This window comes from Neolamprologus brichardi, chromosome 9 (assembly GCF_056152115.1).
Source record: "Neolamprologus brichardi isolate AB-2024 chromosome 9, ASM5615211v1, whole genome shotgun sequence".
Lineage (NCBI taxonomy): Eukaryota > Metazoa > Chordata > Actinopteri > Cichliformes > Cichlidae > Neolamprologus > Neolamprologus brichardi.
The window spans coordinates 14,080,702-14,224,880 of record NC_142112.1 but is presented as its reverse complement, the minus strand read 5'-3'; the positions used below and the strand labels follow the sequence as shown (position 1 = coordinate 14,224,880).

The window sequence follows — 144,179 nt, the reverse complement described above, 5'->3', positions numbered from 1 at the left end:
TCATCACAGGCTGATGTGTGCTTCCTCCTGCACACTGACACAGCTGGTGGATTTAGTTCAGTAGAAAGAAAACAGTTCCTACATTAAAATGTTAATAAAAGCAAAAAAACAGACTTTGCAGCTGAGGAAAACCTTTGTTACTCTGAGAAACGCATCAAATCCATCTTGTTCCGATTTACTGTAGAGACTTATTTACAAAACTGGGAAAAGGAGAAGCCCCTCACCCCACACTTCAAGCCAGCTTTAGTAGATATTCTGTACCCAAGTTGGAGATCACACTTTGTAATTTCTTGAAGTACCAGTGCTTAAAAGATAAAATAATTTTAGGCATTAAGTGTTTCATATTTTATAAAGTGTGAGGTGGAAGGATTTGGTAAAGCTCATTTGTATGGCTGCTTTCTAACTGTACTTTTTTTCAGACCTGAGAAACAGTATTTTAAACAAATGTAAATGATGCCAGTTGGTAGAAACAGCCTGACTGGTTGTAAAGAGACTCACGAAAGAAGAAGCTCAACACCCCACATTCCTGCCCACACCAACAAACCTCCTTAAAAGCCCAGGAGAATTGCTCTTAAGTCTTAATTCACCTTCCTGCTTGGTTTGGAGCTCTTTCATCAGAGATACTTTCTCCAGCTTTCCTGTTTCAATCACTGGGATTTCAAAGATGGAAGATTATGGGATGCACTTTTCTCCAGGTATGTACTCAGCATTGTTGTCTAGTGAGCTAATATGAACAGAGTTGGCTAACCTCGAAGACATCTTTGAGCAAAAATACCCTTTCACTCTGTGTTGTAAGTCCTGATTGCAGAAGTCACCATTTCTCCCTCCACAGCTGAACAGAGAGTCCACTTCAGGACCATCTGGGCTTTGAGTCCCTTGTTAAACTTTCTAATTGGCAACATCTGGTGGCACATTTTAATAATTCAGCAAGTAAAATCAAGTGAAATTGTGTGTGTGGGAAATTGATTAAGGCTCATCAGTTGTTCCCTTTTGTATTATTTTCTGTTAAAAAACTCAACTGTGCCAAAACATCAGTAGCCACGGTGACCCATGTGGACCATATATACTTGTGCTTACTTAGCCTCTGTCTTTCTATCCTCACAGACTTGTGGATTTCTGGCAGCAGCCTGCAAGGGAGTCTTCCCTTGGAAGAACTTGCAGCATGGGCTGAGGCAGCTCTCGCTAAGGAGATGAGCAACATGTCTGAGACTGCTGAAGCCGTTTCCAGCTCCGTCACGGAGGAGGAACTGGTTTTTCGTGCCCCAAGAAACCAGGAGGGCAGCAACACTGTCACACGTACTACGTGTGTGAAGGAAGAAAAGGCCAAGGTGCTCAAAGGAAGGACCCGAGGACTGTTCTCAGACAGCCAGTTAAAACCTCTTGTCCATCACTTTAATCAGAAACATTACCCTGAACCACAAGAGATGACAGAGTTGGCAGAGCTGACAGGACTGACCTACAAACAGGTGAGTGTTTTTCAAGGTTACTAGAACATAAGGAACTCAATTCGTTTTGAATTTTCGGTCTATTGTACTCTTTAAATTTCTTCCGTTTTCCTCCATCTTTAGGTGAAGACTTGGTTTCAAAATCGAAGGAGAAAGTTTAGGAGGATTTCAGATTCTCAGCATCTCAATCAGGGCGTCCCGCTTCATGTAAGTATCTCCAATTATTAAACAGAACTGTTTTTAATTCAGTCACTATCTGGGGAATTCATTTAATTAGATGAAGTGTATTGTTTATAATTTAAAACAAGAACTCTGTATTGTGGTTTTACTGACTGTGCATCTGTCTGTGATTCAGTTTCAGGGAGCGTCCTCACTCAGCGAACAACTGGACATCAGCTTCATGAGAAAGGGTGCAAATAATCAGGCCCACTATCCTGATGCTGTGGGCAATGTTGTCTCTGGACCTCAATTGACCCTCTACAACTCACCCCAGATGTTTGGCTGGTCGATCCCACCAGGCAACTGACATTATGATTGCAACACTGGTGTCTTAAGCACTGCATGGATTATGAACAACCTCGGACCTCACAGTTTTTATAGAGAAAGCGGAGAGCCTTGCTAACAGCTAAAGATGGCTGTGGCTACTGTTACATCTCTTTCATTTCTCAACTATCATTCTGAAGCCTTAAGATAGGCATTTCTGATATACTGGACGCTAATTTTATTTTTTTATGATTTCATTTTAATGTAAAGTTATTTAAAAGTTAACGCAGAGGCAGGTTTGATAAAACTCAGTGAACTTCTTCGTCATTTACACTTTTACAAAACAAGGAAAAATTAGCTTGGTCATAGTTGGGCTTGTGTCAGTGATTGATAAAGTCCACTTTTTATATGGTGTAACTGTTGTAAAGTCAACATGAATCTGTAATGATTTTACTTCCAATAAATGAGGACTTTGCTAAAACGAAATACTTTCTCCATGCGTCATTTTTATTGAGTCTCAACACATTTTTTGTTAAAAAGTATAATGAAATCTCGTGTTTGGTTTCTCATGTGGGTGTGTGCTTTCTTCTTCACACATCAGCCAAGGTGGAGAGCCTTACAACAGTTAATGTTCAATATCACAGATATTGTAAATAGTAGCTAGTATCAATGACTGAGCTGACAGGATATCAGGATTCTGATCCGTTCTGTTTTCTGTACTTTTAGTAAATGGTAGGCATGGGGTGAACATTAGGCCCTTTATCTTAAAACCCATTGATTTTAGAAATATTAGAATTCAATAGAATCTGTGGCTTCTGTAAATACCTTGATACGTGCTCAATCATCCAGGTAAGGAAATCCCACAAAGTTGATTCTGTTCATCTGGACCTAACGCTTTCAGTAGGACAAAGGTTGTCAGTAGGACAAACTGGTGTATATCATGATTTTTATGGATATTTCTCACTGGTGAGTTGAGAACAGTTTTGCTTCTTCTGCTTTCATGTCAACTAGATCTGTGTTAGATGATTTTGATTTAACCTCCTGCTCTGGTTGTTTCAGACAAGCAACCAAGTTGATCTTTGCACCAGTGTTTAATTTACTTTCTATTATCAGAAAATTTGTACACATAGCTTGTAATTCCAAATGTATCAGAGCAAATACAGCTCCATTTTAAATATATGTTGCATGAAATCTGCATTATTTCAGTGAGTATTGAAAACTGATATGTATAAAATGTTTTAAAATAAGCCAAATTATACCAATATTACATACAAACAATGACTTACACCTCTAATTTAGATCTCTGTAATCATGTAGAGAACATTACTGAGTTTATAAGGTAGCAAATGGTAGTTTCACCTCTACATTGTAAAACAATAGCAAGGCTAATGAGCCACACCAACGCCCATCATAAACCCCATAGACACATCCATCTGGCCCCCTCTGGCTCATTCAGAATTAGAGACGCACCCAGTTCACCCAGTGACCACTAAACATACGCTAATGTGTCTTTTAGAGTTCCTGTATCACACCCTGCTACCTCTGATTAATTATCAAGTCAATGCAGACAGTTGGCACCAGGGCCATGAGAGATAAGTGAGGGTAAAGGTGTTTGTGTTGACATGTCTTAATTTGAAGTAACTGCAAAGACACAGAAGTCATATTGTTTGCAGATGATGCAAAGTTATTGTGGAAGTAACTTCTGAATGAACTAGAAAAATCAATTTAAGAAATTGAAGACTTTTTCTATAGTCAATTAACACTGAATCTGAGCAAAACAAAACTCATACTATTTGGAAGACGTACAAATTTTATCATTAATAAACTCATGATAAATAACAGACTTAGGATCATAAATAAAACCACTTCAAAGGAACCACCAAATCCACTTTTTAGCCTTTTTATTAAATACACCTAAATGTAAAGACTACCTATATCTTTAATTGGTCGTATTAATATACTAAAAATGACAATTTTTCCAAAATATCTCTACCTTTTTCAATCAATACCTCTCTCCCCACCAAACTTCTTCTTAGATTTGCAAAAACTATTCCGAAACTTTATTTGGAATAACAGAAGACCAAGACTCAGAATCTCATCATTATACCTCCCTTATGAAAGAGGGGGTTTACAACTTCCAAATTTAAAGTGGTACTTTTGGGCTGCTCAAATCAGAGCGGCAATGTTTTATTTTGTTAATGAGCAAATTCCAGTGTGGGTTTCTATGGAGTCTACAGAAAACAAAATTCCCCCTAACTTATATCTTTACTCAGCTGACAGGAAGACACTAAAGGAAACTAAGAACCCCTTTCTAAAAAACACTATAATGATCTGGTTTGAAATACATAACTACTTGGGAGAAATGATACTACTGTCTAGGTTCACTCCGATATTTGGAAATAACAACTTTCTTCCTGGTAGGGCGGATGCAGGTTTTAAATTTTGGTTCGATCAAGGTATAAGAAAATTGTCTGATATATTTAGGAATAATACTCTTATGTCTTTTGAAGAAATTAGAAGTACTTTTTCTATTCCTGTCAGACATTTTTTTAAAATTTCTTCAATTAAGAAATTTTATCTTAACCACACAAGGTAACAGCTTAGAAATCCCCACCTACTCCTCTCTAGAGAACACTGTTATAAAGCATCTAAATGGGAGAGGCCAAGTGTCTGCATTGTACAAATTATTTATGGAAAATTCCCAAGAATCATCACAGTCTATTTTAGAGGCTTGGAGGAATGATTTGCAAATGAATATATCTGATGATGAGTGGTATAAATCATGCTCCTTGGCCCAGAGTAAGACAATTAATGTACAATCTCGGCTACTTCAATATAAATGGTTAAGACAATATATTACTCCGTCAAAAATGCATCATTTTAACTCAAACATCCCAGACACCTGTATTAAGTGTGGAGTGGACAGGGGCACTTTATTTCACTGTATATGGGAGTGTCCACATGTGAAAATTTTTTGGGAAAAGGTAATAAATCTGTTGAGTCAAATTATTGGTGATGTGATTCCACTTCATCCCAACATATGTATTTTAAATATATACCTGAATAATTTTGTACCTGCTGCAAACAATAGAGCTCTGTTAACAATTGGACTTTTGGAAGCCAAGCGCTGTATTGCTATGTGTTGGAAAAAATCAAAAAATATGTGGACTATCTCAATGGCTTAATGGACTGACATCTATACTATCTATGGAGAAAATAACTTATACATTAAGAAATAAACTGGACAAGTTTTGGGCTATATGGTCAAAATTCTACAACTTTCTGGAGAACTTACACACTGTGGACTTAACAGCCTGAAACTCTAACTTGATTTGTATATCTGTCCTTCCCTTTTGTTATGGTTTGCTTTGTTTTTGTTTCTATTATTATGTTGTTTCTGTTGTTGTTGTGGTTTTGTTTCTATTTATATATATATATATATATATATATATATATATATATATATATATATATATATATATATATATATATATATATATATATATATATATATATATATATATATATATATATATATATATATATATATATATATATATATATATATATATATATATATATATATACATACATATATATATATATACATATATATATATATATATGTGTGTATATATATATATATATATACATATATATATGTGTGTATATATATATACATATATATATATGTGTGTATATATATATACATATATATATATGTGTGTATATATATATATATATATATATATATATATATATATATATATATATATATATATATATATATATATATATATATATATATATATATATTTTTTTTTTTTTTTTTTGCTCACGGTGCACTATATAAAACCGGTTAAAACCAATAAATAAATGTTTTAAAAAAAAAAGTAAAGACTTGGTTGACCTCAGAACTCTACACATAATTTATAAAGTAACAAATCTTTGACACATAACATTTAGAACTTGATCAGAACAAGACCTGAAAGGAATCCTTATGTTCAGCAAGCTTGTAGTAAGTCTAATGTAACATATCAAGTCTTTGACGTTGATGAATTGATGTAGTTTAAAAAGTCATGAAAGAGAACATCATCAGAATTTTGGATATAACATTAAGAGATGAATTCATTAAATTGTGTTTTGTTTAATTTTGTTGTTCCAATATTTGTAAAAAATAATGTACATGAAGAATATTATCCGTCTTGTGTTTGAGAAACTGAATAAAATATTAGTTTCACCAATTCAAAACTTTCTACGTGTCTCCATACCTTCTGTCAGAGACTGAACATCCAAATGTTCAGTCTCTGAACATTTGTACTAGCAAGCTAGTAGAACTGGGCCTTTCAGAAGTTGTCCATTCAGAGACACTCCCTGAAATGAAGCACCACAATCAAAGACAACTCGCAACTACTTCTTCTGTGGGTGATGCACCCCATGATGTGGAATGTACCACAATCCACCATCACAGCGATCAAATTCTTCAGCAGGCACCTTCTCTGCATACCCTTTAGAAATGATTTCAGTCATAAAACTGGTGTAATCAACATCAAATGAACCATCCCTAATAAATTTCCGTTTAAGGCTCATAGCTCACTGTTCTACAGCCTTCCTATTATTTGGCATTTTTACCTGATTGCACCTAAAAGGTAAACCAATGGTGTAATGACCATCAACCAACTTAACAGAGTCCATCACTGACTTCATAAACTGCTGATCTTCTCTAGACAAAGCAAACTGCTCATCCTGAAATACATTCTGGAAAATCAGCCTTCATTTGACGTTCCCACAGCTCATCCAGTCTTGCCACGGAAATGCTTGTCAGTCTTACAATCCTCTCTGAGAGGACCATTCACCGTCCAACCCAGCATAGTTTTTACTGCATAGGGACCTCCACCCTGACTTCTAACAACATCCCATGGCTCTAAAACCTTGGGCACATTGGTCCCGATCAACAGGTCTACCCCGGAATTTATCTCCAGTATCATAATATGGCGCAAATGTGGCCATCTATCGAGATCTTCCTGTCGGGGAATATTACATTGATGAACAGGCATGCTTTTCTGAGTAAATAAGTCAGGCAAGTCACAGTAGTGATCTAAATCCAAACCAGCTACTTCCAAATCTGAAACCACATAACTACTGACCATTTTCTCCTGACCCATTGTCTGCAAAAGAATGCCAGTTTTCCTTCCTGAAACATTCAACCTATTCATGAGCCCTTCAGTACAAAATGAAGCTGAGCTCCCAGGATCTAGAAAAGCATAGGTTATCAGTGACTGATTACCTTTCTTGGATTTCACTCTAACTGGTATTATGGACAGAGCACTATTTTGCTCACCGGCCCCAGTAACACCACTGCTTTGCACCGCACATGAAGGACATTCATCTGGTGGTTCTCCCCCTCCTATAGTTTGCACTGAAAGACTTTCCCTCTGCTTGGAGTGGATATGTAAGAGTGTGGGGTGTTTCTGTTTACAGACTTTACACAAGAGACGTTTCCTACAGTCCTTGCTTCTGTGCCCAATGCGCAGACAACCAAAACACACACCATTCTCTTTCAAAAAAGATAATCTTTCACAGTGCAACTTTCTTTCAAATGAAGGACACAAATCCAACATATGCCCTGCTCCACAAAACAAGCAAACCTTGGTCACAACTGAACCACTCTCTCGCCTCAACACTGGCTCAATCTTCCCTTCCACCTTGGCCACTGTAGTAGCAAAACTACGCCGCTTAGCCTTAGGGTAAAACTGAGACTTACCATTCCTCGCCTCTTTTCTGATGGCTGTTGGAGGATCCTGTATATCTCCAAACAATGGGTCACTTGCGATCTTAACTTGCCTTTCGACAAACTCAACAACATCGCAAAAAACCACTTTACGTTGAAACCTCTCCTGCAGATTGCAGACAACATTCCTCCACTTATCCCTGAGCTTATAAGGCAACTTTTTTATAACTGCTTGCATATTAGCAGAGACATCCAACTCATGCAAGGACTCAACGTCTCCCATTGCATTACAACATTGCCTTAATAAAAACCCATATTCCTGCAAAGCCTTCACATCATCAGATTTTATAGGTGGCCATTTACTGACCCTTTCAATGTAGGCAGCAGCAATTCTCAGCGAATTGCCAAAGTTCTCTTGGAGCAAAGATTTAGCTTTAGCATATCCATACTCAGCAGGCATATACTGACAGCTTCTGACCATTTCTCTTGGATGGCCTCTAGTATATTGCTCGAGAAAATATAAACAATCCTTAGCACTGTGAGCTTGACTCTCCACCATGTGCTCAAAAGCTCTCGTAAATGTTTGATATTGCAAAGGATCACCATCAAATAACTAAATGTCACGCCTTGGTAGCAAAAACAGACTGCTGCTCAGCCAATAAAGTTGTAATTTCATTTTGTTTCTTCAAAACTGTGACTAGATGATCATGACCCTCACTACCTTGCGCAGTATGTGTAAGAGGTTTTGATTGTGCGTGAGACTGCGACATCATCTGAGTAGTCCAAACTGCACCTGGAAATACTTGATGTAACTTAGTCTCTGACTGTTCCAACGAAACGACCTTAGGCTAAGAAATATTTTTAACCTTGGGCCTCACATCCAATACATGCGCTTGATGATCACTTGCATCAACACCCTGATATGGTCGCTCTGGTAACACAGGTTTGAACGTCGGAGCATTAGGATTTAAAAACGCCTAAACTCCCCTGTTCTTGCTCCAAATATGAATTCATTCCATCAGATTCACCAGTACCAGCACTTGAGACTCGGAACATTTCAGAAGCTTTTAAAACATTCACCTTTGCTGCTGAAGCTGCTATTTCCGTTTCTAAGTCAAGCAGCTCCTTTCTTTTCTTAAGATGTTTCTTGTTCTTCCAAAGCATGCCTTTCTTTCAACAACCTCTGTCAAACAAGTAGGGCAGCCATGTCAGCCTCTGCCGTTATGCGTGCTGACAAGGCAGATGAAACCATTGAGCTATTGAGTGATGATTTACTTTTCCTACAACTTCTGTTTCCAACATTAGAGATGCTATCACTTGGATTAACATCATCTATCACAGCACCTTTACCAACATTCCCGGTGTGCCTAGAAGCACCCGAACCATTTCCAGCAGGTAATACATCAGAAGACTCAACACCAGGTGGATTTAAATGTGGCAAATCAAGCTCAGACACCTGATTTTTACTTTGAGGGTTTCCTCATTCTCTAACTGAGCCTGAACAGTGGAAACATTATCTTCAGGTTGCTTTAATTCTTTAATAACCTTTATGACATTTTTAATTTTATTAATCTTAGTGTGACGTTCTGTTTGAAGCCTTTCAATCTGATTCTCCAAAGCCTTAGCAGTCGGTTTCGGCTGTCTTATCTTTCCATCCACATCACCACATTGTATTAATTGGTGTGTCTCCATTTTTCTTCAAAACATTACAAAATCCAAACTCTGAACTGCACCTATGCCACACAGCTTCATTCCAACACATCAATTTGATGACATTCCCTTCAATAAACCTTGGACACACAATTAACAGGAGCAATATCCCCCACTATCTGCCTATTAAACCTAACTAACTCAACCTAGTCTTCCGTACATACTAGCGGTGGGTATTTATGTACCTCCATACCGTCAGCTGTGAGGAAGACAAACTGTCTTAAACACAAACTGCGGCGGTACTCCCAAGCCAATGGCTTCAGCCGCCTGATGCACAATAACTAGAAAGCAAATCAGTACAACGCCTAGCGCAGCTGTACTGCTGAAACCTAACAGGGGAACAAGACTCCTGAAAGAAATCTGTTTTGTGTAGCCAAAGGCTTAATCTAAAAGCTGCATGGACAAAGGCAACAGCAAACTATAAAACTCTCACTAATAAAACTCATCTATATATAAATAATCCAATAAAACCTACAAACTTTTCTGTTGACAATTTGTTGCGGCTCCTCCAACCTATGGCTGCGGCAGGCTAAACATGAGGACACCGATGACGCGCAACAATGAACACATAAAATACACTTCTGTACCATTTGCTCCTTTTATTCCACATGCAACTGTCCAATATACAAATCAGTGCCTGGGATTAACTATTAGACAAATGCACAGACTGCACAAACAAATAACTACAACTCACCAATAACTGCACTAACTACTATGCCAAATTACAACATTGGCCTATGGCATCAATTAGTGCACAAATATACAAAAACCATCAAGTTCCCGTTAAAATACATCAAAATTATTCAAGCTGCGGTCAACAAAAAGTTCTGCCTCATGCTCACCCTACCTTTCTGCTCATCAACATCAGGTGCTGTGAACAGGTGAGTGCAACCACATTTATCATCTACCACACCCATGAGACACGCCCCACGCCCGTGCACCAATACAGTGAGTCCATTTAAACCAACCCACTTAGTCAAAAAGGAACAACTCATATGGCTCCTACAACATTTTTATTTGATTAATCTAAAGTTGTTCTTCTGTGTCTGAAAACACTCACTCCCATTTACTCAACCTGTGTTGTCGGCTGCTGCTGTGGCCTACAGTAGCAGAAGACAACACTGCAACTGTAACGAAACTGATTACAGCATTATTTTTAAAACCTTTAGTGAATTCAACGTTCTTCAAAATTTTGTGTATGCTACTGTTGTATATAGTGTATTATGTTATTTATTTTGTAGTTGTTTATATTTTATTTCTATTTTTGGATTTTCTTCTGCTATCTCTACCTGAGCTGAGGTAACGCACAAATTTTCCTGCCGTCGATCAATAAAGTCTAATCTCCTCATTGACTGCATTTCTGATGGAGATGAGACTTCATGCAGGACAGAGGTGAGAGGCGTGACATCACGGTGCCGTGACAATAACCTGGTGCTTTACATCAGCAAAACCAAGGAGCTTATCGTGGGTTACAGGAAACCAGCAGTAGCAGAGGTGGAGAGAGTCAGCTGCTTCAGATTCCTAGGCATCAACATCAGCGAGGGTGTCATGCCATATTAAACCATTATACACCTTAATAGTAAAATTTAAAAAAATGTGTTTAAATTGCATGAATTAATATTTATTAACGTCTCTTTGTGACGTCATACTATGATATGACTGCCACAAACAGAGCGTCCTCCTGTAACCATGGTTACGGGAGTTTGTTGCAAGAAGTGTTGTGAATCTCGCTGAGACAGGGAACCACTGAGAGCCTCAGATGAACCAATCAGCCAGATCGCTGTCTCCACTTCTCCTCCTCCTCCTTCGTTCCCTTTGTTTTTTAAGTACCTCATATATGTTAGGATTCTTTAGCTAGTTAGCCATCACATTAGCTAGTTAGCCATCACATTAGCAAACTGCTTCGGAGCACAGCTCCCGGAGTCGCGGGTTTTGTTGAATCAGGCGTTGGACCTGCTGGAGGAATGCTCTGCGATGATGGTGGAAAACAGCCGCCATTCAACCCATTTGAGAGCTTCAAAGAACTGGCTGCAGGTATGATTGAAAGTTTGACAACACCGACTTCAACGCCGGCGCTGAAGCTAAAACACTGTTGATGCGTCTGTGATTTATTAGTGATCGCTCACTTGTGTGCACGTGCATGTAGGTGAACGCTCGCCGAATGACGTCACACAGCTCAGTTCCTTTCTGCTTTGATCTCACAGTACGTGCCTTTGATCTTGCAGCACGTGACCTCCACTTGAGTCCCTAAATAGGGGTGAAACAGCGGGCTTTATACCCGAATCTTGCATTTTGCATTTTTAGTTGTCGTACGTTAAATGTACAGACCGCGATCTTCCCTTTCTGAAAGCTTTCTGAAAACGGATTTCCAAAGTAATTGTAGCGAAAGTAAGTCATTGACAATGTCTTTATCCAGTGTTAGAACCCCTACCCCCATTAATTCAGAGCCTTTTTCACCTGCTATCAGCGGGTGTTTCGATAGGCTCTCTGGATTACAGTGGGGCTTGATAGAAAATGGGATCTGGAACTCCGATGTCCAAGTAGCACTGGCTGATATGATTACTGATGTCATTCAGTCAGTTAGTGCAAGCACCATAAAAACTTTACTTCTAGGAGGTCAGGACCAATTAAATGATGCATCATTCCAGACATACCTTAGCATAGCCGTGACAAAAATAAGCCCCGTATTGGGAGACTCTTTCTCAACCAGCTTTGCTGCTGCTCTTAATGTTACCCATGAGGAGTGTGAAAGCTCTGTGGTGCTGACACAGATGATTGAGGAGGAGATCTCAAATAAAGTCAACTCGGGTTGGGTTCTAGTCCCAGAAAACCCGGATTCTATTTATGTCACCAGAAAAATAACAAAAATAAAAAACCTCAGATGCATGGTTTCTCATGCTTTCTCATGTCTGAAGACATATAAAGGTAAGCTGAGCGGCCTGTTCATGAGGGGGGCTTTACCCACTTCCTTTAGTTCAAGTGATGAGAGTCTTGAATCCAAGCTCTCTGAGATGGGAACAATTAAAGAAATAAGTATGGCTCTCATGAGGTGGAGTACAGACAGAGAGATAAGTAAAGATGATCAGGACTGTCACATAGAACTGCAACCCGTGGAGGAAAAAGAAAGTGATGAGTTTGCAGAAGCTGAGGAGAAAGCTCAAAGTGATGTTGAAACAATCCTCAACAATCTGAATTATTTACATGATGAAGATGATGCAGATAAAGCTGCAGTTGACATTGTAAATTTGTTAATTGCTAACATTGAGTATCCTGATGCAGAAGATATCACATTAAGTGAGAAGTGTAGCTCACCCAAGCCTGCTTTTGATGTGGACCTGGTGATCAAAAAGGTGAAAGACTTTTTTGCATCATGCGCCCTAATTATGAAACCAGATGAAGTAAAACAACACTTCTTCAGGTTTGCTAAAAAGGAATTTGAAAAAATGAACAGTGAGCTGAAAGATCATTTGAAGAAAAGCAAAGGATTTTTGACCTTTCAGAGACAACAGGCAAACTCCCCGGAGAGTGAGAGAGCTGACTCCAGGAAAAGCGAACACATGAATCCCTCAGAAGTTCCCAGAAAATCACCAACCTTAGAAACCACAGTTAAAAGTTCTTCTCCGCTCAAATTTACAACAGTCGTGCCGGTTCTGAATAAACTGTTTAGTAAATTAACCCAGGCAGGACACCTTGGCCTGACAAGTAAGGAGATGTTTTCAAGGGAGTTGACAGAAAATGTGTACGCCCATGTCGAGTCAACATATCCAGCCCCCACGATGCAAATGGGTAAAAGTCTCTCAGAGTCTGACTTCTCTAAGACTTCACAGGGTGACTGTAATGTACCCTCTGCTCCTGAGGTGCCATATGTGCTCGTAGAAGATTCAGTGGAAAGGTTCTTACAAAACCTTCTTTTCTGGTTGGAGAATGAAACTTTAACCCAAACTATTATAAATGACAAAATTTCTGGTGCCGTGGAAGATATAGTAAGAGTGCTGACCCCATCAAAGGAAGAAGTTATGATTGGACCAGATGCTGGTGAAACAAGCGACAGACTGTTTACATCACGGTCAAGTCCAGTTACTGATCTCACCAAACAGCCAGTCTGTGTGAGTGCAGAAGACCCGGACCTGGTTTCAAATACAAGCAGTGATCAGGCATCAGTGTCTCACTCTGAACCCACAGAGGGTCAAAGTCAGCCAGCAACCTCTGAAAACCCAGAGGAAGAGCTGTCAGAAACATTAGTTACATCACAGTCAAGTCCAGTTACTGATCTCACCAATCAGCCAGTCTGTGTGAGTGCAGAAGACCCGGACCTGGTTTCAAATACAAGCAGTGATCAGGCATCAGTGTCTCACGCTGAACCCACAGAGGGTCAAAGTCAGCCAGCAACCTCTGAAAACCCAGAGGAAGAACTGTCAGAAACATTAGTGTCAATTCATGCTAAGCTCATTGCCAATCAATTTAGTACTCTTCTAGCCACAAGAATCGCACAAAATTTACATGAAAATACCAGAAATCTTCTGGATCCAGAAAAAATAGAGTTAGTTATCAACCATCTGACAGATTTGGTACTTTCTGAAGTGAGATGCACCGAATCCCTGGAAATTCTTAAAAATAGCGGGGTTGAATTAGTCAAGGCCACAGCTGAAGACCTTATCAAGGAGATTGGATCTCCAGACAAGTTCTTCGATGTAATGATATCAGAAGATTCATCTTTTGACGACACTATTCTGAAGCACCTAGCAATGAATCTCGGTGATCAGGCATCAGTGTCTCACACTGAACCCACAGAGGGTCAAAGTCAGCCAGCAACCTCTGAAAACCCAGAGGAAGAACTGTCAGAAACATTAGTGTCACCTGATGATAGGCTAATTGCCAAACAATTTAGCACTCTTGTAGCCACGAGAATCGCAGAAAATTTGCACAAAAATGCCAGAAAACTTCTGGATCTAGAAAAATTAGACTTAGTTATCAACCGTCTGACAGATTTGGTACTTTCTGAAGTGAGATACACCAAATGCCTGGAAATTCTTAAAAATAACAGGGTTAAATTAGTCAAGGTCACAGCTGAAGGCCTTATCAAGGAGTTTGGATCTGCAGACAAGTTCTTCGATGTAATGATATCAGAAGATTCATCTTTTGACGACACTATTCTGAAGCACCTAGCAATGAATCTCGGTGATCAGGCATCAGTGTCTCACACTGAACCCACAGAGGGTCAAAGTCAGCCAGCAACCTCTGAAAACCCAGAGGAAGAACTGTCAGAAACATTAGTGTCACCTGATGATAGGCTAATTGCCAAACAATTTAGCACTCTTGTAGCCACGAAAATCGCACAAAATTTGCACAAAAATGCCAGAAATCTTCTGGATCCAGAAAAATTAGACTTAGTTATCAACCGTCTGACAGATTTGGTACTTTCTGAAGATAGATGCACCGAATACCTAAAAATTCTTAATAAGAACATGAATAAGTTAGTCAAGGCCACAGCTAAAGGCCTTATCAAGGAGTTTGGATCTGCAGAGAAGTTCTTCGATGTAATGTTGTCAGAAGATTCATCTTTTGACGACACTATTCTGATGCACATAGCAATGAATCTCGGTGGCTTTATGAATCCTCCAAAGAAATCCAAACTTGCCAGGTTTTTTTCAGCAGTGTTAAAAGCTTTTAAGAAGCTGTTCAGCTGCTGCTTTAAAGGCAGTACTGATGACTAAATTGTCATCTTGATTTTTTTCAAATACCTCTTTTAAAATCTTAAAGCAGTCTGGCCTCAGAGTTAACATCTGAGGTATATTTTATTTTAAAATTATTTTATTAGACTTTAGTTAGACTGAGAAATATTCTTCATCGTGTCTCCTCGTATTATCGTTACCATCACCCCCCACCGGCCGAGGCAGATGGCCGTCCCTTCTGAGCCTGGTTCTGCTGGAGGTTTCTGCCTGTTGCAGGTAGTTTTTCCTCCCCACTGTCGCCAAGTGCTTGCTCATAAGGGATTATTAATTAATTGGGGTTTTCTTGCTGCTACTGAAGGGTCTCTATCTTACAGTATAAAGCAACTTGAGGAGACGGTTGTGATTTGATGCTATATTACAAATCTTAAATTCAGCTGAATCTTAAAAACATGTAATATAGCATCACATCACCATCAAATCAAGAACTGAAAAATAAAACAAAATAAAAAAAACAAACCTACATTGAAAACTGTTTGTGATTTTTCTTGTGCTTTCAAAATATATTGTCAAATATGAAAAGCTGCATTTATATGCTCTGGTCATTAGTACTGGTATTTTAATGTAAGCAAACACAAGGAACATACACCGATGTGTAAGTACTAGAGATGAAGAAGCAAAGAAACCATGACATAATTAATGAAATAGTGAAGTTTATGAATAAAATAAACAACTGTAGCACCGTCTCAGTCTCGTCGAATCGCCCCTCTGCCTCTTCCATTCTAGCATCAACTCTTCTTAACCCTCGTCTAATATGTGCATGTTGTTTGTTGTTATCTTTCCTAAAGTCACGAAGCTCTTTCGGGATGTTCAGGAGGCTGGGCTCGTCTGCATCCATGCCCTCTTTGGCTAACCTTAGCTCGGGAGACTAGCTCCTATCCACGTGGCTTTTCTCTGTCTCCTCTTCTGTCTGAGTTGTGCCTCTCAAACTTCTTGTGACTGAACAGCCGGTTCCGCTCTCTTAATTCTCTGATAAGCCAGGGCCAAGCCAGCTCTGATCAGCAAGAACCCTGTTATCATGGTTCCGAATAGGTAGATATCTTCAGCGTCCTCGATCGACAGTCCCGCCAGGCACATGATCCTCCAGTTCTTCCACCCGTCCATCGTGTATCCGGCAGGGAAAGTCCCTCCAGGGCACTCGGGCTCTCCCGAACCCAGACTTCTCGTTGAGAAAAAGGTGTCAATAGCATTCAGAGACCAGTTGATCAAATCCATAATTCTCTTTAGGCTTTAGAGAACGACAGTGAGAGACTGTTCGAGGGAAAGTAATATACACGAGACAAGACAAGGACACAAGAGGCTAAGCAGGGAAGATAAGGGGAAGGGGGAGAGGAGAAAAGTGCGACCGCCTTCGCCAAGAGCCAAACGAGAACCTCGTTACCTGATTGCAGCCTTTTCTGGCTGCCTGTACGCCGGCTGCCTGTACGCCGGCTTCCTCTACGCCGGCTGCGTTCCCATCACAGTGCGACCGCCTCACCCTCAGAACATCTCCACCACCCTGCCCACTGTTAAGATGATTGTCGAGGTCAGACTCTTAATTTGTCTGTTAAACCGATGCGGTTTCTCTTTCAGTCAGAACTCCAGGGCTCAAGCTCTCGCTCCCAGCTAATTCCAGACTCGTATGGCTCTGGCTGACTTCTGATCTCCTCTGGGGAAAAAAGGGAGCTTAATTTCTTCTTCTGTCTTTCTCTTTCTAATTGTGCAGGTGAGTCTGCTGCGCTCCAAAGAGGCCATGGCCACGATGGACATCAGGAACTGGCCCCCAGTGCTGGACACCAGTACAGCGTTTCATTCATATCCGCACAGGGAAATCACGCTCGCATTAAGTACTTTAATTTAACATAAATGCAGGTCGTGCACAGCCGCCTCACAATGCAGTCTGAGTAGTTCTGGTTGCAGATATAAACCTAAAGAATGCACATTAAATGAAATCCTCTGCTGTGATGAAACCTGCCTTTACAGCTCCATCACTCTGTGATTTATCGAAAAATAAAAACTGGCTGTAGCTGCAAGTCTGTGGAGTTCCCCACCACTGCTTTAGAGAATCAAAGCACCAGGAAGTGGGAATAATTTCTCCTATAATAAGGATTTTTAGGTCCCCGATAACAAAAATGAGCAGATTTTATCCAGTTTAGTAACATTTACATCACTACAGAAGAAAATATAGCCACGTTATTATAATTACTATGGTTATTTTTGTATTTTTGGAAAAGAGGTTGCCCAGTTTTGATACACATGGAGGTTTGCAGCAGAGACAGAATCATGTTTTCTGCTTATTTTAATGATATTTTAATGACTTTAGAAACCAGAAGCCTGATTGTTTGTTTTTTTACATTGAGACAAAGTTTACACAGAAGGACTATATAGGGTCTTTTTTAAAGTGACTTTCAGGGATTTAGGATCTCTGAAGAAAAACTATCAATTTTTATTACTTAGAGATTTTTCAACATCTAACAAGGACAGACGAGGACAAAGTTAAATTGACCTGATTTTTGCATAACTTTAAGAATTTGAATGTGAAGAGAAGAAAAGATCCATGAACGTAATGATTCAAAGGGTTCAAATATCTTTGAATGTATGTGCTTCAATATATTTTTCGGACTGAGGAAAACAGAAAAAAGGTTAAGTATTCTGAAGAGCGTAAGATTATGAAAAAACTAGAGATATGAAATAAATGGAGCTCCACAATTCTTTTCCTGGTGTTTTGGTTGACATCTCTTGATTTTCCCATGTCAAAGAAACAGGCTCTGTGTTTTGCCTTATATGCATCCACAGCTGTGCCACCAATTTACTCACATGGACTCTACTAACCTATCAGAAGCTTCTTCAGCTCAGAATGGAATCGTCTGCAGTTTTCTTATTAATTAACAATAAACTTAGTGTACATGTACTCCTAAATTTGATGAAAGTGATAAAAACAGACAGCTGTCTCTCTTTATTTTGACATTTAACTAATTCAAAAGATATTTCAATATTTATTTATCTAAAACAAAACAAGTTTACTCTAAATTGATGTTTAACAGTAAAAAAAATGTTTTTTATGTTTTCTCTCTAAAGTGTATGTAAACATCTGGTTTCAACTGTGAATATACTGCTGTGTGTTGAAATTCCTCGTTTTGCATAGAAATATACTGAACAACATACAAAGCATAATATATAAAATAACATGTACCCGAGTTTTTTTCTTTGAAAGAAGCTCCTTATGGCCATTGTTGTGTTCATCAGTACATTACTGAAACCGATTTAGAGAGCTTTGTTTAGCCGTCGAGGGTAACTACTGAAAATATGAAATAAACACACATGTAAGCTAAGACTCTCTAAAAAGAAAGCATTTTTGTTGTTCGGCTTTTTATTTATCCATGTGATCAGTTTGATATCAATCTTTTGTGAAACGCCGTCATATTTACATTATTTGAACAGTGCGAATGATTTGCTTTGGTACCTGGTCAAACTTAAGCGCTCCTCTGTCGGCAGCAAACTTGCAGGGAGCAGCTTTTCCCCCCTCACTCACAGGCGCAAGCGTTGTGCTCAGTCTGCTAGTGCCTGAGCTCAGATCATGCCAAAATTAAAGGGAATTTAGTACTGTGCGCTATGTGCTTCGAATCTTATGTGTAGTTTTTGTTTTATACAGTTGTCAGTCAGGCATCTTACTATGAAACAAATTACACTCCAAAAGACCCCGGGCTTCTGAAAAAAAATGACCCGGGCTTAAGCCCAGTAAGGCTGACTCCTAATCTCCCGAACACGGTGTCAATCTGAGAAAGCAAGACTGGTCTCGAGACATCCAACTCTGGTTTACAGTTGTCATATCATGTCACTAGCCCCCTTAGTTCAAGGTTTCTCTAATAATCCTTCAACTGACAAATGTTTACACTTATTTTAACTTAGTAAAACCTTTGGCACTTTCTTTCCTTTAAGACATATTAATAAAAGGCAAATTTATATCTATTGCTTTTGAAAACTACAGCCATTCAGTGAGCGTCTAAGACTGCTTTTTCAGGTTCCTTTACCTTCCTTTACCTGTAGGTAGATTTTGCTTAAGTTTACAATTAACATCTAGACACTCATCGCAAACTTGGCCCTTTTGAGGTTTCCCACCATCACAAAACCCAAACACCACCACGTCATAGTTTGCTCATTCATTGCTTTATTGAAAAATCTGGGTCATTTATGCATCAGCAATAGTGACTTCGACCTCTACACCAGGTTCGATGCTGATGGAGGTGATCTGCTTTACAATTTCAGATGGGCTGTGCAGATCAATCAGGCGCTTATGGATCCTCATCTGGAAGCGATCCCAGGTTTTGGACCCTTCACCACAGGGAGTCTTTCTGGTGGTGATGCGCAGAGTCTGGAGGGAGGAAGAGAAATGCATTTTACTTTAATAAAATGATCAAGCATTCAGGATACGCAATCAAGAAAAAGCAATTTATTCCAATGTGGTGTTAGATAAGAGTTCGGAGCCATGGTCTTCAGTACCTTGGTTGGCATGCGGACAGGTCCCTTCACCTTCAGGTTCTTTTCCTTAGCCCCACGGATCAGGTCTGCGCAGACTGCAGAACAGAAATGCACAAAACTTGAAAACACGGCCAGTCATCACTTTGCCTTGATTTGCTTTCCAAGCCGTGGCTCAGAATAGCGTATACATAAATCAGGGTTTATCAGTCAAAATTTTGTCCTCATAGCTCAGGTCAGGTTAAACTCACAACATTAACTAAATCTGAGCTTAATTACCCTTCTCCAGAGATTTGACGTTGCGGCTGGTGAGGGTGATGCGGATGCGGTGGATGGCAACCTCAGTGTCAACTGGTGCCTTGCCGGTGTCCTTAAAAGCCTGGATGTGAGGAGAAAAAAGCAGTTACTCAGACCCATCTTTGATATTGCAGGACGATGTAAAAAAAAAAAAGACAAAAAAAAACAATAGTGGTCCACAGGATATTACACAGCATGGCTTACAATTAAACAACACCCCCCCCCCCCCCCCCCCAAAAAAAAAATAAATAAAAATAAAAATAAAAATAGGGGGAGATCTCAAGAACACGCGCAGCGAACTAGTTCAGGTTAGATTCATTTTACACTGATTCGGAAGCCCGGGCAAAAGCACCTGAACGCAGCGGCAGAGAACTATAATTTGGGACACCCCGATGAATAACGACACCCAAATTGTTTACTTTCAGCAACAACCAGTCAAGAGGAAGCTTGAACTTTATATAAGCGAGTCTTCTGCCTCACTTAGAAATGCGCCGAAAAGTTAACTGTGCATTTAACATCCACAGCCGCATGAATCTACAGCTTTCTAACGTTATGGCGAGCGCCATTAGCTGTCGGCATTAGCAGCGACACTCCGTAAAACTCTTGAGTTCAAATTACTCTACAAATTATCAAGCAATTAGCAAAAACCAGCTGCATACAAGTTGTTGGTTGACATAATCAAACAGCACATACCATTGTGAATATTCCTGACCGACTTATTCGGAAAAAAATTCAAGCGAACAGCGGTGAGCCAGGAAAGCACGCCACCAACGTGGTTAGCTCTCGGTGAAAAGACCGAGCACAGGCCCGTTTCCTCATATGTACTGCTCATCCGGGAGTCTTCTACTTCTTCGTTGGTGTTTCAAGCAGCTCCGTAACTAATAGCGACATCTATTAACGTGACTTTGAAATTGCAGTGTGATCACGTATGTGCGTTTTAGATAAGACTGCAACTGTTACTTTTACTATTATTCCAGTAATAGTGATTTGTACAAACTGATAATGCCACAAATTTGTTACAGTAGTTATTGTGTTGTTACTCGTAATCTATGGCAAATTCTTCATTCCAAAATGTGCATTTAGAAGCAAGAATCAAAATCAGAATATTTTTTAAACCCAGAGGAAATTAAAAGGTCACAGTTGCTCCAACACAGTAAGAACAGTAACAACCAAGTTAAAGTATCAATATTAAATAATACAATATTTTATAAAATAGTTCTAATGATATAAATGGTTTAATTACACAAATTTCTGCTATTGGCTGTTATTCCAACCCCCAGGGCACACAGTAAATAAATATTAACCTCCAGTAAACATGAAGCAAGAATTTTGAGTAAAATGCAAATGAAATTTATGAAATCAAAGATTTATTTATTTAAATTAGCAATCATCACGGAAAATATACTTGGTATAAACTAAATATATGCCAATCAAGTAAATTTAATTTGACCAGATTCCATTAATTCTAACGTTTTACAATGTACAAATTGTATATGTAATTGAATTAGATACATTTAAAAACATTTCCTTTTTGTTTTTGTGTTTTTGTTTGTTTGCTTGCTCTGACTGTACTGGGTGTGAAAACAAGCTATGAAAACAAATCGAATTCTGCAACAAACAAAATATTTTTCATTAAGATATTGCTTGTTTTTTCTACTGAGAGAAAAAAAATCTCCCAGATTTTTAAAAATATTTTTTAAATATATTTATTTATTTAAAGTAAACCTTATTTCAAAGTTTACATTAAAATTATATTTGTGTATATTGTGCCAATAATAATGCTCACTGTAAATACTCCTATTTGGTGTCTGGTTTGTAAAAAAAAAAAAAAAAAAAAAGGACTAAAGTGAATTGTTGCATTTTTCCACCACTGGAGGGCAGTGGAAACACGTTTTTTGCACATCTGATCAGCTGCGCGTTGGCAGGACATAAATAACAATAACAATCATGACAGCATTAAAAATAAACCAGAAACCTCGTGTTTTTAGCACTGTTAACCTCTGTATATCTACAACAACGAAATAACCTCTAAGTATGTAACGCAGAAACCTCAGACAACAACAGCAAATAGAGACATAAAAACCAGAGAACACTTCCGGTAAAAAACGTTTCAGAATAATACAATCATTGTTTGTAACAATTATGTTGAGGCGAACAAAAAGTTCAGAAAGATGGTGATAGCCGAGTGAATAATATCAATATCAATACTACGCTGTGAAACACTGCCCTTTTCATATTTACATTTTTAAATTGTAAGATGTGTCATTTGCTTTGTGTCACAAAGTATATATTAAGGTTTGTGACACTGTATTTTTTAAAATATTATCTTGGCTAGTAATGTATCGGACACTAGTCATATACGAATGTGGAGTGAGGATATACAAACACAATGTAATGAAATATACTACGCAGCCGAGCTATAAGTGGGTTTGACCAAAGTACCCTAAAAGCTGATCGTACCTGAGTATGCTTTTGTTTTGAAAAGCAGAAGTTGCGCCGTGTAGCCACTAACTTCACCGTGATCAGATTCCTAAACAAGTAACGGAACCGGGCATCGCCGGCTGATGGCCACAAAGTTGTTTTGTGAAGAACATTAGACTAAATGTAGAGACTGGAGAGGAGCTCCTTGGCGTATTGTTTGAAAGGAAGAACATTAACAACAAATCTGAACTTCATTTTGCTGTGCGTCATGATTTCCAAACACAGGCCGCCGCCAAGTGACAGAGGAGAACTTTTTCACGGTTATCGTCGATAAAACAACTGGAAACTGAATGGAGACGAAACAGCGCGGTGAATAAAGACATGAATTTCGGGGTCCCCGTGAATTCGCGGCTACTTTTACGTGCCTGCGATGAGGGGGACTATGAAACGGCCCGGAGCATCCTGGAGCCCGGAGCCCCGAAGGAGTCCGGGCGGCAGAGCAGGCTGCGGTCAGAAGCGGGTTCGGAGTGTGACGCTGCGGACATGTTGTCTCTGGTACCTGTGGACTGCACCGACGAAGAGGGAAACACCGGCCTGCAGTTTGCCTCGGCCAGCGGACACGAGAACCTGGTCCGGTTCTTGCTGAGAAAGGGGGCCTCAGTGGACAGTCGCAACAACTACGGCTGGACCCCACTGATGCAGGCTGCGAGGTGGGGCAGCTTGCTGGAGCTCATGTAACTTGTCAAGAGGGTGGCACCAGACTCCTTCTAAAAATGTGCCTTTTTTTATTTGCCACCGTGTGTTCTTAATCATAAAGTGATTTATATTAAAGGGCAGGAATATTCCGATGCCCCTCCCCAATTCGTCGCATAAAAACACACATTTTAGTGAACATGAGAGGGAGCAGATTGTGTTTAGTTTTGTTTCCTTTAATATCACAGGCCGATCGGGGGTTTAACATTTGCGGAACTTAGTGGAGTTTCGTAGGTAACACTTTATAATACAGCCAGCGACAAATTCCACTGTAGTTAAATGGTATTTAAATTATTTTACAATAAATTCAAATGTAATTATATTTTACCAACAGTTAATTACAAGAAGGTACATTATAATAACGGGGTAACAAGTCAGGTTTTTACAGGAAACAAAGATATCATCAAAATTTGCAGGCCAGTGAGATTTTATAATCTAAGTGGGAAGGTAGGGTTTCTTTTAAATTGATCTTAAAAGAAACAAAACCTTAATTTATGCCCTTATGTGCAGGCCATATTATAAAGTGATACCATTGTTATCTAGAGATTTCAATGAGCCTTCAACCTTCGTTATAGAGAAAATTCAAGTGCTTTGTAGCAAATTACTGTTCACTTTTATCCATTTTCTTTTTCTAATTTTGAACATATCTGTAGTTTTCTACACAGTCCTTGCTTAAAGTCCACTAGCATCTCTTTTGGAGCCTGTGATAGCTGGCTTAAAAAGAGCATCCTAATTCACCTGGAACAACTTCTACATGCAAAGTTCTTCCTCTGTCCTATTTCTCCTCCCAGGTTTGGCCACTTGACTGTCGCCCACATTCTTTTGGAGAACGGGGCAGAGATTAATGGGCGCAACAGGCTTGGAGCAAGCGTCCTGACCATGGCGGCTCGCGGGGGACACACTCATGTAGTCAAGCTGCTTCTGGAGAGCGGTGCGTACGTGGATGACTTTGATCACCTGGCTGTTGCCGCAGAGGCGGTCTCCAATGGCAACAACAACAACAGCTGCAGGTTTATTTCTCTTTTTCAAGTAAATTTGTAGCCCAGTGTGATATCTAACTAACATCCTCCACTGTTTTTTGTTTTGTTTTGTTTTTTCACAGCGGAGCCAGTTTTGGACCCGGTGAAGGCTGTCTGGGAGGAGGAGGTGGCAGAGAATTCATGGACATCACAGCGTTGATGGTGGCGTCTCAGCACGGTCATGAGGCCGTTGTGTGCCTGCTGCTGGAGTGGGGCTCTGATGTAAACTTCTCTCAGAAGACCACTGGATGGGGACCACTGATGCTGTCCACTCTAAGTGGGAAGGTAGGGTTTAAAACATTGATGGTTGGATGGATAAAAAAAGATATATATATTTAGCACATTGTGGTGGTGATTAAAGCTGTGTGTGTGTGTTTTGTAAAGGTGGCTGTGGCTCAGCAGCTGGTGGAACGTGGAGCTGACCCAGACCGAATCAACGTTCTGTCCAAGACAGCCTTTGAACTGGCCATGCAGCTGAAACAGAGAGACATCAAGGCTTATTTGGACTCCATCACTACTGTCAGACCACAGACAGGTACGGCCTTCCCTTAGTTACTGATTCAGACTTTGCTGTCTCGGCCTGATGATAAAGTACAATAGTGCCATCGCATATTATACACGCCCTTGTAAAAGAACAGTTAAAAACTCATCTTTTTAAACTTGCTTTTGGTTGATTTTTGTTTTTATGTTTTAGCTTGAAGCACTTTGTGATTTTATCTTGTGTTACGGATTCAAATATTGGGGATGGATACAAGAGGAAAACCAAAATAACAACACTGGTCTGGCCGGGTCAAGTCAAACGATGATTTAATGAACACACGCGTGGGAGATGGACACCATACAGCAGACAGCATCAGATCTCAAAATGGTGGAGCCTTGATCAAACTCTTATAACCTCTAGTGGCCCCCACCTAATCATAAAAGCCTAAACATTCACATTCTTTCTCTCACACAGCGCCTAAGCTACGACCTTGGCTCCCTGTTTATCTGCTCCTGCTGAGATGGGGCAGAATGCTCTGTTCTCTTCTAATCAGACAAATAAGGCGATGACTTTCTGTGAACAGTATTTTCTTATAACTCACAGTATAATGCATCATAAAACAATATCATTCATTCACAATAAATCAGCAGTCTAATGTAATGCAGATCAGTTTACCAAATGTAATAGTTATCACCTTCTTCTAATTCAGGAGAATAATGCAAACTAAAACTACATAATAATTCACAATCTTTAATTAGGGGTCTAACATGGCATAAAATAATATTATAATCTGGCACTTGAAAGGTGTTATATAAACAAAAATTTACTTACTTACATCTTCCAGTCTGAAAAACTTTAGAAGCAAACTGAAGGAGCTGAGCAGCTGAGCCTGCATACGTGTGTTACATGTTTCCTAAAAAGGACAAAAGGACAAAGGACCTGTCTTCCTTCCCTCACCCCTTAGCGGTCGCAGCATGACTGCCCCTCCTGGTTCTGTTGGAGGTTTCTTCCTGTTAGAAGGGAGTTTTTTCCTCTCCACCGTTGCCAAGTGGTTTTCATAGTGGGTCATCTGATTGTTGGGGTTTATTATTATCATTAATACTAAAATTAAATCAGCCAAAGCAGACACAAATAACATGGATAACATCAGTATAAAACTTCAACTTCACATGTATCTTGAATTCGTATAGAACATAAAAAGAACATATGTGGTTTCCTGTATAGTATAATGAAGGAGTCAGTTGAATGTTTTTGATTATCAGAGAATAGCAGAGTGACGTAATAGTGCAAAAAGTGTTTGCAAAAAGACAAAATAAAGTAAATACCCAACTTTTTAGTGTTTTCTGAGAGTGTGCAGTGCTTTGAAAGCTTTTGAATTTTATTTTGGTAGCACCATGTCGACAAGAGAATCCATCCCCCACCCCTGACCCCCTGCAGGTTGCGAATGCACTTCAGTTAACGTTGACATGAGAGGGGCCAGAGGAGCTCAGCCTCTTTGTTTCATGGCTCTTCTCACAGGTAGTTCAGGTTTTTAGCTCAACTTACCAACGTAGCCACACGCAGTGTATATTTCAAAGGTTTTAATTGCAGCATGCAAACAAGTAAAAGTTTGAAAAGGCAAATCAAGCAGATTTGTTAGTGAAACCTACAAGTTTTAGTTTCTAACGATGTACAAGTTCTAGTGAGGTTCTTCTTACTCTTATCTGAAGTTCAGGAGTGGGCCCACACTTCAGACATCGCTGGTTTACGGCTGTAAATGCCCACCTGCCCTATGCAACTGTTTGTGGGAACTGAGAGGGATTTATCAGGATTCAAAGCCACTGCCTTCCCCAAACCACAGCGTCAGCCTCTGGCTTAGCTCTTTGCTTCTCATTAACGTGTCATCTTCATTAGCACTACATACGGGTGAATCACATTTGGAGCTTTAGTACTTGCTAGTGAATGCGTCTTTCACCTCTCTACTTTTCTGCCTTTTTTCTTTTTTTTCTAAGCAGTCTCGCACATAAATTATAGTTGATGTGATTTATGTGTTTGTTGAACTCTGTAGCATGTAACAGTTGTGTACTTAACACCCCACCCCCCACGCTGCCTGATTTTTGCTGAGCTATGTGGAGTCTGGCCAAGCGGGGCTGTTTTGTTCCAGATCTCTTTCCTCTTCTCATTCTCACTTGTTTCTTCGCAGATGATGAGAGAAGAAGGCCAGATGTGCTCAGCGCTCTGAAATTAGGTAAGCTGAATCGAACTGATAAACCTGGAGGAAAAGTTTTCGGGAAACGAATGACTTTACATGCCTCTACACATCTGTAAATATGTTTTCTTCTCAGGAAATTCACAGCTGGTCAAAGAAATCCTGGAGGAGGATCCTGCTCAGGTGAATTTGTCCAATCAGGAGGGAGCAACGCCTCTCATGATGGCAGCAGTAAGCGGCCAGTTAGAGGTGGTTCAGCTGATGGTGGAGAAGAATGCCGACATAGATAAACAAGATGGCGTCCATGGGTGGACCGCTTTAATGCAGGCCACCTACCACGGGTGAGGAGAAGCTGCTGGTTTGTTTCAACCAGAAAATTGTTTTGTTTTTTTTAGAATGATTTAGATCAATTTAAGGTTAAGAAGTTTGGCTCAGGTGTTAAACACTGTTGTTGCTGTCCTGCTGATTTTGAATATATTTAGAACAGGTTTCTACTACAGAGTGACAAAAAGTCAATACCATATTTAATATCAGGATGTCTGACTTCCAAAGTCATACACAGAGCATGTATCGTTTCATACACTGTCTTTTGTTTTCTCCTCCACCCTCCATTCAGCAATAAAGACATTGTCAAGTACTTGTTGAATCAAGGTGCTGATGTCAACCTCCGAGCTAAGAATGGATACACAGCGTTTGATTTGGTTATGCTGCTCAATGATCCAGGTAGTTCTTCCTGTCATTGCTCCGTCTAATAACACTTTGGGAAAACCACAGCTAAAGACTATAATTCATTCATTAACCAAAAGGCATCCACCATTTGTGAAATCCCTTATTTAAACCTTTTAAATAAAGTAGTGTACTTAAGATGAGGATACAGGACACACGTAGTGATTTCATAATATCAACCAATCAAAATTTAGAAGCGTGAATTGGAATAAAAAGAATTGAATCTTTTTTCAGTTATATTTGCTTTTAGAAAAGCTCATCCCTGGACTTTTGGTTTTAGCAGTAAGTGATGAGGTTGCTTTTTGAAGTATTAGCTGTGTGAAACAAGCTGTTTGAATGTGATGGGTGTTTATCACTTTATCTAATCAAACAATTCATCTATTAATAGAGAAAATAATCGGTAGAATAATCTATGATAACGATCATGAAACAGGTAGACTTAAATCCCTCGCTTTTTGCAAGTTATTAACTTCATATACTCATGCACTCATAATTGTTTCCCCTGTGTTTTCTGTCAGACACTGAGCTGGTACGTCTGTTAGCATCCGTGTGCATGCAGGTAGACAAAGATAAGTCGAAACACCGCGCCAGAACTTTAATGACGCGCTCCAAGAGTCGACAGTCCCTCAACAATGTCCCCGTGCCGCCCGATGACAAAGGAGGCCTTAAGGTAAAAACGTAATTTGCAAAGTTGCTTCCTATCAAGGGTATCATAATAGTTTTGGTTATAACGCTCCTTTGTGTCCACCCTCTTCCAGTCCTGGTGGAGTAGGATGTCGAACCGCTTCCGTCGGCTCAAGTTAACTCACACCCTCAGGCATGGCCTCTCAACCAATCGCCTGGCTCCATTTCCAGACGATGCCGAGAGTTCACTGGATGCCACGATGAAGGCGAACAGGAAGCCCGCTGCTGTTTCCAACGGGGCGGTGGCACCTACTCCTGCTGTAGCAGGGAATGACATGAGCACCGCCTGGGCAGTGAAGACCAAAGATGGCGGTGAGTCGGTTTCCTTAAAACCATGAATGACATCACATGTCCATGAGATGTTTAGAGTAAATGTAGCTGAGCATATGTCCAGCTTTATGTGAGCAAAGTAATGTATAAATGTGGTGTATTCTCCTTTCAGCAGGTCACTGCAGAGCATCCTCAGAGAAAGACGACTTTCTAATAACCACGATGGTAGGAGCACTATCCTGGATTAGGGTTGTTTTAGTTTTAAGATGTGTTTGTGACTCTTAATATGCGTCTGTCTAATTTAGTTGAGAAGCGGTGCCCCCTTGACTCGGCTGCCAAATGACAAGCTGAAAGCAGTGATTCCTCCCTTCTTGCCACCCTCCAACTTTGAGCCGTGGAACTCGGACCGCTCACGCGTCCTCAGGGAGGGCAAGAGCGAAGTGCCCCGCCTGCCCATGCCACCACAGAGGAAGCTGAACAGCAGTGGAAATTCAGATATTGTGGGTCCTTTTGGGTGTTAGACAGAGAGGGTTTTAGTTCAGGTCGGAGAAGGCGAAATTTGTCCTTATGCCGCTCCTTCTCTCTCCTTTATGGGACAGACATCCATCAGCCGTGTGGTCAGCAGGTCCATTAAGTTTCCCAGTATCCCCAAGGGACCATCTTCATCCTCTCCTTCCAACTCTGGTCACTATCACTCCCCCCATTCCTCCGGAGGCTCAAATGGAGTGGCGGGACTCAACCGGGACTCCCACAACCGTTCAGGTTCGCAAGCAAAAACATTAAAAGCAAAAAGTGATTGCATGACACAGGGGCTGCAAAACACATCGCAATCTTGCTTTCTCCTTACACCAGGGGGCAGTGCAGACAGCGTGCTCTCCCAGATAGCAGCCCAACGGAAAAGAGCAGCTGGCCTTATAGAGGTAAAGAGCCAACCTCTGGAAAAACAGCACAACCAGACGCCGAGTCAAGCCCCACTACCACCACCAGTTTCAGCACCTGGTTTGCCCCTGCCTGACATCAGCCTTCCTGACATTCACACCCATCCCAGCCTTGTTGCCTCAGACATCCATTCCAGAAAGGTCTCAACTTTCTTTCACAGGTTTTCTTTGACAGTAACTCTTAATGTCTTGTATAACTGTGTAAAAACAGCCAGAGCTGAACAAATACCACTGTCCACCCTCACTGTCCTCCTTCGTAGAAAATGGAGTTGAAAAAGAGACCTCAGTCTGGGAATTCCTCGACTTCCAAGAGCACATCGCCCACTCTCACACCGTCTCCTTCCCCAACACCTAAGATTCCCCCCGTGCCAGGAGACTCTCTGTCCTCAGCCTCTTCTCATCCACGCTCCAAGAGCAGCGGAGGATCCAGCAGCGGAACCATCACAGATGAAGGTGTCGGCCCAGTTTATTCAGCATTAACCCAAATCATCATCATCATGCATGGATTGTGTTCTTTTATGTACACCATGTGCTTTGATGTAAAATAAGTATGCGTGGCATCAGTTTCCCTTATAGTTTTTTTTACTTTTTCAGATGAGCTGTCCAGTATTTTGAAGAAACTGTCCCTTGAGAAATACCAGCCTATATTTGAGGAACAAGAGGTACTCCATCTTTTCTTTCTTAGCCTTCTAACCATACGTTTTCACACTTAAAGCCCAAAAATGCATCACTTTTCTTTTCTTTGCTTTTCTTTTCTTTTCTTTTCTTTTCTTTTAGGTGGATATGGAAGCATTCCTGACTTTAACCGATGGAGACCTGAAGGAGCTGGGCATCAAAACAGACGGACCCAGACAACAGATCTTGGCTGCCATATCAGAGCTCAATGCTGGAAAGGTACGTTCGGTTTAGCATGGTTATGCATTTCAAAGTTGCTTCCAGCAATCTATTTTGTGCTGTATCTTTCTAATGTATATCCTAACATTATGTCTTAATAATAAACTGCCTGATCCACAAGAGACATATAGGCTACGTCCACACGTACCCGGGTATTTTTGAAAACGCAGATTTTTCTATGAGTTTGCACCTTTCGTCCACACGTAAACGGCGTTTTCGGTCACTGAAAACGGATTTTTTTTAAAAACTCCGCCCAGGGTGGATATTTTTGAAAACTCAGTTTTTGCATTTGTGTGGACGAGAAAAACGGAGAAAACGCAGCGTCAAAGGTGTGCGCATTTTTTGACGTCACACTGTGCGCCACGTTATTGTTTTGGTGAAATGAATTTCTACAATACTGTTACTGTTAATTGTACTCTGTGCAGTGTTTAAATGCTTACATATACACACACAGTTACTGTCCCTCCACACATACGACTCGGTTCTGCTTCTATGCCCCAGCTTTGTTTACTATTTCCCACCGAGGCTTCTAGACTTCTGATTGGCCAACATTTCTACATGGTTAGGAATATATCGCCACCTGTTGCTTTGGCATGTTCCTAGCAGCGTTTTCCTTCATTTCTGCCTTTACGTGTGGATGGGATTATTTTTTAAAACGAAAATGGAAAATCTCCGTTTTCAAAAATACCCGTGTACGTGTGGACGTAGCCTTAGAGGGAATATAACATATATAGTGTTACAGTGGATTCATACCAGATATGGCTACTTTTAAAGAACACTTACAGCATCTTTGTCGGAAAATCTGCTCGTAATGCATAATGATCACTGTTGTCTGTCATCAGGGTAGAGAGAGGCAGATCCTTCAAGAGACCATCCATAACTTCCAGTCTTCTTTTGGTAGTAGTGCCAGTAACCCCAGGCAACCAGGACAATCACGCTGTAAGTAGTGAAAACAAGTTTGGGGGCCTGTTGAAAGACTTCATAAAGACAACATCTTGATCTGTTTATCTGTCTACCTGCTGTCATTCTTTAGCTCCAACAAGCTGGATGAGACACCAGGTTCGTTCCTCTAGCAAAAGGTAACCCCATCGACTTGATGCACATGTGGAAGAAAACCAAAGGTACTTAGAGTAAGAGTAAAGTGCTGCTGACACCCTGCCAAGATGCGAACAAAATGGAGACTTGGTGCGTTCTTGACCAGTAGAGATCTCAGTGCAAGAGGACCATGCATCAAAAAGACCAATCAGGTTGTAATAAACTGCCTGTGTCGGACCCTCCTGGATCAAAGTGTCTCTGTCATGGATTATAAAGCAGGGGTTCAGTGTATGGGTTTAGTGCCCTGCTGCTTTGAACAAGCACATGATGTTACCACGGTATGAGGCTTTCATGGTACAGTGACAGTGTCAGGAAAGCACGTTACACAGATGTTAAAGTCAGGTACAAGGAACCTTAAAGGTAATAAAAGAGATTTTTTTTATTTCTTTGGTTGACCAAAGGCTTTATTGAAAGTAAAAATTATTTTTAAATGCTAAAGAAGTTATAAGTAAAACTAATCTTCTTTAGAAATAAATAGATAAAATAAATAATAGTTTGTGTGTGTGGCTGAAGCTGACGAGTCTGGCAGATAGTTAAGTAAGAAAGAAGATCCTCTGTCATGCTGCTTCTTTCAGTAGTGTGGATGAGTAAACATTGTGATCACTGTCAGTTTTCATACATTGTATACCGTGAAAAACAGGAAACCCACTGCCACCTTAGCTGCAAAATATACTTTGAATAATGCAGCAGCTAATAATTCAGCTGGGTAAAGCAGGGAGTCGGGATAGTGAAAGACAAGAATGTTACACACAGCAGAGTGAGCGCGAGCCATGAGAGATATTTATTTTATCTCGACGAATGTGAGAAATGCAGCAGATGTATTGTAAAAGCGGCAGGTGAAGTCGAGAGGAAAGAACTAGCTGTTAGCTAGTAAGACTGTGACTGAGATTTGTAGGCTGTGCTACAACTGAGGAGGTGCACCGATGAGGAGAGCCGATGGAGAAGGGAAAGTGAACTATTTTTAGTCAGCCAGTCCCCGGGACTGCTTTATACTAGTTTATGTATTGAATTTTTAAACCACTAATGTACACAGATGACTTTATTAAAGACTGTGCTGTCATGAATAAATAAAACATTACGATGATGTAACAACATGTTCTTTTTTTGTTTCTGTTTAATACTTTATTGGATTTGTGATGAGAAAACTTTGGCAAAAATATTTTGGGAACATTTTATAAGGAGTATAAATTTAGTTTAAAAGAAGCAACAGTTGAGCAACAGTTTCCACTCAGCTCACTCCGTTCATCCCTCTGGCCCCGCCGTGAAACACGGAGAGACAGACGGACTGCTATATCATTTCTGAATATCAGGTATTCCTGTTCCAAGTCTTAAATCCAACCGATGGCCTGTGGTACTGTTCGGGATTGGTCAGTTAAGGTGAAATGACGCTGATGCAATATCCTGTTTAGTCATGTCCCAAGTCTGGGAAACATAAATTAATTCAATTCAATTCAATTTTATTTATATAGCGCCAAATCACAACAAACGTCGCCTCAAGGCGCTTCATAGATACAGAGAAAAGCCCAACAATCATATGACCCCCTATGAGCAAGCACTTTGGCGACAGTGGGAAGGAAAAACTCCCTTTTAACAGGAAGAAACCTCCGGCAGAACCAGGCTCAGGGAGGGGCGGCCATCTGCTGCGACCGGTTGGGGTGAGAGAAGGAAGACAGGATAAAAGACATGCTGTGGAAAATTAGAGGATGAATCACTAAACAAACTGAATGCAACTGGGTGTCCATAATTAAATGCAACAAAATGAAGTAAACACAGAATACAAAGTGCATTCAGCGGGGCCTTGGTTTTATAGCTGGAAACCAGGTTTAAGGTCTATCTTTGCTTGTTTAAGAACTTCATATGAAAACAAATGATGTAAAAACAGTCTCCCATCCACAAGATGGCAGCGATGTGCAGTTGATGCAATAAATTATACTCAGTATAATAGCATGTAATGTTGTTCTGCACTGATTTGGGTGTGTGATCGTGTCTTCTGCTTTTTAAATGAGATGCATTAAAGTAAAATTTAATCCCATCAATGGTCATAAAAAGTGGCTTATGTTTTCAAAGCCAAGAAGCCAAGTTGGTACCTGAGTCAAAAAATGAAACTTTCAGGATTGATTTAAATTATTGATTTAAAACTATAAAAGTACTAATGTAAATAATAACTTCTTTTTGACAGGCATATTGTATCCAAAATGACAAAAATATAAAAATTACAGAAGAAAATATGCTATTGTAAGAAATAAGTGGGCACATAGATGACGTCAACTGAACACAAGTCTGCTAAAACACAGCTTAACAAAACAAAGTAACTCACCAAACTGATCCAACTTAATAAGAGAACTGAAACTTTATACTAGTAGAGGAAATGATTTAGACGCAACTTGGGGAAAACTACAGAGAAGATAACTAAAGTTAATAAAAAGGCACCTCGTTCCCCATGCTGTCACCAGAGACGGTTCAGTCAAGGCAAATAGAGAAGAAATGGTCAGTGTATCACATGAGGTTCCCCAGCAGCTTGAGCCTATAGCAGTATTAAAGGTTAAAAGCAATTTCATTAAAGCAAGTAAAGGTGTTTCGGGACACCTGGTCAAGCCCTAACTATTAGCATTATCAAAAAAAAGGAAAGATTTAAGTCATCTTAAAAGTAGAAAGGAAGTCTGTCTCCTGAATTACTTTTAAATACTACAAGTCATACTCCAGCCTAAGGACGCTGTGCTCTATTAGGTTAATAACAATAAGGCCTTTAAAAAACGATGGGCCCCAATTATTCAAAACATTGTCTGTGAGGAGAAAAAATTTAAAATAAATTCTGTATTTATGAGGGAGCCAAAGAAGAGAAGTTAATATGGGAGAATATGCTTTGTATGTCTTCAGGCATGCTCAATCACCCAGGTAAGGAGCTTGATTCTGTTCATCTGGACGTAGCGTTTTTAATGGGAAAAATGTGACTCATCCAAGTGACTTCTTCGGTCTCAGCTGACTACCTTATAAACAGTACATTTGCACAGTGACTGAAACTAGCACCACTGACGAACAATGAGATGTGAGGTCAGTTTCTTCATCATTAATATGGAAGTTGTCATAACCATTTATCAACAACAACTGATTGATCAGGGAGTGGCTGCAATCACAGCATTGTAGGATGATGAAAGATGGACCCTTAGGCCCCCTCCTCGATTCAGAGATGGTCTTCCTCTTTTCACGTAAATGGCCTCCTTGACTCCCCACTCAAACCAGCGTTCCTCCCTGTCCAGGATGTGTACATCCTCGTCACTGAAGAGTGCCCACTGGCCTGTAGGTTTAAATAGACTGCAGAGTCCTGGCCTGACGAGGTATCTTGTCTGTGTTGTGCCGTCTGCTTTGCCAGAGGTTGTTTGGTTTCCCTGATGTATAAATCATGGCAATCCTCCTAGCACGTGTTGGGGGACCCAATCCTTGGGGTGGACCAATTTTTGACGCATTGTATTTTGGGGTTTAAAAGCCACCGAGACTCGGTGTTTAGAAAAAATGGATCTCAACTGTTCCGAAACTCCTGACACATACGGGATCACTACAGGTTTTCTTTTAGGCAGCAGTTGTCCTTCTCTTCTGGATCGGCTGGAGCTTTCTTTAAGTGCCTTCCCAGTTTTGACAAATGTTCAGGTGAAATAACCACATTTACTCGCGCCTTCTTGATGTGATGTTCCTCTGCTTCCCAGGCTGCTGTATCTGTAGGGATCAATCTGTCTTGTAGCATCCTGATGACACCCTGTTTGTGCTCCAGTGGATGATGAGAGACATCGGATCTGTATGCGTTGGTTTACAGTACATATCAACTGTTCACTGTCCCCCATTACTGCTGGAAATCTCAGTCTAAGAATGGTAAACTGCCACTTTTCATATCCTCCCTGGTGAATTTGATGTGTTGGTCTAATGAGTTAATGTGATCAGTGAACTATGCTACATCCTGAGATTTGAGTTTCACCCAGGTGTCATCCACATACCTGAACCAATGACTTGGTGATGTTCCAAGGTAGAATAACAGAGCACTTTTTTCCCACTTCTTCCATGTATACGTTAGCCACAATGGGTGAACCTGGGGAACCCACGGCACACCCATGCCTGTAGTACTGAACCTTGTATGTGAAAAATGTGGAATAAAAACACAGTTCTAAGTGCAAAAACACTTGATTGGTGCTGACAGTGATCCCGTTGCTGAGGTTGGCGTCATGAAATCTCTTACGAACTACCTCCACTGCTTTAGTGACAGAAACACAAGTGAAGAGAGATGTAACATTGTACAAGACCATTGTTTCATCTGCTTAATGACATCGCTCACCTTCTCAACAAAATCCAAAGTTTTCTCAATGTGGTGTTTAGAGCTGCCGGCCTAACAGTTGAGGATCAAAGCCAGAAACTTTGAGTTGTTATAGATGACCGAGTTGATGATACAGACAGTTGGTCCTAAAGGTCTAGTCTTTCTGGTTTACCAAACCATGCAGCTACACTTGTCTGCCGAAAGGATGATAATATTGTTGTCATTACCAAGCGATGTGAGATATGATTTCTCCTCCATGCTGTTCGATGCTGGGGGCTTTGCAATGCTGGGACAGGCTAAAGCTTTCTCCGCAGATGCTCTGCTTCCACATCTGCAATGTTGTGCTATGATGAGTTCCACTAGCGGCATATGTCTCGGCATCACAGCAAATTTCAACCCTTTTGCAAGGATGTTTTTCACTGTTTGGATAAGTTGTCTGTCAGACAAATTTTTCACCCACTTGTCCACATCCTCGGTGTGGAATCCGTCCCTCTTCTGGCCACTGAGGACACTGTACATATTTTGCTGATGTTTCCAATGCAAAACAAGTAGGTCGAAGTTCTTTTTTTGCCTGGTCTTAGAATTTTCAAGCTGTCCTCGATGAGCCTTCTCAGTGAATTCAAACATCTTTTGAAGAGTATTCTCATCTAGAAGCTCCTCTTTTCATTTTAGCACATCAATGGTAAAATTTGTTTGTTTCACCCATTCATTGAGCATCTGGCTCTGTGCCTCCTGGAGGATTCTTGTTGCTCAGAGGCCCTAAATTGACCTCACGGCCCATTGTTCATCAGTCGAGCTAGTTTCAGTCATTATGCAAGTGTATTGTTTGTAAGGTTGGGGAAACATGCAGTCAGCTGAGACTGAAGAAGTCACTTGGATCAGTGACAGAACGTTTCTCCCACTGAAAACGCTACGTTCAGATGAACAGAATCAACTTTTGGGATAGAAGTAATAATGCATGAACTAGCTTTTAGCATCACTCTGAGAAAGGATGTTTCTAATCTCAGCAGTACTGCCCAGATGAAAGAAAGCAGTCATACATATTCGTTTAATGTGCACATTGAATGATATATCTTGGGGAAAAGAACCTCCAAGATTGGAGTGCCATCTCAGTAAGTATCTGGTTCAAAATCCATGGTTTCAAGATTTTTAGGGCTGAGTCCATTAACCTCGGTTTTACTTGAATTTAGAAGCAGGAAATTACAGGTCATCCAGGTCTTTATGTCTTCAAGAAATGCCAATAGTTTAACTATTTTTTTTGTGTCATCTGGCTTCAACTAGGTATAGTCGTCAATGCAATGAAAATCTGTGCATTATTTTCTAATAATGTTGCCTAAGGGAAGCTGGATATATAATGCAAAAAATAGTGGTACCAGCATAGAGCCCTGTGGAACTCCATGGCTAACTTTCATTTATGACGAGCACTTCATATTTACATGCATAAGCTGGCATCTGTCTGAATGCAATGTTGAATCATATTTGGTATTAAAATTAAAAGCTTGTTGTTTAAAACTAAAAGTTGGAATGATGCACAAGAGTGAAACTTTAAATCTGGAAGTCTGATTGATATGATTGCATGTAGTAGATAAATGTTACCAAATTGTTATAACAATTGTGTGGTTATGGATATGCAACTATAACTACCCCATGTTAATACTGACAAAAACTGGTCTCTGTCGCCATTGCTTCAACAATCAAACATAATAAGATGCAAAGCCAGATATTTTTGTGATATGAAACTGCTGTGAGCATGTGAGAATGATCGGTGGAAAGATGTGTTAAAACAACGAGCATTTCAAACCACATTCCCTGAGGTTCAGCAACACAGACGATCCTCAAACATGACCAAATAGCAACGCATTGGCATTGTGGAAATCATTATTGATGACCTGGATATAGACTGGCCCGACAGGCAGGCGACAAGGTTCCTGCAGAGTTTAATGAAAAGCATCACTCAGTAGAGGAAAGCAGTCCTCTCCAGGACTGTGGCAGATTGAGTGCGCAGTCATCTGTGAGCTGTAAGAAACTGGTGGGGAGAGAAGTACATTTGGAATATATTAACATCGCTGTGGCATGCGGGCAGCAAATGGAGTGACTCATTCAATTTCCTCCCAATTGTTTTCACTCACATAAGGTTTCAATTGGATTGAATAACATTTAATAATATTGTTTGTAGCTGTCAATACAGTAGTCATGCAGTAGTGATAAACGACAGACATAGATCTAATAATGTTTCTTAAATGATTAACACAACAGAAACCTTTCATTATTTGATATAAAATAAATTAGAAACTGAGTTTTAAATCTTTATATCTCACTATTCTGGCTATCTTAGCCATGTTTTAGCATAGTGTCTGTTTTAAATCCTAGATTTAAAAGAAGATCCTCAGTAGAGATCGGTTTCAGTTAAGTGGCAGTTTTCTGATTTCTGATCCCTGTACTTTGCTTTAGAAGGCCTCATGTGAAAAAGAAAGTTTTCACAGCACTGTGCTATACTTTGGAAAACTAAATCCTGCCCTTTTGTTTTTTTGTTTTGTTTTCTGTTCTCATGCTGTCCTCCCATAGGAGCCCAGCATGAGTAGAGGTCTCTTTTTCCCCCTCCCCGACTTGCCTATTGTATTGAACATTTCAGTGTTTTTCCATAATGCTACCGGTCTCCAACCTGTCTCCCCTGCTGTCTTCGCTGCAGGGCAACTTGCATGTGACAAATAAAGGCTTTATTGACTCTTGTAGATTGAAGTAGTTTGAAGAACCACCTTTAGCAGCAATAACATGAAGTAATTGTTTTCTGTATGACTTTATCAGTATCTCACATTATTGTGGAGGAATTTTGGCCCACTATTTGTTACAATATGCTTCAGTTAATTTAGGTTTGCAGGATTTGTAAGCTCCCATCACAGCATTTCAGTCATTTTGAGGTAGGGACTTTGACTGGCTCATTGCAAAACCTTCATTTGTTTCTTTTTTAAGCATTCTGGGTTAGATTCAGTGCTGTGCTTTGGATCATTGTCTGGTGCAAAATGCAAGTTTGGCCAAGCTTTAGCTGTCAACAGACAGTCTCAGATTTGACTCTAGAATATTTTGGTATAAAAAAGAATTCATGGTTGACCCTTCACATGCAAAGTACCCACATCCTGCGACTGCAAAACAAGCCAAAATCAGCACGCCTCCACCACTGGGCTTGATAGTTGGTGTGAGATGTTTGTGCTAATATTTCGTGCTCGGTTTTCTTCAAATGTGGCCAATCATCTTCACTTTGGTCTCACCTGTCCAAAGGTTTGTGTTCTAGAAGTCTTTGTAGTTTGTTTAGATGCAAAGTTGCATCTAAACATGTTATTTTTAGAGAGAAAAGGCTTTTTGCTGTTAACACTTGCTAACATGCCATACTAGTTCAGTTTTTTTCTAATAGTGCTGTAACTGTAACATTTAACACACTAACTGAGGTCTGCAGTCTGAGACCAAGCTTTTGCGGTTGTTTGCAATTTTTCTGAGCGTTGCATGATCTGACCTTTTGGCAAATTTGCAAATATCCACACGCATTGCACAAAATGCTGTGGACACTTTTTTTTTCCACATATCTGTACTCTTTTGTGTATTCCCCTTAAACAGAGATGCCGAGGACAAACAAAGACAGAGTCAAAAAATGTGTTGCAAAATCTTGACAAGTAACTTGCTTTCGATTGATTACCAAGGATCATCTCAAAAACATCTTAAGAAACATCTCAAAGCTGCCCCAACTGTTTCTCAGAGTTTTAGAAAAAGGCGACTCAAATGATAAACTAAGGCTTAAAAATCCCTCTTACCCATCCCATAACCCATAAAGGACATTTTTTAAAGCTAAAGTCCTAAACCTAATGACTTATGATCTTATGATGGTTCTGTGTGTGTGTGTGTGTGTGTGTGTGTGTGTGTGTGTGTGTGTGTGTGTGTGTGTGTGTGTGTGTGTGTGTGTGTGTGTGTGTTAGTGAGAGAGATTTGGTATTGCAAGTGACCTAGCCTCAGTCAGTGGTGACACAGTTTGCTTAATATGACAGGCATAATAGAATTTTCCCAGCGTTTGGAAGTCTTCCCAAAAAGCTTTGTTCCTTTACCATGAAATTTACTTTGTGGCCATCGGCCTCTGGCTGTACAAGCCAGTGCGGTTTTCAGAAGCACATCACCTAAGGCAATGCATCTTTACTGTGTGTGTGTGTGTCCTCATGTGCATCTTTTGATACCTCTGTTGTGTTATATATTGCAATGATTGCAGGTTTAAAGCTTCTGGAGCTTTCTCTACTTAACAGTCTCTGTTTTTTAATTAGCTCACTTGCCCACTGAAGACCTGTCAGTTTGTTTAGAAAAACTACAGTACATCCAAAAAGCAGCGTCCATAAATATCATAGCCTTGTGTATTGTTGTGCAAACGATGTGCAAGTAAACAGTTGCTGCTTGAGTTCACATTTGTGCTCCACTGTCAACATTTATCACTGCAAAAGTGACTCATTTGCTTGCAGGGTTTCCCAGCATCTTGGGTGTTACACAACACCACGGCCTCTGTCGGCCTCTCCGTGCCCTTTTTTTTTTCGTGCACTTCACTCAGATAGAAGCAGAACCACAGCTGTGGGATGGAGCAGATTACAGAGGGATTGATGGGAGCAGAAAAAGGAGTCAACCTCCATCTAACCCTTGCTTTGGCCATAAAATGACCTCTGGAAAAAAACCAAAACAAATCCAAACATCAACAAAAGATTATCCCCCATCAGAGTTCCAATACACAGTTTTCCCTCTCAAACCAATTGACACAGATCTCAATACAGGGAGAGACAGAAACGTGACAGCAACGCACGAGTTTGAAGATGTATTCACAGGCTGATTTTTTATTTTGTTGTTGTGTGTCTAACCAGCAGCATGATGTCTGTCCTGATGCTGAGCTGCACCATAATGTATGTTACTGTGAGCTGGAATTTGATAAGGAAATGAATGCAATATTGATTTTAGTACACAAAAGCATGTGTTTGGAAAGTCTTCAAATGGTCACCAGGGCTTGATACCAACCCCTCACATATTTTCAGTGGGTAAGTTTTGTGGTTGTATGTTGTCAGAGCGTTTTTTCTGCGTCATCGTCTTTTTCAATCTGTGTCTTTTGCATTTTATTGTCAGAATTTGTCCCAGATTTGTGATCCGTGGTTTTATAAGTTCAAAGGTGATCTGTTCATTGTCTCCAAATAAACACGAGTCTGTTCAAATGTGGTATTAAACACTTCAGGGTCAGTGTGTGATTCTTGCAGCTTTTCTGCACATCTAGAAAAAAAAAAAATGAGTAGATGAAACCTCGCTATTGTTCTTGTGCGTGTGCATGCTCACTTTTGTGCCTGGGCAGTATTTCCCACAGGTCCTAACTTCTCAACCTCTCGAGCTGGTCTTTTGGTTGTCATGGCTTATACTCAGACTCCACAAATCCTGACGACACAATTGTGCTTTTCCACTGCACTTGTCAGGCCATGAACTCTGCTAGTACTCTGTGGTTCAAGGCTCCACTGCAAGTGCAGTCAGCACCTCTGTTGACATCACTTTTTTTTTAGGGATTGTGTAAAATGATGTCCGGGATGAAGCTTTGTGCTTGAAACATTGCACAACAAATAAAATCCTAATGTGCACGCTATCCGGTGTGCCGATCAATCTGCTGGATAAAATGTGTGTTTTTTTAAGTTGTGCTTTTTGTTATTCCTAACAATGAGCACTCATGTAGCACATAATGGACAGCGAGCCTTCTCTAAATGACAGTGACAGCGAGGGGAAATGAGTGTATGTTTGGTACTTTCCGATATCGACCTTCCCATCAATTATATATGTCCATTAGAATCAGACTTGTCATGTCACAGCTCCCCATGTCTCCTGAAATCCCACACTGATGTCAACAGAGACATCTTAATCAATGAAAGCCACACTATTGCACCTGGCAGATGGCTTTTAGTAAGTCCTATTTGGCTTGCCAGTCATTCTGAAAACTATTTAGCCACATACACATGCACTTCTTAATGTATGCACACAATAGCTTGCTTGCACCCACGCACACAGTAAACAGTTGCGTGCAAAGGTCTGCCCCAGCAGCGCTGCCAGAGCTCTAAGCCTGGGCTAATCTGGAAGGCAGCTTGGATAGTGGTGCCAGCGGATTTGCATTGATATCAAAGCTCCCTGTAGCTTTAATGGTAGCCACCGACAATGTTTACAGGACCTTAAGATCTCTTTAGATCCCCAACTACAACTGTCACAACAAATAAAACGCCTCCCCTGATGGACGCTTTCATACAACAGCACGCTAAACAAGCATTTGCTCTGTCTGTCATGCAGTCTGACTCTATGTGTACTTTGAATTATAGAAGACAAAGAGATAGCAAAAAGTGTGTCAATATGGTGTTTGGCAACCAGTTGTCACCTGAATAGCTTAAATGCAGCTTAGTATTGCGTCTCCAAGTGTCTTGAACTCTACTAGAAGGATGGGGGAGCAGTTTTCTATCAGATATTCCCTAAGTGGGTGTTTTGATGATGGTGTTGAAGAGGGCAGGGAGTCCACAATCTCCTACAGGTGTTTATCTGGGTTGAGAAACATAATTTTCATAGTGATCAAACCATTCAGTGAGCCCTCATGTCTTTGCCCTTTATGGTTCATTATAGGATAAGAAAAAAGGGTAACTGTGTCTCCTTCACTGTAGGATACAAGGGTTGTTTTTCTTTTTAACTTTTGTTACCCATCTCATATATTCCACAGCAATCTGGAGACTAGGAAAACGACTGACAAATGTATCTTGTCATGTCAGCCCTCAAGCCCGAGGCCACCACTGTCCTTGGTTGCTGTTTTACACACTGCATACATTAGTTGTGACATTACCGAGGACCAGTGGTGATTAAACAGTGATTTACTCTGCTCTCATCCTGTTGCCAAAACGCTCACTGGGCTGCTGTACGCTGTCAGACGGCTTCATTAGCTCAGATTAAAGCTTTAGTTAGACAAACATTACTCAAAGCCTTTCAGAAGTAATCCTATTGGGTGACATAAACCCTGGTAGGTTGGGCCACACCACATCATCACATCTTGTCTATGTGGCTCCAGAGTATCTTGGTATGTTTATAGTGCAGTTAATATATTTCTGTTTAAACGCCACGTGTCCCTTTTCTTTTTTTTTCTCTCTTCCCATTGCTAAATTGAGTTTTCTAATGGGAGCTGTCCCATCAACACTGGAGGAAAGTGACTTCACATAATGTCTGGGGTATGTGGCACATCACAGCTGAAGGTTTTCCCTTGCACTATGTCATCTTTCTTAAAAGAACTGTGTTGTGGTGGAATTTGGCTTGCATGGTTTACTACACACTAATACACACTGAGCTACTGTGCTTTTCAGTTTGCTGTGCATGCTTTGTACACTAGGGTGCGGCAGAGTAGACCATCTACGTGTGTGTGTTTAGTGAGTGTGATGCGTTTCAGTGACAACAGATTGAGGCAGTATACTTATTAGGGTACAGTTTCACAAACAACGATTAATCAGTGAATACATTAATACATTCATCAAGTACGTTTGAAACATGTTCATTGCGATATTTGACAGGACATCGTCAATAATGCAAAATATGATCGAGAGGGGGATTCTGCAGCAACAAATCCTTGCAAACTCTGCTTTGCCTGCCTCGTTTTGTAAGCATTGTGCGGGTAGTGATAGTTTTATAGCCCACAAATAATATAGCTCAAATGAAAAATATGATTTTCTTTATTTTGGAAACCATCTTTCACTGTAAGCCTTGCTTTCTTATGTATTTCTTTTTAACTTAAAATAAACAATAATTATATCCAATTGACATATAAACGCGGATCATAAATCCGACAGGTTGTTCAGATTTAAGCGTTTCCGGTTTAAAACAAAGACCACATTTACTCGAAATTTTCCATTACTTAAAACAGACTGAATATGAATCGACGATCTTGCTTAAAATCCTCTCACTAGCTTCGGCTTTAAGTCCAGAGATTGTACAAGCGAAATCCAGCGGATCAGTCGTTACTTTTATTTTGACAACGCATTCGCCTAATTTCCGGTGTAAGCATGGCGTCTGTCGGTCTGTAAAAACTTGACGCAGCGGCTAAACCGGTCCCGCAGAGCCCGTTTCTGGAAGCTGCATCCGCTAATTTAGTAAGAAAAGGCTTAGTCCAGTCCAGCGCACATTACACTTGAATATTTTGGTTTCTTTGCAAAATGTGTACGTCTCCTTTAGCCCTTAGTTAGCTAAATCCCTCCGATCTCCGAGCGCCCTCACCCACCATCAGCGTCGGTTTTAAGGGGCAGATTTGTGCCTCCTCTGCCCTTCGCGTGCGACCCCTCCCCTCTCTACTACTCTCCGGTCGGGTTGGGCTAATGGTGCATTTGAGTACTCTTCGTAAATTTGCTAATATATCACGAGTTTCGAATAACTGTGCTAAAAACCACGTACATTTAAACAAATATAGCACCACCACAATGTAGACATTAGCTATTATCTCTAGTGATTTTATGAAACCGAACAGAAGCTCTGTTCTGCAGAATACAGAAAAAATTCCTATAGACACGTAACTTTTCATGCTCCTTTCAAGTCTTGAAAGTAGCCCGCATGTATAACTAAAAAATGAATAATAATCAGCTATTATTCATCCATAATTAATTACTCAATTACGAAAAAACCGCCATGTTAAAATACATAAACAAAACAAGTTGTTTGCCAAATTCAGACAGGGCCTGAATGCAACATAAGCCTAGTGTGTGTGCGCTCGCGCCGTGTTTGTGAGGCAGAGAGTTGCGTGCGAAGAGCTCGACATGTCATTCAGAGGAATCCGCCACCTGAAACGCGAGGAAGTGAAGGCGACTCAATTGGGTATAAAGCATCAGCCAACATCTGCCCCGAGCAGTGCAAAGCTGATGAAAACATCAGCTCGGAGCTCATACAGGACCACTCAGATTTATTTGATTTCCCCTGGATTTATCGCTGGGAGTCGGTGCACCCTGGGAGACGCATCTCTTTTCAGCACTTAAAGTGAATGTGACTCCACAGCCAACACTATACTGGAATTAACAGAAAGCCGCAGATATCTCAGGTCAGTGCTCGCATTTGTGGCGCTTTTTTGTCATTTTAAATTTCCAGTTTCTTTATTTAATTTTCTTCTGATTTTAAGCATTCAGCATGTCTTCTGCAGTTTTGCATACAGGCTATCCAAGTTGCACCAGCGTGCTCTACTTATTTATTTTACTTTTTTTTGTATTTTATTATTGTTTAATTTGTTTTATTCATTTAGATGTTTGCTATTTTTTTAAATCACTATCGAGTAATAATAAAAATATTAAACCTATTTTGCTATTTTCCTAATATTTTTTTCTTTAAAGCACTTTAGGCTGTTTTAAGTGGATTGTTGTATTTACTTTTAGGGATGCTGGAATTTCCTGCGTATTTATTCCAAACTGAGGACTTTTCAGTGACATATAACTGCGAGTGTGTATATATTTGAATGCACTCTCCCTTCCAGCGTGGGTCAGGGTACTTTCTCCAGCCTCACGTAAAGTTATTCTGTGTCCTCCGCAGCGCACCTGTTACCTCCACGGAGCGCGAGATCATGATCCCTCCTGGAGACTGCATGTATGCGGGCAGAAAGAGGAGGAAGCCCATCCAGAAACAGTTAAGGAGCGCTCTTCAGTATTTATTTTTTTATGTGTTCACATCTGTTCAGTCATTGTTTCCTGAGGCTGCACACTTTTGTTGGTTCAAAATAAACTTCTTCTCTCTGCCCTGTGATTCTAGGTTATAATGAATGACAGGAAGTAATTGAGGTTCTAGCATGAAGGTGTGAAAATAATAGCACAAGTTGGTATGGGTTTTAATAGAAGACTTCACATCTATCACAACTTTCATTTAACACTGCTGTCAGCAGATCTGGTGCAGATCCTGCTTTAAAGTTAATTAATTAGAATTTGACTGCCCTCTGTGAGCTGTCCAAAGTTTCCTACAGACTTGTTTCCAAATACGCACAAATGGGGCTGATTAATCAATGATTAAAATTAATTAAATTTTTTCAGGTTCTTTTTTTTTTTAAATCCTTGCATGTCCTTTTCAAAATAGTTTTAATGCAGTCACAGGAGTCACAGTATCATTCATTTGGTACTGCTTTAAATGTCCACGGCTTTTAATGCCAGGATACTTTTTGTTGGACAGTTATGTCAGCTGATGTCATGAGCAGTGGCTGACAAGTTGTATAAGATTTTGAAGAGGGAAGTGGTAATTTAACGAGGCCGGTAGCGTTTTTGACAGAGCTGCTAATACAAGGGGGAAATCTTTGCCACGTCAAACTGAGCCTGCTAATTCTGCCATTAGAGTCTTGAGGATTTAGAGTTATAGTTAAACGGAAGTTTTAATTATTATTTAAAACTGAATTTGTGCAACTTAAAGTTTGTCTAAGTAACAGGCGATTTAAACTGTAGTCTAGACCACACCGTGACTTTTAAACATATTTCTTTATGCACTTTTTTACTGGCAACAAGTGGAAAATATATTCGACCGTTAATGTAAACGTCTCGGCGTGGCGTGAGCTGAAAAGTTTAAACTCTCAGCTGTGGAAATCAGAGCTGACCGTCGCGTATGTGGATCGTGTTAAGGTCAGCTGGTAAAGCCGTGGTACACCGTACTAACGTTCACAAATAACTAGGAGAGTTTTATGCTCTCAGGGAAAGATCGTGCCGTCTGTGCGGTACCTCTAATATCACATCTCTTTAATGCAAAGCTACAAAGCTACAGAAAACGCTTGATATCAGAAAAATGCCCAAATCGCTTCCTTTTATCCGGTGGTGAATGCACACATCTTTTTTTTTCTTCTTTTTTTTAAAGGGAAGCAGAGATGATTGATGTGCATGCTGTGTTGTTGAAGGCTGAGTCAAAAGGAACTATGGTTTTAAAGAAAAACGGACTCGTACACTGTGTGGTTCATCTGGTCATGTGTCTGTCTTTGGCTTGCAAGTTGCCATGCTTGCCATATGTAAACAAGGCAAAACACCATCCTATTGTTTGTGTCATCAAAATGAGGAACAGCTATTTAGCAAAAAAAACCAATAGGTATCTATTTCAAAAAAGTCCTCAAACAGTGAGTCAGTAATCACTTTACTGTAACCTCAGAGAGTCTGACACTGTGTTGATATGAGTGTGTTTTGGCGTTTTTGCGGTATAGCGTGTTAAAAACTGGCTTGTTGCCACACTTCATACTTCATATATTACTGATACAATCAACAAGTGTGTGTGCGCTCTGTAAAAACGGCCTGCATCATGTCGTTTCCACCGTCTTTGCTTTCACCAGTAGCGTAGCTCCAACAAGGGAAGTTAAACAAACTTAATCCTCTTCTTTGTGCTGCTGCTGTCGCTTTTGGGGAGTGTTGCGCACGCACGCACACACACACACACACACACACACACACACACACACACACACACACTCCGATGTCCTCTCAGACCCGGGATCTGTCTTTACCTTATATCCGTCTCATCATCAGGAAGCCATCCTCTGCCAATGAGAAAACCAACCCATCCAAGCGGCACCGGGACAGGCTGAATGCTGAACTGGACCGCCTGGCCAGCCTGCTGCCATTCCCCCCAGATGTCATCTCCAAGCTGGACAAGCTGTCAGTGCTCCGTCTTGCTGTTTCCTACCTCCGCGTCAAGAGTTTCTTCCAAGGTAAAGGAGGTACAAAAGGCGGCATTGTTGCAGTAGTGGTTTAGGTATTTTGCTTATGTGGAAGTGTGTGGCTTTGAGTTAGCTGGAAGCTCCTGAGTGGATGTGGGTCAGGCCAATAAATAGCTTTAAATTTTCTTTTTTGTTTTGTTTTGTTTCGTTTTTTTGCATATGAACATAGAGGCCTCTGTTGTCCACTTCTGATTCAGTTACCTGGACATTATTGGAGTGAAGCGGAGGGTTGTGACCTATTCACTTTCACTATGCAAACACAGAAATAGTGGTAACAGAACTATAGGTAGTAATGTCTTCCTTTCAGCAGATGGAAAGAATGCATAGTGTTTTGCAACACTTTGACATGTAAATTGTAATTTCAAAGGCTTTAAATGTCAGAATACTGAGCTAAAAAAAAGTGTGTTGGAATAACCTGTGCACTCTTTCTGTCGGCCTCAGGAGTGAGATTCCCCAAGGCTCCGTAGCAAAAATGTAGATAAGAAGATCTGTGCATGTTGCCATTACACTTCAGATTACAGTGATTTACGATGTGAAAATGCTTTCTAGATACGAGGAACCGCAAATAACTATTATGACCTTTATCTCTTTTAAACGCATGTAATTAGAAGGCATTTTGAGTTTTCCCACCCTCCCACTGTCAACTGAATGCCTCCCGTCCTCTCCTCGTGTTCCTCCACGATTTGCTTCAAATATTTATGCGCTGCTTTAGAAAGTATTTTGTTGCCAGTGGCCTTGGCAGCTGCCTTATCAACACAGCGGTTACTGGCACAGCTGGATGTGACAGGCCTAGAAACAAGAGGCACTTTTTTATTATTACAAAAAACGAGCACTCTTGCAAGGAGAAAAAGCATTAGTAGGATAAAAGGGAAAGGCAGGGCAGTGAAGAAGAAGCAGCAGCGGAGCTCCCGTGAGGTTCACTACCTAGCCTGCCCTCGGGGCTGAAAGAAAATTCTCACTGAAAGCTCTCTTCTTCGAGGAGACGGCAGATGAATTTGTGAGGCTCTGGTGTCCTCAAAGTTTTGCAGCTAGTCTTTAATCTTCTCCTCCTCCTCCTGATCCTCCTCTGACGCTTAACCTCCATCATTTGTTGCCTTATTCAGCTTAGCCACCACACAAAGTTGGCAGGCAGGTGCTGAATGGAGTTATTAAAGGGGCACTTCGCAGATCAGGGCTCACGCAGAGATAAAGACCACAACCAGAGTGATACCGAGGACTGTCGATGCCATCTGAGAGCTGCAAAGATAAGGAGACGGTTCAGTTCAGTCATGTGTGGAGGCTGGTGCAAGTGTTGAAAGGTGTGCAGAAGCCGTTGCTTGAGTGGCAACGCTGCTGGGTGAAAACTACCCTCACAGGGGGAGTTTTCTTGAATATATCTGTGCAGGGTTTTTTTAAGCATTACAAAAAAGGTAAATGTGGAAAAGATCATTTAAGATCCTTTATTCTGAACTCTTTGAAGATGCGTTCAGGCCAAAGCTTCTGTCTGTTTACCCCACCTCTGCTGGGTGCCTTGTTATCAGTGGCAGTTGTGACCGGCTTATCTGTCTTTTGATGCTCGGGTAATGAGATTAATTAGTGCGATTTGAGTTGGTATACATGTGGCATCTCTTGCCCTCCTTCATTTGATAAACTCGTTTGGGCTTTCCACTGATATTTACACATGGAGTGTTGATCAGAGCTTTTCCAGATAAATCTGGAGATGAACAAGTAAGTTTCCACATCCTTCCTGTGGTTTTCAGCGACCGTCATATTTGTCTGTTGCTTTTTTTCTTTCTTCATTTCAAAAGTGAGTCATTGAGACAAAAACACATTATGAAAGCATGAAACCAGCAACCTTAAGTTTCATTTGTTCTTATAACCACTTTTTCTGGGGGAAGCACAGACTTTTTAAGGTGCAGTTACTCTGAATTTCCACCGGAGGGACTGTGTGAAGCTGCTACTTAGCTGAGCTATGGCTGATATCCTTTTCAGTTTGTTCAGAAACAGCAGTGGATGTGAAATTTGACTACAGTTATACCATTTATCTTTGCAAAAGCATACGTTTATCAACTTGATCTGAGACTATTCAGGTATGTCAGGCAAGGTGTGCTGAAAGGTGCAGACAGGCAGGAGGAGAGGGAAACCGTGCAGCAGCAGGTGTTCTGGAAGCTCCCTGAGATTCTATGCTGGTTGTCTTTGTTGCGTGACAACTCGAAGGTGGAGCTCATTGAACAGTGTGTGGCCACGTAGTTCATGCAAATATACCCTAAGGGTGTGTGTGTGTGTGTGTGAGAGAGAGAATAAAAAGCTCGCCTGAATCATCATATTCCACTGGGATCAGAACTTCACCTGAAATTTAGATGATTTGTTTAAAGGCCCATCACTGAGATCACTACATGCACTATTTCATATGCATCTATAAACTAGCAAATAAATAAATAAAGAGTGAAAGTATTTTGCATACATAAACAATTTTCTTTGTCTGCTTGTAGGCAGATGCATGGCACAGGAACATTTTCACAAGCAGGCCTAACAAGGAAATGTTTTTACAGATAAGAAAATAAGGGACACTGTTAGAAATGTGACTTTAGAGTTGAAGCTACTGGCTAATGGAAACCACCACTGTGCAAGCATTTGCCCTTTAAAAATCTTTTTTTAAAGCAGGTTTGTTTTGTTGGTACTTTTACTGATTTATTTTACTCTCTTTGTGTCTGTGAAAGACACATTGTAAGTAAATATTACTTAATTGATTATTATAAACTTATAAAATGTACCCGTCTTCTGACATCCATGTGAAAACTGAAAACTGGTGGCCTAGTTTCATTTTCTTTGTTAACGTTGAGTTCTGCTGCCACATTTTTCCCCGAGTCGAGACGGGACGCGGCAAAAAGTCATATTCTCCTCTTTCCATAAACCATTACTCTAGCAGTAAAGTTTGCCGAGCTAGTGAAAATGGCCCCAGAGGGGCAAACCTCTCCTTTAAAAATAACAAAAATAATAAGAATAAATAAATTAAAAAAAAGGAAAGAAAGTCATCAGTTTGTAGCCTACAGGCTGCGTGGAACTCTTTGTCCCATGTTTTTCATTTAAATTTGATTATAGGCCAGAGTAGGCTTTTTTTCCTGCCTTTTTAGGCAGATGTCCAATCAGGTAGGTCCGCATGAACGTATGTGAGAGCTGACAGTCAGCAGTTGTAATTCCGCTCTTTTCTATGTTAGGTCTCTGCCCTAGCTGTAATAGCTGAGCTTGTTAAATATTTACCCTTAGGATTAACTATCTCTCCTCATTTGTCTTTCTGGCCCGATTGCCTGTATTTCTCCTGCGGTGCATATGTGTTTTACCCTGTTTGTGTGATTGTGTTTCTCATTATTTTAAAGTAGAATATTCTTCTTCTTTTTTTTAAATTTTAATAAGGTTGCTGCATTTTTTTCAGGGATTAGGTAATTAAAGGCAACTCTTAAAGGGAACATTCCCTTTTTGAATGATTGTAATGAGTGAGATGCTGGCAGGGGGTTGTATTTTTCTATATCAATGACATTAAAGGGATCCTGATAAAATAAAGCTGGATGAGGAGTCATCGCTTTGATTAATGGTGTTCAATAACTTTTCTTTTTCCTTTATTACTCTTCACCCCCACTTTCCTCTGAGAAGATATGAATTGGATCTGCCTTTAATGAGAGTGGAAAGTCAACAGAGCTAGAGATAATAATAAACTGGGCAGCATCTTCTTTGCTAGTGCACATGCTGCCTCTCTAATAACTAGGGTTGAATGCGTTGCACTGTTATGGGTTTTATATCGGTTGATGTTATTCATAACAATGCACTAATACTAGCTGTTGGTACGACTTATATTTTAAAAATGTCAGGGATCATTATGCTCTGTTTGTGGTCTTTGTTTGCTTATAATGTGGTCACACGTTTGCAAGTTGGAGTGCAGCTTGTGGTTGAAATACTGTTGCAGCCACGTTCCACATCAGCGTGTCTCCGATCGAGCGGAACATTTTCAAACGTGAATTGTGTGAAGAAAAAAAACTGGAGTTTCAGTTGGTCCTGAAACTTCTCTTGGTGTTTTGTGCCTGCGAACAAGGCTCTAAGACCACCACACTTTCCCAGTAACCAAGAATAGACACCTGACTGTTTCAGGAAGCGTTCTCCTAACCAGAGAGCATGGCATTGAATAAATATGATCTTAAACCTTTTGCTACTGAACCTCTGTAAATAAACAGTTAATTATGTCACACTCGTTTCCTGCGTGCTATTATTTGCAGCCTTTTTCTGTACTCAGATCTACCACGTAGACTATCAAACCTATATTAAATCTGTATGGATAATGCAGATATGTATCAGTTGTTAGTTAGTTAGACAGTTCTTCTGTGGTGTGAACAGGACAAAAATGAACTTTTTGGGGCCAATATGTACTTTCGATGCAGCAGGGAAGTTGTTTGCACTTTAAAATATAATCACCGAATGATATCCAGTGTGCTTATAGGATTTTTGTGTGTTTGTGTTTTGTTTTTAAATCCATCTGCAATCCTGCCAAGGACATATTGCTTCATGCCTTCGCGCCTCATGCCGGCAATCAACTTTATGAAAAACAACTAAAACACAAATCACAAAGTTTGGTAGAACAACAGTTATTTTAATAGTTTTTCTGCATCTTTCTTGGTACTTAAAGGAGTTACAACTACAAAATCTTTTTTTTTAATCGAAAACATGATAAATACTGAATATAGAGTCAGCAGAGTTAGAACGGATCCTTCTCTTTAATTCTAGAAATAAAAAACTCTCTACACACAGTTCTCAGCAACCTGTAAAGCTAAATCATCTGATCTGAAAACTTAGCACTGTCTAGGATTGCATGTCATAACACTCCCTAATGTTACCACCAAAAACAGATTTCAGTCCAAATATAAATACCTGTGGTGTAAATGTATCCACACTGCATTGAAGTATATTTAGAAATCTGTGTGCGTGTGTGTTTCTGGAAGTCCTTAATTAAAACCCAACCGTCCCTCATACGCTGTCGTCCGGTCGAGGTGTTGACAGCGTATGAGAACATACCCAGACAAATGTAACGAGAGACTTCAGTGCAAGTCTACCAGCTTACGCCAAGTTGGGTAGCCTGATGTGCCCACCATCCCCCTGGTATACTGAATTTTGTTTACCAGCCATCAATGCGCAGATCTGCTAATAGCAGACAGGTTTATATATGCGTGTTGTCTGACTCTAAATGCTGGCTGAGCTATAATAAAAGAGGAAGAGAAAAAAAGACCACAGAACCCACAGACTCACGCCAGGCGCACATCATTTGTGACGTCAACCAGCAGACAGGAGACAGTTTTGTAACTCGCTGTGCAAATGAGGAAGGATGGAACAGCACAAAACAATCAGGTTCTTATTAGATCAGCTCCTAATTTAAGAGAATTTCACGGACGTAAGCCCGATCTTCATTGCTAGTTGGGTTAATCCTTTTTATGTCAAGTCTGTATCAAATCTGGGCAATAAAAGTGTGGACCATTTGATTTCCCGAAGAGGGAAGTGCTGCTGCGTGATAGCTGTTTGTGAATGGAGTCTTTGCCCATGGGTGAAAATGTGTATCAGGTCACATTACAGATGGACTTTGTGTTTACTAAACTCTGAGTGACCCCACACTCTTTCCTTCCTTAATACTTTGCAACCCAAAGGCAGACAAGATGCAGAGGCAGAGTCCGAGACAAATCGGTGATCTGAGCAGACTGTAAATGAACTGAAAAGGTTTAGCAACAGAAAGGTCAGCATGTGGTCAGTTTATTGCGGTTTGAGTTTAGGAAACAAAAAGCTTTCTCCCAAAAAATTTCCGGTGAATCATAGACTGCGTTCACAGCTGTTCCCATTTTTAAACCAGGCTATTAGAAAGTATCAACAGCTTTTTCAATTTGTATTTGACCCATTTAGTCCAGCGCAGTACAGATCTATGTGTCTGTAGATGTTAGCATCCTAGACTCAACACACATATTTGTGCCTTAATCTGTCTATCCTGTCTAGACTATTCCTGTTTTTTAATTTCAAAAATGTTGCGGACGTGGCAGCTACAAGCCTAAAGAGTTGTGTAATCCTATAGAAAATATTTTGAAAAGCCCCATCAACTGTAACCTGTAATTGCGATGGAACATCTCTTAATAAACAGTTAACAGTTAAAAAACAGGTTAACTGAGAACAGCTTAGGACCATAAGCGAGTATAAAAAGACATTACAGACAGGCTCAGTGTTTCAGAAGTAAAGGTGGGCTGGCGTTTTCACCCCTGTGGTGCTCAAATAGACAGTTTTTTTTTTACATAAGATTGCAAAGAATTTGAAGATTTCATTATCGGTGGTACGTAACATCATTAAAAGATTCAGAGAGGCTAAATAAATCTCTGTACACAAGGGAGAAGGCCGAGCACCAATATTGAATGAAGTGATCTTTGGACGAGCATTAAAGACCGACACTTTTCTAATGTGACAATCCCAGCATGAGCCTGGGAACAGTTCTGAAAACTAACAGTGTTTTTATAAATTCAAGTTAAAAGCATGTAGAAACAAAGCAAAAATGGTCTAGAACAGCGGTCCCCAACCCCCGGGTACCGGTCCGTGAGTTGTTTGGTACCGGGCCGCGAGAGTTGAGGCTCAGGTGTGAAATGTATGGTTTTCAGGGTTTTTATCGGTTTTCAGCGTTATTTTGTTACCGTTTTTATCGTTAACTCGGTTTTCCTGGGTCTTTTCACGTGTGTTATGAATAAATCTTCTTTTTTTCGGTACCGGTACTAGTTATATTTTGTTGTATTTATCCACGACACCTTAAAGGCCGGTCTGTGAAAATATTGTCGGACATAAAGCGGTCCGTGGCGCAAAAAGGGTTGGGGACCGCTGCTCTAGAAAAGCCACTGTCTCGTCTGAGCCCAAGCTCAGTAACTTGCACATTTGCGAAGCCTTCATCAATGCTAAACAATATATATAAAAGTCTGGAGTAATATATGCAGGTTTCTTTTTCATGGAGGGCTTTGCTTATTTTAGCAAAACAATGCCAAACCACATTTTGTAGATACTACAACATCAGAATGTCACCCACATAAAAGATGTAAAAAAAAAAGAAAAGAAAAATGAAACAGCGGTTTTACTAGAGGCCTCAAATAGTTTGCTCTCAGCAGCAAGTCCCCTCAGGACATGTGGAAAGTGCTAAATAGTAAAAAAAAAACATCTCATCTGCTAGTCATTTCATTCAATTTTTATTTACATTTTTACACACCATCCCAACTTTTTGGAAATGTTTTTATTTGTTTGGTTTAAAAAAAAAGAAGAAGATATTCCTGTCAGGTTCACTGAAACACTGGTGTCTGTTAATGATTCAGCTGCTGGGCATTGTTATAAATTATACTGTGAAATGTCAACATGAAGATGTTGAACACGTTAGCTTGAGGGCATATATACTGAGTGGTTTTGCTGCTCAGCTTGATATTCATGTTGTATTTATCTATAGTTTTTGTGTGTGTGTGCCCGCGTGTGTTTTAAATAAACACTTCACTAGCTGGAACGGCGGGTCCTGTATAGACAGAGAACCAAAAAAGGCATGTATGGAGGTGTGGTCGCACTCCTTAAATTCAAATAAATTATCTCCAATTAAACCCTCTATTAAACCCCTTTTATTTATTAATTCATTTATTTTGACTTCTTGAGTAGCTAAAGCAAGTCTTACGAGCTGATTTAAGATGCCATGTTTGCGTATATTTAAATGTTTAAGTGCATCAGAAGCAATAAAATGTTAGCGTGGACGTTAACATGAATCTGTCGTTCGTGCCAGTGAAATGTCACATGTCGCAACAAGCCTTAAGACGGATACAGACTGACTGCCCTGCTGATGTCAGCTGCATGAAATCTCCAGTTCATGCCGAGCTGCTGGATTCCAAGACTTTCTAAAAGTAGGAGCAAAAGTAGGAGAGTGAGAGGTGATGGTGTGAACGCCATGTTTCTGAAAGTGGACAAAAGCTTCCTTTGAGCGTTCGTGACACACAGTAACCAGAGCTCAAGCCAGCAGCTTCCATTCTCACGATTATTTTTTTCTGGATAATTCATTAAAGCGTTTCACGCAGCTTCTCATCGTTTTCCGATCAGCACACATCAGTACATCCTCAGAAGAGCTACTTGTGTGTATTGATTACGAGCATCCATGGAGATAATGGGTCAAAACATCTCAGCGTGTGCTGTTGAAGCTCTTGTGCATGATTATCATCTTCAACTGAGGGTACACATCCACCAGAGCCCCCACCCCCTTCTTTTCTACCCATCCCTGTCTTTTTTCTTTGCCTAACATTTCTTTCTTTTTATCTCTGTCTTCTCTTCTTTTCCCCTTTGTTGTCTTCTGCCCTCCTGTAATTTTCTCTGACCTCTTTGGAAGAAATTCACCTCTCGTCTCCATTTTTGCTTCATGAGGAGTGCGTGATCGAGCTAAATGCCAGTGGTCAGGCTTTTTTCTTCTTCCTCTTTCCTTTGCATGCGATGTCTGTATACAAAGGTAGATGTATGGCCCCTTAATACATTTCCAGTGTAAATATTAAGGTGTTCTCACTGTTATGACTAACCTAAAGCCTGTGCTCATGTTCTTATCGTTCTTTCCATTTATTTTGGCGTGCAAAAATCCAGCTGATTTGATGGGGAAAGGGTTTGACAGAAGGATTTATACACACAGTATAGTGACAAAGATACTTCTACTGACAGCCTTTGTTTTTTAATGTGAGCACTTTTCCCCATGTAACTTTCCCAAGCACCCAATGGTAGAAAACTTGTATATCAAAAAATCCAAGATAATGAATTGCTCTGACTGACTGTTAGTGTTATTTACTGTTTACTTTAACACATAAGAGATTACAGGGTGTCCGCTCCAACTTAAACTAGTCTGTTATTGTCCCAATCTTTGGACTAATTTTAACATTTTTTGCCATTTAAACCATTAAAATCACACTAATCAAATAGTTTTAGGTGGGATAAGCACCTTAAGTGGGTGATACCATTTTTATTGCATAATCCAGGCAAGTTGTAAAAGAAAAATCGCCCTGGATGTGCATATTTTTAGCTTTGAGTAGTTTTATGGCTAACATAGAGGTATTGTCTGCCCTTGAGTCTGTGTTCAGCAGCACATTAGTTGCATGTCAGCTCACTCTCCCACCCTCGTGCATGTGTTTCCCCCCCTTTGCAGTAATCAGCCACACAATAGCTGTTAAGCAGTGCGACTGGCCAGCCATGCTAATCCCTTGTATATGTCAAAAACCATGAATGGAAATGTCGCCGTACGCATTCAGCATCCTCACAGTTAACTCATTAGTTGCTTGAATCTAAAGCATGACACTGGCTTTGTCTCTGCTTGGCCTCTTGTGCCATAGACACTGAACTCACTTGAGTAGAGTTGGAGTCTGTAGGCCTGGGGGGCCCCCCAAGAGTCCCCTGGGATCACTGAAGGCCATAAGTGAATTGCTCAAATCAATGCAGAATAGGAGCCCCGTTAGACGCCAACTGTAACAGCTAGTGGAGACCATTCAGTGGTCAATGGGAGGTGTAAGAGTGTGTGTGTGTGCGTGCATGCTGACTGACGGGTAGAGTGTGTGTTTCAGTTTGAGTGAGTGTGAATAGACAGTCAGGGCTCATGCAGAGGGAGCAGCAGCCTTTGTTGGCCCAACACTATTGTTTGAAGCTGTCTTGTGTAATCACTGTCACAACTACCGCTTAGTGCGATACGCAGCCTGAGCGAGGGTGGAGGGGGGCGGGTGGGCAAGGACGGAGGCAGCGAGCAACCCAAAACCCCTGGAGATTAAGATGATAATAATATTATGGGAGCACTTTAAGGAAGCAGCGCAGCTACAAACACGCTGACATAGCCCAGCTGGTGTTTTACATTGTTTAGAATATTATTGCATGCTATTAGAAATGTTAACATGCTACTCTGAAGTCAATGGTATTTAAAGATTGCTGGTTGTGCAGTGAATCTACAGTAACGGTAACGCTGTTGGCAGACTTATTTCTCATTAAAAAGCGCTTTTTTCTTCGGGTTTGCATGGTGCCGTTTATTTATTTATTGTTACAAGCATGCATTTCCTGCAATGCTTCACTCCAGCTACAACCTTTTACCCTTTTTCATTTTTGGATTAGATTAAATATTTTTGAAATGCCAATTTATGCTAATTCTTTCACAAAACAAACAAATAGACAATGTTGATGTCCCTGCAAACATGGAATATGGCTTACAGGTTTAGTACTCCCTAAAGCCACATGTTGAAAGCCCATTTGATAACTCATTAAGCTTTTTTTGTTTATTTGTTTGTTTGTTTTTGTGGCATGCGAGCATTTAAACAGAACGGCTTCCTGTAAAAGTCTTGCATGTGTTTATTGTGGAATTACCGGATTTCAGAAACTAAATCCATTTTGCAACATTGCTGGTAGGGAACTAAGAAAAAAATAAAGAATTGAAAAAAATATATATATTAAGGCAGGAATCAAAGCATCCTGCTTTCATGGACTGACCACAGGGAGTGCCTGATGGCAAACTGAGAGACTCTTTACAGTTGCTAGTGAATGAGTGGTCAATGTTATACCAAGAAAATCAGGTAATAAATATCAAAATAACACAATTAAGGTCAAATTCAACAAACACACATGTAGTCCACAGTTGCGCCTAAATGCATCGTCATTACAGACTCCTGAACCTGGTAACGCTCTACAAACACCAGAAGCAATGCGTTGAGGATTAAATGCAAAGGAGCCAAAGCATATGCTCATTATAAGCAATATTAGCGATAACGATCGTGTTGGTTCTTAAAAGAAGGCCACTGGCATGGCACGACTACCACGTGTACTACATGTCGTCAGGCTGTGTCTATGCTCTGGTCTCCCGAGCATACTGTACATCAGACCGTTTGTTTTGTCTGTCACCTCCATTTATCTTAATTGAAGCATGCTTCAGTGTGCAACAATGCCCACACCCGGTCCCTGCTGTTGTTCCCTAATGTAAATCGATATGTTTCCATGCGGTTGGAAAGATCACTAACCAAAGGTGGCATCTGACCCGATACAGCTCGATACGCTAACTACCGTCAGCCAGATGAGGTCCCCTTTCATCAGCATGTGATATGGGAAAAACAGCAGCCTGAGTAAAAATAGAAAAATAGTTCCTTAGATCATGTCATATAAAGTTAGGGTTATTTGGAGAAGCTTTCAGAGGGGGGAAGATTTTTTTTTCCAGAATTACATAGTGTGTTGCAGATTCAACCATGCAAATTGAAATAATACTAAGCGAAAACATCTTCCTGTAAAAGGCATATATTCCAGTGAGAAAGGGCATAGTAAGAGCTAATTAAAGAGGACAAGAGAATGTGATGCAAGAGGGTGTTTAAAAGGGTTTGTGTGTGTTTTTTTTATTGGCTGGCAGGCCGTTGCTGCACTCTGCGCACCCAGAGCAGACTGAACTCTGAGTGAACTCCTGCTCTCTGCCGAATTATGATCGAATGAGTGAGCCTGACAAAATATTTTTAGTTTGGAGATAGACGCAAGCAGAGGGTACAGCGAGAGGGAACGAGGGTAATGTTAGGGCGCTTTATCTCTCACAGACACAAACACACACGTATGTACGCATGCATTCACTTGTACACGGCCAAAGCAAAGGAAAGACGAAGGGAAGCTGAACATCAGTTAACAGCTTCAGAATCGTCTGTGACTTGACAGCGTCCAGGCGCATTGTTAAAGAGGGAAGGCTCTGCAGGGGCAAATGTCTCACCAAGGCAGCCAGGTATTCAGTCAGTCAGGAAGATGAAAGTCTGTGTGTGTGTGTGTGTGTGTGTGTGTGGGAGGGAAGAAGCAACTGAGTGAGAGAGAGAGAGAGAGGCAGTTGCGTGACTTGTGCTCGGCTCAGCCCTCAAGCCCTCCGGGTGTTATTTGTTAGCCAGGAGAAAGGAAGGTATATCTTAAGTGTTCTACAGTAAACAGAGCTGTGACGGGGGCCCTAATGCTTACCGGGATTTATTTGGGATGTGCACATTTGTGTGCACGTGTGCGCAAACAAGACTATCAGCAGGGCAGGGAGTTTCATCTCGCATCCCCAGAGTGTTAACTGGACTTGAAACGACATCGTAACGTTATTCAGAAGAGCTAAAGTGGGGATTATAATGTAGCACGACCGCACATTTAACACAGACTGTACAAAATCTTTAGCGAGATGCTGTTAACGCAGGAAACTCAAACAAGTGTTTGCGTTATCTGTAACTGGGTTCACAGTAGTTAATTCCACTGCAGAGCTTGAAACCAGGGCAGTTTTTCTGTTAAGGAAGCTGCTGGACGCACTGGGCCCCACTGGAGGTTTTCACTAACATCACTAGCAAACCAAAGGCCCACTGTGGGAGTTCATGGTGAAAAGCTGTCTGGGGCTTTCTGGGCATTCTGAACTTTCCAGTGTCAACTGGAAATAAAGAAGAGAAAAGGAGAAAAGCATAAAAGATGTAATAACTGAATAATGAAGGGGAAGGATGCTATTTTTAACAGCTGCGTTGCAGTTTTATCTTGAGGTGAGTTGCTTTGGTTCACTCTGGTCTTTACACTATTTGATTTTTAAGGCAAGAATTTGAACTATTTCTTTAAGAAGGAGTCTACAAATACATGCCTGTGAATAAAAAAATAAAAGCTACTCTTTTTCCATCACTTAATGATTCTTTAACACACATTTTTTAAAGGCTGTCAGTGTTAATGCTATATTAAAGGAGATTTAAATATTTTTAGTGAGGAGCTGGTACTCTCTTTAGTGTTTCATCTCCACTCCTTTCATCTCTTCAAAGTATGCTTCAGCTTCAGCTGACGCGTTGAATCCTCGTGGGTGTCAGATCTCTGCTACCAAAAACAAGCCTCCTTCAGCTTTTCTGAAGGTTTTTTTCCACAAACTTCCTTTGTTTTTTACTACAGCTGCTTTCATTGTTTGCACTCTGGCCAGCTTCAGCTGACGCCGTCTTTTCATCCACGCGCTTGATACGACATACGTGCTTTCCTTCACTTTATACGACGTCCGTGTCAGTTTCTCTCCTTAAGCTAACATTTCAGCTCCTTTCAGTGATTAAAATCTAACTTCGTACTCAACCTTGTAGTGCACATTTACTTCACAGCATCACTCGCACTTTAACTGAACCTTTCTCAGTATTTGTCTCTTGAGCGCCACTTTCCATTCAAGCTTCTGCAGCGTTGAAATATTTGAGCAAGGAGCAAAACTGGGCTTTTCTACTTAAATAGGATCTTTTTATGTAATAAATACTTGGGCACGGCCGTTTCCCGTCACCATGGTTCGTGACCTTAGTAGAAGTGGAGTCACAGGCAGCGAGGCTCTGGACCTTCCAGGGATAAGTGCAGGACTGATCACATGACTTATTATTCATCAGGCACGGCGGCATGACCTCTTAAAGACGGTAAATGACAGTGAGCAAAGAGATCAAGTCAAATCAGGTGCATGAGCTCATCATGTATACCTCAGCAATGCAGGCGATTTACGCTGTGAAACTTGCGCACGGCGAATAGTTTCAACAGCATGAAAAAAAGAAGAGGAAGGAGAAAAAGAGCGAAAATGACAAAGTGATGGTGAAGAGAAGCGTTGGACTCTGTTTCTGTCCCTGAGGATTGTTTAAATTGGCATGTTGTGGAGAGAGCACTGTTAGAGTGGATTTAAACAGCTGCTGGCTTCACCCACAGCAACACACACACACACACACAGACACACACTCTCACACTGGGGCCCTCCCCTGCTCTAAGTTTGCGTGCGGAGCTGGGAAATTATCCATGCTAATGTGCCAGGGTTTGTTTTCATCATCAAATTGCAAACGTTTTAAATATGCATCACACACACAACACATAAAACCTCCCCCCACACACACAAATGTAGTCACATTTATCTAGCCGGAGCCCCGACGCTGTCTGATCTGTGTTTTCATACACTGTCATCTGTCAAATATAGAGCTGGAAGTGGCTTCCACTCATGTTTATTTTTCATACACCACTCCCATAATTTTTCAATCATATTTGATTTCTTACACAAGATTCTTTCGACTATAACGCAGTTCAGTGCTTTTCTTGGCTCCGTGTGTAAATTAATACATGCAATGTGGAATCACAATTAGTGTGAGCGCTGGAAGATTAATGGGAGAAGTGAGTGGTGTGTTGGCATGTTTGTGTACTGATAAAGCCACAATGCAGAGACTTCTCCTTTCAGATTCTCTGTTTGATGACTTGGCTTTATGAAACACATGCATACGTTTATGATATACTATAGAAAAACTTAACACAAGATAAAGAGACAAGAAGAAAGACATCATCACCTCTGTTTGCTTTACAGCACCTAACACTCAAGAAGGCACAATTTTGACAAATTAATGTGACTTAAAAAAAAAAAGCCATTCTGATGTTTAACCCACTTTCTTGCTGTCAAAAGTCAGCCTGGCCCAGCACAGATTCTGACACCCAGAAGATGTTGATATGACAGCCCGCACCGAGGCTGAAAGCCCGAGTAAATATAGCACAAAAATCAAAGCTGAGTCACATCCACTCGTCGTCCGTAGCTGTCTGATACAAGTTCAGAGAAGCTCTTTTCACATACTTTTACTGTGGCAAACCAAAATATTGTAAAAAGTTTAGTTTTGCTTGGGGATAAAGTTAAATTTTGCTACCACTTAGAAATGATTGCCTTTCAAATCTTTACTGAGAAGCTGTATTATATATAATCTCGGCTCAACGATATAGACAGCCCACTTAAGGATGAAGGGATGTGAAATGCTTTTTTTTGTGGCTAGGGTTGGTTAAGGTTATCGCTTTAAAAACAGCCAAATTATCACAGCAGAACTTTTTCATGTGTTTTTCCATTACACCCTAAATTATCCCTGTTTACCTTTAAAAACAGGGATGACTTTCTCCCCCCACCTCCGCTGAAAACCACATGGCCATGATGCCCAATGTTCTGCGCATTCTTTTGCTCATTGAAATAAATGCTGTAAATGCAGTTTGGCCACGGGACAGGGGGAGAAAAGGGGATTGTCATAGCGATAATTCAGTTTCCATCTCTAGAGGGAGTGATAACAAAAAAACATCTTATTTGAAATTGAAGCGGGGATTCGTCCAAATCCTACCATGAGTAATATGAGGATAAACAACAGATCACTGGAGACTCCTTCCTTGTGACTCATGAGCAACAAGTTCTCAGAAAGAAGAGAGAGAAGGGAACAGTCTTCAGGGAGGAGGGGGGGTTGGGTGGTGGTGTGGTGTGGTGGTGGTGGAGGGGGGCACCATAATAACATCATTGTGGACGTTTGAAGTCGCATCAGGCCTGTTTCCCACAAACAGTAAGTACAGGCTGTCTACATGTCTACTGGTCTCTCGCCACTCAAAGGCCACATTCATGGAGGCACTGCCGCCCTCACAGAGGGCAATTGGATCCACCAGATACCCTTCCCTTCTCACGCAATGTTGTGTAAACCCGGGGAAAATGACCTCAATATGTCCTAAACGAATTAAGGATGAAGATGCCGCGACTGCTCACATGTCTCAGGCATGATAATGTGGTGATAGTTTTATAAATACCCACTCTCATGCGCACACGCACACATAGACGCGCGCACACACACAAACATGCAGCAACAGCAAATACTGATTGTGTCTGTCAGTGTGTCGCACTTGAGTTGAAGCTGCTTCTTTGAGTGGCTAACAGATCGCTCTTACCATCTGTTCATATGGGAATCTGTTGTCTTTCATGTTTGATCTTATCCAGATACACCGGACAGGTTTGCCTATGGACCAATTTGAATTACTGGCATGCAGATTAACCTGAGATAAACACTGATTATTTTATACAGGGATAGAAAAAAATGTAACCAAAACAATGTGTTACACCTAAAATTTCACTTTCACTGTTTCATTTCTTAATTTATAATTGTGTGTAGTTATATCCTAGACGTGCGGGCAGGTGTTTTTTTTTGTTTTTGTCTTTGTTTTTACTCACACTGAGCTTGTTAATCTCCCATTTAATCCTTCCTCTATTGTGGTGCCACCACACCTTGGCCTGGAGGCCTGGACAACCTCAGCCTGACTGCCTGCTGGTGTGGATTCAGCCTGCCTCTCTCGCACTTTTTCCCAGTAACTGAAGCTGCACACGCTTTCTTTTTTTTTCCTTACTTGACTCCCTCACCTCTCCTGTCACCCTGCACTTCTTCCCGCTTCCCAGTAAAGAGTAAAAATAGACAAAGTCAGAATTATTTCATAGCTGCAGAACCGTATGCGTCTTACAAATAGGTCAACGCGTCACGCAAGACCCAGCGCTATGAGTGGTGTTCAAGAGAGGTCAGTGGGGGGTTGGAAACATATGAAAGGAGGTTTAAAATAAAAGGCGGAAAGGAGGGAAATCGTCGTGCATAATTCATTGGGCCATCGCAACACCAATTCTCCGTTCATCCATCACTGGACCACCATCTTTATTAAAATGTCAGATGGGTTAATTCATGTAGAAACAGGCTTGACCTAATTGGCAGACGTTACTGATGAGGTTGGCGCTGCTGTGGTAGACAATTAACTATGATTCAGAATTTCCAGAAAAATGACCTTAATTATTTGCTGAAAGTTTGCATCTGGTTGACTCTTCTGTTTATCCACTTCTGTTTATCCATTAACTCAACTCTCTTTTTTTGGTAACAGTTCTTCATGGAGTTGTTTTGGAGCTGTATCCTCTCTGATTGGACTGACTTTTCATACCTATTACATATTTTGGAACAACCTAGACACAAGAAATGTCCCACGTTTTGCAATACGATATGCTTTGCCGTCACTCTGTAGTAGTTGGTAAAAGTAGCTAGAACAGAAGATTACTGAGATTAGAGTCTGTCTGTACAGCTAATAGATTTTCTTGTAACACCTCCCATGTTTTTAGTCAGCAGCTGGATGGATAGCAGAGACAAAACACCTGCCAAAAGCCTTCAGGCTTGAGCCTTTACTTTTTGGCAAGCCTCCCCTCCCTGCTACTTCAAGTCTTTCCCCTTCTCATGCAACCTCTCCTGGCCAAATTCTCTGTCAATTTCCAGGCCATATTGAGGCTGTATGGTGGCCTCCACTCCCTCACTGGTGATGTCATGACAAAAAACACAAACTGAGATTTGATGAGCTGGAAAATCTCATTCCAGCTTGTATAAAATTATTGTCCAGTCTGCCTAGAGTATGTGTCAAAATGTCAGCTTTGATTACACAACTACAGCGCAGGTAATAATATTTGAACTCAACAAAGTTTGCGTGTGTTCACGCATGTCTATGCATTTACACTGCTGGGTGCGTGCTTATATGAGACAAATGGACGTTGCTGAGATCTTTAGGCAAAGCTAAGACGATTGACCCGGTCCTAGCTTAGTAGTGCATGGCAGGGCTGTTGGGATTTGGATTTGGCACTCTGAATCTCTGTGTATGGGCTTATGCTAAATACCTTCTGTTGTAGTGTAGTTTGTGTGTAGTTTGGTTTCTATTTTATCCTCTGAAATACAGGAAAAAAACAGCAACAGATTAAATATTTTAAATGATTTTATATAAGCTAAGACCTGCCAGTTTTTAGTAAAGCAACCCAAATTTACTCTTAAGATAAAGAATGCAGTTACATAGTTTCTAAAAAATGAAAGTAGCCATTTATGGATAACCTTTTCACTTAATGCTAATGCTAATGGATTTGACCTGCTCTCCTGAGTCACCATTATTTAAAACTTAAAGTTATAGTGCTGTCTGGTTAATTTCTGAAGTAAATTAATTCAAAAATTCAAAGTTCAAAGTTGTTTTCAAATTCAAAGTTTACATCATTTTTATAGTTCCCACTGTAAACGTAGTCTCCTTGAAACAAAAAACCAACAAGCAACAATATTTTCGACTAGCTAGCAAGCTAATTTTAGCTAGCTAAGACATTTAGCAGAATAGATTAAATGGCTGCATATTGTCCAATTTGGCAGAGATATATAAAGCTTAGCAATGGAATATGAAAAAAATGACCTGAAGAAGTATTTTAGGAACTATTAAAAGTAATGAAATTTGTATATGAGTACTGAAATGCTGAGTATCTTAAAAACATTTTTAGAATAATGCATTATTTTCTAAGCAAAGTGTTTTTCTACCTACTTAGACCTTGAAGAAATTAATTAGCTTGACTACTCATCACATTACCTTTGCATTACACTATTTACATGGCCTGGGGTGTATTTTCACTTAATTACCAGCTAAGAAAATAAACCTGCGGCTACACACTCGCATCCTAAACAGGACAGACTGAGATCTTTCTATTCTATATTCTGTTTACGTCTCAGCACAAAGAAAACAGGAAAGAGGAATTCACAGAAATTTATTGCATTATGGTGACCGCAGCTATTCTTTGTTAGAAATATAGGCCACAATGCCACAAGAGCAGCTGCTCATCAGTGCTTTTGTTACCTGTTGAAAATCAAGCTTTGACTTATTGGGTGTGGTCAACCGGTGCTCAGCTTTCAAGTCACTTCACTTCCAGGGTTCTCTGCTAGATTTGCGTTGCCATGTTGCCCTTGCAGATTTGTAAGTCGAAAGAGCTTTGAAGGGATTTTGAAAGCATTTTAGAAGACCAGCAGTAATAATGACTTCTTTGTTTCTCTTTCATGCTGTCTGCTCAGAAGCACTAGCACTCACTTTCTCTGTGCACACTTTCCCCTCTGGCTCCCTGTCATTCCCAGTTACTCTGTATTCCTCCTTGGGCTATCCTGGTAGTACAGAGGTGATGAGAGGATGGAGAGGTGTTGGGAACAGGAGCAAGACAGAGACAGGAGCAGGACAAACACAGATTGGCAAACGTAAATACGTCCTGATCAGGACAGGACAGTGTGCAATTCTGTTTTCTGGCATCTGAAAGAATACAGTTCTTTCTGTGTGTGGTCATAATCAAGTTGGAAGTACACAGAAAGAGTTCACAGAGTAAGACTGAAAACTCATTCTGGTTTTGCTTCAGTGATCTTAACATGTAAATGTAAAACTTTCACCTGCTCTAGCAGCCTGCAGCACTGATTCAAATGAGGTTTGAGGTTAAAAGGTAAAGGCAAAAATAGTGTGTCTTAAGTGTGCTCTAACCACACGAAGAGATCCTTTTTTAGCACAATATTACGTAACATGTATATCACTGTGTGAATAATCCACTGAATACGTGTTTTGCGTGCATGAAAATCTTTTTTTCTCTTCTCTTTTTTTGTTTCCATTTCATTCTAAAGAAAGCATAAAATTGTTGGCACTGATTGCAATGAGAGGTTTATTAGGGAAACCGGCTTTTGACTAGTGTTACGTTTCCACGCTGCATCCACAGGTTGTGTGTGTGTTGCCAGCGAGCGCAGGAATGCTTTGAGCGCGCACAGAGCCAAAAATAGACATGCTGATCCTTTAAAAGCAGAGTCCGTAACATGTTGTGGCTACAGGGAGCGAGATGCACACTGTCTCTTTAAGACAGCGCTCTTTGTGTAGCATAGTGTAGTATTTGCTGTGGTAGTGTGAGTATGCGTGCATAGACTCTGTGTGTGTGTGAGAGAGAGAATGTAAAGCTGACTGAGCAGGCGAAGGGGTTGCGTGACTACTGCAGACGAGGCTGCGACCTCAGAAAAGTGGTTATGAAAACGATCTGTCGAAGCAAGCAGAGAGAGAGAGAGGGAGTAGGAGTGAGTGAGTGAATGAAAAACTGAGGGAGTCAGTAAAGAGGGCAGAGAGAGAGAGAATAAGCGAGCAGGGCTGCAGAAATTAGTTAATGTGGACCCTGCACTATCACCGAGTGGCACTGAGGGCTGCCCCACATGCACATATTTATGGTATTGAATGCATATGCACATGCAGCAAACACACGCTGTGCTGTGCTTATAGCGCTTAGAGCCAGGGGGTGATGCCACTAAAGTTTACACATGGGAGCAGATAGCATGCACGGACAGAAGCAATAGAAAATACACAGAGATTTAAAAAGAAAGCCAGAGAGATAAAGGAATGGGAGTATTTTGTCGCTGAGACTGAGATTGGGGGAAATAAGCAGGAGGGAGGTGGGGAGAGAAAGTCAGGTATCATATTCCTACTGTGGCATTGGTATGCTCTGAACATCCAGGAGAGATTCCTGAGGCTGACCAGATGGAAACAATCAGAGGCCGACAGAGGACTGTAAGGACTACAGTATATACTGTCCAATTAAGACGGCTCAATTTGCATCCATTCTTTTTTCCCGTGCATTTATTGTAATGCTGGAATTTAGAAAATGTCGATTCAGTGTCTGTTTCTAGCGTGTTGACATTTTCAAGTTTTGGAAACTCTCCGTTTTCTTAATCACTTAAGAGTTGCGGTGGAGGCTGGAGCAGCCATCAACATGTGAATATAAATTTTCCTGAAATAAAAATAAAGTGATGTAATGTCCCTGTTTGTTGAAATCTTTCCACAATCTGACTGTGTTAGGATCAGCGAGTGTTTGGGCTCATTCCTTGGCGAGCAGCAGAGCAGTAAACCTGGAACCGTGTAATCAAAGAAACATGTAAGCTTTTAATTTTCTTTGTCGCAGGAGACGTTTGCTGACCAAGCTTTAACCAAAACAAGTAGACGTAAATGTTCCTCCGAATGTTTGTGCATCTGTAAGAAGTCTTTGGCTTCCTTCATTACCCTCATAAATGTTTTAGAAAGTAAACAAAAAAAAAAAATCAAGGCATGGATAGTTTGTCAAATGTTTCTTTTAGTAGAAGGTTAAATATCACCAGGAGCATACACAGATGTGGCAAAAGATGGGAAGAAAAACAAGAGCGGGCAAATTATATCGGTGTTTGGTGCAGATAGCGTGTGAACAGTAATGCTCGCCTTCAAAGAGCACATTGTATCCGAGTATGAGTCGCTCAACAGGGACAGCAGCATGACGGAGGGAGGGAGGGCATACCAGGACAAGGGGCTGAGAGAGACGGAGAACGAGGGGCGAGGAGGAGGCTGAATGAGTCTGAGTCATCACAATTGTGATCTTTGTTTTGTACGAGGTTGCCAACTCTGACGCTTTTGGCTCAGTCCCATCAGACCATGCAGGTCTTACATCAAGGAAAGTGTAATTATAAAAACAAAGGTGAGCTGTGGAAAAACACTTGGGAGATTTTTTTCGTGCCACTTCAACGTCAGTGTATTAGTGATTGTGGTTTTATATTTTTTAGTAAAAAAAAACTAAAGCTGTGGGAAAAAAAGCCTAGAATCAAGTGTAGATAATACCATTTATTAATGAGGAAGGAGTCAGTGAACTGAATATCTCACTGCTTAAATTATTACATTTTTATTGTTATCATACCTTTCATCAAAGGGCAGGCTTATGTATTTTATCGATGTGGTTAAATTGCCTGCAAATAACAAGCAATAGCAGGATTAATTGAAAGTAGGAGAAAGTAATACCTTCCTTAAAAATACTTAAGCATTGGTGCTCATAGATGGTGGGGATTCCAAACGCTAGGCAGTCGCTGAGCTGAAAGCTCATTCCTACAAAATGGGTTAGTCACGGGGAGCAAAGGGTCAAAGGGTCATTTGATGTAGCGATACAGAGTTTGGAATTTGTCTTTGGTTGGCTCATGCAGTTTCACACACGTGCACATTGATAGGTCGAGAAGAATTCAGGCAGGTTTTCTTCTGCATATTAACATCACTCTTCTGCTTAGAGACATGAAAGAGGGGTGGATGAGAGCGCCTCAGCCTTTTCAATTATAAATGCTTGAGAGTTCAGCTGCAGTTTCTGCAGCGCTTTATACATGTTTTAAAATCTCAAATCTGCTATAAAGACCAGCTGTCTGACGTCTGTGATGTTTCCATGGCTCTATCAGGAAAATCTTTAAATTACTTCTGCTGTAACTGGAACTGCTCTCAAACTAACATGAAGTTTATCTCCACTCATAGCATCAGCCATTTTCCACATGAGTGAAGAACCGTGTGTGTGTGTGTGTGTGTGTGTGTGTGTGTGTGTGTGTGTGTGTGTGTGTGTGATATGCTTTCCCTGCTGGTGCAGCATGACTGTTTTACCCTCCTCTTCAGGGTCAATATTTACAGTTCATCTTCTTCTACAAAATCACTCTGTCACAGCGCTTTACCATCTCTTTCTCTCTCTGTGCGTCCACCCCTCCCCCCCTCTCCCCCTGCTGCCTGTCACATTTGCTGTATGTCTCAATGGCTGAGCGTGATCAAGGCCAATTATAGCTTGTTTTGAGCGTGCGGGGCATCTTGTGGAAGCAATACATTACTGGCAACTCACTCGTGCCGCTCCATCCCTCCCTCCATATGCGTCCCCTGTCCCCTATCTCTCTCTCTCCCTCCCCCCTGTTCCTCATGCATGTACAGCATGTAGTAATTCTTCACACAGCTTCTGCATGCAGCTGGAACGTGGCTAAATGCAAATTCACTGGCGTGTGGTTTGTTTTGTACGTACTGTAGGGGCATGCCTCTGTTGTCCCTGGGCTTACGCGACGATATTCAGTACTTCGCTTACTCTTTGCTCAAGGTGATTCCCCAGCTCTGTGTCTTTAAAAACATTAAGTAGATTACCAGACCTGGGATAGGTCCAAAGTAAAACAGTGCAGCTTGTAACTTTTAACTCTCACAGAAGAAAAATAATAAAGCCTTTCCTTCTATATATATAGCAGAAATGATGATATTAGCTAAAACAGTTGTTATATTTTCCTTACTGTTTCAACTGCTCACTCGCTACATTTAACTGTATTGGTACCATTTGTGCTTTAAGGCTCATCTGCTCTCATGTTTGCTTTGTGTTTTGCAGCAGGCTACAATGTGGATTTATTTTAAGTATTCTTTCAAACAGCAGCAGCAGTCCCTCGTGGAAGGAAAAAAAAGAGAAGGAAAATATGTTGTTGTTGTTTTTTTTTAAACATAGTGTATTTTTTTTGTTGTTCAAATGGGAAACTTTTTAAGCAGAATGACTGCTAAAATTAATCAAGGCTGAAGGAAGGGAGGAATCTGGTTTCTTGTTTATCCCCCAAAATGACTCATACTTGCCTTGCATTTTTGTGATCCAGTGATACAGATCTATCAGCGTTACAGCGCATAGATCTCCAGAACTCAGTGCAGATGCTGAGGGGGAAAAAAACCTCCTACTTTCTATTGTTGTGTGTCCGTTTCAGTAAAAGCGTTGGTGAGGCGGGAGGTAGGAAGGAGGTGTCGACACACACCAACACAATGGTATGGTTTCCCTATGCTTCTCCACAGGATGCTGTCTAGATCCACACACAGACAACCTCAGAACAATGGATCGACACATGGTGCTTTCATTTTATTTACTGCTGCTGACTCTTCTTCTGTTTAAAAAAAGAAAAAATCAGATGTCATTTATAGTCTCACATCACCTGCTGCACCAGCTTTCAAGCTTGTCTATAAAAACAAAACAAATAAGGAATGTTAGATTTTTCTAAGATTATTGTCAGTATAGAAAGAAATGTTGATCTTGGTGTTTAAAATACTGGCAAATGTGAGCTGTATTGGTGTATAATTACAAATCAGAAAAAAAAGGAAAAAGACAACCCTCTGTCTGGCTTCCTTCCACCCTGATGTGTTAGCTATTACATGAAAATGACCCAACATAGAGACCTCAAAGAAGCAGCCACATGTTTCCTATCAGTCATTAAGTACACACTCCAGTTCTGTTTAGCCACCTCCCATCATCAGGGATCATCACCTCATCATCAGGATTGGTTCCAGTTCATTTTGTTGCATTGTCACTTTCTGTTCCCTCTGCTGTCTAGTCCAACTTGTTAACGGATTCCTCCTGTCATTCAGTGACTCCAGGAGTAAGACGTTGTGTATCCCTGCTCCAGTGTTCAGTCTATTTAAGGTCTTGACGTATGTCAGGAAAAACTCAGTGGCATGTTGCTGAGGTAATAATATTTGACCGCTTTCCCTGTAAAATGTGCATGTAGTCTTTTGGGAAGAGTAAGAGGGAGCAGGTAGATGGATGCGGTAGGACTCTACAGTGAATAAAATGACCTCTCTCCCATTGCGTGCCATGGTTTGTTTTCACTACAGGCCACATGTTTGAACATTGCATAACTTCTGAGATGTGGTTTGTAAGTCGTGGATTATTTTGGGTAAAGAGGTGTGTGTGCTTTGACAGACACCTTACTGAAAACTTTAGCCTACTTCTTCTAATCAAGATAACCTTTTGAATTTAAAGATCCTACATCCTAATGCATGTAGTTCTTAGAAATGCTGAATACACCATTTAAAATGACTGATTACTGCGTGGTTGATGTAGGAAAAAGTAATTTTCCAGGCATTCACGTGCTTAATCTCTTTTACTGCCCGCATTCATTCCACAGATGGCTGGTTGTCTCTCGTTGTCCTAACGGTGGGAGTTTTAGCCCAATTAAAGGCTAATTAAAGGCCCAGCCCATTAAAACAAGGAAGTCTTTGTAGTGCTGTTTGCACAGGTGGTGTGCATCACCGTGTTGTAATAGTGTCAGGTTAACACATCAAGGCTGCACACATGGACACACATTCGTGCTTGTGCAGGATATACGCTTTCAATAGCATCATTTTCTTAATCGTATTAATTTCCAGGCAGAGGCTGACTTATGGTGTCTGTTTAACAAATCAATCAAAGAGATTGAAGCTTCAGCAACACTTGTGGTATGAAGAGCAGCTTCATTACTTGACCAACGTGTTTCGGTTTGTGGTCTTCAGATCAGTTAAACCTGAATTTCAGGCTTTTGTTGAGGAAAAACAACTCAAAATACGACCAAGTTTTAACTATATTTTTTAGATATACCTCCACCAGAACATGGTATATTAATTTTTTGATGACATGGGCTTCTTATGTCAACTAGTCAGCTATTTTACTGCTATTCAGCTGTTGCAGTCACATGACCAACGACTACATAACGAGAATTTGTCCCCCATTTTGAACATGTGACGATGGATGGGTCAAGTGACTAAGGCTGCTGTCACACAGACCTAGAGACCTGTCGATGACCTTCTGCCAAACTCTGGTTGCGAGGGAAAAATTTGCATTCTCCGACTGGTTGGTGGGTTCCTGGCAGTCGCTTGGTTAAATTGGTCACAAAGAGGTAAGCAGACAAAAATAGTTTCTTGCAATTGCTTTGGCCACCAGCAGATTACCACAGTGACCCATAGTTTGCATGTGAGATGCCAACTCGTCTGTAAAAGTTCACCAGCTACTCTTTGAGCGACAGTGTGATGCACACCATCTATTAGCTGCAGTGCTGAGGCACAACTTTTACTTTGAAGGTAAATTATTTCCGGTTGTGTTGCAGTTTTTCAAATTGCTTCTTGTCTCATAGCTAGTGAGTGCATGCAAACAATCCGCTGTCTTCTGTGCAAACTACACAGGACCATAGATCTTCTAGCGACCAAAGGAGTCACATTTTTTGGTGTAGAACCCTCTTTGCAGCCAGTTTTACCAGCAACAACTCAACAACTGGTTGGGGGAATACATTTTCCCTAGAAACAGAGGTTGCCAGACGATCGCCCACCAATCTGTTTGACTTAGCCCTAACTGAACCTCATAAACATTAAACTTAATAAGATAAAATATAACAATGTCTAATTTAACAAGTGGAAAACAGTATTTCAAAGCTTCCAAAATAGTTGCCATGTTTGTCGAGATCTCATATTATCTCGTTATTGTCTAGCAAGAGCTCGATATAGATCATCAATTATACAATGAGTTCCTCTCAATGTGAGGTGCTTGTGTCCAGAACTTGTGTCTGGGAACAAAACAACTAATCGTCCTGCGAGTCGTAGAGTTGCTGGTGGTTTCTCTGCAGCACAGTTTGTAAAGATCTCTTCACAGTGCTGGTCACTTTGATGCCCAGTTTGGAAATTACAGCCGTACTCATCGGCCACATCAATGCACGGGAGCATTTGTACTAACAACTCACCGTCTACTGGGATTCATATTTCAGCACTTTCCAATTTGAAATCCAATTTCTCCAGTAAATGTTTCAATACTCAAAGCAAGAAGCAGACTTTGTTTATCTGGACGTCTGCAGTATGCCACTCGAAATCAAAAGCCTTCACTGAAAATAGTCTGGAGGTGGAGAACCAGCCATTTCTCAGCAATGACATGTTTTGGTGTAGTCGACCATAATAGGCTGCACTCTCACCCTCAAACACACAACCACCACTAAAACACGGCCTCACACGCATAGAAACAGTTCAAACAAGTTTTTCTTGTCAGTCTTCTGATCTGTTGTGGACTGACCACCCACACTGCAACCAGAGCTTCCTCTACATGTGAGACTCATCAGCTTTACTGTTCTTTAACCCATGAAACCGCATTAGTCTTCAGGTGTTTCTGCCGTGGCTAAATCACAAGCACATTGAAGATCAGCTCAGTGATATTCTTTGCAAAGGATCTTTGCTCTCATTTTTATAAGATAAGTATCATTCTGTTTCCACAAGTGCTGTCGAGACCGTACGGGGGAGGGGGGGGGATATGCATTTCCACTGATCCACTGATGAGGTTAACCAGATGCAGACTGTAATAGAGATAAAAGGTCTCATTTGGTCACGGCAGGACCAGCTTGGGGATGACAGGTGAATAAATGGATGAAGTCCATTAACCCTCCTCACGGCACCAGCTCAAGCCTTACACCTAACTGTTACACTGGTCCGTGTTACCGTTCCTCCTGAGTAGGTATGTGTGTTCGCAGTTTGCGTGGGGAGGCGGGGTTTCGCTTGGGAGTCCCGCCCTGCCGCACGCAATGCCTGGGAATCCGTGCTGGTTGAGGATTTACTGAAAATGCTTTAGGGAATCCCAGCCCTTTCCCTCTCACATAGACACATACATATTCATATGCACGAAAACACACACTCACACACACACACACTCTGCTGACGTAGTTGACACCGATCAGGTATTCATGAGGATGGCACTCCTACACACGCACATTTCGCTTAGTTACAAAACAAAATAAATAGATACAGCGCCGCACAGACGCTCCCCAGATCCCACGAGGATGCGAGGTGTCTTTCCAAACGATGATCAGATAAGATCAGTCACACACACACACACACACACACACTCACTCTTCACCTGGAGCTAGCCATCAGAAGCAACATTTTTCTGCCTCTTTTCTTCCTTCCGTTGTTGGCGTATCTTTCTTTTTTATTTCAAGAGCACTGAAGCTGATGTTGCTGTGTGATCATGTGCCAAATTAAAAGTAACAAAAGTAGTACACAGAAAATGCCTTTAGCATAACAGTTTACGTTCCAGTTGGCAGATTATCAATCAGCTTCTCTGGCTCTGGGTCAAAAAAATGGGAACTGGAGATACAGAAAGGCCGCTATGGCTTCTGTAACTGTAGCTTTAACTGTGTTTTAATCCAGCCATCTTCTAAGTACATGTTTGACATGTGAGGGAAAGGACCTTTAAAAGAATTAGCTACAGCAATTGTGGTTTCTGTTTTTAAAGTTTCTATTTCAAAAAGAAGTTCAAGAGCAGAGAAAATGTTTACAATCACTGGATTTTGGAAAGCAGTGTGCACGATTCTTGTCTCGATGCAGTGGTCTTACTTTAAAGAAGGGATGTATCAGTAAATATTTCTGCTGATTAAAAACTAAAATCAGCTCTGATCCTCAGACTAATTTCTTTAAAATGGCCAAAACAAGGTGGTGCCAGTTTTATATATTTATTTTACATAATCTGTCCGTGCTGTCTTGACCTTTCGCTGCCTCGGTGATTCGCTGCCGATGATCAAAGGTGAGTTTCTCTGTTGTGGCACAGTGACACTAAATGTTTGGACAGGGAGAAGCTGTGAGCATCGAGCACAGAGAGGAGGAGACAGAGGCAGGAAGGGAGAGGTGATGTCAGACGCTGAAGTGTTGAAACCGAGGGAGATGTGTCACCGCATCCTCATCCTGCGTTTGCTGGGAGCTTTTGAGAATCTCTGACTTGTAGAACTTAGACGTATTTTACACATGCATCAGAAAAAATTAAAATTGAGCATTCACATCCACACGTGATGGTTGGATGCTGTAAATCAGTTTCCACAGCTGCTGACAGATGCTGTGGAAATGGTGTTTGGCATCTAGTTGGTAGCTACATAATAAATCAAAATAATTTGAGGGGTGCTGCGTATAGTTTTGTTTTCTTTGTTTTCTTTCTTTTTTAAGGATAACTACACAGTTGATGTCAAACTATGCTTCATATGTTAGCCATCTGGTTGCGCGTGAACCTAAGCCAGGCTGGATTGGGTTTAATGCGAACCCCGGGCCCGCTCCTCTAAGACCCACTAAGTATCACAATGAAACTTGAAGCATGTTAGAGACACATCTGGAGCTCTCTCTGACTCTCCTTCACAGTACGGCGGAGCCACAGAGGATTTCTCCTTCCTTCTAACACACACACTTTTTCATGTTTTATTGTCCAGTGGGAAAAAGACTTTGAATCTCGTTCTCTGTTCTTTTTTATGATAGTTCCCATCCTGGATTCTCTTTATCTTTCCCTCCCTCTCTTTTTTTATCTTGCGAAGGAATTCCATTCTTTTATTATTACCCTCCTCCCGTGTCTTTCTTAGCTTGGAATGTGAGTTGGTGCTGGTGTCGCAGCACTATATTCAGCCACCCTTTAGTGTAAATTCAGTTGTTCTTCCGCAAACAAGACAGTCATGAGGATTAGCCCACAGACTGTCAGGAAGTTTTCTTTTATCAGTTTTAAAAGTACACGTACTTAAACAGGAAACAGCGTCTCGTTTTACATATACTTCAGAAAATGTTAATGGTTTTCTTCCACCGTGAGAGAAAGTGAACTTTCCATTTATTTAAAGGCTCCATCATTATGTGCATCATTCTTCCGGCTCCCAGTGATAGACGTCAAACGGCACCGTGCAGTGTAAAATTTGGTCTGAAACTCGATGTGTCTGTGCTTGAATGGACAGATTATAGCAGGCTATTTAAAGATGAGAGGCCACAGTGGAAACAAAGAGTGAATGACAAGACCACACACTGATCTGAGAATAGACTTCTACAGAGCTCGCTCTCTCTCTCTCTCCCAGTCTATTTGTGCGAAAGATTTCATATAGATCGCTACGGTGCTCCTGTGTGCGTTTGTGCAAACTCAAGCACGCATGGGTGTGATTTGTCACTGATAATTCGGAGCAGGATGCTGAAACTTCTGCTATCTCGAGATGTCTTTCTCCAGAGACTGTGATATCATCAGTCTTATTTAAATATCACTACTGTGAACACGTTGAAAAGCCCTCCGTCTAAAGTTACTTGCCAGGTGTCCGCTTGGCTCGGCCTAACTACTGCAGACAGATACCAAGGTTTTTTTCCAGCCCTAAATGGGCTCGCGGTGGCGCGAATAATCACTGGTGTCGGCGAGGAAATGGATTGGCTGACCACAGAGCTCCTCCTGCCCACAGTGTGGACTCTTCTCTCCTCTCCTCTCCTCTCCTCTCCTCTCCTCTCCTCTTCTCTTCAGTCACAGCGATGAATAACTATAACCTGTGATGGCACTGAAAGAGAGCCTAGGGGTGGGGGCGATGGGTGGGTTCTCGTCCTCCCTCTCTCCTCTCTCCTCCATCCCTTTTGACATGGAAAGCGTGTAAACTTGGCAGGGCCAAATTTGTTGATTGCGGGCTACTGATGTGACCCATCTGGGGTTGAAACATTGCATTAGGTCTTCGCACGCTATTCCTCGCCACTCCCTCGACTCAGCAGTTCCACCACCCCACCCCCCCACTCTTCTGTCACATGAGAAACAGTTGCGGCACTGTTGTTGGGTGAGGAGGATGTGGGTGTTTGGTGTGTTTATTTTGTGTGTATGTGTGTGTGTCTGGGTTTAACGGGAGACTTGCCTACCGAATGGACAGTGGTTCAAACCCAGCAGCAGCTGTGCACTGAAGTGTCTTCGAGCAAGACCATATCCCCAAATGGCTAAACACTTGCTCGAAGTGTGTTGACGTGCGAGTAGGTGTGTGTGCATTAGTAAGTGTAAGTGCATCTGCATATTTTCTCTGACACTGATTTCGATCCCAGGACACTGAAAAACCTGACCGATTTAAAAATGACACATAATTTAAGGAAGATTAAAGCACCGAGCTGACATAGGGAGTTGCTACATCAAATATTCACAATGAGATGAATAAAAGAGCAGAAAGCGCAGTAAATCTTTGTTCAGCACAGAGGAGGATCTGCATTGGCTTGCGTGAGCCGCTCGCAGTGACGGCCGTGTTTTTGAGCTGCTAATGCTTTCTCTAATCAGAAATGCTCCTCTTATTGTGGAGACATCCTGAAGCTATTGCACAGGAATTTCTGTGGTCCTGCTCATAAATCAGCTGAAAAGTCAAGCAGAAAACACAGGAGGACTGGCCTGCAGTGTGACGCTCAGTCCAGCACAGCATGGCCCTGCATGGAATACTCTGGAAACACATGTTCGTCACTTTCACCATGTTTGATGTGTCTTGCTGCATTTTCTCTGATGTAGATTGCATACATGTTTTCATATATGCAGAGTTAACTCCAAGCAACAAGCTAAAAAAACAAAATCTGGAGCCTAACAAGTGATTTCCAAGGTTTAAAATGATTTTAGTCGAGTTTACATAGAAGCAGCTGCTTCAGTTTCTGGGTCAGGGTTTCAAACCACAACACTTCAGCCTGTTTTTAAGGAGAACTTTATCTCATGAATGCTGCCACGTCACATCTGACTCAGCACAGCAGTTAGATTTGATTAGATCAAACTCTGATGATGTCTGTGAGGAAACAGGGTTGCAACATCAGAGAGTAAAGGTGATAAGAAGAACAGAGAAGAAACTTGGAGTTTGCTGTCTGCGAGCAGAGCGTTTGTAGATGAGATTAAAGCACCGTGAGGTGAATGCTATAAAATTAGAAATGGCTTGAAAGCAGCCAGATCTGCAGCCTTAGATGGGCAGATTGTGGGCGTGGGTCTGGCAGTGTTACCCGCAGGTCTCAGCTGCAGGACACCACCAAAGGGCCGATGTGGAAGTTTATATGTTGTCGAACCTAAAAGGCGGTTTTAATGACACGGGTGTAATGTGAGGTTCATTAGTGCAGAGGCGATAATTGCAAGGGTTGCTTAAGGAGTGTGCCACACATTAGGTCCCGATGTTCAGCATTTCCGCAAGGATTCCCGGCAAGTTTTTAGCCTTTCTCCAGAATTCTCTGACTTCTTCCAGATATAAAACCTCCAAAAGTCACTTCAGGACTCTGTACCCGACCATTGTTGGTTTAAAAAAGAAAAAGAGTTTGACAGATGCATGTTTGTTTGATTACATTTCAATCTGCAGCTTGAAAACAAATATCAGATGCACATGATCTCATCTCGCATTTTCATTCAAAGGATGTCTTTATAAATAACATAAATCTCAACAAATTGAATTATGTAATGAACGAATCTTGCCTACTATTCCCATAAATCAAATTATCTAGCAATATTTTCTCTGAAAAGTTTTTCCACATTTATTTTGCCTCTGATTTACAGAGTTGCTCTTTACCATGTGCAGATTTCTTTATAGGGCAGAAGCACAAAAGCATGATTTAGGATCCAGATAAATCTATAGCTTAGCCCGAGCCTAGGTCAAATTTTAACCAAGGTGATCATTGTGCAATAATAACTCATTAAAAAGAATTATCCCCAATATCTGTTTGTACTTTCTTGCGTTTCAGCATCGCTTTAAATGCAATATTTCCATTTGTGTTAACCAAAATCAAAGATGACGTACATTAGCACACAAGATTGATATCCCAGTTTAAGTTCCAGTCAAACACACTTAAGACTTAATAGATTTTGCACATTGAAGGCAGTGAAATATGCAGTTTCTCTCTCTCTCTCTCTCTCTGTGTGTGTGTGTGTGTGTGTGTGTGTGTGTGTGTGTGTGTGTGTGTGTGTGTGTGTGTGTGTGTGTGTGTGTGTGTGACTCTGGGCCGCAGAGGCTTTTGGGTCAGTGGATAGAGACACTGGATTCTGTCTGCTGACCCTGCTGCGCCCTACTGTACTCTGCTTGGCTGTCTAAAACAATCCCTCTTTCTCCCTGATTCAGATACGCACACAAGCACGCACACAAGCACGCACACACGCACGCACACACGCACGCGCGTGCGCTCGTCACCGCTTCCGACCTTGCTTCCGTGAGAAGCAGGCTCTTATTTTAGTGGACAAGGAGGATTTTACCACATGGTGATGAGATCATTACCAGGCTGAAACATACATACACAAACAACTGCTGTGTCATATGCACGAACACTTGCAGTGTGCGAAAAAAAATGAATCCTGGCCTGTAATGACTCACAAAGCCACACACACGCAAGGTCATTGTGCTGTAATTTTTTTTAAAGACTCATTTGCTTACTGCTTAAAGTAGCTCTATAGTCCTCACTGTGGCAAGAGCTAAAAAGCTGTGTTACACAGGTGCCCTCAGCCCAGTGGCTTCAGCCCTGTGATCGAGTTCACAGGCGCTTGGAGTATCTGCGTTTTCTGTTTTTAAACCTGCTAAGCTTGTTCAGGTCATCAGCACAATAAAAAGTTTTATATGTTGGCAGGAGGCTTGTTTTACTGTAACTACAGCTTTGCTTTCTACACGCAGGAATTCAGTACAGCTACCCATGCATTTTTTTGTCTTGTTCAGTTAATGTCAGTTGAGACTTCCTGAGCTGCAGGTCTTATGTTGAAATGGAGCGGGGGTTTCTTCTTCTTTTTGTTAGAAAGGACGCTCTTTCATAAGGTGCCTGGTCCCCCCAAAGAAAGTCTCCTACATTTACTATATGCTCGTATAGTCATGCCATAATATATGCCTAAAATAGCAGTAGTGAAATCCCTGTGATATAATCATGGGTCATTTCCCCAGACTTGACAAAGACCTGCTGTCATGCAACTGTTTTCACAAGACTCACATTAAAGGGTAAGGTGGAGCAGGTGGAGTGCCCCTTAAAATAAAAAGGTATGTCCTCCAACTTTTTGGTGTGCTGCCTTCTAGCACACCAACCTTCACACAGGTTGGTGTGCTGCATGTTGCAGCTTTGCACATTCGGTCACCAAAATAGTCTTCCTATTTAGAGCAACAGCCTGTTTAGAGAGGCCAGACAAGTCCGTGTTTGTTTACACCCTGCAAATCTCATCAGTTGGTTGGGAATTCAACATAACACACACAAACATATGTAAACTCATATTAGCACACTAACACCAGATGCCAGGAAACGAAGTGGTGACTAGGTGGCATCTGCAGCGAGTCCTGCCATCCGTGACTTGCCCCCGTCTTTACCTCTTTCAGCAAGCTTGCGTGATCCCACCATCACTCCCCTTTAAGCCCTCCTCATCTCACTACCCGACCCCATATCCTACAGTCTCTCTCACACACACACACACACATAGTAGCATATTGCCTGCTGGGCAACGACACAGGGGGAATACGTCCTCCCTCCCTGTGCCAAATGAAGTGATAGGAGCAAACACTTATAAAGAGGCTTGGATTGGAGTGTGGTTGTGACGTGCAAGGGGGCACGGATGGGAAAATGTGAAGTATACAGTCACGATATGTATATACGTGACAGCAGCTATCCCAATGCAACTCACATATTTCCACCTGCCCTTCCCCTGAGGGATTATAACTACAGCAACTTCCCAGTTTTCTATAATAAAAAAAAGCTCATTCTTCACATGGTGGACACAAAATATTCTCTCTAAACAAGCTTTATAAAAGTCATCCCAAAGGGCTCTTTGGGATTTTTTGCCACTTGAGCTTTTCTAAAAGAGCAAGTTGTTACATGTGGAGGCAGTTTAAAATGAATAGATGCTGGCCATCAGTGGGTCTTATTGGAGAACAGCAATGTAGAAACATTTTGCCTCATTTGCAGTCCACCACTATTATCTTAACAATAGTGAGGTAGACCCCAGAATTAAACAGTTTTAGTATTTTCTTTTGTCTTACAACTCCAGTCAACCTCATTGTGAATTTGATGTTTTTTATGTCAAAGCAGTCAAAATGCCTTAAGGGTGTTTCTATGAACACCCTGTGTTTTCTTGCCACACTAGCCTAATGGGATGAGGTGTTGGATAATCAGATTACTGTTGGGTTAGAGTGTCAAAGCCAAATGGGTTTGTGATATTTTTAGTGAGGAAAACAAAACAAAAAAAAAGGTGATGAGTGTTGAAATGTTGGTAATGGGTGATGCAAACGAGTGTCAAATCAGGTTAAAACCGCTTCATTCACTCGCTGAAATGTTGTTTTCTTTAAAACTACAAAGTACGACATGGTGTGAAATATTTCTTTCAATTTAAATTTTATTGGATTGAGTTTTAAGATAATAGAGTGGTAAAGATAAAGTGAACCGATGCCAAAATAAATACTTTATGGAGCCATTGCTCTTGATTACCCGCTTCACAGATTGATCACACTGACACCGCGGACATGTAACACCTATGGTAGCATCTAGTGATTGACAGGTTAATGGCTTTCATGCATTAAGGATGATCACCATCATGGGTCACTTGATCCTCCTCAACCCTTGGCTCATTAACCATCTCACACCCATTTAATTACACATTGATGATATGCTGCCAGCACACCACACAGCCATCAGATGGTAGATAAAATAAAGAGTTCGGAAATATATACACACGTGATTGTTGCTAATGCTAATCTTGTACGAAATGCAATGTTTCAAAACAGCAGACGTAGTAAAATGAGTGAAAACAATGAATGAAAGAAAAGCAGTGATGTTATAAAAAGGATGTCAGCGGCGTCACTGCGTTCAGACAAATATTCAAAAAGCGGAAGAAATTGTGGTGCAACTGGAGTCATGTGCGTAAAAAGCGATCTCAGTGGGGAGTAGATGTTTGCAAAAGAGTATGAAAAGTGATGTTTAGTAATAAAGGACTGGTATTTCTCTAGTCCTCGCCACGAGCAGACAGATCATCTTGAAGCACAGTCATTAGGGGAAGAGCACCGGGTGTGGCTGGTAACTGTAACTAACTACTGGTGCTGCTCCGTTAGGTGCAGGGTAACCACTCAGACGACACCAGCTTAAACGAGAAATTCCTACCAGGGTAAAACGCTTTAGGAGTAGAGACCTCTTGTACTTCTCTTTCCACTCCCTTCTTTTTAACATTTAGCAGCGTTACATGCTACGGTAGGGCTACCATTGTCTGATCCTGAACTTTTTAAAACTTTCAGCTTTGAGCCACTTTCTGCGTTCACCAAACTCACTCTCTCCCCCGCTAAAAACCGTCTCCTTCAGTAAAATTTAAGCAACACGTATTTTCTGAAGCTGTGAAACAGTCTTCCCACCACAAGTCAGTGGTTAGCATTTGTTTAGCATTGCGTGCTACAGCGGCATTAGTGTAGTTTCCCTCCCATATGGATTAAGCCTCAGGGACCATCTGCCCATTATTACTTGCCTCAATGGGCCGAAACGGCACCCTAATCTTTTTAACAGATTACCCTTTCGTTATGGAGAGGTTTTACACATGAAAAAAAGAAAATCTAATTGGATCACTGAAGGAATCAAGGTTTTAAAAAAGGTGTGGTTCTTTTTCCAGAAACCTGCTTAACTCCCTGTTTATGGAGACTGAAGTGAGGAGTGCTTTTGGCTCTTAAACAAGGAGGAGAATACCAGAGTGATAATCTTGGGCTTGTTGTGGTTCTTTCACTCCCTCTCATTTTAAGTAAGAATGACATTAATTGGCACACCAAACAAGAAACCACCATTTTATTTAAAGTGGCAGCGCACATGATGCTGCAGACTCTTATCTGCTTTCTGTCTTTCTCTTGCCTTCCTCTCCTCTCATTCAGAATTCAGAGAAACCAAAGTTTAGGGATATAAGACAAAGAAATATTCCCCAAGTTTGTCTCAAGTATTTCTTTCTTCAGTAAGAATAAGGATGAATGAGTGAGAAACACTTTATAGTTGCTTACGTTATACATTGTAAGCTTGATTTTGCACCAAGGTCTCATCTCTTCTTTCTCTTCCTCTTCATTATCTCTCCCTTTTCACTGTATTCTTAAAACAACACATTCACCTCGTGGCACGTCTGTTTGCTGAGTTTTCTGTTTGTTTAGAAAAAGAGGATAGGTTTTCATTACAAATTTACCCACAGTTAAACGTAAAGTCAGCAATTTATAGCAGCTCGCACATAAACGTTAGAGTTTAACGGACACTGTATGGCAACTTCAAGCTCTTGAATCTCAGACTGCTCATGAAAACGGAGATTGTGCGAGTACAAAAATAGGAGGCCTGTGCTTTATTGTGGCCAGGTGGTGTTCCTGAATGCAACTTTTATTAACCACAAGCTCCTTAAGGGAGCAGCGGGCCACAACCATCTTCATCAAAACAGGAATCCAAGGAACAGCTATTTATAGGGTATCCATGCAAAACGCATACTGTATATGCGTGCAAGAGCTGATGCCTCTTACAGTAGTGCAGCAGATCTGAGATGTGGGATGTTGCACTCATTTCAGTGCATGCATTAGAAATGTATTCACTCTTGTTACTTCATTTTACAGTTGGCTAACTGGAAAACAGACTGTATGGCAGAAATCGAACTAAGTAAAAATAAAAAAGTACTCTGCAAAGAAGTGCGTCACCAAGGCTAAATTGTGTCTGGACACTGAGGTGCCTGAAAGGAAATATATTATGTCATGATTTGACCGTGCATGTCCACGGAGCTTTGACATAAACAGGGAAGCAAAGGAAGCAAATTGAAGGGAAAAGACAATACGCCTTATAGTGAGGTTTCCCCTCCTAAATCCACTTGTACTGTGTGTGTTTGTTTGTGTTCATGCAGTGCTCACACACATGTTGTCATTCTGCCTCTTGGCAGTTTTATTGCTGGAATATACTGTGTGACTCACGAGGGAGTTTATATCCTGAGTTCAACCCCGTGGAGCTTTACCGAGGGCCAGGGTCGACGTTTGGCTGGTGGAACATCGCCGGCCACGGGAGGAAAACTACAGCGTCTTGTTGTCTTCAATTAGAAGACACACTGTTGCATTCATTTGGGTACAGTCAAATAAAAAGCTTTCCTGCATAACTGGCTCGTCTCACGCGACACATGCCTGAATGCAGCGTGCGCGTGCGAGGAGAGCGAGCACATCGTTTCGTGCCGAAGCACATTCTCCTTGGGCCTGCGTCCATTTGCATTCTGTTAGCTTTTCTAATTGTCTGTATAAATATTGCACCACATTGAGCTGATGTTGCGGTTAATTTTCCTGGGGCTTGACGAGCCAAATTTAGGAGTGTTTAGACAGCCCTTTCGCTGGCTCCGTTTGTGCGTCGCTCATTTCAGCGGATTCATCAGAGAAGCAATTTTCCCAGCAGACAAACATCGCGCTCACATATAAAGCATTTGCGCCACAATCAGTCATGTCCTCTATTTATAGAAGCATTTAGATGACTTTCAAATTATGATCGCTATAATAGTTCTCCAGTGTGTGTGTGTTTGCAAGGAAAAGGTGCGTGGCGCCAGTTTTATGGTGCACCGTGCAGACAGAGCCACATACAGTAGCGGTAGTGAAGAAGTTACCATGCAAGTATGTTTTGCCCAAAGGCTCATGTGTGGAGACGTATTACTCCTGTAGAGTGTGGCGACTGCTTGCCAACCAAAACAGAGAAGTGGAAACAATTGAGTTTACATCTTGTCCTCTATTCTGTGTGATCCCATTTGCTCTGTCATAATATCACTTCCCTTTTGCTTCAGTATCTAGGCGCACAACCAAGGCCTTTGTTTACGTTCTGTTCAGGAATCAGGGTTCTGTTTTCTTCCTGCTTCAGAGATAGGCTTCCCCTTAGCTGCTCAAACTACAGTACATGTGCATGCTCCCCCAGGAAAATAAAAATTACTCGCTCCTCTGAAAGGTAAATATTTCTAATTCCTGTGCTGCCTCCAACAAAAGTGCTGTTTGTAGTTGTTGTAATCTTACATAGCAGGTCACAGGGGAACCAAAACATTCATCTAAAACAATATCGGTGAGCTTACGAAGCTCATATTTAAAGTTAATATTGTTACGTGGGATGATTGTGTGCTGTACGTTTCCTCATCTGCTGGAGTTAAAAGCAGTGGAAAAGTCTGCTTCTGTTTGTCTTTAGAACAGCAGGGAAATGCCCCAAACTTTTCGAGCTGTAAATCCTTTTTTGTGTTTTTTTTTTTTTATTGCGAAAACAAGAAAAAAAAAAAGTTCAAATTTGGACGAGGCGAGATCCGGACATTTGATGTCTGGCATAATGAAGTATTAGCTTCCATTACAGAGGAGGCTTAACCTTTTTGCAGAGCGCCATTGAGCGCTTGCCAGCAGTCATCAATATTTAACAGCTGTTGCTATTATGAAATTCTTTATGGGCTAATGTGGCTCGTCGGTTTGCACGCAAGGCCTTGGCTGTCCGCCAGCAGCCTGTCAGGAGGAAGGGGGGGAGATTGACAGACGGCTCGCTCGCGTGACAACCAGCCCTTGATCAGCCAGCTCCTCTCTCTCTCTCTCTCGTGCTGCCTCTCTCTCTGTTAGTATTGCTCTCTCTGCTGTGGATTTCCTGTGCCGGCAGTGAGAGAGAGAGAGAAGAGTGCTAAGGGAAGGGGGCGGGAATAGGCAAAGGAGGTGGCAGTGAGCCAACCCAGCCTCCACACACACATATGAAAACACACACACACATAGTTTTCTCTACTCACGCAAGCCTTGTGGGAGGGGAAGAACTGCTGTGCTGTACTGCGCTCCCATGTTCATGTCTGGAGCTCTTCTTGGCACAGCCGTGGATCAGCTGCCAAAAGATGGCACCCCTGCTACTCCAATGAGGGGCGCACAGAGATGAATGGGTGTAGGTGTCCCTGCCATTCACCAGAAATGAGATTTTATCTGATAGATGATGATGTTAATCTGAAATTACCTTTCAGTGATGTTTGCTGGGAGTTTCTTGGGTTTTTTTTTTCATTCATTATAAATAATGAATAAATATTTTTAGTATCTCTCGTTTAAAGTGTATATATACTTTGCTAGGTGCAGTGATTTAGTGAAATGTGCAAAAATACTGGCTATAAAGTCAATATTTGGTATGACCACAGTTATTCTTCAACACAATCTGAACCCTCTTAGCTTTCTTGTAATTTCTTTAATGTAAAGTAGTCTTAAGGAATAGTTCTCCAGGCTTCTTCTTCTTTGGACCTTGACTGCTTTTTGTTCTGTTCTCTATCAAGATGATCCCACACTGCTTCAATAATGTTGAGCTCCAGGCTTTTGGGAGGCCTTGTGCGTGATAGTGTTTCACTGTGTGTTTTTCTATCCTGGTATGCTTTTGCTGCATTGACGGTGTGTTTCGGATCATTGTCATACTGAAAAATGAAACTGTTGCAGATCACATGCTCTCCAGATGGCGTGGCACAGTGGTCTCAAAAGATCTCAAACACCTGTGGCTGAAATGCAGGCCCAAATCATGACAGCACCTCTGCCGTGCTTTGCAGATGGCTGAAAAAACTCAGCGTTGTACATCTCTCCCGACTTCCTGCGTATATATTGATGACAGTTTGAAACAGAGATTTAAACCACGAATTCATCACTCCCATCAGATCTGTTGCCACTGGTTTTCAGTCCAGCTATTGTGTATTCTCCCTGTTTTCTGTCATTAAGAATGGCTTCTTGACATCCGCCCCTCCACTGAAACCCTTTTTAATGAAGGGCCAGATACACGTCTTACGTCTTGTGTCAGATCTTTGCTGGATTTTTATAGACTCTCAGATGTAGTTCATCTACTGTAGATAGTTAGTCAAGCTAATTTTAACAGTTGTGTATAATGTTACCTACAACAGTTTTAACGTAACGCTAAAATTGACTGGACCAACTTCTACTAACATTTACTTTAAATGTAACATAGTGAAAAACTACAGAAACAGCAGCTATAACCACCTTACTGACTCAGCTTGGAGCAGGATGCCTGCTGGTTTCATGTCTATGAGCCGTGTAAAAGCACTTACTCGCTCCTCACTGCGCATTGCTCTGTTTAGGAACATGATGTTAAAAGTAGACCAACCCTTGTGCATGACTTGAAGCAATTCATAAATTTGCATAGTCATAAAAACTCATCTGCAGCATTATGTTTAAGCATAATGTCGTGACATCTTTGATTCCTGCATTCAGCATTTGGCATCAATTTGTAACTATTTTTTTTGTCTTTTATCCCCATTATTTTTTTTAAAAAAAAGCATGTCAAGCCCCAGAAACGTTACACCCCTCTGCTGAAACAACTGACTCTCCCTGTCTTTTCTTCTTATTGGATGCAGCCTCTTCTTTTATCTCTTTTCTGTTTTCTCTCTCTTTTTGTTCTTTCTTTTTTTTCTTTTGTTTTGTTTTTTTTAAGGTGTTCTTGGTGGTGTTACAGGAGGAAGTGGCTTTAGAGGAGAAGCAGTTGAAAACAGACAAACAAACCGAGCCTGTGCTCTACACATCCGTCTGCTACAGTGCCAAACCTCACCTCACCCCCTAGAGGCCGTTTAAGTTAATACCTGCTTCACACAGGGCTCTGCTCTGCTTACAGGCGGCATCCAGCAGGTTGTTCAAAGTTTTGTAAAAGTCCTTTGGCTCCCTCTGAATTACAGCGCTTCTCATAATGTTATTTTATTACGACAAATCAACGCATCTAATATCACTATAAGCTCCTCTCGTCAGTCATCCCAGAAGTTCTGTTTGGTGATTGAAGTGCTGAGACAATTGCACCTTAGACTGTGAAAATGAAGTCACGCTGTGTTATGCTCGGTGTTTGGCGGGTGGTCCTGAGATTCTCAGTGAAAGTGGAAAGACAGACGGTGCTGACTAAAAAGGAGCTAAATACTTTCAGCCTCACCCTTTGGCACCATCTACATCCCGCTACTTGTCACTTTTTACTTAACACCCTGTCCTCACGCGGAGCACATAAACGCCTCACCATTACCTACTCTGTTTTCCTTTTTCGACCAGAGAGGGAGAAAATAGAGGCAAAGAAAAGCAAACCCGAAGACATGAGCGGCGATGAATAAAGCCCGTATTGTTGGCAGAGGAAGTGCCGGTGCCGATAATTAATCATCCCGTGTGTTTGTCTTTCCTGACGCTGCATCCTCTCCAAAAAGCTGCCGTAAGAGAGAAAACAAAAAAATGCACCAGGCGTTGAAGGAGGAAAATAAAGACGGTTATTAGATTCATTTCCCTCTGCAGTGGTTTCCACTGGTTGGATGATGTTGCGGTGATTGGACAGAATGGGTTTTGTGTCTGTTCGCGTGTCTGTGACTGAGTCTGTTTGTTTGCATGCATTTGCACCTGCAGAGGTGATGACAAAATACTTAACATTATTACTGGCTTTTTTTTAAATGTAGCTGTCTGTCAAAGCTGTTGCGCTTGCACACGTTAGGGCATTTATTTCCTCGTACAGCTTGAATAAACCTACTTTTCCAACTGGGGGAATGAATTATTGCACGTGAAAGAAATTCATCCTGACAAACTGTACGGGCGCAGAAAAAAAGGGTTTGCAAGCTTCAGTGTGGATTCAAGAGAACGCGAACTGTTCCAACAGAATCCGTGAAATCAGTCGTCGATGGACTGAAACAAAGGTAGGGTGGAGAGAGGAGGAGGGCAGTTGAAGGAGCGCGAATGGGGTGGAGAGGGGAGGATGGAAGCTGTGATGAGGTTATTCAGTGGGGGTGGGAGCTATACGAAGCATCAGTAGATGTATAGATTTATATGCTCTCAGTGTGTGTGTGTGTGTGTGTGCATGTGGCGTGACTAATCCGTGCCTGCTACAATGAATGATGGAGTGAAGGGCCGGTCACTCGGAGTGAGCTGCATGCTCCCTGACAGCACGCCTGTGAGAGAAACATGCAAACATGCCTTCGACACGCAATGCATACGTCACCACGTGTGCACATGTGACGAATCGACATGCCACAGTCATGTAAGCTAATTGCATGGGCTTAAGCATGCAGGTGGCATATTTCACCTTTGAAGACCCAGGTTAAAACTGTGCTTAGTTACGAGACAGTGTAGCGAGAGATTTGAATGGCCGCTCATTACATTGTCGGCCTGTAGGAGCCCTCTTTGTGATCCACAGAGAGGCCAGAGGTCAGGCTTAGTTAGTCACTGGAACCAGAAGGCTTTTACTTATTCGTCAACGACACTTTTGTGCACAAAGAACCTTGTCATATTGTGCCTCTATGTTATAACATGTGAAATAGTGCAAAATGTAATTGTGTTATATCTCGTGATGTAGTACAAATCAGCTTTAATGTATAAAACTCCACAACTGCAACTGTATAAGTCAACTTAAAAAAAAAACTATGATGCTTTATTCAGGGGGTTGCTTAGACAAGATGTTCTTATTTTAGCAGCTGAGTATATTTGTTATTGTTGACTGAGAACCTGTTGCACAGTTCAGTAAAAGCAGAAAGCATGAGCATCCACAAGTGAATGCTCTATGTCTGGTTAACCACTTCCCATTCAAATGTCGCTAAAGCATTCAATTTTTTTTGGCCCGGCTTTCTGTAGCCCAGTGAGATTCGCATGTGCATGTGGCTGTATCGTGTGTAAGAAATCCTCTGAAGTCATGAAATCTTCCAGTGTTTTGTCTTGTAAGACCAGCCAACCACGCAGAGTAATACCTGGCATTAGTGCAGCGCCTAAGAAAGGGAGAGCGATACAGTTAATGTGTCGGCCACATGTCTGAGTGCCGGTCGTGTTCTCTCGCTGCCATATCAGAGAAAACAGAATTATTATTGTTATTAAAGTCAACTGTTTCCTGTTTTGACACAGGCCTTGTTGTATGCTCTGTATTCTGAATGTGCATTGAATTAGGTTAAGAATTCAGACCTTCAATAGCACATATGAGCGCATAACCCTATAAGGATACATTTAAATCAGGGCTGTATCCAGCGTGTGTGATCTTCTCGTTTTGTTTGGGGATGTTCTTTCCAATCCTTCTGTTCTCATTTTTAACATTCTCAAACCGGCCGGTGGCTTTTGGATTATTGTTTTAAACAAAACCGAGTCCGTCGTGCCAACCGGTTTACCTATTTTCTTTTCTTTTTTTTTACAGCGAGCCAAGACAAGACCAGCAGGAAGCACATCATGAGCACAGCATCCTCTAACCCTGAACCCAGGAAAGAGAGCCTTCCACTGGGCACAGGCGTGAATGAAAGCAGCCTCCTCCTGGAAGTAAGAAACCACATGGGTGTTGTCTGTATGTGTGGCGATCATGTGGAACATTTAACATGCTACATCTGTAAATACAGCACCAAAGCAGTTGTATTAATATCAACTGTTACCACACTATGTGCCATATTTTACCCTTTGGTTGGCACTTACGTTCCTGCCATGCTCTGGTTTGCATACATTTACTTCTGAATTAGTGATTGGGAATATGGGACGTGGGGGGATTTTGTTTGCATGTGCGCCCTTTGCCCTTTGGTCCTGCCTTCTTTGCAGGGCTGTGCTGTTGCGTGACATATGGGTGAGACAGGAGTGTCAGAGCTGATGAATTAGGGGGGGACTCTCACATGTTGGCGGCTTGAGCATCCAAGGGAAGTGTGCTTCTGTGTGTGGTCGGACCTCCGTCCGAAAGCACGAGAAAGCGAGAAGTAGAGAGCGAGAAGGCGTCAAGCCTGTCGACATTTATCAGAGAACATAGGAGGTCTGTTCAGCACTCACTTGACCCGAGACCTTTAATCAGGTTTTTAACAGCACGTTTTACGAGGGCATTTATTTCGCGTGGAGTAACAAACAGCATGTGGCAAGCCGTTTGTGTGACTCATTTAAACGCACGTAGCCATATGCTACATGGGAATTGCTCGGGCATTACGTCGTCATTGCCCCCACGCAAAATTCCCATGGCTCTCGGTCAAGCAGTAAATTACGACAGAGATTATGGCACAAAAACTACACGGATCTTCATTCGGAGTGCAGAAGCGATCCACTGATGCTTCTGTTAACGTGTCAGGCTTCTCAGTGGGACAGGAAACAAAAGGTTAGATTGACCGTAGTGATGTGCTGCCTCCTGTTGCGTGACTCAACCTGCAGCGGGGCCTCATAGCAAACTGCACATTACTTATGGTGACGAGATCCCAAGAGAGGGAAGAGACGGATATTTGAGTGTGCGTGTGTCTGGGGGAGATTGCATGTCTTTGTCTGTACGCATATGTGTTTGTACATGTTTATCTGTTTGCATATGAACTGTGTTTGCAAATGTCTGAAGGCAATTCTTTGGAGATTGATGCAGATCGAATGTGCTGGAAGTTGCAGGATTTATTGCATAAATTGAATTCACATGATGACGATGTTGTGCCGTGTTGTGCCGCAGCAGTGTTTTTGGACATTTAAACATATTTCCATCCATGTTTTTTTTTTCATATTTAATTATCAACACTTACCAAGGCTAATAGACGAAAATGTGTTGTAATGGCTGTTTAGACTCAAAAGAGGTTCAAGGGGGAAGCAAAGATACTAACAAAGTCTTTAATATTTTACATTTCCCGCATTAAAAGGCAACTCTTTATATCATTTTAACACATTTCAGTCAGAAGTAACGCAGTGGGCTGATGGACAGACCACTTCTTTTAGTCTTTTAATGAAAAATGTTTGTCATGTGTGACTCTGGTTTGAGTGGCTTATCAAAGGTTTTCTAACAACCAGTCAATACAACACGATCCTATATTACTGCAACCCTATTGCGTGTATCACCACGGTTGCCGCGACCTCCCCTCATTTCTCACTGTCGACACAAGACAGCAGGAACACTAAAGAAACTCCTTTGAAACATTGATACAAGGCAATAACGCCATGCCCGCCACCAACATCCTTCTCCCGCCTCAATCGCCCTACAGCTCCCCTGCTGCTTCCAAGTCCAGCGAACATATATTTTATTTTGGGCTCTGCGTGCAAAGGGCCTCTTAAGATTTGTAAGTCAAAGCTTTTAGTCTCCCAGGGCCAGTTATGAGAGCTGGGGGCGTTGCGGTTGCAGATATGTGGTGGAGCAGGCCAGCAGCAGGTGCCTGTTTCCATTACCTAAAGGCTTTAGTATGCAAGGAACCGAGGGGAATGTGAATGGAGAAACACACAAAAACAGCATGCGGCAGTGCAGCCAATATCATAACAGTATTTCTGTTTCTGGAACTTTTTTTTTGTTGCCTAGTTTACAACAACAGAAGAACAGGCAGTGTTTAGATGTATTTAGCTGATTCATATAAAGTGTTTGGTTTTATTTATATAAAACCAAACACTAATTGTTATTTTGAGTAATAGAGTTCTGATGTTCCTTCCAGCTCTTTAACTGGAAATGTAGTAAATAAGCTGCTCTATTCCAGCATAAATGACGGATGTTCTCTTGAAGTTTTGCACATGTAAAAAAACAAATGCATTGTATATATCTGTAATAAATTTGCAGGGACAGGCATAAAAAAAGCCAATTAAAGCTATAGAACATACACTTTTTGCTTGTGCATACTCTTTCAGGTCACAGGTCTCGGGCCTATTTGTTCCAGAAGAATAAAAATGTCAAAGTCCTTTTGTAAAGAATTTGGGTTGCAGAAATTTACTGGCATTTCACTGACTTGGAAGAGGAGTGGGGAAAGGTGAATGGGCTAAATAAATCTAAATGAACCTTACATGTAAATGTCGACCTTTTTATGGCCTTGTACGACCTCATAAAGTCAACCTAGCTTTCCAGCATGCTTAGGATGTTTTCATGAGTTTTTGGACACATGATCCAAAGACCTTCAAGTGGCCCATGCTTGAGACCTTTATAGCTACATGTGAAATAGTCTGAAAAAGCAATCTGTTTGTTCAAGTTCATGGTCATGCATTGGCATTCTGTGACAGTCAGCGTGACATTGAAACTATTATTGCTAAGAAATGAGAGCTTTCAGCTGTTGTATTTTAATCCACAACAGGATCTTTTTTTAAACCTAACCGCAGCTTTACAGCCTAAACGTAACCAACTCGTTTTTATATCCTCACCCTCAACAAGTCGTTTTTAATAATAATCAATAAAATATTGTTTCATATTAACGTGCTGCTAAGCATTTTCTATAATATAAATAATGTCACTCCATGACTCAAACTGAGGTCAAATGATCACTCCAAGGCCAACCCCGTCTGTGACACCCTTTCAAATAGCGGAAAATATTCACTTTGTGTACACGGGCATGAATCAGGACATCTGAGGCCAGACAGATGAAAAAATGTCTTCAGGGATTCGAAGATAAGGGTGGGTAATTATGTCCAGAAACCCGAATAAGTACGTTAGATGTTGTGACTATCAAATTCAAATTCAAATTCAAATTTTATTTGTCACACACACACAACCATACACAGTATGACATGGGGGTGAAATGCTTGTAGCTGCGCAATGCCCGACCATTAAATGACAGAAAAAAAGTTTTACAGTACTATCTGATGAACTGCCACGACACTGCGTTGGCGGTGTTGGATTTAGACATAAATATATCACATCTGGCACTGACATGTTCCCAGATGTTTATTGAAGTACTAAATACATTACATAGCTACATTAAATATTAATCCACTAATGATGATTGATCGCTACCCTCCAGAGGGCTCCAAAAATGCTGGTCTGAGTAACAAAGACCTTTAATTTGTACAAATGTTGCACATTAAATGCTGAGTGAGGACCTGTATCAGAGGAAAGATGCTATATCAGTTTGCTTTATTTCCAACTAATCTGCATCTGTTTTGAATGCTGGAATAAGTTGTGCATCTATGTGTGTTTATGTGTACCCCCCCTGACGTTTGAACATGTGCCAGTTTAACTTGTCAAACATCATCTGCATCGATGCCACAGAGGACTTGACCCATCTTCCAGTCTCCACTGCTGCCGTCATGCTTTCATATACTGTTTTCAGATGTCATCATGTCAGTGTCTCAATATTTCTGTCTCAGAGGCTACGCTTTGCTGCAGTTTGACTTCTACGCTGATAGGTTTTAGGGCTACAAATTGCTCTGCTCACAGAGAGGTCACAGAGAGGGGTTTATGGGACAGGTAAGGACAGGGCGCGTACAGTGAGCATTCGCCTCTCGCTGAGGCAATCAGATCACTGCTGGGTGTAAGTGACAGAGACGTGGAAGGAGCGGGCACTGGGGTGAAGTGAGGGGCAGCTGGGCTTTCTACCTTATAAAGTACACAGAAACACACAGAAACACACAGAAACACGCAGAAACACACAGAAACACACACACACCAGGAAAGACCTGCATAGTCTCGCAGTAAAATAGAGGTGACAGACTCTGGCAGCAGCAGTCACGCAAGTCAAGTAGCCTTGCAGTTGTCACGCTATCACAGCTGTGCGCACACTGCACACTGGAAGGCCTCTTTCCCGTCTCCTTCCTGTGCTTTTCTCCTTCATGTGCTGCCTTTTTTAAATATATCTCTCGCACTCTTTCTTTTCCTTTCAATCTGTCCATCTCTCCTCATTTAACAGATACCATTTGTGTATTTATTTAACATTTTCTTTCTCTGTATCCTCCGCTGGCCAAACACGTTATCCCCCCCCCCCCCCCACTAGCTTTGTGTGGATGGGTGTGTGAGCAAAGAGGGAAAGTGGGAAGAAGTGTGCTTGTGTCTGGAGTTTCTCTGCTTTTAATCAGTGTGTTTGCTACGACAAATCAAAGCAGCTGTACCAGTCAAACAGACTTAATTATCAGAGTTTCGAGCTTATGAAAAGCATAACTTTAAAGGAGCGCAAATAGGCACGTAAGTCATCTGCGAGCTAACTGCTTTAAAAAATACAGTTTTAACCAGAGAATATGAGGGAAAAAAGTCTTTCACAAGCAATATTTTGCATTATAAATCACTAAGTTTTATTTGGCTCGCTCTGTAACACAACCATCTGTCTTTCATTCCCTCACTTGTGTTGTAATTTTCTATCTTTTGTTCCATTTTTACAGTTTTTCTGCTGTTCTGAGAATTATGGAAAGAAGTTGAATATTACATTTTTAAAGGTTTTACAAGCACCAAATTCTTTTTTAAGGGCGTAGTAATAACTTCAACCACGGTTAGATCACAAATTAGAACATCTGACTATATTCTTACACCTGTATTACGCTTTTCACAGACAGAATAGAGAAGTCATGTGTGTGTTTGTTGCATTTGAGTGTATTTGCTGCACGAGCTGCCCTGACTCTCTTTCTGTGTTTGTTTGTGTGTGTGTGTGTGTGTGTGTGTGTGTGTAGTCTCTGACAGGCTTTGCCTTGGTGGTGAGCAGTGACGGGATGGTTTTTTACGCTTCCTCGACCATTGTGGACTATCTGGGATTTCATCAGGTGAGTTGAACTTCTCCCTTGTGTTTTCACACGAACACAGTGAAAACATTGTATAATCTATGTTTAATATGTATAAACGAAATGCACGCTGTACATATGATTATCCATAGATAAGCTGATAAGCCTTGACTGTTCTGTAGATGGGGGAATCAGTGTGCCAAAACTCCAACAGATCAGTAGGAAATGTGCTCTTTGAGCCAGAATATATAAAATATAAAAATGAGGTATGGGTTGCTTTTTTTTTGTACTTTAGCTGGTCACATGGCCTCGTAATCAGTGATGATAGCATCCATAAATGTGTTTTAGCACACACAAACCCTCTTAAGGTTACGAATCTGCAAATCTCATAGGACCTCATGGCTGTCATTATTCAACAAGGTCACAATTGCCGTTTTTAGTACACTCCATTCTTCTGTTGCCATCCATCCCATCCAGTTTAGGATCCAGAGTAAACTGCCTTTCTTTTAATTCTGACTTCCTGCTGCCTGATAAGTCTTTCAGAGGGCAAAGTAAACCCACAAGGTTACACCTAAGGGGACCACAGAAGGGTGAAGACCTCTGTTTCACCCTGAGATACACTCTGCGGGCGTCTGTTATGTGTGTGCGGGCACTGATAAGTCACCGACGGTTTAACTCTTTTCCTTTCCAGTGGCTATACCCAGCCAGTCATTAATTATGAATGAAGTCAACATGGGCTCGCCTGTCCCTCGATGCTGAAATCATCGCTCTCCTTCAAAGCCATAAATAAAGTGCTTTTCACTGTTAAAATTCCTCCTGTTGCCCTCATGCCTTCTCTTTCTCACACACACACACACACACATCACGATAGACATTCTTCTGCAGCGCTCCCACTAGGCTCACAAGCAGACAGGGGCAGCCATGAAATTGACATGAAAACCAAAGTGGTCTGAGACGCCCTGCCACAGTATGTGCATAGGTGTGTGTGTGTGTCTACAGATGGCACGGAACCACCAGGCAAAGGAAATTAAAACTCCAAGGTGCATTTGCGTATGCACGTGTGTCTTAGCAGCTCAGTCAACGCTTTTTAATTTGTAACGTCTGCTTTTTGTTCCCATAAATTTCCACTCAAATGATCAGATTGTGCTAGCTAAGGTTTCACTTTATGCCAGCTTCATTGTCACATGCTCAGCAAAAGACCCGAGCGAAAAGTTAATGTCAATAATTTTGCAGGAATCAAACCAAAGTAATGGGGAAAAAAATCAGTTTTGAGCTGATGATTGCACAGAACCTGAATATGGCCTTGGCTGAATTTCACAGCAAACCATCCCAGCATTGAGTCGAGTTGCTGCCATCCAGTTGTTGCCTTTCATAAACACATGTGACCAGCACAGTTAAAAACAAAAAAATGAACAGCTGTCTTTTCATTCATGCTCGAAGCAAAAATCGTATCCATGTTAGGAAGGACCGGGACCGTTTTGCGACGTGTTAGCTGCTGATTAAATATTAAAGAGATGTAAATTTACCAGCTCACACTAGTAGAATCACAACTGGCCCTTTGTGTGCTCAGATCTCGGCAGTGACTGTATGTAAGACACTTGGCAGCGGATCAAGTGAATCAAGCCACCGCAGTACGTTAAATTGCGTACATGCAAAACAGTTATTTTAAAGAAAGAAAAAGAAAAGGAATTACCACGCAAAAGGTTTGGCTGTGAGCCATAGCACTGCAGCATGCAAAGCATTTGGTGTGATAAACTAATGTATCATCAGCATTAGCTCAAGGTTGAGCTCAGAATTCAAATCAGGTGTTCTTTGTAGTCAGTGATGGCCATATTTAGAAGTGAAAAACAAAATGCAGGTGACTTTGAGCATAGAGAAGATGAATAGGAGTGAACGGGTAGTTGACAGCTTTTCTACATTTTTCTACATTAAAATTATGGCTTTTTAAATACTCACAGATCCGCGTGTTGTATTTTCAGACTGTCATGAAAACATTCTTTTATACTTGTTCAGCTCTCGCAAAGGAGCTGTTGTTTTTAAGCCACATGCTTTGCCTCTCAGGCTTTGACAGCATGTAACATAATTTTGAGCCCACAGCTGTATTCAGAAAGACACTTATCCATAATATACCACAGGAAATAAAGAAGAAAAGACATGGCTTTGCTAAGTAGCACCACAAGAAAGCGCCACAGAAGAGCAGAAAACCTCCACTGGCCTTTGATCCAATTTGTTACAGGGGCAGTTAGCCTTTGAAGGTCACTGAAAATATCACTTATTCTCTTTTTCCTCCCCCTCTTCTTTTCCTCTCTGAGTTTTTTTACAAGAAACATAAACAATAGTCACTCGATCCTTCTGTCTGCCTGACTGCCGGTAGGGAACCCAACCACAGGACGAAGCGCTCGCCGAAGACAGTGGGAACAGATTGTGTTTGCAGAGGCAGGCGATCAAAAAGCCTCGCGTGCCACCAGTGTGGAAATTATGGAGCGAGGGCAGGGAGGAGGGAGAGAGGGAAGAGGAGAAGGTTGAACATTTTAGTGAGGAATCTGTCATGGAATGACAGAAAACACAGCTATTGCTGGAAAAGAGAGGGAGGAATGACGAGAGCGGGCTGGAACCCTACTTACTGTGTGTTTGTGTGGATGTGGAGAGAAAGCTGGGCTGGACTGCCGTTCGGGAGCTGGTGTCACGCGATGTTTGACAAACACAGCTGCCCTCACTGGCCCCGCAGCTGCCCTTAAGACTGTTACTGTACTGGGGCAATTCTCCTGCCTTTGTGCATGTGTATGTAACTGTGCGAGTGCTCTGGTTGTCTGACTTTCATCGACTTTGTATGTATAGCGTTGACCTCCCCAGGAATGGTGGGGCAGAATTAGCCCTGAGAGCGGCAAACAGCTGTCAGCTACAAGAATGGAAGCAAAACTCGGCCGTCCAAAGTCATAAATCGGATGTAAAACTAAAAATTAAAACTGACTAACCAAACTAATCCGAATCTCCTCTCCACAGACTGACGTGATGCACCAGAATGTGTTTGACTACATCCACATAGACGACCGTCAGGAATTCAGACGCCAGCTGCACTGGGCCATGTGTCCTCCACAGCACCAAGGGACGGTGGCACACCAGGATAACCAGCTAGCTGCAGGAACTGGTGGGTAGCTCACTATGAATTTAGTATGGGAACATGAAACTTGATAATTTTGTTTCTAGGTAGTTCTAGTTTCTATTATCGAACAATGCAATAGGTTTGAGATGATGAGGTCAGCTGCTGAGATCTCTATTCCTGTATGATGTTGATGAGAGGAACTGTCTATGCTAGGGTCATGTCTGGTATCTATCCATCTCAATTCAATTCAGTTCAAATTTATTGATATAGTGCCAAATTGAGGCAATGACCCTACAAATATAGAGGGAAAACCCCAACAATCAGTAGACGACCCCCACATGGCGAAAGTGGGAAGGAAAAACTCCCTTTCAACAGGAAGAAACCTCCAGCAGAAACAGGCTCAGGGAGTGTCGGCTATCTGTTGCGACCGGTTAGGGGTGAGGGGAGAAAGACAGGACAAAGACGAGCTGTGGAAGTAAGCCAGATGTTAATAATAACTAATAACTAAATGCAGTGAGGCATATAAACACATAGTTAGTGAGAAAGGTGACTGAAGAAGAAACACTCAGTGCATCATGGGAAGCTCACCAGGAGCCTATTGCAGCGTAACCGAGGGAGGAGTCGGAGTCACCTGATCCAGCCCTAACTATATGCTTTATCAAAAAAGGAAAGTTTTAAGCCTGATCTTAAGGGTGTCTGTCTCACATTACACTCATTATTAACAGTTTTAATGATTCATTAATTAAAACTGATGAATGCTGACAGATAAATGCTTTAAACAGCAGTGTATTATTCATAAAAGCGGGTAAGTAATAAAAATACAAAAAAGAAGTCTGTCCCAGTCATTTGCTGACTATAAATATTGTTGTCATTTAAAAACGTCATCATATTTATACATATGTATTTTGTTTTCTCCTGTATTATTACACAAATTGCAGTACAAATTGTATTACTCATACCCTCCCCATATTTCTTTACTAAATTACAGGTGAAGACTTTGTAGTGAGCAGCCTGTTCCATTCTCCAGAGGCAGGGGAAATCCCTCCCGAGCTCTCCTGCTTTCTCAACAGATGTTTCATAGCCAGAGTCCGATGCCTTTTGGACAGCACCTCTGGATTCTTGGTGAGTAATTGAACCAACTCAAACTCAAAAAAAACCAAACCAACAACGTTACTTCAGTTTTCAGTTCATTAAAGTTTACGCAAAATATAAAAACTGAGCAGGGGTTGCCCACTCACTGGAAGAAGACCCAGGGCTATAAAAAGTGTTATAACCCCTTGGTACCGCAAGACTTCACTTATAATTGTAGTATGTGCAGTTATTTATAGGTGTATTGAAGGAATTATAAGGTAATTGGGTGCATGGCCACAGTGGCAGAGAATGAGCGTGGTTCATCCCTCATGGCTGTGACTAGAGTGGTTTGGAGACCAGCAGTGGAAAAGCTGAAGGCCCTGATGACAGAGCAACGAGAATATGGGTTTGGACTGTTTCATCAGGGTCAGTCAAGTTTACTGTCACCAAGTCCTCTCTGGTTGCACTGAAGCTGGCCGCACAACTGAAATTTTAGATGGCAATTTTCTACATATACTGTAGATGCTGGTAGCCAAGTAGTGAGGAAATACTGGTTGGAGGCTTTCCTCATCAGTTAACATAATTACAGTTAGGACACAACAATTTGTAATGTAACGCACAGTGCTCAATCTGCTCACAAATAATCTGGCAAGAAAGTCTCGGTTTCGTAACATTTGGACCACTTACGAGTGTTTTCAGACACAGTAGCAGCATTATTTCATGGACAGGAAAGTCAGTCAGTTCCTTCACAGTGTTAGCCAAAAATTAAATGTCCACCAGTGTTGGCTAATAAAAGTTAGCTGACAGGTTTAATCAAGATGTTGAACACTGCACACAACATCTAATTAAACTTGGTTAAACTGGACTTGAGGGGAGCATCAGCAGGTTTAAGTTAGCTAACATTAACAAGCTTGGCTAGCTAAATGTTTACACCACACGCGTGCATGCTACAGACACAGATGCCTCCTGATTTGAGGTTTTATTGGATGGAGTGTCGGCACAACTGACTTTATAGGAACCCATACTGTTTGTCTGAAAGTGGCACTAACAGTGCAGATATGCCAGAGAGGTTCAGTTCAGTGACTCAGATTAAAAGAGGAGAAACTTAGCAGAAGCCTAGCCAACAATATGAAACTCTTTGCCACTGATTGGTCATAAAAATGGCCCCATAATAGTTGATACCTTTAAGCCTTTATACAAGGGCAGAAAAATAAAGCCTAGATGTTTGTGTAATTGTATTATATATTAATCAAGGCCTTTGGATGGGTCCTTTCTTTCTTCTGTTCCAGACGATGCAGTTCCAAGGTCGGTTGAAGTTCCTCCATGGGCAGAAAAAGAAGTCAGCCTCTGGTGCTCCAGTGGCCCCACAGCTGGCTTTGTTCTGCATAGCTGTTCCCCTCCTGCTCCCCTCCATCACGGAGATGAAAATGAAGAACATGTTAATGCGGGGAAAGAATAAAGGAGCAGTAGGAGGAATCATCTCCGGACTGGAGCAAGGGTAAGAAGGAATAAACTCTCACACATGAGCAGCATCTTTACAGCTTTAACTAAGTTAGGAGAGATGATGCGTATTGACACTGTGTCACAGTTTTGGACACTGATTGCTTTAATAGGGGTACTATGTAGTAACTAAAGGTGAAGTGTTTTAACAGTCTTGACACTGAGGTTTGATGCATTTTGGCATCTCGTTATAGCCTCTAGAGAACGACACTGATTGGCTTTATGGGAGCTCTGAGTAAAGGTCAACATTTGAGTGTCCGTAGGTCACAGCAGCTCACAGTTCATAAGGGATGACGTGTTTATTTTGTTATTATACACTTTACATGTCCTAAGATTACCTCGGTTGTGGTCCACATCGCACGGGCACAGGAAACATAATTATTTGGAGTTACTGTGAGAAAATACATTTGCTCCAGCCCTCATGTGTCATTTATTGATTTTTTGAGGTTTGTCTTTTTTTTTCAAAGATACCAACTGCCCAGCAACAGTTTTATGAACACACAAGCATTTACACTGAGACCCAGTTACCAACACAAACATAAGCCCTCTCCTCACCCAGTAGGATCTGATACCAAACCAAACAAGCGCTGGACGCCTTACCTGTGGCCAATTAGGAGCAAATACGCGTCTCAGCTTGGCTAAGGCCCTCTGTGATTCATGCATCATTAACAACTTTAGGGAGTCAGAGAGGCCAAGACTTATGTAGTCAGTCTGTTCAGGCTTCTTTCTTCCTTCACACATCATCCAGGGCAACATGGTGAATAATGTAAATGGTAAATGCCCTGTATTTATATAGCGCTTTACATATCCAGTCATCCACCCATTCACACACTGGTGATGGCAAGCTACATTGTAGCCACAGCCACCCTGGGGCGCACTGACAGAGGCGAGGCTGCCGGACACTGGCGCCACCGGGCCCTCTGACCACCACCAGTAGGCAACGGGTGAAGTGTCTTGCCCAAGGACACAACGACCGAGACTGTCCAAGCCGGGGCTCGAACCGGCAACCTTCCGATTACAAGGCGAACTCCCAACTCTTGAGCCACGATCGCCTCCATTTACCATTAATGTAACGATAAACCGGTTAACTAGACAGCAGATTAGATTGGTTTAACCATTCTTAGGGTTAAGGTTCAGAATTAAGTGTATAGTATGTACACTACATGTAACGCCTGGGTCTGCTGCCATATAGAGAGACGTAAATATGACATCCATGACTTGGATGAAACTTACAGTCAGATTCCCGAAAGCCTGCTGACTTTATTGTTGCACAACGATCTCCGGTTCTGCTCTAAATTCGGAGTATATGTAGACTTTTTTAAAACTAGGAAACACAAGTGGCAGTGAAACTGCGTCAGGCTATTATAACAAAAAATAGAAAGCAATACTTCTCTTTTTGGTCATTTCGTGTCACTAGTCGGCAGATGTCACTGAAAACATGTCCCTTAGTTCATTTCTTTGCAAGCCTGTTATAGTGAAATTGTAGCTACTGCTCGAACAATCTAAGAGCTAAGAAAAGACTCATTTTACAGCTTGGTTGTATTAAAGACCTTCAGCTGTGCTGTGCTCAGGTTGAGAGATATTTGAAAGATAGGAAAAATGCAGAAACGTATTTGGAAGCAGACAAACAAAAAGAAACATTTGCCTTTAGAATTCCTGAATAATCACTCACAGAACCGCAAATTAAACCCTGTTATTACCACTGTAGCCATGCACTGTAATTGGGTTTCCATATAAAAACTGAAAAGATGAAGAGGGGAAAAAAACATATTTTGATTATTGTTTTTGTGGGGGGGCACAAAGAAAGCCGCAGAAACAAGTCAAACAAGTACGGGAAAAACTGGAAAAGGCATTTAACGTATGAATGCTGATTAATCAGAATGCTGTAATAGTTATAAATATAATTGTATCTTTTTCGATCAATCGCTTACTCAGCGTTCAACAAGATCAATTTCAAGCTTAAAATCATAAGAAAATACAGTTTGAAAAGACTTTCATGCAGTTACTGAACACATTCGGGTTCAGCTACTGCACTGTGTAAACATGAAGATATATTGCATTGTGCTGCCTATAAACTAGGAGACCGGGCCATCATTGATCTTTGGGGTTCTGGATGTTGACTCTGTTCTCAATTTTCAGATGAGACACATCCCGGAAAAGATGAGTCACTTTTGGAAAGAGCCTCTCGTGAACTAAATTGAACCAAACTTAGAATTTTTATGCTTTGAGTCATTCGGCAGAAAAGAAACAAAAACATTGAGTATGCAGTGGTTGCCATATGGATACATGGGTAGAGAATGGCTCTTTGTGGACTTTGTTGAAAAACAGTAAAACTTTGTAAGTTTTGTGTCTTTGTTTTGTGACTAATGATCTATTTTTTTCCTTCTCTTTCCACTTCCACTTTCCACTCTTTCCCCCTGCACAGCGAGCGTGGAGAACACCTCCGGAGACACTCCTTCAATGGAGGAATGGGTGATGCTGCAGATTCTCTCCGGCTCTCCTGTCCCACTCCTGGTGCAACCCAGCGAGGTCACCACACTCCGTGGACCCCACTCTCCAAAGACAACCTCAAGTTCCGCCCGGACGGTTACTATAACCAGGAGGAGCCCCTAAACTACTGCAAGTCCTCCGTGGGTCCCCATAAAGGTCTGAGCCCAGGCGTGGGTGGCGGCTGGCCTCCGCGACAGAACTCAGGACCCGTCAGGGCAGGCCAGGGCGTCGGCTACATCCCCTCTAACCGCATGAACAAGACCGGCCAGTACGGGAAGCCGTACCGTCTCTCGCCTAGCTGTCACAGCGGCAGAGGTGGTGAGGTGTTTGTCTCCAAACTGTACGGCAACGTCCAGCTTCCCACAGACCCAGACGCCTACTGCGTGGACCTGGTGAAGAGCGAGAATGGCTACGGAGAATGCTTCGACGGTCACCTGATGCCCGAGATGCCCCCCATAAAGGTCGAGCACGACTCTGATTCGGAGAACGGCTGCGACGCGTACGGCCGACCCTGGACGTGCCGCGACCAAGTGCCCGTTGACCGTCGCTATGGTAACGGCCTATACGACCACACCGTTGGCCTGCAGCTGAAATCTGAAGCTGATTATTACGATCCACAGTATTCGCCCTGTCAGCGGGGGAAGGCTGGGATCAGCCCGCCGTACAACAACGGTAACTATCAGAACTATGCAGTGAACAACGGGAACGCCAACGCACGCCTGTTAAAGTGCGACAAAGACCTGGGCAGTAACAATGACTCCAGTCAGTTTAGTCCTCAGAGATTCCCACACTCAGACTCTCTATGCAGCAGCCAATCCGTCAACCTCATGGACTCGCACGTCTACTCACAGGATCCACACAAGGCCTACATGCAGTCTGACTACAACAAGCATGGCACCTACGAGTTCAAAGGTCACAGCCTGATCCATTCGATCAAGCGGGAGCCCATGGACTCGCCGCCGTGGCCTGAGAGCGGCCATGACATGAACCAGTCCGTAATGGTCGGCTCCAGGAACGTTATGCCATGTGTGATGAGCACAGGACACCACAAGTCCAGTCCATATATTTACATGCCGTGAAAGTGAGACGTCAACACATCTGCAGATACTTACCCTCTCCACAAACACACACACACACAAAGAACACGCAAAGAAATCAGTGCGCATTAAAGTACTTTGTCTTATGGTTTTCATACACCAGCATTATAAGAGAAGAGTTATTTTTTAAGGGATTTCCAGGATGTCACATACTTCTTCTGTTTGACGAAGAAGCTCAGGTTCTAGTGTTGTGACAATCAAAATTAATACGAATCCAGTTTATGCATAGATTTGTTTGTTTGTAAGGATTAAACTTTGTAGCTGGTTCCAAGCACTTTTAGATTTAGCGACGACAAGACTTTTGAAACACAGTTTTATTTTATTTTTTTTAATATGTTGTGGACACCTGACTTTTGTGGAAGAAACAAAGATTTAGCTGTCGAGAAATGTTTTGGTTTTCTTAACGTTGCACACAGGGGACGACTTATGCTTACGCTGGTCTCAAGATGACGAGTGAGTATGAGAAAAACAGGTGATTTTTGCATGTTTTCATGCTTTTAAATTACTGCCAGGGCAGTTTAAAAAAAACAAACAGGGTGAGCAAAGTTAAATTGGTGCCACAAGATAATACGTAAAGCACCGTAAAACACTTGTTCATTCATTCGAGGATATTTTAATGCATGACAAAATCCTTTTTGATCCTTCACGGGATGCCCGTTTGTTTTGTGTTCTGAATCGTCTAAAAGCGTAGCTTTCGATGCAGCATTGGAAAGTTTTAAAAAGTCATCCTTGCTGCAGAACTGTTCAGAAAACTGGAGACCAATTAATACTGTATAGTGTAAAACATGTCAAACTATCAGTAGAGCCAAAGCTTTAAACTTTAAGCATATTTTTTTTGTATGTTACAATCAGTCAGATTACATAGAAGCAAGCAGGGAAACAAACCTCCAACACAAGCCCTGTGGCGCTGTGCTGAAGTCTCCATGAGCAACGCATTGATTGGTACCTTGTTAGTGTGCTGCTTTGCATTGGCTGCTGGGCTTCTTTGTGAAAAAGGATAATGGGAAGATGAAATCCAGAGTGCACAAGATCAAAGTTTAAGAAGGCTGGTAATTCAAAAGTGATACTAACTGAAATCATGATGTAACTGCTGGTTTTTTTAATCGTCAAACAGTAAAATATTTTAATTAAAATCTTTCAAACGTCATCATTTTAGATCATAAAACTCCTGTCGCACCTTCTCTTGGAGGTAATATTGTACAGCATAGGTGAGTGTTCATGACAAGTTCTGCATTTCAGCTCATATACCCCCCCCCCCCCTTTCATTGCCTTTTCATTATGACGCCTTTCATGTCGTCCATTCAGCCCCGAAACATTGGACCTTGTGTTCACATCAGTATTTTTGCACTAGTGAATTTTTTAAAAAGCACCAAATTAAATCAATGTCAGTCTCAGTTTTGTGAAGCTAAGTTGCACTACTGGGAATAGTTCAGTTGAAGTTCAGCCTATCCAGAAAGGTTTTGGAGTCGACACGCACAGCTGTACATGGTGTCACTGTTTTGGATTTGTCTTTTTCTCTCTCTCTCTCTTTGTGTGTGTTCATTTCAATAAATGTTTGAGGATTTGTATTTATTGTAAGACGCAAATAATTTAAAAACTACAGTTTTGAAGGCTTTTTTGTTTCTGTTTTACTAACGTAAATAAATATGGCTTTCCCCCCTCCTCGCTATCTGTTTTGATAATTGTAAAAAAAAAGACTCATACTTATCTGATGGAGGAGGTAGCTGCAAGGTAGCGAACACAGTGTGTATACATATATACGTATATATATATGTATGTATATATATACATACATATATGTATATATATACATATGTGTGTGTGTGTGTGTGTGTGTGTGTATATACATATATATACACATATATATATACACTCACATATATGTACATGTATATATATGTGTGTGTGTATATACATATATATACACATATATATACACTCACATATATGTACATGTATATATATGTACACTCACACACATGTACATATATATATATGTATATGTATATATGTGTGTGTGTGTGTGTATATATATATATATATATATATGTATGTGTATATATATGTATGTATGCGTATATATATATATGTATGTGTATATATATATGTATGTGTATGTATATATATATATATATATATATATATATATATATATATATATATATATGCATATATATATGCGACATGTGCAGTGTCTTCCAAAGTGTTTTTGCAAATGGGAGTTATCTATTAAAAAATCTTTTCTTTATATGAAAAATTTGTTCCAAGTGGTCTTTTTTTTAGTTACTGCAAGAATAACATTAAATGTCCTAGCTACACTCATCAGACTTTGTAATGTTATAACAATATCACAGAGCTAATGTGAAATCATGTACAGTGAGAGGTCATTTTACCAGACTTCATGATTTCCAGCTCTTTCTTGGATCATCAAAACACAAATTCTGCTGTTCAGTTAACATCCTTGTCTTTTTAGCAGCTTTTGAATTTTTCACGCACACCAAATATGGTTTCATCCTTCAGATTTGTGTCTCAATTAATAATAAATATTCAGCAGAACAGGATACAGAGTATCTCTAACCACATGCCCTGTATGATTAATGTGCTGCAAAGTTGGCACGACAACTTCCTTCACACGATCTGGGAAACTTCCCCATTTCTCACCACTGCCTGGGATGAGGGCTAGAGCCAGGGGAATGTTGGCGGTCACCAAAAGGTGGAGGGCAGAAAAAGAGGCAGTGGACATGAGGGGAAAGAGATGTAACCTAAAAGCTGTGGTTAGATCCCAACCCTGTGGGATTCCCAGAAGAGCTGGACTCCAGTCCATCCAGGCAGTTAATTGTATTTACTTGGCACATATGGTTTAAAGTACTCCCTGAATATTTATGCTCATCTACTAAAATTATCATAGGTATTCATTCAGCGTTGCTTCCTTTGAACGTGACTGTAGAAGTGCAGTATGTGGTATTTGGATTTTTTGCTTGTCCAAAAATCAGTCAGATTTAAAGAGTAAATAATAAGTGGCTTTAAGGCCAAACTCAGAATTCAAGTGGTTGCTGATAATGGGACACAACAATTTAGCATCAAGAATGGAGGAAATCCACCAGACAAACAATTGCAGCACTGGAACTAAAAATGAAAGTAATATCAGAAATGACAGAAACTGATACTCCGGAAACAATTCGGCTATTTGGTAAACTGGCCAAAGTCGAACCTTTGGGTCCTGGGACACCATGGGAACTTTTATGATACGCGCTTCATACTTAAAAGTAAATGTTAGTGTAGACTGTATATGAAAGATGGATGTAAACCACTATGATGGCTGATCACTCCACAATCTGAAGCATCAGTGATAGTATTTTACATGCGACCAAAGTATTTTAGAGGTTGTCCGTTAATTAATATTAATTATGAAATATCAAGATTTTTAAAAATTATATTAGTATGTGCACTTGGTCAGTGGATAAATGTTTTTCTTGGATACTCTTGTTTTGTTTACAAGCTGGTTGCTGCCCAATACTTTTTAGGATGAGGGGGGAAAAAACTTTTCCAGATCAAGCAAACGTCAAACAGAATTGAGATTTTGTGCAACAAATACACATACTGGTAAGAAAGAACTACTTTCTCTCACTGCCAACTACAGTATCATAATTCCTCCCTCTAATCCCCCCCAGAAGGTTGTGTTTGTTTTACTGTGGGGAGAGTATAGCTTATAGGGAATTATGGGATACACGAGGATCAGCCAGTAGGATGACTTTGAGTGTGTACAAACATTTGTGCATGTTTGTGTGCATGCTAGTACATCAAGTAAGCGTCACATAGTCACGTCCTATGTTTGTCTGTAAAGCACAAGAAATCCTGTTATGATTTCCACCATCATCCACTATGTATTTACAAAAATAAGGTCTAGGGCCAGCATTCAGCTATACCACAGATCCAGAACACTGAATAATGGTTATTCAGTTTGTTATGTTTCATTATTAGGTTTTTGGAGATAATAAAGTTAAAAAAAACAGGAAAAAAGTGACCGTAAAATGGTCATTTCAGACATAATTTAAAATCTATACAAAATCACAGAAAATGTCTGTAGCCTCACAACAATATGATAAAATTCGTATTCATAGTTCAACCTGAGCATCAGAATAAGGAACAGCGATGATTTAAGTGACTTTGGAGATGCTCTGCCTGGTTGTTGGTTGTTGTTGGGGCTGGTCTGAGTATTTCAGAAACTCCCGATCTAACGGATCCATGCTGCCTTGTATCAAGAGTTAAGGCTGCTGGTAATACACACCACATCCTACCTGAGCACTGTGGCTGACCAGTATACCAATCTAATGATGGCTGCTTCCAGCAGGACAATGTCCATTGACTCAAAGCTCAGATCATATCAAACTGGTTTCTTGAGCATGTCAGTGAGTTCACTGTATCCAAATTGCCTCTACGGTCAAGAGATTTTAATCCGATAAAAGCACCTTTGGGATGTGGTGGAACAGGAGATTCACATCATAGATTTGCAGCCAACAAATATTTGAAGAATGTTTCCAGCAGCTTGTTGAATCTGTGCCATGAAGTATGAAGGCAGTCCTGAAGGCAAAATAGTCTCCAACTCAGTGCTAGTAAGATGCATCTTATAAAGTGTCCAGTATTGTATGTTTTAGTGTATTTAGTAAATAACTAGACATTTTTACATAACTGTGAAAGTGTATAATTAGCAGTCTCCAGAACTAGTATTTCTACATTATAAACTACACTTCCCATAAATTCTTCTAAAGAATTGTATTTTGATACTGTCCTATTGAGCAATGTGTGTGTCAGTACTGATGTGTTTTTACACGCACAGACTGGGGCAGTTGTACATAATGACTTTCTTCCTCTTGACTTACAAAAGGCAAATTAAGATCCTACTTCCCATTGGTGCTTCACACACAATGCGTTTATGTTTCTAGGAAACTGCATTTGCAACATGTTTTTCATACAAAAGTGCAGGGCCACCTGTGCTAGGTTGTTTTGACTGTGAGAAAATGAATGCGATTTTTATGTTTTTACTTAGCAGAACTATAGGAACTACAGTGTAGGAGAAAGTGTAAATGCTATTAACAACCCATTGTGATTCATAAATAGTGTGTATGCAGAGTGCCAATAGGTCAATATCTTTGGCCCCAAAAAGCCTTATTGGTGACACGGGCTAATGTTTTGGGACTTCCTGTTCCTTTCATTTTTAATCTTCTTCTTCTTCTTCTAAGAACCTTCCCAAATGGCATTGATGATCATACTCCTCCAAGATGCCTGCGCTCTCACAGCATTTCAAGCAACTGGTTTGATGTTTTCTTCATTCAGTCCTTTATTCCGTCACTGAAGGTTTTTGGTGTTCACAGTTGATGGATGACAGTCGGGGGTCTCCTGTGACAGATGAGCATTTATGCTCTTCAAGACCATAATTATCCTCCTATCCATTCTCTTCCATTTATCCAACTGAGGGTCGCAGAAGGGCTGGAGCCTATCCCAGCTACCACAGGTCAAGAGGTGGGGTACACAATCTGAACTGGTCACCAGCCTGTCGCAAGGCTAACACATAGAAACAGACAACCACTCACACCTATGGGCAATTTAGAATCACCAGTTAAACCAATCCCACTAACTGCATGCCTTCGAATTGTGGGAGGACACTGGAGTACCTGGAAAGAACCCACGTGGAGAACATCCAAACTACACACAGAGAGGCCCCAGACTGGATTCAAACCCAGGACAATCTTGCATTAAGGTGACTGTGCTGCATAATAATGTTGAAAAAGTCTCAAGTGTCTTTCTCAAGATTGCTTTCCCGTAAATGCATGCTCCCTTTTGCTCTCCACTTTTACTGCATGTACGCAAAGCCTGCTTAAGCATATTACGTCAAAAGTACCGAGGAGGCTTTTACTGACAATACTATTACCACAAAACTCCAGGTAATCTTTGCAGATCATGCACGTACTGCATGTTAAGATATCCACTTGCACTCAGACTGTTGACACTAAATTGTAAACAGAATAATGGAAACAGCCTTAATTATATTGTTAGAAATACTCTGAACAATAACATAATAATTCTGCTCTCGTCTCGCAGGGATCAAACTGCATAACAGGAATCACGTTCAAACACAAAGTCCTCTTCATGACGAGTAACAAGTAACTCGTGACACAGTGTTTGATACTGCTACAAGATTTCAGTGAGCCATTTGTCTCACTGTAGCTTCATATCAGATGCTGTGACAATGACAGGGGGGAGGAGCGGCTGAGGCTGACTTTAAATGTTTAATATTCACTCGCATGCACGCAACCTTCGATCACGCCATCTCTGCAATGCTCGTTCGGTACAGGAAGGGGAAAGGATGAGGACGAGAAAAAAAAGAGAGGGAAGTGAGATAAATTTGAGAGAAGAAAAAACAGAAGTCAATTTGGGAAAAGGGCAAATAAAAAAAAGGAGTAGTGCTTTAAGGCAACTGTAGTGTAACCAACGTGTTTGACGCTTGCTGACAGCTGATCCGTGAGCCACGGTGTGTGTGTGCGTGCAGATCAAAACCTATAATCCTATACCATACAAGGTTGCGTGACCGTTCATACCCTGCTGTTCTCTGCTCCACACACCATTTGGCCTAACTGGTCACTCCCTCTCTCGCTCCATCTTTCTCATACACGTTTAAAAAACACACAGAGATAAAGGCAGATGAACAAATACATGCATACATCCCCCCCAGTGACAATGAGGAGAATTCTTCAGGGTCTGGCACAAACAGGCATCTGCATACACATGCATACACTTCATTAAACACACATATACACATTAGCATATGGGACATAGTCACGCAACCCATAAACCCCCTCGACCTTCCCACTTCTTGCTTCCTGAGCACAATTAACAAATATACAGTGAACGCAGTGCCTTGTTTTCTTTATTTGTCCACATCAGCGCTCCTGCAACAGAACAGTGCTTTCCACCCTTTTTAGACTGTTGTGCCTACAGAGTGCTGTTACCCTTCACTTACCAGACACATCAGGTTCATCTGAACTGGTTTTAGTTTGCCTCCATAGTTCACCAACTATGATGGTATGATGAAACTCTTAAGGGGGCAAGTAGCTGTAATTTGGATTGGCTGCCACAAAAAACTGAAATTGTAATATAGGGGAAAACATATTCATATTAATTTGTAATCCTAAGAATTTGCAAATAAACCCCTGAATGTGGCCGTCAGTTTTAAAATAAGATGGTTTATGCCTGTGCCTGGGGGGCAACTAGCCAGTTGAAAGGTTACTGGGTGCATCCTGGTGATTCATAAACTAGATATGCAGGCCGCAGCTGACCATGACTCACACACATGCACATATGCAACACACAACCAAGACCTTATACTCGTACAGAAAAGCAAAGCAATGTGCAAATGTCTAAGGAAAGCCACCGATTTGACCCAACCTGCTGTGTATCTCAAGCATTCATAATGCGAATCCAGTATATTATAATTATTATGCACTTCCACTATCAGTCCCAGGATCAACAGACACGCTCAGAACCAACAGGGCTAAAGTGAATGCTCTAATAATTTCCATGTGAGATTAGAGGGAGAGTACAGTGAGATTATGGAGCCACTGCCAGCTCTGTTTGTTTTAGGTTGTGTTCATGCTCCAGTTGACTGATTAATCTGCGAGGGTTACATGAGGATGTTCGCTCAAGCTGTCCCTTCTGCTTGCAAATGCTCCTGCCTACTGGTCACAGCTGCGAACTGCAGCCAAAGACGCTGCAAGTCAAACAGCTGCCTTGACAGAAGATTATGCGTTAGTGGCCTAGACTGTAAATACTGTGCTTGTCTGTTTTCTTACAGGGTTAATAGTAAACACAGATGAAATTATTAGCTCCAAGATGTAACCAAGGATTTGAAATTACACAACGGCATTCTCAGGGAATTACTTATTTGATTTTATTCATTTGTGAAACTGTAAAAAATAGACATAAAGACAACAGTGCATTTGTTTACTGTCTCTAACAGTGGAACTATTTAACATATTCTCCCTCAAACCAAGAAACTGTCTCCTACCTGTCAGATTAATGTGCAGGTCAGCCTCAATTTACAGCGGTCAGTACAAAAAACACGACACAATTTAGGACAGATTTTGCTGGATTTTGTAACGATAATTCTCCTCGGTGCAATCTAATCCATAGTTCAAGTGCTGAAAGTACCAACAATAATATCAACATGAAAGTGAGACACTCAGACTGAAGGCTTCTCGATTCCTAGCAGCATACAATTGGATTATTTCTCCCTCTGGAGTTAGAAAATGCTTTCCGTCACCACGAGGTCAAAATGCCACCCAAAATAAAAAATAAAAAAATCCCAGAGGGGTGCGTTAAATACTTTGACCCAGAGCTGTTTATTAAGACTGTTTGTGATCTCTGATCTGCAGCAGGTGTTTTGCCCCGTCAGCAAACTTTTGACAAATGACTTGGCCACAGGTGGAGCAGACTTCAAAGTTACCATCCAAAAAAACCTGGGCAACAGCCAGTTTCTGCTACATGTCATACACTGTGGATTTAAGTGTTTTGACCGGCAGTGGCGAGCATGTAATCCACAGGTTTAACTCAGAAAAAACTGAAAATCCACCTAAGCCTTTGTCGCTCAGAAAACGTAGTGTTCTTTGCTGAAGTGATTTAAATTATTAGAGAAAGTAATTAAAGTCTGGGGAGATTAAACTTTGGTCTACATGGATCCACAGTGCATGATCTGGAAGAGCATCCTTTGAAGTTTCAAAGACAAAATTTCTTCCACTTTAAATACATTTGGGTTTTATTCAGCTTTCAGTCTCAGTGGAGTTTTTGTTGGTTTGTAATGAGTTACAATCTGGATCAGAATAAAGCAGTTGACGACCTGGAAGAGCAATCCGGCTAGCCAGATCCATAAGAAGGTGTTGTAGCCTTCAAACTCCAGGAAGTAGGCTGGGCCCAACCAGATGGCCTGATTAAGGGGGAGAAAAATATGACAGTTTATTTTAAAAACATTACCAGATGACTTCAGTTCTATGTATCCTATCACTCGTGTAACTTTCAACTCAGCATGATCAAGATCACAATCAAGAAAACAAACTTCGGGGCTCTGAAAACACCGCCAACTAGGAGGTGCTACAAAATAGTGACCACTTGAGGCTAGCTCTAAACATTAGTCAATCCTCATAGAGCTACATATTAAAACGCACAAGTTTAAGGCAGAAACGCAGTTTTCTGCTTTCATTCTGGCACAAAATTTGTACAAGGCTCATCCTATCAAGCCGTTCTGAGGCTTAAAAATTTTATTTCCGTTGCTAGTTGTCAAGCTGTAGCTAACCAAAATTTTGTCTTGCTGTGTAGTTGATTGTAGTGAGTGGTAAGTGACACTAAGTGGTGAGTAAAACTGTAGTATTTTTCTAGTGTGTAAGCACTCGTCAGACGGTATCTGTGTCTGTGCAATGCACCTGTACACTCCATGAATGCACCTTGCTAACCAAGGTGTTAGCTAATAGTGTAACAATCCTCCCTCTTGTACAAATATGGTCACTTCTGGCTACAAAACACTAATATTAGAATTTAAAACACCAAAATTAGAATATTAAACTACTAGTCTGGGATTTTAAATGGAGAGCCCATAGATTCAGTCTATGGTATGAAATCTGATTACATTAACAAATGCATATCTGAATTCATATTTAACTGTAATTTTAAATGTGCTTAACTTAATTACCTGTCCAGCAAACCAGAGGAGCAGTAGTCCCAACCCTTGTTTTACTGTCAGACTGAGGTTAGGGATGACCAGAGGAAGTAAGCACAGGTACCAGAGGAAGTACTGTGAAAGGATTACAAGAAACATTGTTACATTTGTAAAGTCTGTGTGTTATGTCTAGGACAGGAGGAACAAAGTGAAATTATGTTAGGTATGTACCTGAGAAGTGCACACTTTGTTGAAGGTAACAAAAATGGCTGTGTGCAGGAAACAGCAGAAGGCCAGGTCTTTGTAATACATCCATGACGTTACCAACAGCAGGGCGAACTGCGGCAGGAATGCTGCCAAGCCTAGCCACTGGCTCCACGTACTCTCTGCAAGGCCGAAAGAAATGGGCTCATTTAAAAATAAATAAATAAATAAAGCTGTATTACCCGCTGTATGTTTGCTCAGTATAACACAAAAGACAGAGAAAAATAACTCAACACACCTATAAATCAGATTTAACAAGCATTTTATTGCCTTCAAATGCTACACAATACAGGCGCGAATGGTTGGATGGATAAATACCTGCAGTAAGGTAGAGCATGTAGAAGTATGGAGAGAAGTTGTGTCTGATGTCCCTTCTGGTCAGATGGTACAAATAGGTCTCATAAAGAAACTGCCAACCATACCTGCGTTTATACGAGAAGACACACGTGTGAGTAAGAGTGTTGGTTCAAATAATGGGTCACAAGAGAGGCTAGCATTAAGTCAAATCAAAAACAGTACTTAGCATTGTTGAAAGCCATTCCTAAACAACAGTTTATCATCTTCAAAGTAATTTTTATGGCATCTGAATATTAACAAATAATGCTAATTCCAATAGCATTAGTTGCAGTAATAGAACAGTCATTTCTAAATCATGAAAACAGTTTGTGGCGTCCATCTCACATGTAATAGAAGAGTGCTGTGAGTGTAAAGAAGACTCCGCCAGCCACACTTGCAAATAGGAGCAGATCTCGGTTGAAGAAGCCAACAAAAAAGCCGACAAGTTTCTTGAATCTTGAGACGTTTTTGGCTTCATCTACCCTGATTTCAGCTGTGCGAAGGGTCAGGGCAATGGGCAGAGCATACGTAACAGGGTAGATCTTCATATGAACCGATAAACCATACAGCAGCGCTGCCCATGTCAGACGCTGAGCTGGAAGAAAACAAAAAGAGCCAATAAACACAGAAGCTGTGAAAACACATGATCAAATTAATACTGATATATTTAACCCACACCTCTGCGTTCCATGCAGAGCAGAGTCCCCAGCACCAGAGCTGCCAGGATTGACTCGGCATTCCCTCGGCTGGACACTCCCATGGGCAACGGGTTGAGAAGCCACAAAGAAGAAACACAGCGTGCAGTCTGAACATAAACAAGCAAAAATGTATTTTTGTATTTTTATCTGTAACCCCCCCCCCCATAGCTCATCTAATTAAAAAAAAAAAAAAGAGAGAGATATGATGAAAGAGTCCCAGAGTCACACACCTCAGCTCTTAGACCTCGCAGGCAGAGGACTTTGTAGATGAGCAGTCCTGACAGCACATCGCATACAATGAAGAGGATCTTTCCAAAAACCATGTTAAGATAGATGTTTGGGGTGAGAAGCCAGGCCAGCAGAGGAGTGTAACGGTAGGTTGACCTGTTGTATGGGGACTCGCCCTGTAAAAGGAATTCCCCACATGAAAATGCTGAATGTGATATTAGGTTAAATAAACGGGTTATATATGATAACCAGCTAAAACAGCCATTTCATCCAAAAGCCTGACAGAAATTTTGTCTTCTGTTGACGGTTTCATACACCAGTGTATGAAGTGCTAGAATAAATATCATATATTAAACATTGCTTATTTTGTTGACATAGAAATGTAATAAGAACCTCACTACAAAAAATATCCTAACATAAAAATAATATTTTTTTATGTTTCACTCTCTGCATCTCTGGAAAGTTAAACAACAACCCCATAAATTGGCCGTATTTGATACAACTCCAACTAACTTCATGTGTTAAATATCCAGGTGTCCAACACTGTCTGAACTTCACTTAAAAGTTCTCCTTGATGTGTGTGTCTCTTAATATTTTTCTTTTCTGCTTCCACCGATCTTGTGCCATAGAGCTACTCTCTAGCCTAGCTCTGTCGGAGGCTTCTTCCTGTCAAACGGGATTTTTTTCTTCCCACAGTCTCCAAGTGCTTGCTTTTGGGGAGTTGTTTGTTTTCTCCCGAATAACTACGCTTTATACCACCTTGAGGGGAATCCTGTTGCGATTTGGCGTTATAAAAATACACCTGCATTGAACTGAACATACTAAGCTTTGGTTTGGTGACCTAACGGCTTCAATTCAAGGTAAATCCTAGTTCATAAATTCTCCATTTAGCTCAGTATTAAGTAATGTTACCACCCTTATACAACTGGTGCTTCTCACTATTTTTCATTGTCAGCGTTATATCAGCAGGACATTCCGTTTTGAGACAGTTGTTACCTCAGTAATGAACCTCGCAGCATCTGTGAACACATGGTAGTCAATGTCAGTGTACTTCACCGCCATTGTCCTGTCCTGGTAGTCTCCATAAGCGACCAAAGCTAGTCTTATAACGAAGGAAGCCGTGAAAAGGATATGCTTTTCAGTGAGTTTAGATATTAGCTTCTCCATCACCAGCCACGGAGTGATTAGTAGGCAGGACTGAGAGCTACGTTGGCTATTCTTCTATGTTTAACGTTTCTCCGCGTCCATATCGCTTCTATTTAGTTTACGGACTTATCAAACATTAAACTAGCGAGTATTAATCCCATTTGAATGCCCCAATTTCAAATATGACAACACGGAAGTTATCCGGAAGTGGCATTAGGAAAATTGTCTTCTTCCTATAAATTCCACAAAGGGCTTCAGCGAGCACAGCTAATGCAATAGCACCACCTACTGTGCTGGAGTGGGACGGCTATTTAAAATGGGAAATTAGGAAGCTATTTTTAACACACTGTTATTATTACTCTCTTTGGCTAAGATAAGTATTATATTGCATTTAAACAATATGAATAACTTGTTTTAGGATTGAAAGTTACTGGCCAAGGCTTGGCTGATACAACTTTTGTGGTTTCAGTTGGTTACAAAGGTAATATTTTTTATTTATTATTTTTAACAGAAGTGTAGAAAGTAATCCAGTGGTCAATTAGAAACTGCTTTAAGTCTCATTTTTTCCTACTGGAACAAAACAATGGCAAAACGCCCCCCTAAACATTTGAAATGACTAATATGATGTTAGAGAGACTGACGGTGACAAGTGTAATACCAAAAATTCTACATTAAATGGTTAAACAGCATTAGAAACCCCATCCTATAACACTTGGCTGAACCAGGTAAAAGAAATGTGAGTAAAAGGCATTTTAATCATGGAGAAGTTGCAAACCACACACTTTATTCCACATGTAAGTCAAGGGATACATAAAAATGACCTGGACTCAATGCCAGTTCAAGCATTTATGTACGTTTTTATAAATTCTCCAATTATTATTTGCATTTTATAATTCCATACAAAATGTATTACACTGTTATAATTATTATCTTTGGCTAAGCTAAGTATGATATTGCATGTTTTCAGATAAAATGCATAGCACATTTTCTAACCAAAAAAGGTGCAGCTGGTGTATAGCAGGTTAATAGAGGCACATTGTAAACTTTTTCCTAAGGTGTAAGGCATACGATAACAATCTAGTCTTCAAGATAGATAAAATAGGGTATATGACTGCAGCAAATAGGGCCATACATGCATTACGACATAAATCAAAAGATCAAATTAGGTTAAACAGTGCAAGATGACAGTGTTCAGAGAAGAGACACAAACAAGGGGTGAAATTCTTTATAAAAATTCCACACCGTCGTTTTTAATTCCTCATCCTGGTGCTGTCGATATACAGGCCAGGAACATAGGGTGTGATTAGCATAATGAAACTCTTGAGCAGGAGCTCTCAGCAACAACACCAAATTCGATTTTACACCAGTCATGTTGTAACCTCCCTCCAGCTGAGAAACACCACTCTAAACGCGCTCACACGGGGGAGCTGTATCGGCCAGCGAAGAGGATGCTCGAGGAAGGGTTGTGCCTGATGAAGAAGAGGAAGGGGTGGTCGGCGATGAATCTGGCTGGAATCCTGGCGCAGCGCAGCATCATGATAGCAGCGGTGGCAGCGGCAGCCTCCGTTCCCTCCTCGTTGACCTCCACGAAAGCCTTGTGCACGACTTTGGACAGCACCAGGTCATTGGCAGGAGACATGCCTGTCACAAAACAAAGCAAAATAACATATTTGATTTATGTAGAATATGGAGGTGATGGAAATTACGCTGATTTAAGAGAACTGCAGCAGTCCGTTCATGTTTTGGGCTCCCGTTTTATTGTGCGGCATGTTCCAAGAATACATCATACCAGAGAAGTCACTCTTTTGCATGTCGAAAGCATCCACCATGCCCATGCTGACCAGGACAGTCTTCATGTCGTAATTCTCCTCTAGCTTGAAACGAGGCAGGCCCACCGTGACCTCAATTTCATCCATCATATCGGGATTAGTCCACTCCACAAATTTCTCAAAGGTCAGCTCCTTCTCCAGCTAGAGATGGGGAAAAAATAAAAATAAAAAAAATCATCCACTGTTTATGTATTTCATAGGTTTCATTATCCAAGTGTGCTTGTTATACCTTCTCCAGACCCGTTGTGCCGTCCTCGATATTTTGGGGCAGAAAGACGAGCATGCTGAGCTCATTCCCTTTGTAAGGAAGCTCAATGATCTGTCGCACAGGTTTCAAACATTAGCGTGAATATATAATAGTGGCTATGCAACTGTTAGACTTAATCATCTTAGTTTATTATAACATGCTTCCAAAAATGTTAACATGCAATGCTGGGTAATACAATAACAAATCCAGAAAGCTGGGACAGGGGCAACATAGCACTAAAATAACTTCTAGACCATTAAGCTTACAACAGTCTGGTGTTAAAAAGAAAAAAACCCCAAAACAACACCATTAAATACTTTTCAAAAGGCACTAAAATCCCCGTGCACAAGAGTCAAGGGTAAAAATACCCAAATTGATATTGGCGACAATCTTTGGCTCGTCAGATTGCACTATGTTACAAAACCGACATGACTTTGCAAGAAAAACAAGTTCACAGGCTCTGGAAGACTTCAGACCAACGTTGGCAGTAAATACAGTTCATTCCTGCATTTCTGCAAATCCAACAGTATTCTCTACCTTCCTTGGACTGAGGAGAAGTGGAAAACGATTAACCATCTTGTATGTGCAGTTCACAAACCAGCATCCATGATGATGCAGAGAGCATTAGTCCACATGACTTAACCACTAAAGCTGAACTCACCAAGGTTTTGAAACAGCCTGAGCTGCCACCCAGACAACGTTGTATTTAGGGTACGTCCTACTTAATAAAGCAAGATGCTCTTACACCACATGCAGCTGCATGGCTACATAATAAAGAGTTCTGTCTGCAGTTCAGACCTGCCATAACTGTCTGCAAAACTATTTGACAGGTTGTTGTTTGTTTTCATTTAAAAATCATTGTAGTTATTTGTAAAGTTTGTATTTACAATATAGCATCCCAGCACTTTCAGAAACAGTTGTATATATATAATAAATATGTATAACCATAATCTCAAATCAAACTATTTTAAATGCTACCAAGTTAACAGGTGATGGGTTGCCGGCCATACTGACTGATTCACTGCAAATTACCTGACAGTTGACTTCATGGATGAAGGTCAAAGGGAACTTAGACTTTTGGTACATCATCTTCACTGGCTTAGTGTCATTCTGAAATATGAAAAAAAATAACATGTGAAACATCACCAGCTGAAATCTTTTTCTTTGTCACGAGTGTACTAGTTCAACCTGAAGTTGGTGTTGAGTGTATACAGAAGTGTATGAAAGCAACCGCAGTTTGAAGCAAATCTGCTAGAGAAGAAAAAGTGAAGTTTTAAAAGATTGGCTTGCAAATAAATAACATTAAAAATAGTTGTTGTTTCTTTAAGGCTTGTTGAGCTACTCGAGAAATACGAACAGCAGTGAGAGTGTGACTCTAGATTTCCAACTGTTTGCTGGCAAGTTAATAATAACAGCTTGAAAGGCAGAGATATATCAAGCCTTGTTCTTGAGTTAGATTTGCTCTCTTTAAGTCATGAGACGGTTTAACATCACTTCATGCAGTTCTAGGATTTTGTCAGCCAGGTCGAAGCATAATGACTTTTTATCACTCTGAGCAAAGTCTAATGTGTTTTTTACTGTGTTTCATCACAGCTAACAGAAATATCTGATCGAGAGGTGCCGCTAAGAATGTGTGACTGTGAACACCATGTGATCTTACATCAAACACTGTCAGGATATATTATATATAATAAATAAAATCAGCAGTATTCATGCAGCTGCTGTATTACCTTGTTGACTCGAAACTGAGCATCTTGTGTTTGATCCTGCTTAAACTGCTTGTTCCAGAGGCCCTTAAAGTAGATGGCATTGACCAACACCAGCCTGGTCATGGGGTCCAAAACACCCTGAGCCAGCAAATCCTTAATTTTACCTGAAGGATACGTTGACACGTGTGAAGCAACGACACGGACGTATGTAATAAATACTCTAACATCTCACAGAAGAACAGTTCTGCAGGACTACTAACCAACACACTAATACTTCATTACAACTTCTAATTTTATATCAGTGGACATGTTTAGTGTGTTACCCACCTTGTGTTGTCGTCTCCACCCAGCTGTTGATGTTGAGCCTGGCAGCATCGAAGCTTTTGATGAAGTCCACGGCCTCCAGCTCAGCATTGTAATGCTTCTTGGTTTTTCCCAAGAAATCCTGAAATCAGTTAATGACACACTTATAAATTCTGAACACCCAAACAAAATAACCTATTAGCTCTGTGGGATTTTACTACCTAATCAACTACCTCATTCTTTCCTCCACAGCTTAAAGATTCCTCTCATTCTTTAGGAAAAAAAACAAGCCACACAAACAGAGAGACACACACCTTAACAAACTGGTAGGATTGCTCCCCATACAGTCTGTTGGCAACGCTGAGAGAATATGGAGCATCTGACTTGTTGAGCACACTCAGCAACTGCGCAAAGCTGCTGTGGACATCATCCTGACAATCCTTCGTTTTCAGGCACTGTGAACAAAGCAGACAACTGTTCAAAAAACAAAAAACAAAAAAAAAAAAAGCACTGGATTCAGAGAAGCCATGACCCAAGCTTAGAGAAGCCTTTCCACAAAGCATTTACAGCACATACAGACCCACACCATCCCACCACCATGTTATCATTTATGTGGTCATCTTCAAGTCCAACTGTTTAATAAGAATGAAGTAGAGTGTGTTTTTACATGGTGCACATCCACAGCTAAAGTCACAGACAGCTGTAATGTTGGGTGCTCAATTTGTTAACAGAGTTTTCTCTCTTTATACAAGAGTGATTCTCTGGAATTAAACAAACAGGAAACGGAAAAAGTGATGCGCTGTCATAGGTTCAAACTTTGAAGGCTCAAATGACATTTACAGCATCTGCTAATAAGAGATAAAAAGAAAGAAAACACACAGAAAGAGGTCATAAAAGGACACATATGCATCATGTAATGCTGTGGGGTTTGAAGCTGTTGGACTCGCCACATACACATTAAACCTTTAGTAAACATGTACCCTCACACTGCTGCTTTTACCGACACAGTTCAAGACAGCAGCATAAAGGACATCAGCAAAGCAAAAACAGAGTGCAAACACAGATGTGAAATGCTCTGTGAAGCTCTAACGTCTTTGTTTCCATTGATCCCCTCACCACACGGCACTGTTAGATCAGCTGTTAGTAATATTTCCCCTTTTGTTAGTGTGCAATTCCTGTATTGCTGCTTTGTTACCACCTTCTTCCGATTCGGCAGCACAGACTGGGCGTGCTGTTGCATGTGCATCTGTCCCACCGGTGCGTGCTTAGGCTTCTCTGCCTTGGTGAAGCAGAGAACCTAGAAGTGCGATTCCAAGTGCTCACAGTTACATTCAATGTTTGTTTTTCTATTTTTAAAAAAACAAAACAGTAATTTATGAGCGGGTCCTTAAACTGATGTGTTGGCCGAGTTGTAGACTTCAATCTGATAATGTTCAATGAAACACTTTTACACAGTTGTGACAAACCCCTCAGTTGAAAAAACAAAACAAACAAACAATAGAAACAATTATAAACAGTATGATCATAACTTCCCTGCATTCATTTGCTCTAAGCATAAAGGATATTTCCTCTTCAGAGGAATTTTTTGAGAACCAAAACATTTTAGCCAGAATCAAAGCATTATCATTTTAAGTAATTACAACATTTCATTTTGTGTTATAAAATCTTACTTTAAAAAAAACCCAGCAAAATATACAGTCTTTCAAATAAGCTAACAGGCAGCCAGCTGTCCTTACAGTAGGTCCCCAGATGCCCCTCTGAGCTAGAATCAGCTCCAGCTCTCGTCTCCCACAGGCTCATCTTTCTGCGATGGTACAGCTGAGCCAAGCTGACTCAGAGTAATCACACCCAACAGCCATGTCTGGTTGCACTTAGCACAGTAGTGTATAAAACTGGGCTTGGGAAAACAACATCTACAGTAAGTCGCTCTTTTAAAATTACTTGTACCAACTCGCAGAGAGAGAATGTAAGCCAAAAAACAACAACTGTGTTAGATCTGGATTATTAACATAAGTCATTTTTGACAGCAGTGGATTTACTGCATGACTTTGTGGGGTACATCATTATTTAAACAGGCATCTCGTCATTCCGTAAATGTATGACAGAATTGGCTATGGATTTGTTTCTTACCAATAATTAACTCCAATTTAAGTTATTTGGCTACATGTTTTGAACCAATGAATCCTAACCAATGGGCGCTTGTAGCTCGTGCCTCCGCTCTGGAAAGGCTGATTGTCGTTAGCTGCTGTGCAAACTAACAAAATAAAAAAAAATGCAACTTGTTTATAGGAATATGCATATATTATGTTAAATAAGAGACTAGTCAGCCAATGACCAGAGCAGTCTGAGGTGAGTTAAAGTTCCTCAAATATGTATTTATTATGGAAATGATTTGAATAAATACTGATTTAACAGACAGAGTAGACTGGGAACTGCCCAGTTAGACTGAAACAGGACACCTTGTATCCATACATAAGCCACAAGCCACTGGCTTATGTATGGTAAGATCATCTCAACACAATAACATCTATCAAGAGAAAAGAAATGTCAGGCAACAGTGTTGGACGAAGAAAACAGGCGGCATAAGCTACACAGATTAATGTCCGATATATCAACTGTCATCATGATCATGATAATCTGTCATGATAATCTTCAAGGAAATTCTTCAAACTTTTTCTTCCACGTAATCTCTAATAAATCCATTGTGTTTCAGAGTGTTATCACTACAAATGACTGGATACAGGTGGAGGTTCTTTCCCTCCCATATACCCACACCCACCAGCATGACTTCACTGGGTGTGACTTCGCTTAAGAAACAGTTCTGTCCTGATGTTCTTACAGAAATACGAAAGTTCAATAACCTACCGAGAGAGGCCCAGTAATGATAACCACTGAACGAGTGAAAGAGTCACGAGTGTCTCACAGTCTGGCCTGTGCAGTTTCACGAGGTTTCACCATCATGTGGATGGTTTTTAACTGGTTCTTTAAGTTCTGCTGGGAGATCTCGGATCCTGACATTTATGTGGATGCTTCTTTGAAAACTACCACCTACTACAGGACACGTTCAGAGGTCTTATGGAGTTCGTTTGTCGATGATATGGAAGTGTTTGGGCTTGGTTTTAATGTTGTGGCTTATCACTGTATTCAGTCATAATTTAAACTTATTTAAATGCTTCCATTCATCCATTCTCTTCCAATACAGGGTTGCAGGGGTGGGGTGACTGGAGCCTATCCAATACATTCCAGTATGTGTGAGGCAAAAACACATTTTATTTCATAGATTCAGAATTGTGGGTGGTCTCTAGCTACACCTCTCTCTAGCTACACCCTGATTGAGTAATCACGCCCACGTACGTGCATTGCTAAACAGGACTGAATTATTGCACTAATGTTGTTTGTTGAGGAGATAAATGACAAGTTTGTGCAAATTTAGGGAACGTCGGTGCTCCTGTGTGCTTCTTACTCACTCCAATGGACTGCAATATTTGTCAAGTGAACGATTGCCCAACAATCGTACAGTAACTGACACTTACTCACAAAATGAAGAATGTGATTGCACTTTGTTTTTCCACTTGAACTTCTGACGCAGGCTTTTTTTTTTCTTTTCTTTTTTTCTTAAATACACCCAACAGAAAGTTTAACTATGAATCAAATCTTAATTACCACTCTTATTAGCCTTGATAGTTATCTTTTAGCTCCTTCCCTGCTTTGACTCTTGGTGCAGCTCAGTTGCAGAAGCCACATCTGTGTGAAAAGTAGCTGTTTACCTACAGCTACACAGCCTTTTTGAATGAACCCAGGCAACGTGCATGCACATGGGCCCTGACCTCTTTGATTTGAACAGTGAACCATTTTATTTTACTTTACTATCTTCTCTCTGATCCTGTCAAACAACCTGGTAATATTCTAAAAGTATTGCAACGGAAGGCATAAACAGAAGAAAAGAGACAGCTTGCATTAATCTTGCTTTTCTATGTCAACTGCTGTGATCGTTTTCAAAGAATTTCTTCAAACTTTTCGTTCAAGGTATTCTCTAATAAATCCATTATCTTTCAGAGCATTATCATTTCAAATGACCAGATACACGTGGAGGCCCTCTCTCTCCCACACACCCACACCCACTAGCTTGACTTAGCTGGGTGTGGCTTGACTTCAGGAATCCTTTTGTCACAATCTTCTTATTGAATGTCAACTTCCACCTAAATACCAGCTACTCCTGCTGAATATAAGGCCTCTCTGTTGTTTATTTAACCAGATGGGCAGTTCTTTAAAATCCCTCAGTATCTCTTATTTGATTTTTACTCTAACAATACACTGATTGTCAATCTCTTGTCTAAAGACCTTTGAAATGCAGGGCATGCTCCACAGCGTGAGCCTTCTTCTCCATAAGGTGCTAAAAGCATAGCACTAATTTCTATAAACAATACAAGTTCAAATGCATTTTATGTTTCCACAAATGTGCCTCAGTGTCTGATATGTCTTAATTAGGGTAGTGTATTACTTCTTCATAGACTGTGTCAAATATTCTTCCAGCCGTTTCCATTTAGTGCTTCAGCTTTGACAAGTGCCTGCTTATGAAATCCAGGCAGCCAGACAAATGGGCATGCGCGCTGCACAAAGGGAACTGATAACCCGTACGGATTACCTGAAGCTTTATTGCCCTTACACTTCCATTTTATGGATCCTGTTCCCCGAGTAACGCAGCACAGGGCTGACCCTCATAAAGGCTGAACAGTACAGATCTTTGTCATTTTTCCTGACACTGAAAGTCAGAGCTTGGTGAGTCACACAGTAGCTTGGCGGCTTTCAAAAGATCAAATTCAACGCCCTATCATCATGGAGCTTTAAATGGTAAATGGTAAATGGCCTGTATTTATATAGCGCTTTACTAGTCCCTAAGGACCCCAAAGCGCTTTACATATCCAGTCATCCACCCATTCACACACACATTCACACACTGGTGATGGCAAGCTACATTGTAGCCACAGCCGCCCTGGGGCGCACTGACAGAGGCGAGGCTGCCGGACACTGGCGCCACCGGGCCCTCTGACCACCACCAGTAGGCAACGGGTGAAGTGTCTTGCCCAAGGACACAACGACTGAGACTGTTGGAGCCGGGGCTCGAACCGGCAACCTTCCGATTACAAGGCGAACTCCCAACTCTTGAGCCACGATCGATTAATGTTCAACATTGCTTGAAACTGCCTCTCAGAGCTCTTTAAGTAAATGAAAGGGGTCATTTCAGAAGCCATGAATTTTAACAGTGTTTGGAGGGAAATCCACAAGTGCGTAAAGCAGAAAAGCAATGAAACACATCACAAAATGTAAGCTAACAAGCTTCATAGGGTAGAATTGAACCAGCTTCAACAAGCTGCTTACAATCTTTAACAAAGGCAGCTGTATGACTGTACCTCTGACATCTGTGTGGCTGTGTTGCCTCTGGCCCCCAGCATCACCATAGCCAGGGCTGAAGAAATGCTGAACGGGGAGAAAAAGATGTTTCCCGTCTTGTCGTTATTGCTCAGCTCTTTAAGCAAAGTCAGAGAGAAGGCACTGTTTGCCTTTGACAGAGGGGTTGCAGATGCCATTGTTTCTGGTATAAAAAAAGAGGGCAGAGGTGTTAATTATTGCACCAAAGTAGGATTAATTAAGTGAATTAAGGTTCACTTTACCTAACCACCCCCCAATCTTCCGAAAAATACAACAACAGAAAAGAGGTGATTATTGTTTCAGGAATTAGAATGATGTGCATCTTTGGTGGTGTGTATGCAGATTTACCTGCAGACTGCAAATACACCAAACAACAGTTCAACTTCCACATTTGTCAGTCACATATAAACATCCCTTTTTTTGAGTGCACACGGGGGAAGAAATCTTATATTGCAATAATCGATCATTATTATGATTAAAGTTCTTTACACAGAATTTAAATTACGTACAGGGACTGCATAATCTGAGCGACTATAAAACTTGGATTTTTCCACATATCTGGTTGACGTCATCTGAAAATTATTGTGCCGCATTCAAGTAACACCAACCATCTGCACACCAGATAATAACAATGCGTCCCACAGTGCACATTGTGTCACTTACCAACGCGACTTTTGTCGAGGTCTTCAAGCGATCAGGAGTCTTTCAGTGACGGGAAGCCTTCTGTGTGAAGCATCGCTTTTTATTTACAAATCGGCACGCCCCACGTGAACTTCCGCGTTCTCGAACGTCCCTGTACGGAAGCCGAATGGAAAAATTCCAGAGAAAAACCACTTCGTCACTTACTGTCCAGGAGCAGGGGTAACGCCTGTTGGGAGTTTTAGGTACAATACAATACAATATAATTTTGACCCCCTCAATGCAAGGGGGTGAAAATGTTTCCACTTTAAAATACTTTAAAGTACAAGTTTAAAGTGAGGTTTAGTCAGTGAGGTACAGCGCATGCGCCCGACAATGCCATCGCACCTCGAGGAGAAGACGTTTTGCAAAGACAGACGACTAAAGTTCAGAGGCTGGCGCTGTGCGATACTGCAGATTTTAGTGTCGATCCAATACCAAGTAGATATGGGGCCAGTATTCCTTCATTCAATAATAATATTTATTTATTTTTTTATTATTAATTAATTTATTTAACAAAACTCAGTGGATAACATACTGAACTTAGAGGACAGAAGCAAACTATCAATCCAATACCAGCATTTTTCTTAATACTATGGATATTTGGAGTGATCTGTCCACCTCTAGCAGAGGCCTGTGCAAGAAGCTGGATTTTATCTTTTCCAGGCAACTTCAAGGTTAACCCTGGGTTTAGGTGGTTGATTTATTGCCTGTGTATTTCACTATGGTAACTCATTCTGGATTACCGATCAGCAGGTATACCACCTAATGAGCAATCAGTTGTTTGGAAAATAGTGTCACTATTCCTGAAAGATCCTTCAAACATCTGTGTGCAGCGTGGGAGAGTCTTACAATAGCCTCAAGACATTTCTCAGTTCTCTAATGTATGATTTTTTTTTGTTGCAGACAATTTTATAATTTCATTGTTTTACATTCTATTACAATCTATATTTGTACTTTCATCCAATTTGCATGTTGACTATTTGAATTCTGTTTTTCTGTACTTTCTCTCAGACTGAGGTAGGATGTGAACGAATAAAAACGAAAACAATCTTTACAACATTTATGAAATATTCAGTAATAATCAATCAGACATCTTATTCTCTCTTTTTTGGCTTTCTTTCCTTGCTTCACATAAACAAGACTTTATTCATAAAGCAGATCTTATCCAGTCTTAAAGAGCTCACACATTCATACAGTGCTTTTTCCTCTCACACACTCACAAACTGGTGATTTGTCTGTAGCAACTGTGTTGCTTTCAGTCTGTGTTGTATATTTAACCTCTTCATATGTTCTAATATTGTAGCTTTATCTTCTATCCATCCATTTTTTTCCACTTATTCAGTCCAGAGTCGCAGAAGCCCAGCTGTGACACACCCTGGATGAGTCACCAATCTGTCACAGGGCTAATACATAAAGGCAGACATCTATTCACACCTACAGGAAATTTAGAATCAACAGTTAATCTAACCCCATGCATGTCTTTGGACCACCAGAAGAAGCCAGAGTACCCCGTGAGAGCATGCAAACTGCATGCAGACTAGATTCAAATCCAGGATCTGTAGTATCAACCACCGCACTACCCTCGTTTTAGCATTCAGTGGAAAATGATCCTTATTGCCTATGTTAGGTTAGGTAAATCCAGATCACATAAAGTTATTCAAGCTAAACTGAACTTGCATCGTAGGCTCTGAAATAGTTTGGACAAGTGACACTACATTAAAACCCAGTTATGCAACGAAATCCAAATTTCTGGTACATAAGAAGAGAGATTCTTTGGATTCAAGGCAAGCAATGTCAACCAAGAAGAGATGCAAAGGGTGCACAGCGCAGCACAACTAACCTGTTCAACCGCCACAGCCTGCAGTATAATGAATGAAGGCTAAAAATAATAATGCAGTGGTTGCTAATGTGAATCACCCAACATTAACTTAGACGCCCATAAAAGGAAGCCTGTGCAGCATGTCATCCATACAGCTCACAAAGACTGAACTCTTCCTACTGCAAAGAACAATGTGCAATGTACACGAACACAGTGTACAGTCGAGTCCTAATAGCACTTACATTCTTTAGGTCTATGCCTGTAACACTCTGCCTATTGCCTTCATATTAAATAATTTTTTGAATAATAATTTTTAAAAATATTTCGTCACGTCATTATGTGGGCCAAAAGTAGAGCTGACATGGGCCGCGAGATTGAGACAGAAACATAAGAGTCTCTTAATGCGTGTTTTGTTCTGGCGTGGAATTACCAAAAATAGAGAGGGGACAACCTAACATATGTAACAGGAAAAGACCGCCGTGTAATCATTTATTTCAACAAAGTAACTGTATTCTAAATACCACCTTTTTAAACGGGAACTGTAACGGAATGCAGTTACTCATATTTTGTATTTTAAATACGTAACACCGGTACGTATATTCCGTTACTCCCCAACACTGATCATACACACTACCATCGAGTACTTTTCTGTGAGTGAAATACTTGATATTTTGCTTCTAGGAGCTGCACTAGTGTCAGGTGAATAAACCTCTTATTAGTCTGCAAAGAAGTTGTAATTAACAGGAAGGAAGCACAGTGTCAAGTGTATATTTTATTTTTTATTGTAACAGATATGCTGAATTTAAATGAATGAAGAGGACCAATTTGTACAGATGTCACAGATGAAAATGTGAATATTTGCTCTTACACAGACTGGAATCATGCTTTCCTTTATTTCCCTCTTCAGAAATATGTTTCATTGTTTCGTTGTGTTAAGAGATTTTGTCCACATAACTCACTTTGCAGGATGAAAATAACAATGGAAGAATTATTGTTATATATTTTTTTATGCCTGACAAAAATTTCAAACTTCCAAATTCCTGCATCCTCATCTGTCTGAAAACAATTTCTTTGTTCCCACACTTTGCCTCATGCTTTCATTTTCCATGTTGTGGTTCTCAGAGACTTCTTTTGTTCTCTTCTTTTCTTCTCTTCCATCTAGTTCGAATTGCACTTTCAACAGAGGAAGAGCTCAACCGATGAATGCACACTGTATTACTTTCACTGTATACAATACATGCTAAAAGTTGGTTGTTGGTTTGTTTTTATCAAGCTAGTTAACACAGACTTATGAATCATTCATGCATTGAGAATGAACTAGTGTTGTGTATTCACAGAACAAGAAACAGCTTTAAATTGTTTTATTAAACAGTTACTAGCAGCTTTTTACAAAAACACAATTTGTCACAGTTTCTTTGGTTGAATCTATGAAAAATGCCAAAGATAACTAGAACATTAAACAGTTTTGTTTTGTTTTTTGCATCAAAAACGTGATTCTAAAAGAGCTGCTGTGTTCAAACTGGATGTCACAGAACATGGAGTGTTCAGGTAACAGGACCCCAAAGCAGACTCAGCACACTGCAGCTCAGAACTATGTACAAGTTTTTATTGAACTGAAGAATCTTTTAACAACGTTAAGGAAACGAAAAACTAAGGCTCATGCCACGGGGGAAATGAGGAGCGTGGAGCCCAGGAGCACCGCAATCGGGACCGTGGGGAAACTGCAACAGAAAGGGGAGACACAGTTAACAGCACGCAGATTGTCAAGAAATAAACAGCTAGACTTCATAAGTTGCCGAGGCTTACAGGTAGAGCAGGACCGTGGAGCTTGGAGGGGAGAGATGCCCATGAAGGGAATCCTAGGGAGGGAGGGAGGCAGTCAGGCAGGACGACAGGCAGGCCACAGGCTTCCACGCCGAATGCTGGTCACACTGGGAGGAGACTTACAGACTGGCAAGGAGAAGCCGTCAGAGCTGGCTGAAGTAGTCCTCCGGTGATTGCCTCAGATGAGACGCAGGTGGTTTGGAGGCGGCCCAGCCCGAGGGTGTGGCCACCACAGCCTCCCACGGCTCCCTGGATGCCGAGCCACGGGCCGTGAGACTGGACAAGTTGAGGACAAAAACACTATATGGCTGAAGAGTTACCTCACAGCCAAAGAAGAGTTTTGAATGTCCTTCAAGAATATTTTGCAACACATTTAGCTTCATACTGGGGAAATATTCCCGATGACTACTTAAACAAATGATAAGAAAGCTGTCTAAGAGAGTTCAGGTTGTGTTGAAGAATAAAGGTATTCAAGCTTGATAGAACTGTAGAAACTCTGTTTTTGCCTTGTAGACTATATTTCAATGCATGTTTGCACAGTCTAAGAAATCGCTGCACCTACTTCCCATTTTATCAACAAAATATTGAAAAATGAAGAGTGGTTCCAGACTTTGGCACAGTATTGTAGGACACTGAAAACTCCTCCTGCTTGTAGATGTCTAGTATTATGTGTAAGTAACTAATTCACAGTAGGATGACTGACACCAGATTCTGACTGTCATGCCTCTGTTTGTTGGTCATTGAGCCTCCAAGCTAAAACAAACCATCCAACCAATAGAGGTTACTGGTCACTGGTTTGTTATGTTGACTTCCTGTAATTTCCTTCTACCTTACCTGTCCATTAGAGAAATATAGTTTAGCTAACAAAAAAAGAAGTAAGGAATCAGTAGATCAGTCAGTTTAAATGTCTCTATTGCTTTATAGAGACATTTAAATCTCATTTGTAAATATTTTGGTTAAGCACAAACATATCTTTATCTGATATGGCCAGTCACAAATCAGACAAATACAGTATATTAAAAGTATAAAAGAGGAATCAAAACATCATCAAACTGTTTACTTTATAGAGATACTGGACAGCAATTAACAAATAATTAAAATGAGCACAAGTAATGATTGAGGTACGAATTAGCAAAGTTTGGCACTATGAGCCGATGCACAGCAACGTCTCAGTCTATAGTAAAACATAAGCTCAGCAGACCAGTCAGTGTGAAATGACGACAAACTTACTCAAAAGCAAAGACTTGTCCCAAAAACATGTGCAAATGTTTCAGGCACTCAGATCAGACCTCTGATACGTTCAAATTTTCCACGAAGAGTGTACATTTATCAGTAAACTAAGAACAAATGCAGGAAACAAAACATTCACGATCTTTTCACTTCTCAGATTTTACATCTCTAATTACTTTCCTCCTCTCTTTGGTGCATCTTAGAGCTCCCACCAGTCAAGCAAACACAGGAGAGAAGCAGCTAACATGACACATCACTGCTTCATAGTTGTTATTTTAAAGCCATAAATGTAAGGCATGCGTCAACTCTATCATGACCTCAAATGAGCAGAAGTGAGGTCTAGACAAATGACATTATATAAAAAATATATAGGAAAGTGTGAGTAAAATAAATGCAGAGAGTCTGTGTCTATAGAGCAGTGTTTCTCAACCACTGCTGCCATGGAAGATTATCCAAATTCACCTGATTGGTACTCTGAGCGAGCGGAGCATTGTGACAGGCAGAACAGGACCCATGCTTACATGTGTGTTTTATCTGTCGCATGATTAATGAGATTGTTGTGTAAACACTGAGTTAATAAAAGAACTGTGAAAGGGGGCCGGAGTTGGAGTCCTCTGAGGCTGGGTGCTGAACTTACACGAATAAGTCTGAGTCAGCGGGGTCTATAAGTGTAGACCTAACAGTTACATTCTCTTCCACTTGAGGGCAGTATAGCTTCTTGGTCAAATTCAGTAAGCAGCAGGTATTAGCGGTGGATAATAGCTGCTGGATTTTCTGAAATACCTCCCCTGCTACCTGAGCGATATTAGTTATTGTAGAATTTCATTTGTTTGTTGTTAATTCTTTCACAGCATTTTGCATGCTGGAATATTTTGTGCTCCCTAAAAACTAATTTACATTTTTGTTTGAATGTTTTAGTTAACAAAAAGGAATGTGAAAATCATCCAGGCTTTTCATATTTCTTTACAGGGACACAGACAAAATAACTACAATAATAGAAATAAATACATAGGTGAGTGTGTTACAGCTAAGCTTTGTGTTTTTTATTAATGAAGATTTTCTTAAGGCTGCAAAGCCACCTGTTCCACTTTCCTTTAATATAAAAAAAGAAATGGTCAAAACCAACACTTGTTCCTGCACACATAATTTACACTGACTGCTAAAATAAGCATGATTTGTAATAACTCAACTGGGTTAACTTATTTATCTACTCATATTTTGGGAAAACTACAAAGAAGCAAAAAGCAGTAATTTGAATTTTTCAAAGACAGGAAAGAGGTGGTTTGATGCCAGGAAAGGAGAAGCTATTAGTTAAAAGGTGCCATAATGCACACAGGCTTGTGTGTATCTGTTTGTGTATATCTGTTGAAATATGTGGTTAATACTGAGCAACATCTCATGCTAAGTTGGCTAAAGATGTATTCTACATGATGAAGACTGAGACTGTATGTATGTAACAGTCAGACAGGTGAGTGGCCTGAATGATAAATACAGGTGTGTGCTGTAGGTCACTGTATTATGGATAGTAGCAGCTATATTGTGCAATTAATTTCCAAATACTCCAAGAAGTTTTTTTTGTTTTTGTTTTTTTTTACTAATAATCAAAAAGACAAATCTTTTTCAGGCTTCACAATAAAAACAACTTTACTTTATGTATTATTTTACTCTACACTTTAAAAAAATGTAAGTACAATATATGTTCAGCTCAATTTAGACTAAAATCACTTCTGGGATTTTATCTCTTTCTCTTCTGTTTCTTCTTTCTCTGCTCCTTCCGGTTGTTTGGTAAAATTCCTGTAGGTGTTCAGTGTCTCAACATTCATATAGATCCTCTCCTCGTCACTGACGTCATCTTCTTCATTGCAGGTTTTTGGAGTGACTGAAACAGAGCAGAGCAGATTCTTCTAGACATCATGATCTAAACAAAGCTGCTGTTTCATCTAATATATTGTTTGTTTTGGTGAGCACTGACCTCTGCTGTGGATGTGGGCCTGCTGTGTTTGCCTCCTTCTCCTGAGCACCAGTAAGACCACCAACAAGACCAGCAGGAGCAACAGGACCACACGAACTACAGACGAGACCAGCAGCATCCGAGGAACTAAGAGAGAAAAGGTTTTAGTCAAATATGAACAGTGATGGAAATAACGGCGTTACAAGTAACGGCGTTAATAACGGCGTTAATAACGGCGTTACTTTTTTCAGTAACAAGTAATCTAACGAATTACTATTCCTATCGTTACAACGCTGTTACAGTTACTAACAAGAAAATGCGGTCCGTTACTATTTTTCAACAAACAGACGGTTGAAGCTGTGTTCAGCTTACTGTATCTTATATCAGTTGCACGGAAGTAGCTGAAAGTAATCTGGACACTGCAGCTTTAAGCACCTGCGCGCGCTCCCGCGGACGGTAATCACGATCACTGTCTACCACAACACCTGGAGCTAAGGTGGCAAAACAATCACATGAGTGCTGCTGTTTGACTGAGGAAGAATAAAGTAGTCGTGGTAAGCCAATCACATGACCACTTAAAGACAAAGCAACAAGGTGATATTTACCAGTTTATAAACTGTGTTGATAGGCCACGTAAAACCATGATACCATGAGTCATGATAAACAATATATACGTGTTTTCTCCTTAATAGTTTCGTCACGTTTACTGTCTAAGGACAGCGCTGCGAGCACTCTCTGCTTATGAGCAAAAAAACCAAAACAAAACAAAAAACCCAGAAGTTTTAGGAGTGACGGAGAGAGAGAGAGAGAGAGAGAGAGAGAGACGTTTAGCGTGTTTGGAGTGTGTAGTTAATGTGTTGTCTTGTGTAGTTAGTGTGTAGTGTTGTGGATAGTTTTGTGTTGTGTGTCAGAACAATGAGGTGACTGCTGTCTCCAGGTAGAAACAGGAGCAGTGACACACCTGCTGCTGTCAGACCTGCAGGTATCAGGCTGTGATGTTCTCCTTTATAGTGGACAGAAATATTTGGATATTTATTTACATTTATTTACATATTATTGAATTTACATCTTATTGAATGCAGAACAGCTGATTGTTCTGTAAATAGTTTGAAATGGTTATTTAAAAAATCAAGGTAAAAAGTTAATGGATGCAAATAACGTTGTTGTTTGCAAAACTTGTGCATAGGATTTTAAAATTGACAATTTATATTTGCATTTAAAGTTATGAAATATAATTCATTAAACATGTTTGTGGTTGTTACAGTAAAAAATATAACTTTTTCTACTCTGATTTTGTTTTTTTGTCTGATTTTAGATCAATTGTGTTAATACAGTATGTCAAAATGAAAACATAACTGTAAATTCAGACACGTGAGGTTGTGCTGAAAAGGATGATACCAAACAAGGCAAAGTAAATAGTTTTTAAAGGTGAAATGTAAAGGTCAAATCAAAAGTGGTTAAAAATGGCCAATTATACCCTGGACCCCAGAGGGTTAAAAGTTGTTTTTTTTTTTAAAGTAACGCAATAGTTACTTTTCAAGTAATTAATTACTTGTAGAATATTGTAACTCAGTTACTTTTTTGAAGAAGTAACTAGTAACTATAATTCATTACTTTTTCAAAGTAACTTGCCCAACACTGAATATGAACGATAGAAAGTGGTTCTGCATGAATTATTGGGACTTTCCATTTCCTTTGAAATTATGGTTTTACATAGTAAGGAGGCTGTTTTTTGGCAAACGTGTGTTAGTTGGTAGAGTCCAAGACACACTACAGACAGGTCACTGGATGAATCTACAGTAGTATAGAGCTTTTTATTCATTGTTTAGAATGACATTTGTATCTAACATGCATGTTTGGACTGTTCGAGGGAGCTGGAGCACCCACAGAAAATGATACACAGGCAGGTGCTAAATGCAAACACAATTAGCTCAGGTAACAAACACACTCAAACCCAACCCAACCCTATATTATTATTACTATTATTATCCTACTATTTTTGCAGTTTTTACATCCTATGTATGGTGATACATTACAGTGATTTTTTAACCAGAAGCAAAACAACGCTCTACCCCAGTTGTGTGTGGCAATTAGTTTGGCAGGAGCATGAAAATCAAGAGCTTTATTTTTTTTATGACTTTTTATTTAGATTCTGTGAAACTGCGTTGGATTAATCTTGTAAGACTCCCACATTTAAATCAAATCAGTAATTTTCAAAGCATTTATGAAAGCTTTAGCCAAGTAAAAGTATTAAACCTACTTACCAGTTTAAGGATTTAAGCATGAACTCTTTTATAATGCAAAACATTCTTGTCATAAAGGGATGAATGTGTCAAAAGGCAAAAGCATGCCACAAATGTAAACCAAATGCAATCAGTGCACTTTTGGGTAAGTGAAATAACCCTCCTGTTGTCAGCACTTATAGCTTATATATAACTGTTAACAGTTGATGTGGATTCATAGAGGCATCTGCAAGAGCTAAAAAAATTTGTCTTAGTTTACGTAGACCTAAAAGCACATGAACTGAACACCCCCCCCCCCCCCCCCAAAAGAAAACAAACACAAGTACAATAGAGAGAGAGCACTGATCAAATTTTTGTTGATGCCAAACCTGTACAGTGAGAGACTCCAGACTCCAACATGTTTATCAAAGGACTGCTGTAGTGAGAAGGGGTTTTTTTTTGTGCATAAATGTATTTTTTAGCACTCTATTGAGTCACCTGTGCCCATCTGCTTTTGCTTCCCTTTCTACTTTTAAAATTAGAAATTTAAAACAGGCACTATTCTGGTATAGTTCAAACATTCAGCTGTACAGGTATTTCTAAATGTGAATGTTGGTGTCCTGAGTAATTATCAGCCTATTTTAAAACTGTCATTCTTTGTTAAAGTTTTAGAAAAAGATGTTTTAAATCAACTCTTGTCTTTCCTAGATGAGAACAACATTTAGAGGACCTTTCTGCAACTTCTGCATGTCCATTTCAAAATTTGGAGAGGTAAATGTGAAAAGAACACAGTAGACCGGCATGTCTATTACATGCTTTGCCATGGAGAGGACAATGAACAAGATCATCCTCTCTACTTAGTGTGGCAGGAGCAGAGGTGGAGGCCTAAGCAATTGGTGGAGAACTAAACGAAAGGAGCAAAAAAGCAAAAGTGTGGAACAACAGCTGTAACAGGCAAACAAAGACCATACTAACATACTAGCATAAGCACCTCCGTGTCCTGTCAGACATCCCTGCAGCATAAAACCTGCTACAGAGTTTAACAATGGCCTGTTTTTAGGCCTGTTCCTTTTCTCTGCACATCTCTTTTCACAGCTATGTAGATAACTTACAATTATATTTACCGTAGATTTTGGAAATCTTTACTCTGTGTGAAAGCTCAGTGACTGAATATTTTATATCAAAAGTTTGAATGTGTCATAGTTTCTTACAATTAAACAACATATTTTGTTTGTCCCTGAAGTTGTAGCTCGGACATTAAACCCCTTTTTAGTGCAAAACACAACTTAAAAAGTTTAGGGTAATCTTTGACATGTTTAAAGCCATAGATACTCTTTTTCTTGTAGGTTTTTCAAGATCTTTAAGGTCTGCACTCCAAACCCTCTTAACAAAAAGTGGGTCACACTTCTGCTGTAGTTGTAGGGAGACTCTGGAATGATCTCTCAAGTGAGCTCAGACATGCATTAACTGTGACTGTTTATAAATTTAAAATGAATACTTTTTTTCTTTTGTCAGTCATTCGGTAACAAGGTCTAAATCAGCAGCCATGCACAAGCAGCAGCACAGAGCAGGTAGTGGGCAGGAGGAGGAAGAGAAGAGCAACAGCCACACCTACTAGGTCAGCGCGACAACAACTGAAACAGCAGATGGAGGTGTATAGTTGAAGTTTGGGAACCTATGTTTTTTAATTTATTTTCTGTCTTGTTTTGTAAAGCATTTGGTTTAAATGTGCTTTATGAATCAAATTGACTTACTTAAGCATACATTTATGTGAACAAATGAGACTCCTTTGTACAGATACACTGTGTAAAGAGTTAGAGAATATAGTAGCCACAGTGTGCACATCACACATAGCTACACTGTCACTGTGGGCTATATGCTGTTCTGTTATTTAAAAAGATAAATTCAAAACTATACTTACATTTAATGATGACAGTAATGGGTGCTGTTGCAGTAGAACTGAATGTCTGTGTGGACACTGTGACTTCATACACACAGCTGTAGTTGCCTTGGTGTTCATACTCAGCTACAGGGAAACTAAAGGAGGCTGAGTTGTTGACTGCTGGCTCGCTGTCTGTGATGTTGGAGTCAGAGAAGATGAGGAAGAAATGTCCACTGGAAAATGTGGAGTTATCAGAGCAGGTGAAGACAAAACTGTAACCCCTGGTGATCTCTGCACCTTCAGGACCCCAGACCAGACCTGCACCAGGAGAGGTCAGGGAGATGCTGGGTGTCTGCAGTCTCACTGGGGAATAAAAGGTACCAGGATTAAGAAGGGAGCAGAATCAAACACAACACTTAGTTTCTTGTTTACACATCCAGCAGTTATGGAGCAACATTAACATTTTTGTTATTCTTCTTGTGATTTGATGAATGAAAGAGTGAACAATTCACTCTTTTAGATCTTTGCAAACTTCAGATTTGATTCTTTTGTTGCTAAACGCTCCACAGTCTTCAAAAACTAACTTCTAATGCTGTCTGCTTGCTCCTTGCTACAGTGAGCCTTGAGAGCATTTAGTGAAAATTGAAGATACACAAAGTTAATAAAAACTATAGAGTTACAGATTCAGCCTTTAATACATTGTTATTATATACAACAATTAAATATGTTTAAAACTACGATTGAAAAACTCTTTCAATTACTTTGTTACAGTTTAACAAAACCAAAGGATCTATGATAAAAATGATTTGGTTTTCTTACCCGAAACAGAGAGTCTGACCGAATCACTTAATGGGGAACTGAATTCACCACTTGGGCCTCTTTTCTTATACTGACACTGGTACAATCCCTCGTTATCAAAGTCCACATTAGGAATTTTGAAGGTAGCAGAGTTTGTGTTGGAGGTTTGTCTCCTTCTGAATGAACCCTGAATTTGACTCAGAGTGAACGATCCACCTAAAACCTGAGTTGAGACTGAACATGTGATTTCAACAGTCTGACCCCAGGTCACCTCACCAACAGGGTAAATGGAGATACTGGGGTTCGGAAAACTCACTGAAAAAATATCAACATATGAAAGCATTATCTCACCAGGTTACTGATTCTGTTACTGAAAGAAGAGAATGAAACAAATTTTAACACCACATATTTTTAGGATCTTTGGGATGACATGATGATTATTTTTTTTAAGAAGAAGTCTTTAAATCAGTCTTTAAGTGGCATTTAAATGAGGAGTTATTTACAGGCCTTCATAGTAACATCATTAAATTTGGTGTGTTTAATTCCCTCTGAAGTGGAAGTTGCTGTGTGCCCAAACTTGAATTAGAGGAAATCACCTTTAAAGATATGTATTTTCACACTGTTTAAAAATGTTTAACTAAGAAACTGGATTGGTTAAAATAATATATTTCAATGATCTAAATGAGATGTTATCTAGTTAAATATGCACTAAACTGCAGACATGTTTAAAAGACAAAGTGTAGTAAAACAAGACTTTTTAACATCTTTTCAAAACTGGGAAAGTAAAATATGATGGAATAAAAAGAAACCAGAATCTAAGTATTGATTAGTACATGAAAAAAAGTTATTATGAAGTGATAAAACCATAAACTTCATGCAAAGGTTTTCTTACCTGAACAGACGACGCCAGCATCCTGACCATGGTTACAGTAAGTGTAACTAAGTGGGGTGGCGTAAAAACAATTATCTAGAGAAGTTTCACTTCCCGAACAGCCCACATTACTGCGGACGGCATTTCCTCTACCTTGATCGAAATGATTGGACCACTGGGCCTGCAGCGCTATCCCACAGCTCAGCTCTCTACAGACCACCTCTGCATCTTTTAAGTCCCAGTCATCATCACAGACTGTTCCCCAGGAGTAACGTAAAGAGTTATAGATTTCAACTCTTCCAGAGCACCGAGTGGACCCAGATCCAGCTAATCTAATCAGACCTATGAGGAAAAAGACAATATGAACTATATTGCAAAAAAGCATTTAAACTGAAAAAAAAGGTAAGTATGACAGGTTAGAACAGACTGACCTGCAGAAGGTGAAGGTGACACCACGAGATAAGCAACTATGGGAAAATGAAAACATCAAATATGGTCACAACAGTTATTCAGGCTAAAAATACTGTAAGAAAAGTTGTTGTAAAGTCATGGCATCTTAAAGTGATAAGCGTGTCTGAAATACTTTTTAATACTGTCTCTACAATAAAGAAAAGCATTAAACATTAATGAAAATCTGTTTTACCGAGCATCAATAAGTGAAGCGCTCTCTTCTCTCTGCCCTCCATGACTGAGGAGAAAGGCTGCTGCTTCATGTCATTTATCAGAACAGAAAATTGAACTAAAACCTGTGGTTTACAAAAACACTTCACATTGGTTATCCTTCTGAAACACTTCTCCTTTTGATTTCTCTCTTTCTTTTTTTCTTACATGAAAGTAACAGAGCACTAATACTGAACAACTCTGAACTTTAGAGCATCAAAAGCAAACTGCAGCAGTCAAATAACACATTTACCGGTCCGGGGCTTAAAAATACATACAAACCTTTCCCTTTATATGGACCTGAACTTTTTTTATGTACATCTGTGTGCATATATGTGCATCAAAACTTTTGAGGTATTATGTCTAAGAAAATTGAATGTTGGCATTACTATCTCTGCCTGAAAAAGAAAAAAAAAGAAAATGAAAAATTTAGGAAAAACATATGAAATAAAGAATACAGTGATAGACAAACAAAGAAACAAAGAAACAAAAAACTAACTAATAAGAACATTTCATCCTGGTGTTTTCAAGCAATGTTTGAGCATTTTACATGATTTTATTTTTCTATCCCCCAGCCCCCTCCCAGGTGTGAGGTTTACATATTGCAGCTGGTAAGCTGAAACCCAACCCTCTTTAATTCATTAGGTGACTGAAAACAACACGTGTTTCCATATAATAAACACTCATAACTCAAACGTGATCTTTAATTCATTAAAGGGTTTGATAACAGTTTTGCTTCTGTATATTCAGGAAAATGTCAAAGAAGTAAAGACGATCAGTGTTGGTTTTTCACAGAAAGTTCACAGACAGGAGGTGGTTTAGTGCCAGGAAAGGAGAAGCTAGCGGTTAAAGTTTCATAGTGCAGCTACTTTAGTGTGCACGTGTATATGGATGTGTATATACTTTTATGCAGGGGCGATTTTAGCCCATTTTTGGGGGTGCTGAAGCACCAATCCGTCCTACTCTGTGGTAAAATCAGTGACATTTGACTGTCCTGTTGCTCGCATTGAAATGTATATAGCCTATTTAAAATATGAAACTTAAAATTATCTGTAGCCTGCTGTTGTTACCACTGTCCTGTTTGAAAAGGAATGAGAGAAGCTGGTTATTTTGTCATATGTGCCGATATTAAACCCAAGGTACTTACTAGCTAACTGACTGGATTCCCATTAACCTCATAACTGTTGTGTGTGTGTGTGTGTGTGTGTGTGTGTGTGTGTGTGTGTGTGTGTACAGAGAGACAGCCAGGTTCATAATGGATATAAGGAAGTTTTTTCAAAAAAAGGAGCCACATTCAGGTAAAAGTGTAAAATCAAATGATCCGTCAATCAAGAATAATGTTGGATCAGTGTTTCAATGTTTATATCTTTTATTAGATGTTCATGTGGTTTGGTTATTTGCCTTTTGGTTGAAAGTACACTGAGAGATGACTTTTATTAGTGATTTCAATAGTATTTTTTTCATATTAATTTAAATTTTTCATCTAATACAATCTATTTGTGTATGATTGTCAGTCCAAAGAAGGAGAGAGGAAAGAGGGGAATGTGAGAAGAAAGTACAAGGTCAGGAAGAACCAGGTAAGAAAACAGACAGGGAACAGTGACAGGCAAAACAGAAACTGTTAAACTGCTTGACAGAGTTGACCACCAAACAGTGATAGATTTGCCAACCTCAAGGTGAGTTGACATAGGTTAAAATAAAAGAAAAAAATCTGCAGCGCCATATTAGTATCTGCAGTAAAGATCTTTTCATACATTGTAAACATTGTACCATAGGCAAAGTTGCCTCCATTTTTATAATTTGTTTAGTTAATAATTTGTACATTTAAAGGACTCTTCTATTTTTGGAGTGTATTTTTATGTATCTGTATTATATTATACATACACATTAAAAGTGAATCTCTGTCCAAATAATGCAGTCAGTTTAGTTTTTACTCACTGTGAGCATCATTCATTATTCTTCCCCAGTAATTAAGGTTAGGATATGTATTTTTTTTATTGCAATCCATTCTTTTGCAGTAGTAATCTCTTGCAGCATTTAAATAACCTTTATCAGATGTGATGGTTTTGTTACAAACTTTTCAAAAATGTGTTTTGCTTTTCTTTCACAAATGTGGGGATTCGATTATTTATTTTTTTTAGAATTGAATATTGATTTATTCATTAGCATTCAAATATCTAAGTGAAAACAGAATAAAGATCTACCACAAAGCAGGAAACCACGAGACAAGGCTAATCAAAAGGTATTGGCTGAAGCATATGCTTATTAAATTGTGTTAAAATGTACAAAACAGTGATCTCATGTTTTGTGACGAGGACCCAGGCAGAGAGACTTGATGAATTTAAGAATCTTATGATTTAATAAAGAAATTTGCAGACTTGCACAGAGAGGGTAAATTATGATGACTGATAACGGAGACGAAGACAACAGACGATGAGGACAGGGAGGAACATGGGTTTAAATGCACCAAGGAGACAGTCAGAGAGAACTCGGGACAACTGGAGACATTTAAGGATGCAGGGACTGACAGAGATGGGAAAGAAGTCTCATCGTGACGAATAAAGTTTATCTTGCCTGGCTGGGCAGCTCTCTGGGTGCTCAGCACCCCCAAAGCTCTGATGCTAGAATCGCCCCTGCTTTTATGTATCTGGCTAATGATGAAGAGCAAGATGACCAACTGAATTTCTGTTGACCATTGATGGACACATATATATCTGTACACTGAGACACACTTATAGTAAATATGATGACACTTTACAAAAGTAAAGACACAGTTCCTAAAATACAAGTTGACAGCCTAGTAAAGAACTCTGTCGAGCCAGCTCAGGTTGTCATGTCATGGGTCTTAGAAACAGAGTTTTGTGGAATTATGGATTATTATTTTTACTGTTATTGTGGTTTTATGATTTATGCTTCTGGTTCCTCTTTATGTTAGAGAAATGTATTTAACCTGTATTGTCAATATTTCTCTTTGCATTTTGTTTATTATAACTCCCCTGTGTCCTCTGTATATGTTTATTCTGTCTCTTAGGTTTAGTATTGCAGGCGCTCTTTTGAATTAGATTCTTTATGAGACTGTTTCTTAGTAAGCACCTAGTTTACTATTTGTAACAGTTGTAGTTCCTTGTTGTTTTTGAGTTTTAGATGTCTTTCTTTTCTTTCCTTTCTTATTTTATTGTTTTTTTTTTATTTTTTATTGTTGTTGTTTGAGTTTGTTCTCTTTTATATTCCTTGAAATACTGAGTCTTCAGTTTTTTTGTTGGTTTCAGTTACTGATGACGTGTAGAGTTTGTGTTAGTTCCCACTGTGTTCCCTTTCTGTTCCTCCATCTGTCTCATCTCTCTGTTGTCTTTATTAGTTTCCTTGTCTCTGTCTTTATGTGTGGTGTCTCTGTCCACGCCACAGTATAATAGAGGTGGTTCATGCATCTTATCAGTGCCTTCTGTACACCTCGCTGCATTATACTTATTTCCATGTTGAACAGCCTAATAATGTTTTTGTCTTACTTTACTC

At 40.7% G+C, this 144,179-nt stretch overlaps 6 protein-coding genes and 1 non-coding gene across 9 annotated transcripts; 2 read left to right on the top strand and 5 right to left on the bottom strand.

The window, feature by feature from the left end:
* Nucleotides 1–19,225: 19,225 nt before the first annotated feature.
* On the bottom strand, nucleotides 19,226–20,689 carry rps20 (ribosomal protein S20). The gene is made up of 4 exons (XM_006809687.3): nucleotides 20,544–20,689; nucleotides 19,833–19,932; nucleotides 19,578–19,651; nucleotides 19,226–19,449 (listed from the first exon to the last, which is right to left on the bottom strand). The coding sequence occupies exons 1-4, from the start codon at nucleotides 20,544–20,546 to the stop codon at nucleotides 19,267–19,269; spliced, it is 360 nt and encodes a 119-aa protein (XP_006809750.1). The 5' UTR covers nucleotides 20,547–20,689; the 3' UTR covers nucleotides 19,226–19,266.
* On the bottom strand, nucleotides 19,722–19,787 carry LOC118456038 (small nucleolar RNA U54). Its single transcript, XR_004844332.1, has one exon. It is a non-coding gene; the product is annotated as a small nucleolar RNA U54 (small nucleolar RNA).
* A 1,683-nt stretch (nucleotides 20,690–22,372) lies between the features above and the next one.
* anks6 (ankyrin repeat and sterile alpha motif domain containing 6) lies at nucleotides 22,373–32,399 on the top strand. Of its 2 annotated transcripts, none has more exons than XM_006809689.3 (18): nucleotides 22,373–22,981; nucleotides 23,816–24,034; nucleotides 24,127–24,328; nucleotides 24,428–24,578; nucleotides 26,707–26,751; nucleotides 26,849–27,053; nucleotides 27,329–27,435; nucleotides 27,957–28,108; nucleotides 28,197–28,434; nucleotides 28,568–28,617; nucleotides 28,698–28,892; nucleotides 28,992–29,154; nucleotides 29,245–29,471; nucleotides 29,591–29,783; nucleotides 29,925–29,992; nucleotides 30,108–30,224; nucleotides 31,067–31,163; nucleotides 31,258–32,399. In XM_006809689.3, exons 1-18 carry the CDS (start codon nucleotides 22,653–22,655, stop codon nucleotides 31,305–31,307), a joined length of 2,808 nt encoding a protein of 935 aa, XP_006809752.2. In that variant the 5' UTR covers nucleotides 22,373–22,652; the 3' UTR covers nucleotides 31,308–32,399. The 2 variants fall into 2 exon arrangements, with proteins under 2 accessions (XP_006809752.2, XP_006809751.2); XM_006809688.3 differs by having other exon boundaries at nucleotides 28,565–28,617.
* An 11,294-nt stretch (nucleotides 32,400–43,693) lies between these two features.
* On the top strand, nucleotides 43,694–106,497 carry ahrrb (aryl hydrocarbon receptor repressor b). Its single transcript, XM_087845951.1, has 9 exons — nucleotides 43,694–44,713; nucleotides 45,196–45,288; nucleotides 47,148–47,329; nucleotides 90,380–90,498; nucleotides 95,527–95,616; nucleotides 98,578–98,722; nucleotides 99,666–99,799; nucleotides 101,038–101,246; nucleotides 103,674–106,497. Exons 2-9 carry the CDS (start codon nucleotides 45,227–45,229, stop codon nucleotides 104,815–104,817), a joined length of 2,085 nt encoding a protein of 694 aa, XP_087702077.1. The 5' UTR covers nucleotides 43,694–44,713; nucleotides 45,196–45,226; the 3' UTR covers nucleotides 104,818–106,497.
* Nucleotides 106,498–112,765: 6,268 nt separating this feature from the next.
* pigm (phosphatidylinositol glycan anchor biosynthesis, class M) lies at nucleotides 112,766–117,428 on the bottom strand. The gene is made up of 8 exons (XM_006809690.2): nucleotides 117,061–117,428; nucleotides 116,067–116,240; nucleotides 115,817–115,943; nucleotides 115,484–115,733; nucleotides 115,121–115,224; nucleotides 114,770–114,924; nucleotides 114,572–114,673; nucleotides 112,766–113,812 (listed from the first exon to the last, which is right to left on the bottom strand). The coding sequence occupies exons 1-8, from the start codon at nucleotides 117,229–117,231 to the stop codon at nucleotides 113,645–113,647; spliced, it is 1,251 nt and encodes a 416-aa protein (XP_006809753.2). The 5' UTR covers nucleotides 117,232–117,428; the 3' UTR covers nucleotides 112,766–113,644.
* Nucleotides 117,429–117,973: 545 nt separating this feature from the next.
* LOC102778688 (leukocyte elastase inhibitor-like) lies at nucleotides 117,974–127,518 on the bottom strand. Of its 2 annotated transcripts, XM_087845949.1 has the most exons (10): nucleotides 127,392–127,518; nucleotides 126,710–126,891; nucleotides 122,494–122,595; nucleotides 121,613–121,753; nucleotides 121,323–121,440; nucleotides 121,017–121,159; nucleotides 120,319–120,396; nucleotides 119,269–119,358; nucleotides 119,000–119,180; nucleotides 117,974–118,851 (listed from the first exon to the last, which is right to left on the bottom strand). In XM_087845949.1, the coding sequence occupies exons 2-10, from the start codon at nucleotides 126,884–126,886 to the stop codon at nucleotides 118,625–118,627; spliced, it is 1,257 nt and encodes a 418-aa protein (XP_087702075.1). In that variant the 5' UTR covers nucleotides 126,887–126,891; nucleotides 127,392–127,518; the 3' UTR covers nucleotides 117,974–118,624. The 2 variants fall into 2 exon arrangements, with proteins under 2 accessions (XP_087702075.1, XP_087702074.1); XM_087845948.1 differs by lacking the exon at nucleotides 122,494–122,595.
* A 6,485-nt stretch (nucleotides 127,519–134,003) lies between these two features.
* Nucleotides 134,004–140,692, bottom strand: LOC148101226 (uncharacterized). The gene is made up of 7 exons (XM_087845484.1): nucleotides 140,650–140,692; nucleotides 140,438–140,473; nucleotides 140,028–140,348; nucleotides 139,157–139,450; nucleotides 138,377–138,700; nucleotides 134,255–134,380; nucleotides 134,004–134,161 (listed from the first exon to the last, which is right to left on the bottom strand). Exons 1-7 carry the CDS (start codon nucleotides 140,690–140,692, stop codon nucleotides 134,004–134,006), a joined length of 1,302 nt encoding a protein of 433 aa, XP_087701610.1.
* Between the last annotated feature and the right edge of the window lie 3,487 nt (nucleotides 140,693–144,179).

Excerpts from the sequence above, each read along its gene's own strand:
- rps20 (XM_006809687.3), bottom strand. Across the intron at positions 19,652-19,832 it reads CGTCAAATCTCTGGAGAAGG|TCTGCGCAGACCTGATCCGT; the intron begins GTAATTAAGCTC and ends TCTGTTCTGCAG. Across the intron at positions 19,450-19,577 it reads CTGTCCGCATGCCAACCAAG|ACTCTGCGCATCACCACCAG; the intron begins GTACTGAAGACC and ends TCCTCCCTCCAG.
- anks6 (XM_006809688.3), top strand. The coding sequence starts at position 22,653 with ATGAATTTCGGGGTCCCCGTGAATTCGCGGCTACTTTTACGTGCCTGC. Across the intron at positions 28,893-28,991 it reads GCAGTGGAAATTCAGATATT|ACATCCATCAGCCGTGTGGT; the intron begins GTGGGTCCTTTT and ends TTTATGGGACAG. Across the intron at positions 29,784-29,924 it reads CGGAACCATCACAGATGAAG|ATGAGCTGTCCAGTATTTTG; the intron begins GTGTCGGCCCAG and ends TTACTTTTTCAG.
- ahrrb (XM_087845951.1), top strand. The coding sequence starts at position 45,227 with ATGATCCCTCCTGGAGACTGCATGTATGCGGGCAGAAAGAGGAGGAAG. Across the intron at positions 95,617-98,577 it reads ACTATCTGGGATTTCATCAG|ACTGACGTGATGCACCAGAA; the intron begins GTGAGTTGAACT and ends TCCTCTCCACAG. Across the intron at positions 98,723-99,665 it reads CCAGCTAGCTGCAGGAACTG|GTGAAGACTTTGTAGTGAGC; the intron begins GTGGGTAGCTCA and ends ACTAAATTACAG.
- pigm (XM_006809690.2), bottom strand. The coding sequence starts at position 117,231 with ATGGAGAAGCTAATATCTAAACTCACTGAAAAGCATATCCTTTTCACG. Across the intron at positions 115,734-115,816 it reads GCTCTGCATGGAACGCAGAG|CTCAGCGTCTGACATGGGCA; the intron begins GTGTGGGTTAAA and ends GTTTTCTTCCAG. Across the intron at positions 113,813-114,571 it reads TCCTCTGGTTTGCTGGACAG|GCCATCTGGTTGGGCCCAGC; the intron begins GTAATTAAGTTA and ends CCCCTTAATCAG.
- LOC102778688 (XM_087845949.1), bottom strand. The coding sequence starts at position 126,886 with ATGGCATCTGCAACCCCTCTGTCAAAGGCAAACAGTGCCTTCTCTCTG. Across the intron at positions 119,359-120,318 it reads TCCATGAAGTCAACTGTCAG|ATCATTGAGCTTCCTTACAA; the intron begins GTAATTTGCAGT and ends CCTGTGCGACAG. Across the intron at positions 118,852-118,999 it reads GCAAAAGAGTGACTTCTCTG|GCATGTCTCCTGCCAATGAC; the intron begins GTATGATGTATT and ends GTTTTGTGACAG.
- LOC148101226 (XM_087845484.1), bottom strand. The coding sequence starts at position 140,692 with ATGGAGGGCAGAGAGAAGAGAGCGCTTCACTTATTGATGCTCG. Across the intron at positions 134,381-138,376 it reads CATTACTGTCATCATTAAAT|TTCCTCGGATGCTGCTGGTC; the intron begins GTAAGTATAGTT and ends TTTCTCTCTTAG. Across the intron at positions 134,162-134,254 it reads GGCCCACATCCACAGCAGAG|TCACTCCAAAAACCTGCAAT; the intron begins GTCAGTGCTCAC and ends GCTCTGTTTCAG.